We start from the raw sequence: 144,179 nt of genomic DNA, 5'->3' as shown, positions 1-144,179 counted from the left end.
CTGTCCGGAAGAGAATGTCTGTGGTCGTGAGGCACCCACTAACTGGCGAGATCATCGTTTACACCAAGGGGGCTGACTCGGTCATCATGGACCTTCTGGAAGACCCGGCCTGTGGTGAGTCCCACCTTGCCAGGGCTCTGTGATTTGAGAGACGGTGTGGAATGGTAATGACCTTAGTCATAATGTCACCTAGTCCGACAGGTCCCACCTAGGATACAGGCTCACAAGATGCTCTCAAAGCAAGATCCCTAAGGCAGGCTGTGTTATACATCAGTTAGACTTGGAGAGTCACCGTGCCCATTAGCATATGAAAGATTCTGTACAGCCTAGTCCAGAAGCCTCTTTAACCTTATTTTTTCCAGTTTTCCAAACTCCATCAAACATGGGTTATCCATCACAATTTTACTGTACCAGAACATCCATCAGTGAACCCTAGATTACACTATGATTCTACTCTTCACTTGGGAGAGAAGCCAACCCAACCCAGGAAAAGAAATGGACTTAGGAGAGATAATATGGATAACTGGTGTCAAATCCCAGGCCCAGGTATCCTGAATCCCAGTTCAGGGCTCTTTTCATGATGCCAGAATTCTGTACCAGGCTCAATTTACTGAGGAAAGCCTCAAGTGTCCTTCTTTATCATTCTTTTCCCCAGCCTCCCTCAGATGGATTTTCATAAACTTGCACTGAGCCAGGAAAATGTTCCAAAGTCCCTACATATCAGTGTCCAATTTTGGAGCAGCATGAATTAGTGTTCAGCCGCTTCCTGATTGCTAACAAGGAGAAGACAGTTATGGGGCTATGATTCTCCCAGGATAGTAGATTCTAGCCAAGCTTTAGAATTGCCTGGGCAGCCCTGTGCCTCCTGCATTATCAACTGTGGACCTGAGCCAAGAGGTTCATGGGGATTGATTAGTGTTTAGAATGGGAAGGGAGCTAATTAGTTCTCTTCATCTCCAGACTCTGGCAGACAAGCCAATTCAGTGCTCCAAGTCAAGGGAGCCACAGCACTCTATCTCTGGGCGACAGCCTTCCAAGTTGCCCTAGAGATGTTTATTTGTTCCTCACCTGATTGCAAAATGAATTGGAGATGCTTCCAATAAAAGACAATGCACAAGGTTACAGTGAGAGCTGAAAAGCAAAACTTCAAAAGAAAAAGGGAATGCGACCCCCTTTTCAATAAATCCAGCATGTTTGCCCCTTCAAGTTCACTCTGAGGTTCCTGGTGGCATCAGCAAAAGGGTGAACTCGAAGACTCACCAGTGGAGGACAAAAGAATTGGCTCACAAGAGCTGATGTCTTTGAAAATAAAATACTGAAAATAGGGCTCAGGTGAGACAATGTACAAGTGAAGGTTGTGCTTTAGGTACCTGGACGAGGAGAAAAATAAGATTTGGAAAGATGTATATTGTACAAAAATAGCTTTACAGTAGTATCTGAGAAGATCAGAGCTTTGTTGGATTTCATTCTACTTATCTCCCTGTTAAGAGTTATATTTTTAGTTTTGCATTGTATGCTGAGTTTTGCATTATATGTTGAGATGTGAGGCACAAAAATTCTGCTCACTACTTAAATCTCTGAAAATCACAATCTAGCCCTGGTTAAGGCAGACTCTGAAGCCCTTTCCAAGCTCGGCTTTACAGAGTATTGTGACTGATTAGTGATGCCTGTGACTACTTACACAAAGGAGATGACAGTGGCATTCTGCCCCACACCAGCCAGCCCAGGCTTACAAACCTTGTGTTACCTAATAAATACAAGTACTGGTATTTCAAGAAAAAAAGATAAATTGCTTCTGAAATACATGTATTATGTACAACTTTACAAAGGGGCTTTGAGCACACTGAAATATTTCTCACACTCATTGTCCAGGAAATGCAAAAAATATTTTTTTCTTAAGCCCATCTCCTGTGTAGCTAAAAAGCCTATCAGCCACTCTTAGCATGTGAAAAACATAGTTCATGATAGCCGGGTCTGTAGATGGCAGAGAGGATGGCGATGGTGTCCAAAGTCAGATGGCCATCCAGGGCCAACCCCACTACAGAGAAAACAACTTAGCAAAGATTTTGACTTCAGGTCCCCTGGTTCAGCAGGGTTTTTACCAGACCTGAGAATCTCTATTATTCAATTAAGTTTCCAGGTGATTTTCATGTAAATAGATATTTTAGTACAAGATCTTAGAGGACCTACCATCCTCAGATAGCACGTTTTCCAGCCAGACTTTTGATGAGAATATGTATTCAGTAGATTCTTGAAGGACTTCTAAAATTATCGTCATCTAGGGCAACATAGCCAGGAGCGTTCTGCATGTCCCTCAGGTGGACTTTGGAGCTTTCTTTTTCTAAAGCGTTCCCAGGTGCCGGAGCCAGCCGGCAAAAGTACGGGTTCTAAAGAGAGGAGTGAGGATGAAATAATATAACTCTAAGAATTAAATTTCAAATATTATTTATTCCTAAACATGGAAGGATCGCCAGTTCACTCCCGGGTCAATATCTCTACTGGCCGATCCTGGGGTTTCTTCTCTTGTGGTATTTATAGTTTTTAGCTTTAGGTTACCCCGGATGAGAAAAAGTACAAAGTCCGGGCAGGTCAAACAATACCCTGGTGCAACACAAACAACACAAACCTAGTCTTAGCTCCGACAGAACAATAGCATCATTAGTTCTGAGAGTCTTAATTACTTTGAAACCTCCATGACCCCAAACCTTGTTGACTCTGGGCGGAAGGACCGTCAGAAGTATGCTTTTAGTAAAGATAAGGGGAAGACCTTAATGGCTCCCCACACCCAGGGTATTGGGGACAAGAATCCTTAAGCATCTTTGGACATGGCCTTATGAGAAACAATGACTTATTGACAGTGACTAATGTTGATGTGGGAAAGAAGCTGAAGAAAATTCGAGCCCGGACCCAAAAACATCTAGACTTGTATGCAAGAGACGGCCTGCGCACCCTGTGCATCGCCAAGAAGGTAAGAACGAATTCCTCCAAACATGCTTTTCATACTGCTAAGTCACTGCATGGCCTGAGCCCTGCTTTGATCTTTTTCTTTTCTTTTTATAAAGGGTCCTTACGGTTGATTACTTCATCATTGTTGCTGAGGCAGATGTCTGAACAGGAATGTTTTGTGTAATGGGTAACCTGTAACTCATAAAATAATTTTTAATGTTATATTTTTGCCTTCAAAGAAGCTTTTAAAAATTTACATTATTTGCCTAGATTTAAATTTGGGAGGCGGGGGAGCTTTTATGTGTGCATATAAGTGCTAGATTTCTGGTTTCTCTGAAAATGTAGAGGGTCTGACAAACTGATTCTCTATTGAATGGCAGTAATCAGCGACAAGAATGTCGCAGTTGACTCCTTTGATGAGGGATAGAGGGATACACTCAGCTGTGTTCTACTGTTGGCTGCAGTTCCCACTACCCCATATTGCAACACCCTTGGCCTATCTGTAGCTATATAGCTTGCCGTCTCTGCTTTAAAGACCTCGGACTTTTCAGTGCCTGCAAGAGAGACAGGCAAAAATGGTTGTGGATTGTAGGATGAAAGCATCTAATGAAGTATATAGCAATTAGCAGGCGTGCCATGGTGGAGATATATATATATATATATATATATATATATATATACACATATATATATACACATATATATATATATATACACACACATATATATAATTTTTTTTAACAGCCACAGGTTATCTCTCCTCCATAATCCCCAGGCCCTTCATCTCATTTAGGTTGCTTAGTGTAGTATAGGGATTAAGAGTACTCGCTTTAGCCAGGCATGGTGGTACATACCTGTAATTCCAGAAATTGGGAGGCTGAGACAGGAGGATTACGGGTTCAAGACCAGCCTCATAAATTTGGCAAGGCCCTCAGCCACTTAGTGAAACCCTGTTTCAAAATAAAAAATAAAAAAGGCTGGAGGTGTAGCTCCGAGGTAGGATATCCCTAGGTTCAATTCCCATTACCACAAAAAGAAAAAAAAAATATAGAGTCTAAATCCAGGCCCACTTGGCTACAAGTCCCAATCTCTCTACTTTTAGATGTATGACTTTGAGCAAGCTTCTTGGCCTCTCTGAATGAGTTTCCATCTGTAAAACAGTGCTGATGCTCCCTACCTTATACAGTTACCATAGAGATTAATTACGGTAACTCGTGTCAGCACCTGTGACAGCAACAGGAGCATTTGAGTCTATGAATTAAAATGATATCCCTACCATCTTCTATTTTCCACTAAAGTTATTTGTGGATATATTTTCTTTCCTAATAAACTATACATTCCCACAGAGCAAAAAGCCTATCCATGTCTGCTTGGTTTGCTTCATAGTTGCATGCAGAGGAGCTCAAAGAACATTTTGTACATAGACAAAAGAACCTATGTACAAGAAAGGTACTGCATATAAGGTCAAAAAGGGGGTCTAAAAGAGGTATGGGACTCTGGGGGAGGAAGAGATGGCACCTCTGCAGGTCTGCCATCATTCCTGGTGGAGTGGGCTATAGGCTGTGCAAAATGTGGATGCTGCTTTCCTTTCTGGCCCCATTTCATTCTACTTTCCATCCTTCCACCAACTGATGTATTCAAGGGACAGAAAAGAGGCCAAGTTCATTGCTGGTCCACAGCCTGTGCTCATCATTGGATCTTAGCATGCATGTCACCTGTTGAAGAGACCTGAGCATCCCAAACAAAGCAGCCCCCTTCCCCACAGTGATTCTTCTATTCCATCATACTCCATAATACCATTCTTTTTATTATCTTCGTAGCACTCCTTGAAGTGAGCTATTCTTTGAAATTGCTTACTTGGCTAACGTCTCTTGCCCCCAACCACATATAAGCCCAGGAGAAAGCCCCATGTAATCACAGAGTGAAGTTCACACAGGCCTAGTTCACCAGAGGCCGAGCCAATGGAGAAGAGGAATTCTACTTGCTAACACATCCAAGGTTACTAATGACCCCTTTCTGTCCTGAAGGTTGTAAGTGAAGAGGACTTCCAGAGATGGGCCAGTTTCCGGCGTGAGGCGGAGGCATCCCTTGACAACAGAGAGGAGCTTCTAATGGAAACAGCGCAGCATTTGGAGAATCAACTCACCTTGCTCGGTAGCTAAAAATAAATCATCATTACACACACACAAAAAGAGGAATGCTACAAATTAGGAAGTTCTTGGCCCTGATTCTGACACTGCCACAAATCTATCTCAATTAGCAGCCTTCCCTGAGTGCTCTTCCAGGTATCTGGCATAAATGGGCCATGGCAATATTCAATCCTAGCTTCCTGAGAAAGCCTGGGAATATTTCTGTATTCTCTGCTTGAAAAAGCCTGTACATTTGGCTTCTTCTCCAACAGTACATTCCTCTGACCATTTGAAGTGTTTGTTAAGCACCTGCGATGTGCCATGTAGCATATGAGGCTTTAGGGCTATCACAGGGTACAAGAGCCACAGACTCTGCCCTCCCAGAGCTCAGAGTCTAACCAGGATGCTGGGTGGTTAAGTGAATAATTCCTTCACTCTTAGCAAGTGATGAGAGCCAGGCTGGAAGATGTATCAGATGGAAAAACAGCACAAAGTAGGAGATGACAATCTAGCCAAGACCAAGTAGGGCCTAGGAAGGTCAATAACTGAGAGGAAAAAGAAGAGTTGGTCAAGCAAAAAGGGAGAATGTTCCAGGCAGAGGGAAGGACCCAGAGGAGGGCCCAGACACAAGATCCTGGGCCAGATGGAAACAGAAATGTAATGGTGCCAAAACTGTAACGGTGTGAGATGGAGCCGTGGGTTCTTGTTCTTAGCCAATTTAGAAAAAATAACCAGAACTATTCTGTTATAAGCTTAAGCAATTTTTATTATTACAAAGGTAGAAAGAAGGGACAGAATAATTAAAGCATTACATCAGAGAGGGATGTAGTGGAGTGCCTTGAAAATAAGACACTGAGGTTTGGGGCTATAGAAGAGTTTTTATAAAGATTCATTATCTTCCATCTTGCTTAACCAACAGTCTTCCTGACTGAACATAGGTATGGATCTGCCCATTATGTCTGGTACAAGCCTTTTGATATGATTATGAGGATTACTATCTCGCATCCTGCTTGACCAAAAGCCTTTCTATAGGTGTAAGCTTTCTTCCTGAATGTACGGGCCTGCCCTCTTCTCACATGCAAGCCCAAGCCTTTGTTATGACCAAGATGTGTTACTTGGTTAACAAAGTCAGAGGTCATATGGTATCTGCCCCTTTGACAAAGGCCTGTACCATCCTCCTGTGCCCTTGGGAAATTTTAACCTATCTGCTAGAAATTATTTATTTTGTAAACTGTCTTTAAAATATGAAGGCCCTAAACTACAACACTTTCGTGTACTTGCTAATCACGCTGGGGAGGAGGGGAACTATATAGGGTAACAGCTCCCTCCCCCTCCCTGCCTGAGTGTCTGTGCAGCACCCAGGCCCTGATTACTTTTTACATTTTGAAATTAATACCAAAACAATTTTCCAATACTGGCACATTCCCTATCAAGAAAGATCTGCTGTGGCAGGACCACAGAGTGTGGGGCAGAATTGATAGGAGATAGGAGAGCAGTGGGACCCATATTATGATGGGCTGTGTAGACCACACACTAAATATTTGCAGAGGGAGGAAAAGACTGCTTTGCAAAATTTAACCCTGGCTACCGCTATACAGAGGGTTTGCTGATTCACTGGGGAAGATGAGAAGCCTTAAGGCTAGTTAAGAGACAGATTGAGCCAGGTGTGGTGGTGCACACTTGTAATCCCAGCATTCAGGAGGTTGAGACAGGAGGATCATGGTTCGGGGACAGCCTCAGCTACTTAGTGAGGCCGTTTGCAACTCAGTGAGACCCTGTTTCAAAATAAAGAATTAAAAAATCAGGCTGGCAGTGTAGTTCCGATGTAGAATGCCCCTGGGTTCCATCCTCAGTACCAAAAGAGAGAGAGAGAGACACAGAGACAGAGAGTCAGACAGGTTGTCTTTCTGTTGCAGGAAAATCTTTGCAAAAGGGGAGGCTGTGCTTATCAGAATTTAACTCCCCATAATCTTGGGAAGAAGGTCTTGGTTAAGTAAGGCCCCAAAGCCTATACTATCCATGGAACAAAAAGCATCGTTTCATCTTGGGGAGCGATGCTGATGGGGGCCAAGGGCTATGTTCGGGCCCTGACTGGCCTTGCTATGTGCCAGCCAGCTGACCCTGTACCTCTCTGGGCCTTGGCTTCTCTTCTGGAAGAATCCTATCCCTGATGCTCCGGCAGGCAGAAGCCCAAGTAGAAAACAAAATCCAGGTCTCTGTAAGATAGTGATACCTTTGCAATACCTTTATATCTCAGAAGGAGTAGGATTGAACAGGGCAGCTGAGGAGCAGGAAGCCAGGATTTTGCTTCCTGTATCCTTCAGCCTTTTGTTTCCTTGTCTTGGCTGTAGAGACCTTTACTTGCTGCCTCCTAAGGCTCCTTTAAAGCTGGACACAGAATCGTTTTAACACCAGAAAGGGGGTGGCTAGGCTAGAAACTCCATCCGCCGGATAGCAAATAGTTTCATCACCCTCCAACAAGTGATGGGAGCTGGACTGTGAGACGTACCAGGTGAGGCCATCAGAATTCACCCCACTAGAGCCCCCTCCCCTCCAGGGGCCTTCTTTGATTTCTGGGGAGCCCTGTGGTCTCAGTTAGTGAGAACTGTGCACCAGCTGGTCCCCATGAGAGAGAACTGGCCTGTCAGAACTAGTCAGCCACCGGGGGGCTGGGAAAGGCATTCACAACCTTCCTGTTTCATTTTCTCATTTGCACAAATAGATGTGTTTTTTCCTCCTCTCTCTCCTCTCTCTCTTTCACTCTGCCCCACTGTAATAGAAACCGCTTCCAAATGCAGCCCCTGCAGGCTAACCCTGGGAGGGAAAGATGAGGCTCCAGCTGTCACTTCTCCCTGGGTTGTTTACCTGCACGTTTGCACCTGAAATACAAAGGAGGCACACGTGGGGACAGAGAGGTTCTTTCTCTCACCTCTCAAAGTGACTTGGGAAGGAGAGGACCGAGCTGGAAAGAGATTTCCTCTGGCCGCCAAGAAAATGGCATGCCATTAAAAAATTGCATTGCCGCCACGCTCCATCCCCTAATATGAAATGATCTCTTCAGTATGCAGCCAGTGCAGCTGCTGTGCCAGCCTATTATCACTCTGGATTATTAAAAGAAACAAAATGCCTTGCTCCTGCCCAGAGTGAAATGGGTAGCCATTAGTCCATGGCCCGAAATGAATCTCAATTTAAATGCAGATTTATTTTTGCTTAATCACTTAGCAACTATTCAATATTTGGGTATGCATTCATCAGGGTTGATGCAAAGCTCCAAAAACTTATGGAGGCTGCATGTTTAATTCCCTTAGAGAAGATTATTAAAAGATATGTGAGTCTCGGCTAATTCTACTGGGACTAGTTGCAAAGAGTTCAGTGTCTCTCCACTTTTCTCTGGTCTTACTGCTACCATGCTGGTTTCAGCCACCACCCGCTCTCCTCTGCATTCCTGCTCAGCCTCCTAAGTAGGCATCAATCCCAAATCTCATCCCGCTCCCTCCAACCTGCAATCCATTCTCTAGGATGATTTTTTTTTTTTTTTTTTTTGGTGGTGGTGGTACTGGGGTTCCTGGAAGCCCTTCTACCTCCAGGCTACACTCCCAGACCTATTTTTACATTTTTTTTATTTGAAAATAGGGTCTCCTAAGCCAGCGCGCGCGGCTGGCTTCGATCCTGCACGATCCTCCTGTCTCTGCCTCCCAAACGCAGGGATTACAAGTGTGCGCCACCACGCCCAGCAACTTTTTTTTTTTTTTTTTTTTTTTTTTGCAGTACTGGGGATGGAACCCAGAGGCATTCTACCTCCAAGCTACACCCCCCCCAGCCCTAATTTTTATTCTTTATTTTGAATCAGGGTCTCACTGAGTTCCAAAGGGCCTCACTAAGTAGCTGAGGCTGTCTGTGAACCACAATCCTCCTGTCTCAGCCTCCAAATGCTGGGATTACAAGTGTGCACCGCCATGCTCGGCTCCTCTAGAAGGATCTTAAAACACAAAACTAGTCTCTCATCCCTCTCCCGCTTAACCCCCTTTAATAGCTCTCCTTGAGAGCTACCAAATAAACTGCAAGTCCCTCAAGAACCTGCCCTGGCTCTGCATGGTCCTGCAGCCCTCTGCCCTCCCCATTCCCAACTCTCACTCCATTCCACAGAAAAAGAAGACACTTTTTCTGTCTTCTCCAACTCGGACCACTAAACCATCACATACGCTAGCCCTTCTCTCTGGAATTCTCCTCCATTTAATTGTTCTTCCAGGTCTGAACTTGACTCCTTTGCCAAGCCCTGCCTGACCTTCTAGCAAAGTTCAGGTCTCCTGGTGTGTATTCAGGCGGCATGCTGACCTCTTCTCGGCATGAACTTCTGTTATAAATCCTTATCCGTTGACCTTTAAGCTCTTAGGAGAGTCGAGATCAGCTTTACCTAGTTCACTGCTGTATCCTGGGTGCCCAGCACGGCCTCACAGCCTCGTGCACAGAAGACACTTGATCAGCATTGCCTGGCTTCGTAGGGCTTTGGCGTAATTAAGCAGCTGCTCTTTTGCTGTGAATGTAAGTGTGAGCTGTTGTGTTTGATCACTCCAGGAGCCACTGGGATCGAAGACCGACTGCAGGAAGGAGTCCCAGATACAATCGCTGCTCTGCGGGAGGCTGGGATTCACCTCTGGGTCTTGACTGGAGATAAACCAGAGACAGCGGTCAACATCGCCCACGCCTGCAAACTGTTAGATCAGACCGACACCGTGTACTCCATTAATACTGAGAACCAGGTGAGGCCAAACTACGGGCATGTTCAAGTACAGAGTATCCTTGGGCCAACAGGAGACACTCGTGGATGGGATTTGGGCACACAGAGAAAGCACACCTAGCCCAGAACATCACTGCATCTTGGAGTTCAGAGGGTCCTAGCAGTCATTACATCCCCACACATGGCTGCCCCATCTCCTTTATATTACTTCTAACAGTACTTCTTAAAAAGTACCTCTTCATCCTTGGTCCAATCTCTCCATTTTACAGATGGGGAAACTGAGGACCACCAGGGCTCAGTTACCTGCACAGGTTCATCCTGCCAGTTTCCAATAGACAGAACTGAGTCTAGAGCTCTGCTCCCCTGCTGGGCTGGTACTTCTTTTTTATTATTCTCCCACACACGCTGTTTACTCAGAGAACCTCACCTGTCAGTTTCTTAGTACTTAACTCACCTATTGAAAAAGTACCAATTCAATTAAAATTGCTCTGAGTTTAAAATCACAGTACCAATGTGAATGTCAAACCAGTCTGACATGGGGCGGAAACCAGACATGACTGAGATGTGAGGCCAGGATACTTTGATGAGATAGGAGAGAGAAAAAAAAAAAAAAAAACAGAGTCCTAAAAAGGCAGTTTTCAACCAGAATAGGTTGTGGGTGGCAGGGAGCAATGCTCTGGAAAGTACTATGTGAAATCCAAAGAAATACACTCCAAGCTATCACACAATTGTGTATTTAGGAGGCAATCTATTTTCACGATGCAAATTACAGAAAGTAAAGTTCTACCATCCTCTTGGCTAAGGAGGCTGGGAGGTGGGTATTGAGGCTTACATGCCTTTCAAGGGAACAGGGACTGTTTTCTGGGCACGGAGACAAGGGTCCTATACTGCAGGCATGGCAGCTGAGGGCACCTGGTAACTTAGGGCATCTCTTGGGGGAAAGGATGGAGAAGAGGGAGAGAGTCAGAGAAACAAAAGCAGCCAGAGAAAGAGGCAGCAAGGACAGGGTGATCATACCCAGAAAAGAAATATAGGAGTTGGGAAACATCTATATTTTTATTCCATGAAGAGACTATGTATGTGTGTGTGTATGTGTGTGTATGTATGTATGTGTGTGTGTGTGTGTGTGTGTATATATATATATATGTATATATATATATATATACATATATATATATATATATATATATATATATATTGCCTAAGGCTCTTTAGATAAAATTGGAAAAAAAACTGTTTATTTTCCCATCAGGTGCATAGGTGATGCTATAATTAAATTAAACTCCAATAAATTTTGAAAATGAAAATAATCTCAGGGAAAACTATAGCTTTAATATTATGCTTAGGGGAGAAAAAGCAATTTGCAGCTTGGTCTCTGTAATAGTGTTGATGGCTGCCTGCCTGCCTGTCCTGTGTGCAAAGAAAATTCAGTTTGCAATGATCCTTTCCCTCCAAATAATTCAGAGAGGACAGAGAGGACCTCAGCAGGCTTGCGAGGCAGCCAGCCCGAAGGGAGGGAGATAGGCTTCTGCAGGTTCTGTTAAATGCAATATATTCCTGTGGGGAGCTAAAGATGTTTTTTACTAGCTAGCCATGTTCCCAAGAAACAGTGGGCCATGTTCTAAGTTATTATCAATTTAGCCCTGGAATCTTTTTTTTTTTTTTTTTTTTTTGTACTGGGGATTGAACCCAGGGTCATTTTGCCTTCAAGCTCCACCCCTAGCCTTTTTTTGTTGTTTTTTATTTCAAAACAGGATCAGCCGGGCATGGTGGTGCACGCTTGTAATCCCCACACTTGAGAAGCAGAGACAGGAGGATCACGCAGGTTCGAAGCCAGTCGCACTGGATTAAGAGACCCTGTTTCCAAATAAAAAAGTATCAAATAGGTCTGGGAGTATAACCTGAAGGTAGAAGGGTTTCCAGGAGCAAAAAAAAAGCAGGGTTTTGCTAGGTTGCTGAGAGTCTGACTAAGTTGCTGAAGCTGGTCTTGAACCTGAGATTCTCCTGTCTCAGCCTCCCAAGCACCGTGATTACAGGCATGTGCTACCCTGCCTGGATCAGCCCCAGAATCTTTAACTCAGCCACTGTCAACCCTTGCAAAGCTGTAGGACCCTTGAAGATGATGCCTGAATCCTCATCCCTGCCTACACCCAGGGCCCATTGTACCTACAATATTAGTTTTCCTTACCTGGGAGTAAGTGGTAGATACATAAGTATGTTAACCCAGGCACTGGGGAAGTACATTCTAAATCTTAAATTTATTTAAACCCCAATTTAATGTAATTATATAATCAGTGGATATTTTTTCTAAGGGTTTTAATTTGCTTTAATTATTATAAACTGATCAAGGGCTACTGTCTTCTTTCCTGTGTGTTTTAAAGCAACGAGCAAATTATGGGACTATCCAGACCTCAGGGTTCTCACCCATAAAGTGAGAGAATTACTAACTCATCATTAAAAATGTTGATCTGTCAAGGAATTTTAAAGGGGACTAGTAATAACCACTGTTATTATTAACAACTTAGAACTTAATGTAGTCCAAATAGTATAATCCTTGAACTTTATTCTCATCTATAAAGAAAAAACAGAGGAGGGATTAAAAATATTTAGTTCACAGGCTGCTTGGGAAGATTAAGATCACAAACAAAAAGCACTTTTTATCTATTGCTGTGTGAAAAGTTACTCCAAAGCTCAGCAGCTGAAATATACATTTATGGTCCTGTGGTTTCTGTGGATTCAAAGTCCAGGAGCATCTTAGCTGGTTGCCTGTGGGTCAGGGTCTCTATTGAGGTTGCCGTCAGTCAGGACTGTGGACTCAAGCAAAGACTCAACTGGGCAGGTGGTTTGGGGCTGGAAAGGAGTCCTGCTTGCAAGTTCTTCAGCCACATGACTGTGAGCAGGTCTCAGTACCTAGCCCTTCGGTCCTCTCCACAGGGTAGCTTCACAGCAGGGCAGCTGTTCTCTCCCAAGGCAAACCATCCTTATAGCCTGAGAAAGAGGGCCAATGTAGAAGCCATAGTCTTTTTATAATCCAAGCAGAAAAGTAACATCTCATTTTTGTGGAATCCTCTTTATTATAAAGGAGTCACTAGGTCTAACACACACTTAAGATTGGCAAGGGAATGAATACCAGCAAGTGGAAATCACTGGGAATCATCTTAGAGACTGCCTACCATCAGCACCTGATATACACTAAATGTGCAGTAAATTGTAACTGTTGTAAGTAATATGCAGAAAATTTGGAAATTAGTAAATTCAGAGACTTGATTTTGAAGATGGTGTTTCCAATGACTTGCTGCAGTCATACACTGAAGGGTATATAGTTGATCCCAACCCCAACTTCCATCAGAGACCACCTTGTTTTCTTTCCAAGATAAATGCCTTTGATGTGGTGTGATCATGTGCTCCTGGAACCATTTTCTGTCTCCCTTCCAAGCTCTTTGCACACCCTATTGCTTTCAACACTCAATTTAGCATCTTCTAAGAAAAAACTCAGAAATAATAAACTGTGACTATACTCGCTCCAGAAGAGATTATTCCAGATGTCTCAGATAGAAATCTCTAGATGAGTATGCCCCAAACCTTTCACTTCAAAACTATCTTCACAAGTTTTTGCCAAGAGATAGCCTCTAGTGTTTTTACTTGATGATTTAATTTGAATTGACTCATTTAAATAATATTTATTTTAGAATAAGTTTTAGCACCTCATTAATTAAAAAGTCTTATCTTTCCATGGATAATAAAACACTATAAAATTAAGTCTTATATATGACTAAAACAATGCCCTTAGATTGATAATACTATTCTCTTCTACAACTTTATCAATTTGTATTAAAAAAATAACGTTCACAAAGTTAAAGAGATACTAAGAATATAATTTGAACTAAAATGTGGTTCTATCTTTGATGTAAACAAAAGTAATGGAAAACATTGATAAAGAGAAATTACTTCTTCACGGTGTTTTAGGGAAAACATCAGGAAAAAATATCAATACAACTAGCCGGGCATGGTGGCGCACGGTTGTAATCCCCGTGCTTGGGAGTTGGAGACAGGAGGATTGCGCAGGTTCGAAACCAGCCACGCTGGCGTAAGAGACCCTGTTTCAAAAATATAAAAATAGGTCTGGGAGTGTAGCCCGGAGGAAGAAGGGCTTTCAGGAACCCCAGTACCACCAAAAAAAAAAAAAAATCAATATGACTATTCTTTGAATTAGTAAGGCTTTCACATCGATGGTCAGTTCAAACCAGTGGCCAGCACTGCACACCACAGTTCTTAGGGCCATCCATGGAATAGACCAATGCACAGACACAGGGTAAACGCATTCTTTATGATCAGGAAGCCACCATTCAAGTAGTAATGATCCTGACTCCTCTGATACATTTGGAAGACCTTAGATGCATTATGAAAGAGCTCATCGTTCCAATTTTCTCATCTTGAGTACTTCAGTAGCCATAAGAATATTCTAAGGAACAAAAGAAAACTGGAATAAACTCTAAGAAACAGCCACATACCTGCGAGAAGTACTGTCCTTATTTACCATCATACTAATATTATCTATGATCTTATACCAACCTTATAACTGTCTCCATCTTCCTACTTTTTTTTTTTTTTTTGGTGGTGGTGGTACTGGGGTTCCTGGAAACCCTTCTACCTTCGGGCTACACTCCCAGACTCCTATTTTTTATATTTTTATTTGGAAACAGGGTCTCTTAACCCAGCAAGGCTGGCTTCAAATCTGCATGATCCTCCTGTCTTCGCCTCCCAAGCCCAAGGATTACAAGCATGCGCCACCACACCTGATCATCTTCCTATTTCTGTTCCCAAGCAGTGTGTCTACTTTGACCATTAACTGGGTTCCAAATTAATTTTGCTCCGATGCTGCTTCAAATACTGCAGAGAAATGTAAAAATTAGATAACTGTGCCTGAGTATTCTCTATGGTAGTAGAATTTTATAGTCATCTTAACTAAAGAATGCAATGACATTTTTAATACATACTCTCAAGGTTGCTTGCTAACACTATATTGTACGGCTCTACATAGGAGACCTGTGAATCCATCCTCAACTGTGCACTGGAAGAGGTAAAGCAGTTCCAGGAACCACAGGAGCCAGACCGTAATTTCTTTGGGTTCAGACTATATTCTAAGACACCAGCCACCAGCCCAGGAGCTGCGGCTCCAGAAGTCGGGTTGGTCATCGATGGGAAGACATTAAATGCCATCTTCCAAGGAAAGCTGGAGGAGAAGTTTCTGGAGTTAACCCAGTATTGCCGGTCTGTCCTGTGTTGTCGCTCCACCCCACTCCAGAAGAGTATGATCGTCAAGTTGGTGCGAGACAAGTTGAGCGTCATGACCCTTTCCATAGGTACCCATCATGCTGTGATGCGGGCGGCAGCTTAGCAGGGATGCTCTGACTAAAGGCTAGGATGAGCGGTGGGAGGTCAGGTGTCAAAGCCAAGATGCTAAAACTCACTGAAGGTCATTGTCTTAGAAAGGTCAAAATGGCAGTCAAGATGTGGCAGCTGAGCCAGGCGTGGTGGCACATGCCTGTAATCCCAGTACTTGGGAGTCTGAGACAGCAAGTGGCAGGTCTAAAGCCAGCCTCAGCAATTTAGTGAGATTCTCAGCAACCTAGTGAGGCTATGTTTCAAAACAAACAGTAGAAAGGGCTTAGGGTGCGATTTGGAGTAGACTACCCCTGGGCTCAATCCCCAGTACTATTTTTAAAAATGGGCAACTGAGAGATGAAGCAAGCGGAGGTAACCAGAGTGGGAAAGTAAATCAGGGTCCTTGAAACTAGCAGGTCTTTAACTGTTTTCTTTAACTATAAAGGAAAGTCAGGACTTTGATGGAGGTCACTACATACAGGAACCCTGAACTCAGAACTTGCAGGTACCTGCAGTCAATGGCTTCACTCCCGTAGGAAGCAACGATCCAGTCCACACCCGGGCCATTTTAATTCTTAACTGCACCTTCTTCCCTTCCAATACTTTAAACAGCAACACCTTGGGTGCTTATGGATTTGATATTCTTCTGAGTGTTGAGGTCTGGTAAGGAAATTTCAAAAATCGAGATTGCCTCATCTTTAATTTTCTAAGTTGCTGCCTAAATATAAGACTGGCCCAGAGCTTGTTATCAATAAATGCTGGATGGTTAGTCGACAAAGAATTGCCCTGGGAGGAGTAAACTTTAATCATATCGAATCCCAGAAATGAAAACTGAACAGCTTCCAGGAGCAACTAAGGTTTAGAAGAATCCGCATGATCTGCTCTCCACTAACTTTCTAGCCACATCCCTTACCAGGACCAACTTTCTTTCCTGGTCACTGGGCTCTCCATGTCCCAACCTAATGAAATCATTACCTACTTACCATTCCCTATGGATCCTTGTCCTCTAGGCCTTTGCAAAATCTGTTTCCTCTGAAAAATACTCCTCCCAATCCTACTTAATTCTCTGTCCTCTGGGATCCTCATAGCTCGAAGCACTGCCATACATCCATGACAACCTTCTCCATAGACAATAGGTTCCTGGCATATAGGGACTAGGTCTGTTTTATTCAGTTCGAGCCCAAGCCCCCCACATTCCAGCACACAGTAAACACAGCAGTGCCCCTTTATCCATGTTTTACTTTCCACAGTTTCAGTTATCTGCCATCAACTGAGCCCAAAAAATAGTAAGAGGAAAATTCTAGAAAATAATAATTCTAGAAGCAAATAATTCACACGTTTTAAATAACTTTTATTAGAGCATATTGTTATAATTTACTATCAAGTTCTATTTTATTAGTAGTTATTGTTATTAATCTCTTATTGTGCCCAATCTTCAAATTAAACTTTATAATAGGTATGTGAGTATAAAAAAGCACAGTGTCTAGGGCTTGAAACTAGCCACAGTTTTAGACAACCACTGTGGGTCTCGGAACATATTCCCCACAGATTATGGTAGACATATTGCTTTTCCTTTAGGGACATTTCTACAGATGGTGCCAGCCTCTCTTCCTCCTACACAAGTATGTAAAGAGATGTTTTTTTCCTAGCATTTCAAACATATCGTGGGTTTTCCCCATCCCCTGGTGTTCAGGTAAAAGCAATTCCGAATTTTAAAAGCAGGGGTGGGTGAGTAGAAAGACAGCAGGCCCTTAGCACCTGCATCCTACTTATCTACCCTAACTTGTCCTCATCCATAATTTCACACACACAAGGCCCAGAACTGATTCTCTGAGGTCAGAGACGGGCTTCCCTCGCACAGCAACAGAAAGAAAACCAGCAGGGCAAGAAACAACTTGATTCTACATCTCGACTTCTCTTGGCATGCCAACAGAGTAGGTGAGAGGTTAGGTTTGTTCTACCAAGGGGAAGAGTAAAATTATGCCGTGCTATACTATCAAGAAAAAGCCTACCCATAGTGACAAATTATTTTTGATTGACACATAACTGTACAAACTTATGGTTTACTGTATCAGTAACAAAATTTTTAAGATCAATATGCTTGTTGCCAAATAGAGGGAGAATTATTCCCTCACTTCCAATTCCATAGCATCTGTGATGAATAATATAAACTTAATTGCAACTTATCATGAGAAACTAATAGAAAAAGAAATGAGATCAGGAGACGATAGGTAATATGGTCAACAGGGGTAGGCAACGCAGGCTAAATCCAGCCTAGTGCAGGTTTCGTGTGCATGCTGTCTTGGCCAACATTCTCACAGCAGTACTCCAAAACACTTGACCATACAATTTAGAAAAAGGGAGATTTATTTACTCCCAGTTTTTGAAGATTTCAGAGTTTCAGTCCATGTGAGGCAAGGTCTGAAGAGTTCAGGGCATGGAGGCAGAAAGCAGAGAGAGAGAAGGCATGGGCTCTGTTCTCACATCATAGAGGCTAGAAGAAAGAGCAGGGGGGAGAGAGGCCTTATATAATCCCCAAGGCCACACCCTCAGGGACTCCCCCTTAGGAAGCCTGCTTCCAACATTGCTACCTTGTTTCCATTGAGGACTAGAGGAACATTCTAAATCCAAACTATTATAGGTGCTAAGAATAATTTATATATGTGTATATATACATTTTTTTTTGCAGTACTAAGGATAGAACCCAGGGGCATTCGACCTCTGAACTACACCCCCAGCCCTATTTTTTTATTCTTTATTTTGAAACAGGGTCTCACTAAATTGCAAAGGGCCTCACTAAGTAGCTGAGGCTGGCCACAAGTCACGATCTTCCTGTCTCAGCCTCCCAAATGCCGGGATTACAAGCGTGCGCCACCACGCCCAGCTTTAATATATATATATGTAAATTTTTTTTGCGGGTCTGGGGATGGAACCCAGGGGTATTTGACCTCCAAGCTACACCCTCCCTGCCCTATTTTTTATTCTTTATTTTGAAACCGGGTCTCACTGAGTTGCAGAGGGCCTCACTAAGTAGCTGAGGCTGGCCGCGAACCGGGATCCTCCAGTCTCAGCCTCCCGAATGCTGGGATTACGAGCACGCGCCACCACACCCTGCTTAATTTTTATATATTTAAATGTAAATTTATGAAAGACTATTGGCCTTTCAGTAAGGATGGTTGTTTTATTTTGCTTGTTGGCACAAATCCTAAAATAGTTACTATCTGACCCTTTACAGCGTTTAGTTTGAACTCTGGTTTAAAAGATAAAGTATCAGGGTGAAGCAGGCTCCTGGGAAAGACCTTGCTACAGAGAGAAGACAGAGCTATATGTGACTACTTAATTTAAATTCAATAGGACTTCACCAGCCATATTTTAGTTGCTAGATATCGTTTCTGTATTGGTCAGAGTGAATACAGAGCATCATCTCCCTCACGGATCTATTCCATCTTGTCCTAAGGAAGGTCATGCCTGTGTGTATACGTGTACTGGGGCCTTTCCTCTAGCTTCCTAAGACAACTCAGTTCACTAAACAGGTATTCAATGTGAATAAATGTACCTCTACCAAGAAAAGGGAGTCAATCTCATTTCTTATATTCAGAAATAAAACTGGTGTCCTCTCCGCAGACGACATTAACATCTCTGATGATCTGGCTGCCAGGCATCCAAATTGTCTCGACATGATCGATATTTCAAGCGAAGCTGACTTAGGAAAGCATATTTGGCCCTAGAATGCGGAAGATCTAACTTCTGGTTCTCCTGCATCTCTTCACTAGCTGAAGCGTCCTCACCAAGACTAATTTGTTTGCATTCTCTGTTTGCTCATTGGTAAAATCTATTGTAACATTTGCAGAAGTTTTTATAAACTGTGAAGGACTCCTTGTGGCTTTCCTGATCACTAGTGGGCCCAGAAAGAAAGAGTCATTTAATAATAAATATTTATTGAATTATAAAAAAAAAAGCTTCTTGTCCTTAGAAGAAAAGATGTCTTTCAGGCCAAACACTGTAGGACTGATTTTCTAAGGGAAATATCAAAAGGATGAAATGTGTTCAAGGCAGAGCTATTTCATTGTCACTGGGCATTTGGACCAGAAATAAAGACCTCTCTTCTTTCAGGTGACGGAGCAAACGACGTAAGCATGATTCAAGCTGCTGATGTTGGAATTGGAATATCTGGACAGGAAGGCATGCAGGTGCCCTTCAGCTATTCTTATTCCTCCCCATTCTCCTTTATCCTTAATGGAGATTTAAGAAATAACCTACAGTGTTGGAGGGACTTTTCCCTGTGAACTTCACAGACTTATCAACTGAAACCCAGGGCCTCCCATGCCCCTGCATGAACTGCACCAGCTCACTCCTGTTGCCCAGCCTTTCAGAAACAGAGGGAGATCAAAGGATGTATGGCTTTTTTTCAAAGAGCTAATGACATCAGCTCTCTCACGCTGAATACTACCCAAAATATAAGCCTCCCTCAGACTCCCCATGTCCTCCCTATCATCTCCCAAGCACTGACAGACACAGGACATTTGAAAACAGTTTTCATTTGCCATTTTGGTCTGGATGGCTAGATGAACCCATCAGTTGCTTGGTATATTTTCAGAGTGTACCTAATTTGTTGAGAATTCAGCTTGGATCAAGCACACTAACTGCTTGTTTTCCCATTAAAACAGAAGCCATTTTGTGGTTTTGAACATTAACGATTGTCATCTTCCTATCAGCGCAGAATTTGGCATTGCCTACATTCATAAGGATGAAAGAGTGTTAACCAGAAACCCATAAAACTGTCCTGCGTTACCCTTTGAGTGTCTACCACGGGCTGGCACTCGGTTAGGCATTTTGAATTCAGTAATCCCTGTGTGTTAGGGACTGTTGTTATACTTTTTTCAGATGAGGAAACTGAGGCTCGGGGGATAGAAATAGCCTGACCAAGATTCATACCAGGATGTATAATTAGTCTTGTCTAAATGTCATGTTCTTAAAACAGAACTTTAAAAACAACCATCTTACTATGAATAATCCCAAGGGTAGAAGACACATTCCAACTCCATTCAAAGGGAAGACTATATCACCATAGCTCCATCTGTGAATGGTCCCACCACCCTCCCTCAGGGGGTGAGGAAGGGTGCTCCAAGTTTGGGAATTAATTGAATGTAAGCCCCCACCCTCTGGGTAGCTATCACATCACTAGAAGGGACTCTGTCACCTATGAGGCCACAATAAATGCTTGTGTGATAAATAGATGTAGATACCAGGACAGTCTAGACCACTGGTCCCTTCTGATGTTTCCTTTCTGAGTTCTAATGAGATTTAAATTTCCCAGGAGCAAGAGTAGGGTGTCAGAATCCAAAGGGCCACCAGGAGTGACAAGGTAATGACAAAGGATCTTTCAAACCCTGCCAGCTGCAGGCCCAGAACAGTGCGCTGCCTTCAAGGGAGCCTCCCTGGGGCACGGGGCACTGTGGATGGCAGTCATTGTCTCTGCTCTCCCCCACCCAGGCTGTCATGTCCAGCGACTTCGCCATTTCCCGCTTCAGGCACCTCAGGAAGCTGCTGCTCGTGCACGGCCACTGGTGTTACTCCCGGCTGGCCAGGATGGTGGTGTACTACTTCTACAAGAATGTGGTGAGTAGCCTGTTCCTTCCCATCTCAGCCTCAGGAGTCCTTGCTGAGGTCAGATCTCCTCCTGAAGGGGACAAGGCATCTCTGAATAATGGAATGAGTCAGGCTGGCCTACATTTCAGATCCTAAAATTATCTCTGTCCAGTTCTGTGACTTTGGGCAAAACTGTTTACTTCTCTGGGCAGCAGTTTCCTCGTTGAGTAAAAGGGGCTAACCCTTTCTACTTTTGTGAGGTTGAGAACTGGCAAGACTGTACCCAGAAGGCAGTAGAAATGGTTATGAGCATGAACTCTGCAGTCAGCCATGTTGGGTTCTAATCCAGGTTCCCATCAGATGATCTCCCTGAGTCTCGGCTTCACCATCTTTAAAATGAAAATGGTAATAGTACCTTTTGCATACAAGTGCTGTATTAGCCCATCCTGGCAGGAGTATATGGCAGAGGAATCACCTCACCTCATAGCAACCAATAAAAGAAAGAAAGAAGAAGGGGCCGAGGCCTCCATATTCCCTTCAAGGGCATGCCCCACCATTAAAGGTTCTGCCGATAGTGCCATGGGCTGGTGACCAAGCCTTCAGTATATGGGCCTTTGAGAACCCGTATCCAAACCATAGTATGTGCATCAAAGATGAACTGAGAGCTTGTATATAAAGTGATTGATGTGGGCAGGCGTGGAGGCGCACACTTGTAATCCCCGTGCTTGGGAGGCAGAGACAGGAGCATTGCACAGGTTCAAAGACAGCCGTGCTGGTTTAAGAGACCCTGTTTCCAAATAAAAAATTATTTTAAAAAATAGGTCTGGGAGTGTAGCCCGGAGGTAGAAGGGTTTCCAGGAACCCCAGTACCACAAAAAAAAATAAAATAAAATAAAGCTATTGATGTGTAGTAATAACTCTATAACAATAACTCTATAACATTAGCCATTCTTTTTTATTATCACTGTTGCAGCTATTACTCAGAGTTAAATTTCACAAATGAGATTTTATTTTCCTAATAAGAAAGAGTTACAAGAAGAAAGAGTTAAATAACTAGTCTAACTCTAGGTATCTTAGATTTTCTCCCCAAATAAAGCCATCCCCATGTAAGAGTTGCATCCATGCCTCGGGAGAGTGAAGGGTCCTCACAGAACCTATGACTGGCATCTGTGGCTTCAACCTGAGACCCATACTCCACTTGAGCATCCCCAGGCTTCCCTCCAGAAGGGCAGGGCGCTAACTATTCATTGGCCAAATTGTTGAGGTTGGGCTAGCACGTAGGCCTGTCACCTTGCCTGACTCTAAGATGTCAGGTGACCTAGGAAAAGTCACTTAACTCCCTTGAGTTTCAGTCTCCTCACCAGTGCTATAGGGAGACAATAGTGCTATATGGTATAAGAAGAAGAGTTCTACTGCTGTAGAAAGAAAGGGAACAGAGTCTTGAGTTCATCTCTACCTACTTCAAGGACCTTTGAATAATCCCCAAGAATCTCCAAATAGAATCTGATTCTCCTTTGCATAAGGAAAATGGGAGGATTAAGACCAGGGTGGTGGCAGAGAGATTCGTGAAGCAAGGAGTGTCCCTCAAATTGTCTGTTTTTCCCTCTCTTGCTCCATCTTCAGTCCCCCTCTGACACATTCACCAGTGCTCAGGAATGAGCGTTTCTGTGCAAAGTTCAATGCATATGTAAATAAACAGCATGATAAAAAATAATGTAAATCCAATCAACTGGCTGGTAATATTATCTCAGCAAGTCTAGGCAAACAAGTCATTCCATTTGACTTGAAACTCACTCTGAGCATGAAAGACTGTTTACTTAGAATTCAAAATGCCCGTTTACTTTTTTTTTTTTTGCAGCCAAAAGAAACATTCTTTTGAATAAGCACAGCCTCTTCTCTCCATTAAATCTGTGAAATAGAAAAAGAAATGTTTCCAGCCAGCCCTGCTTTCAAAGCTTAAATGATATTTATTCCAAACCCGATGCCATGTTTGAAATTGCGATACTGATGCTGCATTATCTCCCCGCTGCAATTAGAGGGTGGAGAACTATGACTTCCACATCCGAAACCAATTTCAGAGGGGATTAAAACACTGCCTGCTCTAGAATTTGAACAATGAATTAATTACTGCACTGTAGCTTTGGGGGAGGAAGAGCAGGCATCCAGTCTCAGTGAGGGTGCCATGGGCTTCCACGTGCTGCCTATGAGGAGATGCAAAGATTCCAGTGAGGCCCAGGAGGCAGAAATCGGGCAAGATACCACCAGGGCTTGGGAGAAAAGAATATACTCTGCAATGCACTAGGATGAGTGTGAGAATAAGGACACAAACATGGGCTTCATCTATTCTCTAGTCACCAGATATCTACCGCATGACGGGAGTCATGCTGGACAGTGGGGTCTAGTCAGCTTTGGCCCCAGCCCTGGTGAGGCTCACTGTCTATATCAGAGCTTAGCAAGCTTTCTAGGCAAGGGGCCAGATAATAAATATTTTCTGCTTTGCAAGTCATAGATAGCTAGAAGAAACTCATGGTGCCAGCCAAAAGATAGGACCAAGAAAGGTTGGTAAAGAGAAAGAATTTTGAAAGTGCAGATTCTCATACCGGCCTCTAGCTTTCAGCTTGGTCCAAGGGCAACTGTGTATCCTAGATCCCCATCTGTAGACTTGGGCTAATAACTAATATATTAAGATCCACAGGCTATATAACTCTGACATAAATATAATACTATTAGTAATTATCTTACAAGGTTGTTAGAACAAATTATAATAATGGCATATTTCAAAACTAATAACATACTTTATAGTGATGTGTTGTGATACATATCACATGTATGGGACATATAGAAGGTCTAATAATTATAATTGGTGTTAGAACTAATGATAGTACTAACGTGTTAATAATAAAGAGACAGCCTCTTCAAAATAACACTGCCCCGGCAGTTAGGAAATGATGATTTCCTTTCAAACACAAATATGTTAAATATCTTCTCAGTCCTGTGGGGCTAACATCAGGTTCTACTGCTTATATGGCCTTAGTCAAGGGGTCAAATCACTAACACTGTGGTGAATAGCCATAGAGATCTGGCCCATCCCCAGGTAGAGAGATCATAAATGGGAAAGAGATTTAAAATAATAACAGAACAGTATAATAATAAAAATAATCAGACAGATATTTTATCTACCCTTTCAACTTGCAGGGCCATTGGGAGAGTGCTGTATGGTAATCCCCTCGTGTGGTCATCCTCCCCCAGACTTCCAGCTCATGGTTCAGTTTTTCTAGCATCTTTCCTCTGTCCCTTTCCTCTCATTATCATGCTGTTGCCATCTGTGTTTCACGTACCGTGGTCAAACTACTACTGTTACCAGACAGCTGATGTTCAGAAAGGTTAAGCAGTTTTTCCAAGGTCACAGAGCTGATAAGTGACAGACCTGGGGGCTTAAAACCAGATCTTTCTACCTCTAAAACCTATGCTCTTAACCACAATGGTATGCTTACCTGAACACATTAAAGGAGTTTCCTTCAGGTGCCAAAAAATATTCATAATAACGATAGTAACAGAAGTAGTAATAGCAACAGCTGGTGTAAGGATTTGAGTCGTCTCTAATCTGTACACAACCCTGCATGCTATGAATGAGGAAGGAGGAGGGGGCTACCAGAGCTCCCTAGCAGCATACAAGGCCGCACTCAGAATGCCTCGCTCACTCCCTGCAGTGCTACGTCAACCTGCTCTTCTGGTATCAGTTCTTCTGTGGCTTCTCCGGCTCCACCATGATCGATTACTGGCAGATGATCTTCTTCAACCTCTTCTTCACCTCCTTGCCTCCCATCATCTTTGGAGTCCTTGATAAAGACGTCTCTGCAGAAACACTGCTGGCATTGCCTGAGCTATACAAGAGTGGCCAGAACTCTGAGGTAAGGGGCTCGGACAGGCAGGAAGAGGTGGCCTCTGTTCCTCCCTGGCCAATCCCTCCCATGTCACTTTGAGGAATTCCTCTCCCTCATCCTGGCCTGCATCTCATTTGCAGCAGAGGGAGTCGGAGCAGAATACCCGGTGGTTTTTCTTTCAATAACTTCTAATGATATCGAAGGTTAATATGAAAATGACTTAGTTGAAGGGGAAAAGGACATGCAGAAATATCCCATCCTTCCAGGCCTTGAACCCTCAAAGGCCAGCATATTAGTCTGTTTTCTTTTGATATAACAAAATAGATCTTCAGGCTGGGCAGTGCTTGAAGAGGAGTTAGGTTAGCTCACAGTTTTAGAGTATGAAAGTCCAAGGTCAGGAGGCCCCATCTCTTTGGACAAAAGCACAACATGGAGATGGTATAAAGTTGGGAACTTATGCAAGAAGAGATCACATGGGGATTCACAGGCAGGCTTGCTCTTTTATAACAAGCCATTCTCAGGGAAACTCGTTTCAAGACCAGCATTTCTACCCTCCAAGGCAATACCGTCAGTGCTAATTCCTTCACACCTGGCCCCAGATCTTCTCAGAACCTCACTGGGACCCAAGCTTTTGGCACGTGAAGCCTTCAGGCACACATTCGAAACCATTTGACCCAACAATTAGCTTAGAACCAATTAGTTTGCTTATCACTGGGTAAGATGTGTACAAGTGAACATTCCTGCTTCACATGGACCACAGCAAAAGTTAGAACTCAGGATTGCATATGGTCTGGAACTTTCTGGTACCGAGTAGACCAAAGAAAACCTGAGGTACAGTCAATGACTTCTAGAAAGTCCAGTGATTGAGAACAGGCGACAGACATTTGGACTAGCCCTGGCCTAAACAAAGAGGTTAAGTGGAGGAGTTGAGAGAGACCCTGGCTGCCCCAGTGTGAAGCTCAGAGAAGAGGGACCACAGGGAAAGGAGACTTTGAAACACCAACCAGAACAGTAGCTGAACACACTTGCATCGCAGCACTTGGTCTCTAGGTTTATTGTTCCCTTGTACATCCTGGTATATCATACTCTTTGAGTATATATCATTTAAAGAAAATAGAGTAAAATTCTAAAGGTTTCCCTTGGCAGAAAAAGCAAGGGAGAAGTTGAGCTCTGGCTCTTGGAAGCCAATGACCCTGGGCTCTTATTGAGATCTCCCTTTTGAAAGCCTCCTAGATACTCTAGAATCTCTACCTGTACCAGGTTTGTAGTAGCACCATTCATAGAGATAATGAATAAAAACTGTAACAGAGGAGTCAGGTGTAGTGGAGCATGATTGTAATCCCAGCATTCAGGAGGCAGAGACCAGCGAATCAGGGTTCCAGGACAGCCTCGGCTACTTAGTGAGGCCCTTTGCAACTCAGTGAGAGCCTGTTTCGAAAATAATAATAAATACTAACTAGAGTTAGTTCCTCGATACCTAGGGACAACCGCATTTGGTCCTCTTTGAACTCACATTTTATGAGAAACAAGTTGTCAGATCAATTTAGTTGCTTTCATTAGGTCACATATGAGTAGAAAGAGCTAAGATTTGAACTTAGGTCTGTCCCTGGCCAAGCATGTGCTTTTAATCACTCCATTCACTTGTGGCCAAGATGAGAGGCACTGAGAGGCCATGTCATCGGCCCCAGCCACACACAAGATGGTTGCTTACAAAGGACAAAGCTTGTGATAAAGGTGGTAACCATGGGCATGTTCCTTCCCTGCAGGGCTACAACTTGTCCACATTCTGGATTTCCATGGCAGATGCCTTCTACCAGAGCCTCATCTGTTTCTTTATCCCTTACCTGGTAAGTCATAAAGTCCCATTCTAGACACACAAATTACAGTGGGTATTTGGTCTTAGTTATAAGAAATTCCAGACTAGTGGTATCTTTGGGGATACTAAGGAGCAGATTTCAAACTGATAGTTGCAGGTCACATCCAACCCAGGTGTTTGAAAACAAAACACTTTACCCAGGCATTTTAATTTCTGATGTATCTTGAAAAACCAAAGGCTAGCATTACATTGGGTCAATTTTCCCTCATGGCAAAAACTCAGAGTTGACTCACAGCCCTGCTTAGATGGGAAACGTCAACGGGTTTACCACGATTTCCCTTTGTCTTACATGTAAACTTCTGAGCTCACTATTAATATTTCTGAAGATATATGAATTTACAGCCCTTGAATTATAAATATATATTTGTGTTTCTAAGGTCAAGGCATTAAGTCTTAATAATAAGGGATATTACGTTATTTTAAGCAAACAGCTGTTGCACAGACAACAAAGGAGACCAGGCCTATGACAATTTGGTTCCCCAGTTTAAATTAGGAAGATTTAGACAGTCCAGGATTCTTCCTGGACCTGACTGTGAGGTGATTACCACCAAGTTAATAATGGTTTTTACTTAGCTTCTGAGCTCATATTCTTTTGCAATATACAGCAAAATGGGCCTGCAGTGGGGGGAATCTTCTGCACCTGCCATATGTTCAGTGGACCTACCACAAATTTGGAGTTCCACAACTGACTTTTGCCTTGATCGCCTTATCCCTCTTTTCAAGCAATTAGCTCCTTTCTCTACTAACATATCCTCTCTTCTGAGTTTCCAGGATCTCTATTCCCTGCCTCCCTCATAACACTCACCCCTTAAATTGCACCACGTCCGCCCACTAGACTGCAAACTCCTTGAAGGTGGAAGCAGAAGTATCCTCAGCCGTTAGCACAGTGCCTGGTAGATCTCACTAAATCTTTGGTCCATTGGATGGATTTACAGCCCTCATCTTGGCTTCTTTTGGCAAACATGATTCTAAATAATTTAGTCTTGCCGACTCTTCTCATCTTGGTTTGTTCCTTGGGTCATTTCTACATGGATTGCAACTGGATACCATTTTCTGTCTCTGTTGCTGCTTTATGTCATTGTATCAAAGCCTTGTGTCCATGGGCAATCTAACAATGCCTGTTTATTCCTCCTCTGCAGACTTACAGAGACTCTGACATTGATGTCTTTACCTTCGGGACACCGATCAACACCATCTCCCTCACCACAATCCTCTTGCACCAGGCAATGGAAATGAAGACATGGGTAAGGGTCCCAGAGCCTCTTTAGCTTAAAAGCTATGTTTCTGTCCACTGACTATATTCAGATTTCTGAGCGGTTATGTTGTTGATCCACTCAGTAACTGCACACTGAGCCCCTTCCTATAAAAGGACAAAAGTAGTAAAGAAGATAAAATTCCTGGCTTTAGCTTGCATGTCATCTAGCCTGGATTTCAAAACTCACACATATAAAACAATAAGACAACTAGTTGAAGAAAATGAAGAATACTGATTTAAAAAAATGTTCAGGAGTGTTACAGAAATGAAGGAATGATAAGACTAGCCACGTGTGTGGTGGTGGTGGGGTTATAGAGGACTGCATATCATTTAATTGGGGGTTAAAAAATGAGAGAATTGCCTCCAGGTGACCTCATCTCAAGCATGCCCAAAGATCACATTTTGGTATTTAAAAAGGCAATTCCCACTTTTTCATAGAGGTCTTCTGGTCAACCGGTGACTTTACAAATGCTTAAAATTATATTACAGGTACTTGCCTGGTTTGTGTGTCTGACTCTCATTTATCCTCACAGAGCCCATTGTGTTAAGTATTTTTATATTCCCATTCTAAAAATGAAAAATTTGTAAAATGAAATTTTAGAAGTCACTGAACCAAGACTAAGAAACTGGCCCCAGGCAGTTCAGGAGAGAAGCAGGTTTGGGGCACTCGCAATCTAACTCTTGAGCTTTTAATCACTTAGGTAAAATAGTGAGAGATAAGATTGAATGTTACATGGAGACCACAGTAGAGACAGGTTTGTCTTCACCAATGTTGAAATGGCTCTTTCTGAAAGCATGTGTATTATAAATTTGGAAAGCTACCCCCAAGTAAGGACATGTTCTGATGTTCTGCAAGGAAACTTCACCCCCATCTCCCACCACCACAAGCCAAACCAGGCCAGAAGCTGATGAAAACCACCCAACGAATCGTTTGTATCACAAAGTCCCCATTCTTAAATCCCTTGTGCTGCAATGAGAGCCAAGGACAGAGAGAACTAAGTGATAAAATCACAAAGGGAGACCAGGCTTAAGCATGTGGGAAACTTCTTCATAGACCACCAGAAAAGCCTTCAACACAAGAGGGCAGAGGTTACAGACTGGGAAGGCTCAAACTACAGGCTCTGTGGAAGCCAGAACAAGATCTTGTGGCGGTGGGGAGACTGGTGAGAACCTGCATCCTGACTCGGAGACTGCTGCCTTTCAGCTGTATTTTCACATCACTGAAAGATCTTTTCTCTCTTCTTAAAAGGACATTAGTCTTATTCATAAGGGCTCTACCCCCCATGACCTCCCAAAAACCCATCTCCAAATACTGTCACATTGGGAATTAAGGCTTTAAGATTAGAATCAGAGAAGACAGAAACTTCAAGACACTACAAAAATTACTATATCATGTAGTATAGTATCATGGACTGTATATACATGGTAAAAAAAAGCAGTCATAAATATATATATAACATGCATAAAATGATGAATACTGAATTTATATTCAAGATTAAAAAGAATTCATTCACAAGGAATAAATGAGTACTTTATTGTATCTATAAGACAATCTTTGTATGCTTGAAATATTTTAGAGCAATGTAATTGCTTACTAATTTAATATATTTCCCAAAAGAAACTCTACTCTCTAGAATTCTTTTAACCATTTAGATAAATCTAAGGACAAACAGAGAGACGGCTAATTTCTTGATAGCAGCAATGGAAGCTGGTGAATAGTGGAAGGCTATCATAAATATACTAAGAGAAAATACTGGCAAACAAGAATTCAATGTTGATCAAACATGTCTTTCAAGAATGAAATTAAGCATCAGAGAGTATCTCACCCTTGGCCAATGACATAAGTACATCCTAAAGGATGTTTATAAGGCAAAAGGAAGGATATCTCAAGTGGAGGGTACAAGATGGAATGGAGATATGAAAAGTGATTAATATGTAAGAAAATCTTATATAGTAATAATTGTATAATTATTAATTTAAAATATAATTATTGATTTAAAAGGTAAAATGTCTGCAGTATCACATTAAGTCAGGAAGGAGATAAACAAAGTGCTCTAAAGTGCTTGTGTAATTCAGAAGGAGGAAGAAGTGGTTATATACTTAAACTGTAGTAAGTTAAGATTGATTGTTACTTATTAGTACTAAAAGAATAAAATTTGTATGTATAACTTCCAAACTAGTAAAGAGGGAAAATACAATTATATAAAATAGTCGATATGTTTAAAAGGAACAGCACAAACAGAGGACAACCTAAGACCAAAAAACAGGACACTGCTGCTTTCAAAGTGCTATGCATGGAGAAAATGTACTCATCACACAAACACATAATACTGGGGGGGGGGGACAATCACCCTAAATAAGACTGTGTCCCACATTGAAAAACAGGCTATATCCAGAAACATACGTAAGTAGTAAAACTACAAAGAATAGCTTGAAAATTATCAGCAAAATCAGGAGAGAGACAAAAGATCTACAGGTCTTTAGGTTTTGGGTGTTCCAGTTCTGGGGAGCAGCGACATAGATATTTGCCTTATACTGATCCATAAAACTGCTTTTTTAAAAAAAATTATGTGTTCTATGCTTCAAGAAAACTAAAACAAAGTTGGCTCAGTAGCAAGATTTCATAATCTAACTCATACCTTCAAAAGCATTTTCTTCTTTTCTCCCTCCACAGACAATTGGTCATGGACTTGTCCTCCTAGGCAGCTTCCTGATGTACTTTGCGGTATCCCTACTGTACAATGCCGCCTGTGTCACCTGCAATAGTCCCGCCAATCCCTACTGGGTGATGGAAAGACAGCTCTCCGATCCCACTTTCTACCTTGTCTGCTTTCTCACACCCGTCGTGGCTCTTCTCCCAAGGTTTGGACACTGGGCAGTTTTCTTTCTACAACCAGCAATCTCCCCTTAATATGAAGCAATTTTTATAACCCCAAACTTATTCTTTGACTCTTGATGAGCTCCTAGGTGCTGTTTATCAGAGACAAAATGCTAGAACAGAAAGAACAATGAAGGGAAACAACATGGGCTCCAGTCCCAGATCAGAAAATCACCAAATTTGGTATAACCACACTTTGCAGCATCTGTAAAATGGGAGTTAGATTGCTAACCTTTATGACTTAGAGATTTTGTTTTGTAATAAGGAAGCATTTTGAACAGCTTTATGGCTCTTTATTTTTTAGCCAGGGAGTCTCATACTCAAATGCCTACAAGGACAAGCAAACATTTTAGAGTTTTAGACTTTTCCCAGGTATTAAATTTATTTAAAACACATATAACATACCTATTAGCTAAATAAATAATCCATGACTACAGACTAGTCCTGGCATTTCCAACCGAACAGCTTCTGCTTTCACCTTTTCCAGAAAAAGAGCAATATCACAAAGTATGATGGCACATCTTTCCATGACACGCTCTCATGTGCAGCCTCTCATTTTGCTTTTTCTGTAAGCTAAGAATTGAAAAAGTGGTTCTAGCCCCAGTTGTTCATAAGACAGCTGAAGTCCTAAGAGGGACCAGAGCGTGCCCACAAGCATGCCCAAATCACAGTGGGAACCAGATTCCCAACTCAGAGGCCAATGTTCTAGTCTCCAGCCCACACTCTCTCATTTAAGAAACTGGTGAAGTTAACAATATCACCATAGTTGAGACTTAGCCTTTTTCCCTCCTTAGAATCCCAGCACTCTGAACACCAGAATTCAGCAACTTACTCTGATAGACTTTAGTAAATGAAGTCACAATGTTGGGCAGAGCTTTTTCTATCCCCAAAATTAGGCAAAGGGCCATCAGTAACCTTGCTTCCCTTAGTAAGTTTGACCACTTACTTTACCTGCTTTAGTCTCTGTCTCTTCCTAAACCACTTCAGAACCTCTGTTGCAGAGTTGGAGACTGAAACTACCACAGTGTCAAATAGCATCAGTGAACACCATAGACACGGTTGGGTTCTGAGTGTTCCTCCCTCCTGGGCCCCTACTAATCCCTAATGCCTCACCTTCCCACTCTTTACTTCAAACTCTTTGCTTCAATTTTTTTCAAAATTAAAAGTCAATCCACCCACTGCTTATGTTCCCTTCTTCTCCCAGTCCCTCTCACCTTTTTGCCTGTTCTCCTGTCGTTCCATCTCTGTAGAATGCCCTTTTCATTACAAAACTTCTTTACCTTTGTACATGACCATGACCAGAAGTTCTGTGACATCACCTACTTCCCTCAGGCTACCGGTCTCTCTCTCACATAGTTCATCATCTGGGTATATCTCTGTCACAGCCTTTATTCCACTGATTATAAATTATCTGTTCATCTCTGACCATCATCACTTAGCACAGTTCCTGCCACACAGTCTGCACTCAGACATAAAGGAGCAATGGATACTGAAGGAGCAGAAAGATGAATAAAACAGAACCCTTTCTCTTAAAAAGTCCATGGTCAAGTGGATATTTGGACATGAGTGTGATGACAGGACAGGTGAGAATAAGAAGTATTGCTAGGAAGCAATTAAGAATAAGCTCAAGCCCACACTACCTCTCCTTTATTGCAACCCCTGAGGAGGGATATCTAGAGAAGGACCATAACAATCATGCCCCTGTTGGAAAAGGATATCAAATGTAAAGGTTAAATATTTTTGTCCATGACTTTTGAAGTTTAAAGACAATTAAGATCACCACTGGCCCAGCACTGAGATCCTCTATTCAGTTTCTTATTTAAGGATGGAAAACAAAATTTGTAAAACCCACATTCGGTATCTCTGCTTCACTAGAAAACATACTTGAAGCCAGAGCACATCAGACTGAAGCAGCAGTGTCTCAGTCAACATTCTACTGCTGTGATCCAAAGTAACTTACCACAACTTAGATGAAGGCAAACTTACTTGCTGACAGTTTTGGGAGATTTCAGGGTTCAGTCTATGTCAGGCCAGGTTTGTGGAGCTCAGGGTATGGTAGCAGAAAGCAAAGAGAGCAAGGACTCTGCTATCAAATCACAGAAGACCGAAGCAGGGGGAAAAACAAATAAGCAAAGGGATTCAAAGACAAAAGCACATTTCTTAAGATCATACCAGGACCTACCTTCTCCAGCCACACCCCATCTGCCTAGGTTACCACCCAGTAAATCCATTACAATGGATTCATCTTCTAATGAGATTACAACCCTCAAGACTTAATTATATGAACTCTGAACATTAATACGTGAGTTCTTCAGAGGGAACATTTTATATCTAATTATAAGCAGCAGCTAATGAATATCCTTGAAAAGTGTGCAGAGACTGCTCATACTTGTATTTTGAAAAGGCAGGCACCTTCCCTGAGAGCTTGTTGAATAGATTAGGGACTATTTAGGGAAAAGTTAACAAATATTTACTTGTGAGTTACCATCACATATGGCTTAAATCTTTTTTTATTATATATTATCAAAATTAAATAGAAATCCAATTTTATTAAATTTACTAAGAAAGGCAAAGATATTTCCTCTAGTAGTAAAAGGAATGTTTGTTTGTTTGTTTGTTTGTTTGTTTTTGATATGCTAGGTGTTGAGCCCAGGGAAATTCTAATTCCAAGCCACACCCCCAAACCTTTTTTACTAGTTATAAGGACAGCTGATTTGGACCCTTGGAACAATTCTTGTTTGTCTATGAAGATTGACGATAGAACATTTGCTATAGAAAACTATATTTGTTTACTTAAAGTTATAAGCTACATTATCATAGTGGAGATTTGTACTCACCAAGCTTGTAATGATTATGTAGTAACCATGGCCTCATATATCTTGGTCTAGTTAATTCAACCAGCATAAAAGGATAGTACAAATTCCCCTGAACTAGAAACACAGATACTTGTAAAAATATGCTATAAGTTAAAAACAAAAGTGAACAATATACTAACCTTAAAACTGTAAATTCACACCCAGACCTCTCTGATGAGTTCCAGATATCTTTCCAGCTATCTATTCATCACCCCTGCTGTGCATCTAAGTCAGAGGAAACTGGGCGACATTTACAGTTTAATTCACAATTGCCCCCTTCATTACCACAACCATTCCAGAAACCTGGGTCTCTTCCATTGTTCCAACAAGTACTCCCCACTCCAGACCAAAGCAGACCCACCCAGGGGAGTTACCGTGACATCACCTCATGTCTGTATCTAGTATGGTACCAAGTCTGGACAGCTCTGCCTGCTACATATTCCTCAGTTCCACCTGCTATATCCTTTTAAACATCCTTTACCACAGATAGGCTATGCCCCCTTTGTTTCAAATTACTACATTAGTCTCCAATTGGGTCTTTTATCAATCATCATATCAAAAGTTGATAATGTCACCTATATTACTTTCCAAAGGCTTCTCAAGTCCATCACAATAATCCCTGGCCTTTCTTTCCTGCCTGCTCTGTTCTTGCCAACTCCCTCAGGGGCTTATTTTTTATACTTGGTCCACTGTCTCCGGCTTTCGTTCTCACGGCCTTGCCAGCCTACCCAGTATGCAAACCTCCATCCTCTGCTGAAGTGTTTCTTCAGCAAAGAAGGTCTTCAGACCAGATAGGGTTTGACATTCTCTTGTCCCTCCCCCACCCCATCTATATATTCCTGTGCTACCTGAGAAAAAAACACTCTGTCTTGCTCTGAACTCCTTGAGACTTGGCCCATCACAGGCACTTGACAAGTATTTGTTGAATAAGTGAATGGAGGAGAAATGTGGTAGCTTAGAGAGAAGGTTTAGACTGAGAAAAATCTAGTTTTTAGGCAAAAAGCCCAGTCTTTCCTGATATACATTTCTGGCCCTCTGTGACCTCACTGATGAGTTGAGAAAGAATAAAGAATCATTTATCAACTCTGTGGGATCTTCTGCAGTCTTCTGGACCCCATAACCCTTAGGGTAACACCCCCTCATTTGCAGATATAGTAGGAGGATGGAAGCCTCTCTGCATTTAAGACTTTAGGAATATTTTTTAAAGACAATCTTTGTAAAAGACCTTAAATGTCCTCTGGGCCCAGTAGACTATATTTAAGATAAAGAAACTGATATTCAGAGAGGAGACATGAGTGGCCTGTGTTGCCCAGCAGGTGTGTGCTTTCCACCTGAGCGGATTCCCCTTCTCACCCTCTCCCTCACCTACATTTAGAATAGAAAGATGATGCTAGGTACATCTAGATAGAGACTCTCAATTCCAGAGTCTCCCACAGGCTGCATGCAGCTTGACAGGAGGAAAGGAACCCTGATGAGTCAACAGAGGCATCTCAACTTCTTGGAGGACCCTCACTTCATCAGCTGGTGCATCCAATTCTTTTCCTGGCAGATATTAAGAGTCCAGTGGTACTGTTGAGCCAGCCTACCCCATGGATCCCAGAAAAGAATATGTATCTTAAAACTACTTAAAAATTCCTGTGTTCCACAAAGGCTTAACATTAGCAATAAAGTTTTTCTAAACTAGGGTAGCCCCCAAAATAGAATGGGCCTCCTTGTTCATGGCAGGTAAAATGCCAACCTCAGCATTCAGACTGCTTAGTTTTGACAAAGCTTGAGCATTGTGTGGCTTCAGACAAATCATTGAGCCTCTAAGTACCTCATTTCTATCTGTACACAGAACAAAAAACAAGGGGATAGTCATGTGTTGCTTAACAATGGCGGTACATTCTAATAAATGCATCTTACATAATCTCATCATGGTACAAACATCACAGAGTATACTTACATGAACTAAGTTGGCTACATCCCTGGGTGACATCATATTATAAGGCCACCATCATAGATATCCTTCATCATCCATCAAGATCTCATTATGGAGTCCATGACTATACCACCCACATGGACCACTGAAAAAATGACACTCAAAGCTCTTAGGATAGTCATGGTATATATTAAATGTTATATCTCATATCCTATTGTTTCGTTCCTCAGCGCCACAGGTCCCTAAGCTTAGCTCTAACCATCAGTCAGTAGTACAGTAAAGAATTTGCCCTAGGTGGAGGGTTAGACTCTAATACCCCTTTTGGTGCTGAAATTCAGGAAGTCAACAAAACTCAGAAAAACTCTATTCTTTAATTCCCATCAGGTTTTTTCTCCTGTCTCTACAAGGGACTTATGAGAAGTCTCCAATCTCAAAAGCTCAGAAAATTGACAAATTGCCCACAGAAAAAAGAAACCTGGAAATTCAGAGCTGGAGAAGCAAACGGAGGCCAGTGTCTGTCCCCAGAGTGGCTCAACCTACCCACCGTCCAGCACCACCTGTCCCAGAACAGGACTTCAGAGCCAGCACTCCAAAGAACTCCAGGCCTCCCAAGCAGAAGGACATTGAGGACTGGGTACTCCATGGACAGAACTACAACAGAGAGTCTGTAAGAGATGAGGCTCACTCAGGGGACTACTCAGGTAAACTCTCATCTGGGGAGCACCTTCTGGAGCCCAGCAGGACACCAGCCCCTGGAGCCTACTCAAGGGAACAGACAAATGCATCCCGGCCCTTGAGGAGGGGCAACCATTGCCGATCCCAGAGTTCACTGACCATATGAGGGGCCAGAGATATCCAGAGAGACTCAGAGGAGGCTGTGGATATCCATACAGATACAGAAGAGGCCATCCAGTCACTGGCCAAAGTAACCTGTGACCCTTCCTCTTAATAGGAAAGAATGTGCCAGTCATTATTTTCTCTTTACCAGGCTTGACTTCCTTAAAAAGGGAATACTGGCTCCAAGAAGTTTGACAAGAAAGGACCGAAGAACCAGTTGGCCTCTGTTTTTTTGTTTGTTTGTTTGTTTGTTTTTTCTGGTGCCGGGCAGCACATCTTACAAACAATAGTTTTTTATAAGGAGGCTGTTTCTTTTTTTTTTCTTTTTTCTTTTTTTTTTTTTTTTTTTTTTTGGTGGTACTGGGGTTCCTTGAAGCCCTTCTACCTCTGGGCTACACTCCCAGACCTATTTTATACTTTTTTATTTTTGTAAACAGGTCTCTTAACCCAGCACGGCTGGCTTCGAACCTGCACGATCCTCCTGTCTCCGCCTCTCAAGTGTAGGGATTACAAGCTTGCGCCACCACGCCCAGCTAAGGAGGCTGTTTCTGCTGCATTGAGTTGTCAAATTTTCTAGCCAGAACCTATTCTTTTGACCTTCTAGATAAGAAAAGCCTAGAACTCAGTGTGACTGGGCCATAAGTTTTCCAAAAAATGCACCGACCCAGTCAACATCTCAGGAATTTAGCAGGCTTGTCCAACCATCACCTCAACCTTCAGAGCCCAGAGATAAAGCTTCAGAAGAGATCTATGCATAGAGAGCTCCATCTCAAGCATAGATAGTGATGGCCAGGCCATTTTTAATATCCCGTCCATTCACAGAACGTGAGGCCTGATTTTCTCTAAGCCAAAGAAAACCCATATTTGAACTCAGTTCCATAGATATATTTTTAGGGCCGTAGAGTCACAGCTAGCATAAGAGGCGGGAAGAATACACATGCTAATGGGAACAGGTAATAGAGACCCCTGTTTTAACTAACAGTCCATAGATCCTACCATCTGGGAAATCTTCCTAGAGAAGATTTAGCACTTTTCCTAAACCTATTTATTTATTTTAAAATAAAATTTCCCATCCTTGTTTAGCTCTTGGACCAGTAAAACTCAAAGATCAGGAAATCTAACACATCTGCACCCAGAATGGACCCATTGCTCTATTGTTAGAACAACTTTGAGTGCCCAAGCAATGACATCTTAGAGGATAGGGTTAGTAGTAAACCCCACACTCATTCAACTTATCTCAGAATATTTCCAGCTGGATGACATTAGCCCAGGCTTTAGTTAAGGAGAGTCAGAGGAAGACTCACTTCACAGGAGAAAAAGAATTGCATATACTTCATATCGCCAGAGGTCATAAATGCCAAAGAAAACCTGCAAGAGCTCAAAACAGTATTTAAATAAAAGAGTGGACAACAGAATATAAAATTGTAATGGACTGCCAAGATAAACGAGGTTACCAGGGGCAGTGATAGCCTATCCCTCCTCTTTTAAGATAAGTCAGGCAGAATTACTGAACCCTCTCCTATGTAAGCTAGAGTCTGTAGATTAAGCAGGAAGTACAAGGTTGGATGCAATGGGCGTGGTGAGTCTTTAAGCCTAGAAGTCAAAGCCACCAGCCATGAGTTGGCTTGTCACTTGAGTTACAAGGAGTGAAGTTGCCCCAAAAGAGCTCAACAGTCAAGTTGACAAATGGCAGGCTGAGCTAGCTCTCTGACTATCCTCCTGGAAAACCTGGACTGGAAGATCCATTTGGAGCATCACCCTGATGCCTGTATGCTGTTTCTCTCTCATGCTGCCTCTGCCATATAATGATGCCAGCACTGGCAAGCATGTGGGTGCTCAGGGTATCCAACATGAAGATTGCTATGGGGTTTGGGAGAAATGGAAAAGCACACTAGGAAAAGCAGTCAGGATTTTAATTGATCCGGAGAAGAGATCAGTCAAAGCTTGGATCTTGGGGCCTCTCCTTTCCCCCCATACAATTCTACCTACGGCTAGCAGCCACAAAGAGCCAATGGGGTATTACAGAGAAGAACCAATCAGTAGCCTCAGGAGATCTAAGTTTGAGTCTCTGCTCTGCCCTTAAACTCTTTGGGATCTGGGGACCTTGAAGCAGGAAGCTATGCTCGCAAAATAGGTTAAAGCTGTTCCACCTCCCAGCTTTGGCAGAAGGATCAAGTCGAAATTATATGAAGTCCACTGGTGCATCTCTGCAAAAGAAATGACTCCCTCAGTAATAACACAAGAGATGTGGACTTCAGAGCTAAGGGGAGAAGAGTTGATGTGGAAGCTGAAGGAATGTCTGACTCCTCTTCCTAAATGCCAGTCTATATCTGACACACTGATGCTGCTCTTTTCCTTACACAACCAAGCAGCCCAGTTTTCCTGGGACTGTCCCATATTTTTACAAAGTTCTACATCCTGGGAAACTGGGCCAACTGGTTCACCTGATCACCTACCTGTAAGGTTCTTTGTAAACCAAACCAACTATGACCATCCAATATGCCATCTTACTCTGAAAAGTTGTAACAACCCTTCCTCTAGACCATAATGCTAGTGATTGTGCTTATTCCATTTTTATATGTATATGATCTTTTACTGGTTGACTAGAAATATGTTATTTTTTAGAAAGAAAAAATAAACATGGTTTTCCATAGTTGACAACATGAGATTCTTATTAATCTTTTTTATATCATTATCACTGGTTCTGAGTACTTTCTCATTCATCTGTCCATCCATTCATCCTCCTTTGCATTCACTCTTTATCCACCCAATAAATCATTTATCTGTCCAGTGAACTCTTATTATGCCCCTACTTGATACCCAACAATGCAGTAGGGGATGTGAGAACTGCAGACCCTGTCTTACAGAGCTCTATAACCTTCCCCAGGCATGGAGTACCAAGAAGTTCTGTGACCAACATGAGATTGTGACACAAACCAAAAAGGGCTGTAGACATTAGAAAAAGTCTACACAGTCTAAAACTCTCACCTAACCATTTCTCTCCTGGAAGCCTGGCCCAATCTCAAATCCAGATTGCTTTGGGTGCCTCTTCTCATTCAATTGAGTATCATCTGAAAGCCTGCTCTACTCAGCACTGTGACAGGCAGCAAGAGAAACCTAGGGAACAAAAGCAAGTTACCTCCTGCCTGCAAATAATTCACAGTCTAGAAGAAAAATCACACAATATTCAAGGAATCCAATAAATATAATATCCACAAGGACAGGAAAGAAGACTGCTGAAGAAGGAAGGAGATGATCCCAGGGATGGTCACAGAAGGCCCCTCCAAAAGAAGACATTTAGCTGAGACCTCATCCAAGAAAACAGAACAGCAAGGATAAGCCATTCCAGAGAATTGAGTACAGGAGGCCTAAAAAACAGTGTGGTATACTGAAGGGAAAAACCTTCACTGGGTTCTAGAACCCAGTGAGCAAGAGGATTTTGTGATTCTGTTAGCAGTGGTAACTGTCATACCTGACTGTGTGCCAGGGACTGGCTTGAGAACCCACTATCACATAACCCTTAGAGCAATCCTAAAAGTAAGGTTGATTTTTATCCTCAGCTACTGCTACATAAACTACCTCCAAGTAGCTTGGCACAGCAGCTATCTTTGCTCATGGTGCTGAGTGGGCATCTTGGGCTGGGCTCCACTTGGACGACTCATCTCTGCTCCACATGCTGACCACTGAGCTCACCTCTGTCCAGGACTGTGGCTGGGATCCCCCATCAACATGGTCTCTCATTGTCAAGGAGGCCATCCAGGCCTTGTCACATGGCAACAGCCTTTGTCGAGTGAGAACAGAAGCTACAAAGCCTCTTGAGATCTCGGCTCAGAACTTTCACACCATCGGTGCCCACCAGGTCTTATGGAAATGAGTTCCCAGGTCAGCTGGGCCAAGGGATGTGAGGAAATGCACCCCACCTTTCAAAGGAAGGCACTGTGAAGAAATGTGAGGCTGTTCACAAAGGAAGAAGTTTAGGCAAAGTGAAATTATAGGAACACATGATCTAAATGATTAATAAGTAGCAAGGAGGCATTGTAATACCAGGAGTCTAAAACCAGAGGCTGTGCTCTTAACCACAGAGCAATACAGCCTCCAGGTATACAACCTCAAGACTGGAAACCAAGTAGCAGACAGATGGCATTCTCTTGAGAGACAAGGTAATAGTTAGGGAGCCTAAATTCTGTGGTGACCATATCATGTCCAGCCAGGTAGCTGCCCAGACAAAAGCTTCAGTAAGAAAGGAAAACACCAACACCTACAGAGAACCAGAATTCATGCCCACACTGCCATGGGCCATCTCCTCTTGAGCTGGGTGCACATTCAGACCTTCTCATGTGGATAGAAAGTCCCCAGGAGATATCAACTACATAAGCATAAATCCTCCCAGGTGACCAACAGACCCCCACAGGGGCCTGAGACCCAGGTAGAATTCTACTGAAAAGGATGAGTCTCATGAGCTGGGACAATGCCCCATGGAAGCAGGTTGTTTAGGGCTCAGCCAAGACAGTGCTGCCCCATCACAACTCTAAGACACCTAGAATGGGGAGAGAAGGTACCTCCCCTGCGGATATTCCTGTCAGTAAAGCAAGGAAGAAAGGACTAAAGGGACTGGTTTCAAGTTTGAGCCTACTGACAGTTTCCATGGCAACTCTAGACAAATTCCCTACACCAGTTCTGGCCTTGAACTACTAAAGTTCACCTCCATTTCCCCAAACTCTCAAGTTGGGGATGAGACTGGTTCTAAGATTCTATGATTCTAGATGTTGTTTGAAGAGGCAGATTACCGTGTAGGATTGACCTCTGGTGCAGCTGAGACTGATGATTGACTGTGTACCAATTTGAGTATTTCTCTCATGAACACACTCATACAGAGAGTGGAAGGGACTCTGGAATTGTGTTCCCCATGTGTAGCACATGGTTATGTGACCTAGGGAAAGACGACACCATGTCCGGCTAGATCGCTGCCCAAAGAAACACTGTGGCTGTTACTGCTGAAGAACATCATAAATGGAGTCGGTCTTAAGGGACTGCGTAAGGTTAGGAAGGCAGAAATCCTATCTGGGAAGATTGTGTACCCCCTTAAGCTTTTAGGGGAATCCTAGGTTCCTTTTTCAGATCAGTAGGTATCAAGAAACATCACAATACCTAATGAGGGGCCAGGGCAGCCACCATTTCAAACTATCCAGAAGGAAACCAGGGTTAGAACCCACCTTTCCCTGCACAGGCCCTGAGGTGTACTAGGGAGCAGGGAAGAGGCGCTTTAATCTCCTGCAATCTCCATCAGCATTTTAGGAGACATTTAGGAGAGCCCAGTCAGCCAAGGGACCCATACCACCCAAGACACAGTTGGATCCTTGGAACCTGCCTCTGACTCCAGAACGGCAAAGGCAGACTTGCTTTGTTTGAGGAAAATGTTTTGCTTCAAGGCCAGGAGCCCTCCCGACTCCATCCAATGTGTGTTCCCACAAGACGAGGTGAGAGATAGCTCCACATACAGAATATTACCATTTCACACGGATGATAAAACTCGAGTGAGAGATAAGTACCTGTGGCCAGAGTCATCCTTTGGAGGCAAGGCTGGGACTGGAATTGAGATCTCTTGAAACCCTATAACAAGGGCTCTCTAACCATCTCATCAGCTAGATATAAACTAGAAATCCTTTCCATGGATGTTTAAAATAATAAGATTTGCTGGGTGTGGTGGCGCACGCTTGTAATCCCCGCACTTGGGAGGCAGAGACAGGAGGATCACGCAGGTTTGAAGCCAGCCTCGCTGGCTTAAGAGACCCTGTTTCCAAATAAAAATATAAAAATAGGTCTGGTAGTGTAGCCTGGAGGTAGAAGGGTTTCCAGGAACCCCAGTACCACCAGAAGAAGAAGAAGAAGAAGAAGAAGAAGAAGAAGAAGAAGAAGGAGGAGGAGGAGGAGGAGGAGGAGGAGGAGGAGGAGGAGGAGGAGGAGGAGGAGGAGGAGGAGGAGGAGGAGGAGGAGGAAGAGGAGGAAAAGAAATGAAAAGAATTAATTCAAGATAGCCAGGTAAGTTAGGGTGAACTTGTCTGACTAAGGGGTCCTTCCAGGTCTCCTCAAGTCATCCTGTTTGCAGAAGGGCAGCCTAGGGACAAAGTTGGATTACACCCATGAGAAGGCACCTCTCTCTGTCCTCTTCTGTTTGCAGAGGCAGAAATTAATTCTAAAGGTTCCACTAGTTCTGCTGCCGAGCCTCCAACCCTGCTTTTTAAGTGACCCACCTTTTCCCATAAAATGTTTATCAGAACCAGGAGACAAATGTGTGAAGAGAAACACACATCTGCTTTCCTATATTTAATACACTGGTTGGTTAGAGAATTCTCTTCCATGCAGGGAATACAAGAGCCCTGGACAATAATTACTGGGCCACTGGCCAAGGTCTCCTCCTTTTAAACAGCAAGAAACAGAGGCCCAGAGTGAGGATGCAAACATGGAGGGGAAAGAAAACAACTTTGCCACTAAGTTACCCTTGAGCCTGCCCCCTGGTGGCAAGGAAGAGTGATTAAGAAGGTCTTTGCCATGTTGGATATGGAACCTCTAGGGTATTGTTGAATGGATGCTTCTACCAATTGGGCTGATTGGCTCCTTCCCAAGTAGGAGCTTATATCACCTGCCTGGCCCCACCACCCATCAACTGGCTCAAGACAGTCAGAGGACATCACTCAACGAACATCATGACCTAATGTGCCAACACATCTATTTCAATAGTAGTTTAGGGAAATTTGTCAAAAAGAAGTAGGCCTAGGATTTCTCAGTGCAAGGTCACGGGCCCTGATAGGGACATAGATACCTTTAGTCAGAAGACCACTTGGAAGTGGTTCTCTATACCTCCAGATGCCCTGATGCAACAGGACATAAAGAGGACATGTCCTATTGTCTTGGTCCCTGTGAATGCTACTGAGTTTTTCCATTTGGCTTCCTTGACTTATTTTAGAACAGGTCATACTGTTCTAAAATACATGAGGCTTGATACCTTTCCCAAAGTACGTAAGATTTCAGATTCAGCCCCAAGTTGCCCAGCCTCAGGGTCTAAAATATTAACCACCTAGTTACCTTTCTTCCAGGGTATATTAAAAAAAATTCCCAAATGGACTTAGAGTCAGGAGATCATTTTTCAAACATCCAAAACTTCTTATTGTGGCACTTTTCCCCCATCTATAAAATTAGGAGGTTGGCATACATATTTCTAGGGCTCCATGTTTTCTACTTTGTATTCCTCACCTGTGAAAATACTCTCTATGTTCATTCCTAAAAGCCACTGAAGCTTTCTGTCAAGCTATCACTAAGAAATGTTGGGGTTTGTTGGTTTGCTTTTGAGTTTAGTAGATATGTTAAAATCCAGACTAATTCAACTCTTGTAAAAAGACAAAGGTACTAGTAGATGAACTGGAAACCTGTTGACCAGCTAAGCATTACCAAATCACAAATATAGATTGAAGGTGGGATGCAGGGTAGGTAAGAAGGTGGTAAAAAAAAAACTGTAGAAAATTAAGATAACTCCCAAAGAAAGTGAGCAAAATATCATGTGCTCCGTTTATGTTCCCAACTCCTGAACCAACTCACTGGGCCACTACCATCTGATCTTGGCCTACCTTGCCCATGCTTATGGAAACCTTTCTAAACTACTCACCATTCTGAACACATCAGCCCTAACTCATCTCTGTGTCTTTGGGCCAGCCGTGTCCTCTACCTAGAGTGCCTCCTCAAAGTTACATCTGAAATTCAAACCTCCATAAACCACTTCCTTCATCAAGCCATCTCTGGTGGCTGAACTTCCAAGGTACATCACATGTAAAACCCAACATAGACTCACAACTAAGTCCTTATGTCCATGTTTCTTTGCTTTTAATTATTCCTGCTATAATGTCAGAACCTGAAATCAGAGATTACAAATGATTCAATTTAGGGTCTTCCCAATCTTTCCAAGGCTAGCCCCAGCCAATAATAGTAATGAACCAGCTCATAAGAATGTTCTTTCATCTAGTCCTGACCACATGTCCAGGAAGAAGAGGTAGAGATAGACATTTACCTTGAATTCCTCGTTCCAGGAGGCCTGTCTTGGCCTCACCTCTTCCTCTTCTTTTCCCCAGAGTCAAAGTCCAGATGATGATCTGGTGGTCAAAGTTCCAGAATAAAATCAATAGTTCTTGAAAACCTATGTACTAACACAGTCCAGACAGATTGGTTCTCAATTTCCTTTCTCTCTCTCTCTCTCTCTCTCTCTCTCTCTCTCTCTCTCTCTCTCTCTCTCTCTCTCTCCCCCTCCCTTCCTTCCTTCCTCCATCCCTCCATCCCTCCCTCTCTCTCCCCTCTTCCTTTCTTTCTCATTCATTCACATACAAAAAAAAAAATTTCAAAGTCTCTCTAGCCAAGCGTGGTGGCACACACATACAATTCTAGTACTTGGGAATCTGAGGCATGATTGCAGGTTTGAGGTCAGCTTCAGCGAATTTATCGAGGCTCTTAGCAACCTAGAGAGACCTTATTTCAAAACAAAAAAAGTAAATAAAAGAGCTGGGGTACAGCTCAGAGGTAGAGCATCACTGGATTCAATAACCAGTACCACAAAAATCTCTCCTTCTCTCCTCGTCCTCCTCCTCCTCCTTTTCTTCCTCCTCTCTCTTTCCCCCTCCCTCTCTCATTCTCTCATTCCTTCCCCCCTACTTTCTCTTATTCTTTTCTTCCATTAGATGAGCTAGCACAACTAGCCTGAAATTCACCTCCACAGGGAAAACCAACCTCTCTTTTGCTTCCTTTTCTATCTTCTACTCTGAGCCATTGGGCTCAGTTATCATTTTTTTGGTTCCAGTTCTACAAACATTCCTTGTAGTAGTACTACAAGGTCAGGGCAATATGGGTACAGGATGACTACACAGAAGGGTGCTGTGACTGACTGGAGAATGCAGAAACCCTTGAGGCTGATATCTACAATAGTCCACTACCGTTTCAACTGATACTTCACCCCCATTTTACATGTAAGCAAACTGAGGCTGAGAAGTCATTCAGTAGCTTCTCCAAGGATGCATGGTTGATAAGAGACAGGCTAGTATTCCAGCTACTATGATGAGTAGCCAGGGCAGCCTGGTAAATATGAGAACATGCACGTAAATTCCCAGAACAGTCCTATCTCACAATCTCCCTTGGCATCTCAGACCTGACCTCTAGCTGCCTAACTTCACCAGCCACTTTTCCTCCCAGCTTCTCTATGGTCACACACCCCAAACACTGACACAGAGCCAGAGAGAAGGATGGGCACCCTGGAAGTCATGTTGACATTGGCCCTGCTCTAATGAGAGCTCCAGCCAGCGGGGCTGTGCCTAGGAGACAAACCAAACTAGAGGCACTTTCATTTCTGCCCCAGCTGGCTCCCCTCAAGGGCCTGCCCAGGGGGGCCCTACCCGAACCCATAATGCAGAGGAATGCACCCCGCCCTGCTGTCTTTTTATTTTTAATTAGAAGTTCCCATTTAAACCACTACAGCAATGAGGCACACACCAGGCAGCCTACTTCAGGACAATTAGCGCACTCCTCAGGTGGCTAAAATGGCCCAGCTCTGGCCTGGAGCCCACATAATTGCACCAAAACATTCAGCCTACCAGGAGACTCCTATTTTAAGTGGAAAGAAACAATTAGTCACAGAATCTATTGGGCAGTTAGATCCCTAGGAGATTATTTAGTGTACATAATTTAAAAGTTTGCCAGGGGTTGAGATATATGGAAATCACCTCCTGCCTATGTCTCGGGACATTCATAAGCAAATCTTTCCCAGCCCCCATGCTAGCAATAACTCTGTGTATGTACGCACATGCTCACACGGACACCAACTGCACAAGGCAGACTTATTATAATTATGTGTCTAGATCACTGGAGACATGAGCATTCTGGTCCTGGAACGTAGAAAATAATTAGTGGGGCAAAAAGGTTCCAGAACCTCTATCTACTTTCCTGCTACTTTCTGAATCCCCAAGCCGCTAATTAAAACCTGCCCGTAAGATAGCTCCTGGCTGAGTCATGCTGGTGATTCTGAAGAGTAAATAAAAAGAGCAAATTAGAGGACCAGAAAGACCTCTCTGAACACCAGGAATGCTGCAGAAAGCCACCCTGAGGCTCCCTGGCCTCTGTTGGAAGCCACGCTCTTGGAATCCACATGCACACGCATCTTGTCTGCATTTTCTCAGCTCTTGCTGAAACTAATGCACCTTCTACAGGCCAGCGGTGCTGCTATAATTAATATTCAACTGGCATTTCCACTGCACACCCAGAGCCTGTTCTTTCAGCCTTTTCAAATCCAATTCAGGCCAAAGTAATCTTTGTCCTTGCATTTGGTCAGGTGGCCCCAATTGTTAAGATTGCAGATTATGGTTTATTAGAATTTATTGAACAGCTAAGGAGCCCTGCATGGTGGCAGCTGCCACTAGGTCTCCAATTTTCAAACTAAAATTAACAAGCCAGCAGGACACAAATATTGGAGCAAAAAGGAGGCCCATGCATGGAGAACTGCTATTTATGGATTTTCATACGATACTATATAGATGTATTGGAGTCGTGAGGCTTTGAAGTCAAGGGCAGCTGGTTAATAGGAAGTGGCCACCGTTTGAACACTCACTTTAAAGTCTCTATTCACCCTGCCTTATCTGTGGATCTAGAGGGAGTGGTAAAGTTTAAGGAGGCCTTGATTCAAAGCCTGGATTAATGCAGCCTGTGACTTTTGAGTGAGTTTACTTTCTCTCTCTGGGAGTCCGCTCATCTTCAAAATGAGAGTTAATGAGATCGTTGATACTCGGTGTGTTTAAATCTTATTCCTTAACACCACTGGAAGATGAAAACAGGATGGAAAATGTCAAGACCCTACCTACATTACCCAGAGCAGCTCTCCCTGCCTGCTTCACATTCCAGGTTTTTCCCTGAGACTTTATGTCGAGGAAACTATACATTTTAATCTGCAGGATACAAGTTTGAAGCTATTACCTGATCTCTAAAATCCTCTGTAGTTCTGGAGTTGAAGTAGTAAGAAACGAGAAGGTATAAGGAACCCACCACATTAGAACAGAAGCAGGTATAGGAGTGTTTCTTGAGAGACCAAAAAGATACAAGCGTGAGAAAGAAGAAAGCAGATGAATATGAGAATCTCAGCAAAGCAAAGAATGCATCCAAACCTGAACTGACCGTAGATACCCAGAGTGCACAGAGGACCTGTAAACTATGACTCGGGGGGGGGGGGGGGGTGTGAGTCACGCTTAATAACTGATATAGCTCAGAAATAATATATGATATATGGTAGCTTTTCTGAACCAGAGAGAAGGTCTCCTAGTCCAGGCTGATAGTTCCAGATTGATAAGACTTTGTTTTTTTTTCTTTTAACAATTTTTTTATTGAACATAAATAGTATACATTTAAACCATATTTGGTGCCCTCTCCCCCCGCCCCCATTTTCCCTTCCCCCCTCCCACCAATGGTTGTCCAGGTTAACCATGTCTTATTCATAATTTTACACATGTTTAGATGTAGACCCTCATTAATCAAGATCAGCCTTCCTCCTCTCCTATCTTTCCATCCAAACTTCGCTAGTATTTCCCCTTCAATATCTGGAGTCCCACTGGTATCCTCTGTGTTTCCTAGTTTGGGCATATTAGAGGAAACATATGTACCTTCTCCTTCTGTGCTTGGCTGATCTCACTTAACATAATGTTCTCCAGGGCTTTCCATCTTCTTGCAAATGATATAATTTTGTTCTTCTTTATGGCTGAATAGAATTCCATTGTGTGTATTTCCCACAGTTTTGCTATCCATTCATCTATTGATGGAGACCTGGGTTGGTTCCATATTTTGGCTATTACAAATTGTGCTGCTATGAACATAGGTATGCATATGTTGCTGTATTTCTCTGAATTTAACCCCTTTGGAAAGATACCCAGGAGTGGTATAGCTGGATCATATGGTGGATCTATTCCCACCTTTCTAATAAGACTTTCTAGGGAAGAACAACCAAGAAATCCAACAGAGAAGAACCAAGACAACAAAGGAAAAATACATATGAGAAATATCAGTAAAGAAGTGATAGAAACGCCAAACAGCACTGATATCTGGAAAGACAATCTAGAAAAAAACACCAAAGCAATTTGTAACTTCAACCCTGGATCCCCAAGTGGGTTGGGGAGTGGGAAGGAACTGATACTGCCAGGAAAAGTCAAGCCAGAAAGTATCAGCAACCACAACCACAGCAGCTGACCAGCAGTCCCAACTGCAGAGGTCCACAGTCCTTCCCAGGCTCTAAATCTAGTTTGGGGAGCTGGCTGGACTAAAAGTGACTAGTCTGCTCCAAAGAAGGAACTCCATTGGCCCCCTCCCATCTCCCAGAATCTAAGCTACTGTAATAGCCACTGCTAGATGCCATCTTTCTTTAGGGGCTAATAGCTGGTCCCTGAAGTCACCAGAAGCCTTGGATAGATGGATGCCTCACTAAGAAGAGAACAGCCCCATCAGCATCCTGCAGCTTCAGGTACAGTGGTTTCCTGGCCATAAGCTTGAATCCCACCCAAACTTTTCCAAGCAGGAACTAGGGAAAAATCTCTCCCCAGCCCACAACCTTGGGACTGTAGCTACAATTTTGAAGTTCTAGGTTCACTTGCACCTGTCCCACAGGCCCAGGGACATGGTTACCAGTGGTTCCCATCCCTGCTACTAGCTAATCTCACATAGAAGAAATTAGGGAAGGTCTCCTTGGAACCTAGAGAATGTATCTTCTGGGTTCCACAGCTCCAACTATCAGTGCCACAAGACCCAGTACCAGCTACAATCATCTCATAGGTCCTAGAGAAGCTGCCCTTTGTGCTCCAAAACCTCAAGTCCATAGTTACCAGTGTCACAAATACCCAAGATCCCCTACACTTATCCCACAGGACTCAGGGAAGGTCCTATCCCAGGCTTTACAACTATGGCTTCTAGGGCCACAGGCCCAGGCACCTCCTGCATTTATTCTGAGACCTGGGGAAGGACTCTTGGCATCACCTGTGCATTCCCTGAAAAACCTGGCAGCAATCCCTTCTGCATCCTGCACCAAGACTATGGCACCAAGACTGTTTCCACACACCCTGGTATCATCAGGGCTTGCACGGTGGAGCCTGAGGACAAGTACCTTTGGAATCCACTTCCACTGCAAAGTCATGCAGCTACCTTTACAAACTGCTGCACACTAGACTACTGAGGCACTCACAGACATGATGACACCAAGTAAGGATGAATAATTACTCAGAGACACTTGTGAACTTTCCTATAAGCAAACCCAAAATGCCCACCCAACTGACATCATGTTATTTATCTAAAATATATATATATTGCTACAAAAGGGTACTTTGCAAAATTAGAAGAAGCAAACATTAAAGAAGTGCAGACATCAATGCAGGACACAACAAACACGAAAGGAAACATGACACCTCCAAAGAGAGCAAGAGTAATCCAGGAATCAACCCAATCCGAAGGAAATTATGGAATGCCCGAAAAAGAACTTAAAATAATGATCCCATGGAAATTCAGTGAGATGCAAGAGAATGAGGACAAGCAATAGAAAGAGGTGGCAAAAACAATTCAGGATAGAAATTAAACTTTAGGTAAAAATCATATAGCTTAAAAATCATATAGGTAAAAAAATAACCCATCAAAAATCCTGGAGATAAAAACTTCAATCAGTGAAATAAATAAGATTTCTTCCACAACAAACTAGAACAAGTGTAAAAAGGATTTCTGTACTTCAGGACAGTTCTTTTTAACTAACCCCATCAAAAAAAAGTTATAAGAATGAAAAAAAAAGCCAGGCATGGTGGCACACGCTTGTAATCCCAGCATTCGGGAGGTTGAGACCCGAGGATCATGGTTTGTGGACAGCCTGAGCTACTTAGTGAGGCCCCCAGCAACTCAGTGAGACCTGGTTTCAAAATAAAGAATAATAAGTAGGGCAGGGGCTGTAGCTCAGAGGTCGAATGCCCCTGGGTTCCATCCCCAGACCCGCAAAAAAAATAAAGAAAGAAAGAATAAATGAATGAAAAAAGCCTTTGAGAGTTATAAAACATGATTCTGAGAACAAATATTTGTGTTATGAGAATTCCAGAAGATGAATAAAAAAGAAAAAGTATTGGAAATTTAGTTTATAAAATAATAGTCAAAATACTCCAAAATCTTCAAAAAGATATGGATATCCAAATACAAGAAGTTCAGCCAGGTGTGGTGGTACATGCTTGTAATCCCAACACTTGTGAGGCTGAGACAGGAGGATTGTGCAGGTTCAAAGCCAGCCTCAGCTACTTAGTGAGGCTCTCAGCACCTTAGTGAGACCCTGTTTCCAAATAAAATATTTTATATATAGGTCTGGGAGTGTAGTCCAGGTATAGAAAGCCCCTGAGTTCCATCTCTGGTACCACAAAAAAAAAAAAAAATACAAGAATCTCAAAGGACCCCAACTAGATTTGACCAAAATAGACCTTCACAGAGGCATATTAGAGTCAAAATGTCAAAAGTATAATACAAAGAATCATAAACACAACAAAAGAAAAATACCAAGTCATAGTAGACATTTTTCAGAAGAAATCTTACAAACCAGAAATGAATAGGGTCCTGAAATGCCTAAAGTCCTGAAATGCCAGGCATTGTGGTGAATGCTTTTAATCCCCGTACTTGGGAGGCTAAGATAAGAAGATCACAGGTTTACGGCCAGTCTCGGCTACTTAGTGAGGCCTTCCACAATTTAGTGAGACCCATTTTCCAAATAAAGAATCGGCCGGTCGTGGTGACGCACATTTGTAATCTCCACGCTTGGGAGGTGGAGACAGGAGGATCGCGCAGATTTGAAGTCAGCCGCACTGGCTTAAGAGACCCTGTTTCCAAATAAAAAGTATAAAATAGGTCTGGGAGTGTAGCCCAGAGGTAAAAAGGCTTCCAGGAACCACATTACCACCAAAAAAATAAATAAAATAAAAAAATAAATAATATGGCTGGGCATGTAGCTCAGAGGTATATGCCCCTGGATTCAATCCAGAGTACTAAAAAAATAAATAAAAATAAAGTCCTGAAAGAAAACAACTGCCAACCAAGAATACTATAACCAGCTAAATGATCCTTTAATAGTAAAGGAGAAATAAAGTCTTTCCCAGATAAGCAGAAAGTGAGGGAAATCATCACCTACATATGAACCCTACAATTGGCACTTAGTGGAATTCTAAAATATAAAATAAAACACATGAATATACAAAACTCATCAGAAGAACAGATACATGAAAGAGAAAAAGAAACAATGAGTAACATGACAAAATATGACCAAATAACAAATAAAAAGCTAGAAAGGTATTAAAAATACACAGAACAAGCATATTACAATTAACAAAATGACACAAGGAAGACTTCCAGGAAGATGGTGACTGAGGGAAGCGGCACATCTCAGTCTTGCTGACACTGGATCTCTATCACCATGAAAACAGCATCTTGACAAGAAACCAGCAAAAAATTGAATAGAGATATGAAAATTGAAAGGCAGCAGAAACAAAGCTAAAGGCAAAACAGAAGACAGAAAAGTGCCCCACCCACCCACTATGGCTATGTCCACAGGGCCATGGCAGCACCATCTTGTGTAAACACACCAGGACTGCTGGCACTGCAGCTCCCAGAGACCCCCCCAGCCAAAATCCAGTGAATGGCTGCAGCTCATCAGAATTATAAGCGGTCTGCTACTCATCTTACACTCCACAAAGACCCTACTGCCTGGACCCTGGCTACAACCTGCAGTAGTGGCTGCCAAGCTCACTGTGGCCTCCAGAGATCCAGAGCGATGCCAACAGCACCCTTCTTCCCTCTTTCATATCTACTCTTTTCTCTCATCTCTTTTTTCTCTTTTCTTTTTTTGTCTTGTATTAAATCTACTTTATATAGAATCCTCTTTTATATTCACTATATATAATCTCTATTATATGTTACCTTACTAAACACAAACTCTCATTCTACTCAATCTTCTCTGCTACTGTCACCTTTTCTTGGCATTTACTACTTCATCACCTTCCTGTTCACTCAGCCTTCACTACTGAATACAACACACTTGCCATTGTGTATACCAGCTGATACCTACAGAGTAAAAGAAAACTATTAAAGCAACAAATATACAAACTTAAAAAGCCTAAAATCATGAGAAGGAAGAATAACAAGAAAGTAATGAGTTCCCACAACTCCACAACAACAGAACCTGACAACACAGAATTGCAGATATCACCTGAAGGACAAATCAGAACTTTAATAGTAGAAATCATACAGGATTTATGAAAATAATTTAAAGAGCACCTGAAAGAAATAAAGAAACAAATAAACAAATAATTTGATACCCTGAACAGAAATCAAAAAGAAGCTCTAAAGTAAATGAAGGATACTATCATTGAAGTAAAGGAATCAAAACAAACTATAAAACAGTAGACTAGACCATATGGAAAATAGAATCTTACTCTTAGAAGATAACCACTCCAAAAATGAATGTATAGTATATAATTTAGAAAAAAGAATTTGATAGCATGAATTGGACATTAAAGAAATATGGGACAATTTTAAAATAACTAACCTAAAAATAATAGGAATAGAAGAGAGAATAGAAGGTGAAACAACCTTTTCTTTTTTTTTTTTTTTTTTTCGTGGTACTGAGGTTCCTGGAAGCCCTTCTACCTCTGGGCTACACTCCCAGACCTATTTTATTTTTGGAAACAGGGTCTCCTAAGCCAGCACGCGCAACTGGCTTTGAACCTGCGCGATCCTCCTGTCTCCGCCTCCCAAGCGCGGGGATTACAAGCGTGTGCCACCACGCCCGGCTGAAACAACCTTTTCAAAGAAGTAATATCAGAAAATTTTCCAAATATATAAAAAGAGATTGATACACATGTACAAGAAACATATAAACCTCTTTTAAACAAGATCAGAGAAAAGGTTCACCACACCACATAATAGTCAAACTGACTAGTGTAGAGTCCAAGGAAGAATCTTAAAGGCAACAAAAGGCCAATTGACATTCAGAGGCAAACCAATTATAATCACTCCAGACTTTCCAAACAAAGTCATGAAAGCTAGGAGGGCCTGGAGCAACATACAAAACTCTGAAAGAAAACAACTTGCAGCCAGAAATTTTCTACCCAGCAAAAACATCTCTCAGATTTGATAAGGAAATAAAAAAATCTTCCGCTAAAAAACTAAACTTTTTTAGCTAAAAGAAGCTAACAAAAAACTTATGTCTTCCAAACCAGCACTAGAAAAAATACTCAAAAGAAATTAATTATAAAGAATAAGCAATAAATGCCAGAAGCAGAGAAACAGTAATTTCTATCAAACAACTAAAAAAAGAAGAACAAACACAACCTCAACAGAAGTTAAAATTGAAAATGTTAGGAATTAAAAATCATCTCTCTTGCCGGGGGTGGTGGCGCACGCTTGTAATCCTAGCATTTGGGAGGCTGAGGCCAGAGGATTGTAGTTTGTGGACAGCCTCAGCTACTTAGTGAGGCCCTCTATAACTTAGTGACACCCTGTTTCAAAATAAAGAATAAAAAAATAGGGCAGGGGATGTAGCTTGGAGGTCAAATGCCCCTGAGTTCCATCCCCAGAACCATAAAAAAAAATCAACTCTCAATAATCATTCTGAACATAAATTGCCTCCACTCTCCAATCAAAAGACTTATAAGGTAGCTGGGTATAGTGGTGCATGCTTGTAATTCCAATACTTGGAAGACTGAGACAGAAGGATTGTGCAGGTTTGAAGCCAGCCTCAGATACTTAGGGAGGCTCTCAGTGACTTAATGAGACCATGTTTCCAAATAAAATATAAAAAATAGGTCTGGGAGTGTAGCTTGGAGGTAGAAAGCCCCTGGGTTCCATCTCCAATGCCACAAAAAAGACATAAGATGGCAAAATGGATTAAAAAACAGAATCCATCTATATGCTGCCTGCAAGAAACACACCATACAAGTAAAGATATGCTAAGTGAGAATAGTCAGTCTCAGAAAGCAAAAGTTCATGTTTTGTCTTACATTTAAAAGCTAGGGAGAAGTTGGCAAACAAAAGGGACTTCAGATAAATCAGAGAGACCAGTAGAATGAATAGTGGAAGAGGACTTGGAAAGGGTTATGGGGAGGGGATGGGGGACACTCAGTAAAGGTAACAGTTTAAATAATGCTAAATACAAATATGAAATTATCAATATCAGTCTCAATCATCTGTATGAGGAAGGAGAAAGAGCAGGGTTGGATCTGGAGGGGAACACACCAGGTGCTGTGCACACGTAAATTTCTATCTCTCTGAACCTCATTAAAATGTATAATTGCAGTGCAGCAACAAAAGTATATTAAAAAAAATAACTTCTTGTGAATTATCATATCAAAAATAAAAGAAGTTGGTATAAATGACCCCAGGAACACACACTGAGAGATGCTGTCATCAACTCCACCATATAGGCGAGTCTCCTAGGATACTGACCAGGGCAGAAAGAGTGGAAAGTTGATTTAGAAGGACAAAAGGAAGATACCTTGAAGACATGCCTACTTCAGATTTGTACCCTTAGGCGAGACTTTCTGACCTTTCCCAGGCTAATAATATGCAGCTGATACTCTATAAAGATACTGAACAGTGGCAGCAAGCCACAGCCCTCAGTGGGACACAAAATTAAGAGAGTTAGTAACTGGTGCTCCACAGCGTGGTGTTGCTAAGCCCTGATGTTCAGTAGGTTAGGTTTATGAAGCATCTTTTCAATTCATATCTTCAACTTATGATGAGTTTATCGGGATGCGACCCCTTCATAAAGTGAGGACAATCTGTAAATTAACTCTGCTATTACAATACAAAAACAGTCATAGACAAAACATAAGTGAACCTGGGTTCCATCGCCAGACCTGCAAAAAAAACTTTCTCTAATTCTTTATTTCTTTATAGATGTTTCTATAAACTCATTGAAGACTTATCTACTATTCTAAAACAACCACTAGAATCACTCATTGAATGTCTACATATAGAAAGCAGGAACTTTCTGCCTATTACCTCTTTGCTTTGAGGAAGTCTGGATTTGGTCTGTTCCACTTGGAATCCATACTTGGCAGCTCTCAATTGAGTTGTCTCTGAATTTTTCATGACTCCTGTGTTCCAGGCATTGTGTTATTTATACAGAATCCAAAGGTAAATGATACATCCACAGTCTCCTAGCTTTTTTAAGTTAAGCTGATAATGAGAAGAGATTATTAAAGATTTTCTGATTGTCAGTAAGGGGTAGGACCCCAAGTAACTAAATAAAAAGAAATACAAGTTAAAAGAAATGTGTTGAGAGAATATTGAAATGTCAATTATGATTTAAAAACAGGTCAACCATTCCTCAAAAAGAAGAAAACTAGAACAAGCTCCTACAAGAACAGCAAGGGCACAGACCCAAGTCCCTGCCTTTCCCCTTAACTCCCTCTCGGACGGGGCTCTCGTATAAGGAGTTATCAAATTTCCCTAATGTTTCTAATCTATACCCGTGGCTGACGATGACTCTGCTAGTCTCTTTGGTGGAATCATTTTGCTTTTCTCCTATGTTTTTCTGCTTTTTAATAGAGCACTTCTGATTAAGTATAACATATCACAAACTCAGCCCAATTCCCTCCCTCCCACCACCTGTAACAGATGAGCAGTAACGTACTTTCTGTTTACCACACCCACTTCTTTTCAAAATATCTTCAAGTGCTTTTATCCCAAGTGAGCCTCTTATGGGACAGAAAGCTGATGCCTTGCTTAGCTATTATTCATCCTCAAGAAAAGGAACCTGAATTTGGCCCAAATTCATACAGCAAGCACACAGAAGAAGTCAGGTCTTCCTAGGGCAATGATTCTCCAAATTCAGGGAGGTACCTGTTCCCATGCAGTGACCTTGGCTTCAAATCCAGAGGTTCTGTGGTTCACATTACTACCCAAGTGATTCTGGTGCATGTGGCCACAAAATCTTGGTTGGTAAAACACTACTAATGAGGAAAAAAATCTCTAATCCATGACTTTGAATGTTATTCTTCCCAGAGAATGGAAAGGACATCAGCTAATTAAATTCAAGTTCCTTTCCAAACCCATATAGTATTTCATTTGCCTTTTCCCTCAATTTACCTACTAATAGTATATTTCCAGAGAAGTAATAGTCAAGGACAATACTAGACCATTAGCAATGGTCAATGAACTTCATTGCCAAATTGAAAGACCCAGTAGTGGCTCCTTAGAGCCTTGGAGTAAGAAGCAATAGGGCCTTACCAGATGCAGGACACTGTGATCAACTAGTGATGTCTGTCATGGGCACAGTGGGGATTTGGGCAGTGCAGCACTTTCATTGTTCTAGATAGTATTTTATTCCCAGTTCTGCTCTTATTTTTCTTAGAGAATATTTCTACAGAGACTTCATTTCTGACTTACAGATAATGAAAAATGATTTTTTTTTAAATTGCTTCTGCGCTGCCCATAAACTGAGTTCTTGAGACATTCTGGATGCCACAATTCAAATGAAAATATCCCCTGAAATCCATCAATGTCTGGGTAGCTGATTAAGCACCATGGACTATAACAGCGTTCCCTGTTCTGATCTTCAGGCGTTTTGGGCTTTTGTGAGCTGATGTATTACCATGGTGAGGGGACTTTTGCACACGTTATGCTCACGATAACAGATGAGGTGTGAAATTGAATCTGAACACTTAGGAGAGCTATGATTTATCTTTGTACCTTGGGCCTTGTGGGGCTTTGCTGTATGAATCCCTCTAAACTCAAAATCCAACCACACTTCTAGAAAGAGAACACTCATGACTCCAGATATGTTAAACACAGGTGTCTCACACCTGACATCCTGAAGGGATACTTTTTATCCAATCAATCAATAAATATTAACTGAATGACTAACACGTGTCGGGGACTTTTCCAGGGACTATATTGGATTTTGGTCTATTCTGATTCACTTACAACTAGAACCAACTCTACTTCCCCATCAAAACTCACACTCACCATTTGGGTAAACACACCAACAGCCTGGTGTCTGATTAATACCTGAAGTGACCTCAATTGGACATCATCTCACAAGTTTCTGGACTGCAAGTTTCTGGAGGAGCTAACCTGATGATGGCCAACGCCTTCATCATAATCTCAACACTGTTATGCCCTGTATAAAGAATAAGCTCATAGAAATCTCTAATGAGGGTGTATATCCTGTGTATCTCCCAGGAAGTCACCAAGTTGAGAAGGAACTTCAGGCTGTTAACATCCTTACTTAACTGGAAGAGGGTAAACACCAGAAGAATCCTCTCATCTGCCAATCAGTGTTGTCAGAACTTATTCATTTCTCAACTAAAAATTTTTACCCTTTAACTTAACATGGGCATATGAGAGAGGCTCAAGCAAGACCCCAAACAATCCAGCTGACTGGTGGATTCAGGAACAACCACCAGTGGTTGTTCTTTTGAAATACTGGTCTTAACGATGTTTTGTTATCTCACATGGATAGTTGATTTCTTACAGATTTCTTTATTACTGCTTTTCTAACTGGGTCATAATTAGTCATAGAAACTAGTTGAAAATGCAGATTCCCAATTCAAGTACCCTAGACAATATTGATATATGTGGTCTCCAACCTTTCTTTGCCATACAGCATTCAAAGGATGGAGATCAATTTGTCTATGATCTCCTCTCTAGGGTAGTTTATAGGTAACAATGTCTTTAATCCAAAGCTCACCCTGTATAAATACTTAGTAACAAGTTCCAATGTCAAGTCAATGTCACAACATTGTCAAGGGTTCTTTTATGCATATTTTATCCAGCCTTATTCTCCTAAGCTGCAGTTTTTATCTCTTTTCTTATTCTTGTTCAAACAGAAAAAAATGATGGCTGGTAGATATTTACACACACACACACACACACACACACACACACACACACACACACATCCTCACCTTTGCAAACATATAACTGACAAATAAAAATTATCTATGTTCAAGGTTTGCAATGTGATGTTTTGCTACACTGATTCATTGTGAATTAATTGCCACATACAGAACAATTAATATATCTATCACTTCATACATTTACATTTCTATGTAGGGATGGTGAGAACACAAAATCTATTCCCTCGGAAAATTTCAAGAAGACACATGTTTATAGCAGGACAATTTATAATAGTCAAATTATGAAACCAACCTAGGTATCTGTCAACAGATGAGTAGATAAAGAAGGTATATACCCACAGTGGGACTTTACTCAGCCATAAAGAAGAACAAAATTATGTCATTTGCAGCAAAATGGATGAAATTAGGGAACATTATGCTAAGTGAGATCAGCTGGCCCTAGAAAGTCAAGGGTCATATGCTTCATGGAAGCTAGAAAGAAAATTGGAAACAAAAAGGGACTTTAGCAAAGGAGGAGAAAAACCAGTGGAGTCTTATAAGGAGACTGGAGGAGACAGATGGGGCGGGAGAAAAGGAGGATTGAGGAAGGAAACAGCTCAAATAAGGTATGTCCATACATGATGGCATTGCCATCAATCCCACTAATGTGTATGGGGAAGTAGAAGGGATAGCAGGGTGGGACATGTAGGAAGCTGCACTAAGTGACGTGTGCATATATGTTTGTATCCCTTTGATTCTCACTGTGATATAAAGTTACAGTGCACTAATAAAAGCAATAAAAATTTTCAGGTATACAACACATTATTAACTGTAGTTATCATGCTGTATACTAGGTCTCTAGAATTCATTCAACTCATCACTGAAAGTATTTATCCTTCAAACAGAATCACAATTCTCTTACTCTGGGCCCCTGGCAACCACTTTTATACTCTGCTTCTATGAGTTTAACTTCATTCTTTAGATTCCACATGTAAGTGAGATCACATGGTGTTTGTCTTTCTGTGCCTGTGCTATTTCTCCTACTGTCATGTCCTCTAGGTTCATATATGCTGTTCCAGTTACAGGATTACCTTATTTAAAGCTGATGTGTTATACAAGTAAATCCCTCTCCCACAGCCCCCAGGTTAAATAGCCCCAACTAGATTCTTTCAGTTTTCATCTCTGACCTCCTGAAGTTATTTTTAATTTAACATCATATTGATCTTGGATAACCCAGCTCTACCGTATGACACTCTGTAAGTCATTAAGCTCTCTCTACACCTCAATTTTCTCAGCTACAAAATAAGATCCATGGTTTGAAAAAATTGAAACATAGTTTGTAAAAACTCATTATATGTTATCTCTTCTCCAAGTCTGTTCTCTTAAGGCATAATTACACAATTTTAAAATACTATGAATCTGGTATGGATACAAATTCCCAGATTCCCAACTTTAACATAATGATGGCCACAAAGTGACCCATACCTATGCTGACTGATGTGGTTCACCAGTACAGAAGTCTCTGCCAGGCACCTGTGAGGAAGGAAAACCCAGGGAAGCTCTGCCTAAAGAGAAGACCCAGAAGAGGCCAAGCAATTCTTCTGAGTCCACACAAGTGAGAAGAAAGTCTTCCTAGATACCATATGTTTTAATTTAAAAAAAAAAAACAAAGAAACACTGAAAATGATACACACATGTATGTTTGAACTAATGTGAATCTCACTATGATTTATAATGGACCTATAAAATATGAAAATAAAATAAGAAATCAAAGAAACAAAAAGCCAAATTCCTACTGCCCAAAATCAATCACTGTCAATAATGTAAGTATTCTCTTTCTTGCACAAATGCACACACCTGCCTCGCTGGTCCATCCCTCCATCTCTACTTCAAGCCCTTTCAAAGAAGCCACCAGAAGCAAAAGAAACAGAACAATAAATAAGGTAGAGTCTCAGAGTCAAAATGAAGGAGAGGGTTTCATAGACATCTCTTCATAGATGCCTCCATAGATATCTCTTTTTTAAAAGGTCCTCCTTACACTGAGTTTGGGACAGGAGAACAAGAGAACAGGAAGCACAGGTAGATTGAGGGAGACCAGGAAAGGTTAGAGCTTCTCTCTCCCTTTCCCATGTATAATTCCTAGCCTGTCAAACCCTGACTCCCTCTGAACACTCCTGCTAAGATTTGCAGAAGTGTCCCCCAAAGTCCCATATGTTAAAAGCTTGGCTGCCATCTATGGCACCATCGGAAACTGATGGGACCTTTAGCAGGTGGGTCATCCCATAGAGATCTTTCTTGATTTTTTGTGTGTTTTTGCCAAATTCTTTCTATAATGCCTTATATTTATATTCCATGTGAATATAGATAAGAGTCCTCATTGTGTGTTTGATATTTCAAATACATAATATTGTACATGGACACAAAACATACTGCAGTGGATACAACTGTATTCACTGAGATCCCTCTTGGGGATCACACTTTTATGTCCTTAAAAGAAATACTTTGTTGGGGTGTGAGTGATCTGAGGTGAATCCTAAGTAAGAGAAAATGCATCCACACTTAGTGATGGAATTCTCTTGGCCCCCTTCCCATCACTATCACAAATGCCTGAGATGAACCAACTGAAGAGGAGGAATTATCTCAGGGTTCCAAAGACTTCAGCCCACTGTCTGCTGGCTCCACAGCTTTTGGGCAAAGCTGCTCGCCTCACATTGAGTAAGTTAGGAAAAGGGAAAGTTAGGTCTCTGGGAGGAGAATATGCCCTTGAAGATGTTGGGGCCCCTGTCTGTCTCTCTGTCTCCTTCTCTCTCTCTCTCTCTCTCTCTCTCTCTCTCTCTTCTCTCTTCTCTCTTCTCTCTTCTCTCTTCTCTCTTCTCTCTTCTCTCTTCTCTCTTCTTCTTCTTCTTCTTCTTCTTCTCTCTCTCACTCTCTCTTCTTCTTTTCTCTCTCCCTCTCCCTCTCTCTCCCTCCCTCCTCCTCCTCCTCCTCTTCCTTCTTCTTTTTCTTCTTCTTTTTCTTCTTCTTCTTCTTCTTCTTCTTCTTCTTCTTCTTCTTCTTCTTCTTCTTCTTCTTCTTCTTCTTCTCCCTCTCTCCTTCTTCTCTCTCTCTCTCTTCTCTCTCTCTCTCACTCTTACTCTTACTCTCCTTCTCCCTCTCTTTCTCTTTCTGCCAGCCATAACGTAGGCAGCTTCTCTTGCTCCCTGCCATGGTACTCTTCTTACAAGCCAAGAAGCACCAAGGCCAGCAGACTGTGGGCAGAAACCTCTGAATCCATGAGCCAAAATAAACTTTTCCTCCTCTTCAGCTGATTTATCTCAGGTATGCGTTGCTATGATAGAAAAAGTGAGTCACAGGACTCCTCTACTACCTAGGGCAATTCAGAAGATTCACCTCCCACCACCCATACCACAAGTCCTATTAAGGACCTAAAGTGTGATCCTGAGAGGAACTAAATGTTGTCTCCACTGTGCGTGTGTGTATACACAATATTTTGTAGCTGAAATCTCAACCACAATGAATACTGTATCTATGTCCATATATAGCATCAACATAAGGTATTTAAGCCTCTAAGAATTTGAAGAGAACTCTCCCCATCCCCAAATGGACCACCCTGGTTAATGGACTTACACAATTAATACTGTTAAAATATCCACACTACTTGGGAGTGGTGGCACACGCTTGTAATCCCCGCCCTTGGGAGGTGGAGACAGGAGGATCACACAGGTTCAAAGCCAGCCGTGCTGGCTTAAGAGACCCTGTTTCCAAATAAAATATAAAATAGGTCTGGGAGTGTAGCCTGGAGGCAGAAGGGTTTCATCCCCAGTACCACCAAAAAGATAAAATATCCACACTACACCCAAGTGATTAAAAGATGCAATGCCATCACTACCAAAATGCCTTATTAGTATAATTCATAAAATTAGAAAAGACATTCCAAAAATTCATATGAAAGTACAAAAGACTTAAGACTGCCAAAACAATTTTAAACAAAAAGAACAAAGATGGAGACATCACAATGCCTGCTTTTGAAATATACTGCAAAGCCACAGTAATCAAAACAGGATGATACTGGCATAAAAAAGACCAATAAAAAAGACACAGACCAATAGAAAAGAATGGAAATACCAAATATAATTCTGTGAATTTACAGCCAAAGGATTTTTTTTACAAAGGTGCCAAAAACACACATTACAGAATGGAAAACCTCTACAATGACTGGCACTGGGAAAGCTAATATTCACATGTAGAAGAGTGAAATTTGATCCTAATCTCTTATGCTATACAAAAATAAACTATAAATCAAAGAATTTAATATCTGAAAGTACTAGAAGAGAACCTAAGGGAAACAATTCAAGACACTGTCATAGGCAAAGATATTTTTGGACTAGACCCCACAAGCACAGGTGATGAAAGAAAAAGCAGACAGATGGGATATATCAAATTATAAAACTTCTTCACAGCGAAGGAGGTAATCCACATGGGCACCTCCTCCGATAAGGGACTACTATCTAGAATACATGAAAACTCAAAGCATTTGACAACAAAAATCCCAACTAAAAAATAGGCTTCTGAAATTAATAGACACTTCGCAAAAGAAGAAATACAGCTGGGTGTGGCGGTACACACCTGAAATCCCAGTACTTGGAAGGCTGAGACAGAAAGATTATGGGTCTGAAGACAGCCTCAGCACCATAGTGAAACTCTTAGCAGCCTAGTGAGATCCTGTTTGAAAACAGGAAATAAAAATGTGGTGGGAGTGGGGGAGGTGTAGCTTAGGGTTAGAGTGCTCCTTGGTTAAATCCTTAGTACCACAAAACAGAGGGAGAAATAACAGATAGGCAAATATATAATGATTCATTTCTCTCAGCCTGCTTCCTCACTAGTAAAATTGAGATATTCTGACATCCTAAGATGGGTAGGAAGAGTCAGTAAAACGTGTGTGTGTGTGTGTGTGTGTGTGTGTGTGTGTGTGTGTGTGTAAGAGAGAGAGAGAAGAGAGAGAGAAACTCTCCTTATTATCATTATAGCCTTGACTACTACCCTGGGAATTCTCTATTGCTTTCCCATCATAATGCAAATATCCCTCTTCCCAGATGCTGCTATGGTTTGACTGTCTCCCAAAGTTCATGTGTTGGAAACTTAAAGCTCAGTGTAATAAGACTTGAGAAGTAGGTGCTTTAAGCAGGAATGGGTCTTGAGGGCTCCACCCTGCTGGATAGATGGATGCTATTATCTCGGAAGTAACAAAAGGGAAGTTAAGTCTCTTTCTGTCTCCCACGTGTGCACGTAAACACTCCCTCTGGCCTTTTTCCCTTTGATGCATTGTAATCATACATCTTGCTAGATGTATGATTACATCTACACTCACTGAGCCCTCCCTCAGTTCCCCACCCTATTCCTTCCCAGTCCCCTTCTTCCCAGGCTCAGCACAGTGATTGGCTTTGATAAGTTTGCGTATGTGCATCATGACTATTGAGGTGTTTCCTATTCTCTCCTCTCATCTTCCTTAGTTAGGTCCCCTCCTTCACTCCACTAAGGTTTCTTCTCCTTTGGAGTCCCTCCTATGTCCCAATTTTTCCCTAGCTTCCACATATGAAGGAGAACATCCAACTTTTTGTTTTTTGTAACTGATAATCCCATTTAACATAATGTTATCCAGCTCTATCCATTTCTCTGCAAATGATACAATTTTTCCCTTTATGGCTGAGTAAAATTGCACTGTGTATTTATCCCATAGTTTTATAACCCATTCATCTGTTGGTGGACATCTCAGTTGGTTCCATAGTTTGGTGATTCTGAATTGTGCAGCTATAAACATAGATATGCATGTATTACTCTGGTAGTTTGGTTTCTATTCTTTTTTATAGATACTCAGAAGCAGTATAGCTGGGTCATATGGTAGGTTCATTTCCATTCTTCTGAGGATCCTCCACACTGTTTTCCAAAGTGATTGCACTAATTTGCAATCCCACCAACAGTGTATCAGAGTTGCTACTTCTCCACATCCTTACCAGCATTCATTATTGTTTGTGCTTTTAAAGATTGCCTTTTAATTGAGGCTAGGTAAAATCTCAGGGTAGTTTTGCTTTGCATTTCTCTGATTACTAATAATGTTGAACTCAAATTACTAAAATAAGAAATAAAAAATGATATTACCACAGACAGCATAGAATTCCAGAGCATTATCAGAAACTACTTTGAAAATCTATATTCCAACACAATGGAAAACCTAAAAGAAATTGACAAATTTCTAGATACATATAACCTCCTAAATTAAATCAAGAACATATAGAAAATTTAAACCAACCATAGCAATCAAAGAGATCTAAAAAGCAATAAAGAGCCTACCATTAAAGAAAAGCCCAGGTCCAGATGGTTTCCCAGCCAAATTTTATAAAATCTCTACAGAAGATCTAATTCCAATCGTTCCCAGTTTATTCCATGAAATAGAAAAAGACAGGACTCTCCCAAATACATTCTATGAAGAAAATATCACATTAATACCAAAACCAAGTAAAGGTAGCTCAAGAAAAGAAAACTAAAGACCAATATCACTGATGAACTTAAACACAAAACTTATAAACAAAATACGATCAACACTCACTCAAAACCACATCAAGAAAATTATACATCATGGCCAAGTTGCATCCATTCCATAGATGCAAGGCTGGAGCTGGATCAACATAGGAAAAACATCCCTCTGGCCTTTTCTGCAACAGAAGACACAGCAAGAAGTTCCTCACTAGATGTAGCCTCTCGATCTTAGACTTTCCAGCCTCACAAGCCAATTAAGTTCCTATTCATCATAGTTTACCCCATTTCTGATATTGTTATAAGAAGGGAAAACAAACCAAGACAAATCCCTGCTCCCAAAACCACTTAATGAGCATGCAAGGGGATGAAGTAGAAAGAGGAAGCCATTGACAATTGATTCTACTGTGAGTGACAGAGCATGTCTGGATACATCAAGAAGAAAAGACAATGGTTTGGATAGCTGCTGCTTCAATGTCGGGGGCCCTGTATCACCATGAATTGCTTGTAAAATTGCTTGTGAAATTATGCTAAGGGAAGAAGGCCCGCATTCAGATAAATGACCCAAAACACAGGGTCCCGAAGAAGTCTTCTCTTGGGTCAGAGGTACCTTAAATGCTTTCTGTGGCACAGGGAACAGTTTCCAAGAGAGAACCCTGTGGGCACATACCAGAATTCAACACTAACACAACACCAACAGCAAAATTAACTAGGAAAGACAAAAAAAAAAAAAAGATGGAATTCATCAGTCCCAACCAATTTAAAAAGGTCAAAATCTAGAATATATAAGATTGGGAGAAAACTAGCATAACCCAACTAATACTAGGATCCACACTGGGTCACTTTCAAAATAAACAAATCCTACCTCAAAAAATCTCAGAGTAACAAAGTTTTCGTGGAAGGTACTGGAAGATATACAAAAGGGGACTTTGCCCACACCTAGAAACTAAAATTCCATGCTCATTTGTATGTGTCCCCTAAAAGCTCATGGGTTGAGAAACTTAATCCTCAGATGCAAAGGTGGGGCTGTTGGGAAGTAATCAGCATCAGATGAAGTCCCAAGGGTAAGAGTACCATGAAGGCAATGGCTTTATAAGAAGAGGAAGAGAGACCCAATTTTTTTTTCTTTCTTTTTTTTTTTAGTATGGAGGATTGAACCCAGAGGCATTCTACCTCCAAGCTACACCCCAACCCTATTTTTTATTCTTTATTTTGAAACAGAGTCTCACTAAGTTGCCGAGGGCCTCACCAAGTAGCTGAGGCTGGCGGAGAACTTGTGATCCTCCTGTCTCCGCCTCCCAAGTACTGGGATTACAAGTGTGCGCCACCATGCCCAGCTGAGACCCAAATTAATGCACTTGCTGCTTACTCCATCTCACCATGAGATGCCATCTGCCCTGATAAAATGCCACAAGAAAACATCTTCACCAAAGATGTCAGCGACAGGTAATGGACCAGCACTGAACTTCTGAAAAGTCCTCCCTGGCTATCCATGCTCCCCACTCCCCACAGGTGCCCTGTGCACCACAACCATTCTCCATCCCACCCCAGATGTGTCCTCCCTGGTGATCTCAGCTTCTTCCTTCAGCGGCCCACCTCCTCCCCACTTCTCAGCTTCTGACCATTGTCCTGATAAGCTCTTCGGAGCCCCATGGCTGAGCTGTGACTCCCCACTCCCTGGCAGGCAAGCACAGAAGACTGGATACTTATTCTTTACTGCTTTATCTCCTAATGAGCTGTTTTGGGTGTCATTGAGCATTTTAAGGTAAATGCAAAGCTCCAAAGGTCACCACTGCCTAAATGGAAAATTGGTGGCTTATTTCCTATATCACTTTCTTCTATGGCTCAGAAAAGACACCCAGGCATCTGGAGGAGCAGGTTCTCCTATGTTTTTTTTTTCTTTTCTTTTCAGTACTGGGGATAGAACCCAGGGGCATTCTGCCTCCAAGCTATACTCAGCCCTATTTTTTATTCTTTATTTTTTGAAACAGGGTTTAAGTTGCCAAGGGCCTAAGTAGCTGAGGCTGGCTGAGCCATGCAATTCTCCTGTCTCAGCCTTCCAAATAGAAGTGTGCACCATCACGCCCAGCCCTCCTACTGATTTTATATTCAACAAAGTATTCTTTTCTGCTTTCTCTGGTTTGAAATGAACCTTTGTTGACATGAAATTTAAATCTTTTTGCTTTCGGTCTCTCTGGTGTTCTCTCCTCAAGTCTCAACCAAATGCTCAGGGAGCTTTATAAAATCCACCCCATTTTTAAAGGCCATTCTCTTCCACTGCTCTGTAAACAGTAGAGACAGTGAAACCTAAACAGATCTCTTTTAAATTAAGCCACACATGGGCACATCAGTTCTCCAGTTAGCTTACTTCATAGGATCTGAATTAAACAAGACTAGGCAAGAATACATGGGTAATTTTATATACAAATAAAGAACAATGATCTCCAAACCAGAGTGGTTCAGGATTGTCATTAGTCAATAAAGACATGGAGGAAGTAATGAATGGAACACTTTATTGATGCTTGTACATATACAAAATTATCAATGACTACTTATATATCATGCATGGGGCAAAAGGAGGAGGTAGAGTGGGATGAGAGAAGTCTACCAAGTGCTATGTGCATGTATGTCCCTAGCACTCTGAACTTCAATGTGAGACTGCTGTGCACCAATAAAAATCTATAAAATAAACAAATACAAAAGGTGCCCAAAAATCCCAAAATGCATTTGCCTTGCCTGATTTGAGGGTACTTTTTCAGCAAAGGTAGACCTGCTATAGAGGAAAGGCTACATTTCAAGTCATGACTTTCTACTTGAACAAGTGCTAATAAAGATTTTTTTGGTTGGTCCCTTAGTAGACAAAATTTGACAGCAAGTTATTTTCAGATGCTGCCACCGTGAAGGGAGTTTTTCCAACTAGAATGGCAATCATCAAGAATATGAACAATAATAAATGTTGTGAGGATATAGGGAAATACAAACTGCTGGTTGGACTACAAATTAGTACAACAACTATAGAAATCAATATGGAGGGTTCTCAAAAGATTAGGAATAGGCCAGGCATGATGGTGCACATCTGTAATCCCAGTACTTGGGAGGCTGAGACAGGAGGATCACAGGTTCAAGGACAGCCTCATCAACTTATTGATACCTAGTAAGATTCTGTCTTAAGTGAAAAAGGGCTTGAGGTAGCAGGGCATGGTGGCTTGTAATCCCAGCACTGTAATCCCAGCATTCATTCCAGAGGCAGAGAATGAAGGATTGTGGTTCTTGGACAGCCTCAGCTACTTAGTGCGGCTCTTTGCAACTCAAGGAAATCCTGTTTCAAAAAAATAAAAAACTAAAAAAAATAGGGCAGGGGGTATAGCTCAAAGGTAGAATGTCCCTACATTTCATCCTCCGAACCAGAAAAAAAAAAAACAGGGCTAGAGGTATAGCTTAGAGATAGAATGTCCCAGATTCAATTCTAAGTACCACAAAAAAACAGTATGAATAGAGCCACCACATGACCCAACTATACCACTCCTTGGTATCTTTCCAAAGAAATAGACTGCAACAGACATACATGCTTATAACAGCACAATTGCAAATCGGCAAATTATGAAACTATCCTAGGTGTCCATCAATTGATGAATGAATAATGAAAATGTGGTATATACACACACAAGGTTTTATTCAGCCATGAAGAAGAAAAGCATGTCATTTGCAGCACAATGGATGTAACCAGAGAGTATTATGCTAAATGAGATTAGCTAGTCTCAGAAAGCCAAGGGTCCTATATTTTCTCTCACATGTGGAAGCAAAACAAAAAATAAAAATGGACTTTAGTCAAATGAGGAGAAAGACCTCTACAATAAAAATTATATATTACTGATTAATCCAGGTGTGGTGGCATATATCTGTAATCCCAATAATTGGGAGGCTGAGACAGGAGGATCCCAGGCTTGAAGCCAGCTTCAACAACTTAGTGAAGCCCTCTGCAACTTAGCAAAACTCTGTTTGAAATTTTGGAAAAAATAAAAAATAGGGCTGGGGTATAGGTCAGAGTTAGAATGCCCCTGGGTTCAATTTCCAGCACCACAAAAAAATAAAATTAGATTAAATCAATTGAAAAAGTCACTAAAAATGGAAATACCTCCCATGATTATGGATTGAAAGAATATCATTAGACTGTCCAAGAACTCAAAGTTATTTATAGATTTAGTACAATCTCCAACAAAATACATTCTTCACAAAACTAGAAAAAAAAATCCTAAAGTTCATCTGGAAGCACAAAAGACCCCAACTAGCCAAAGCAATATTTAACAAAAAGAATGATAGACATCACAATATCTGATTTCAAGGTATACTACAGAACTTTACTAACAAAGAACAGCATGTTATTGGCATAAAACACACACACACATAGACCAGTGAAGCAAAATAGAAATCCCAGAAATAAATGCACAATATATAGCCAACTGATTCTAGACAAAGATGTCAGAAATATACACCAGAGAGATAGAAAATGGTGCCAGGAAACCAGATATTCACATACAGACAAGTGCAGCTAGACCCCTCTCTCTTACCTTGTATAAAAAAAATTAAAAAATGGATCAAAGACCTGAATGTAAGATCTACTGTTACTAGAAGAAAACATAGAGAAACACATTCAAGACTTTGGTGCAGGGACTGATTTTCTGACTAGGACCCCAAAAAACACAAGACACTAAAGCACAAATTGACAAATGGGACTACAGCAAACTAAAAAACCTCTTCCCAGCAAAAGAAATGAACAACAGAGTAATGTCACAACCCACAGAATGGGAGAAAATATTTGACAACTATTCCTCTGATAGAGCGCTATTGTACAGAACATATAAGGAACTCAGAAAACCTTTTTAATATGCTTTTATTGGTACATTTTAGTCCCACATCATAATGTAAATCATGTTGACAGTGATTTACATGTACACAGTACTAGAACTCAAAAAAATATATAACAAAAAAAGAATCCAATTAAAAATGAGGAAATGATCTAAATAAATACTTCCCAAATGGATACATGCATAAAGCAAACAAATACATGAAAAATGCTTAATATATTAGCTACCAGTGAAATGCCAATCAAACTATAAGATAGCATCTCACCCCAGTTAGACTAGCTATCATCAAAAAATCCTGCAGGGGATATAGAGAAACAGGAATATGTGTGCACTACTGATGGGAATGTAAATTAGTACATACATTATAGGTAATAGTATGAAGGTTTCTCAAAAACTAAAAATTGAGCTACCATATGACCCAGCTATACCACTCCTGGTTATATAGCTGAAGGACATAAAAATCAGTATTACAAAGAGGTAGATAAATGCACACTCATACTTATTGTTGCATTATTCACAAGGCTAAGCTAGAGAATCAACCTAGATGCCCATTGACAGATGAACAGATAAGGAAAATATGGTATATACACTCGATGGAATATTCATCCATAAAAAGAATTAAATCCTGCTGTTTATAGTAAAGCTGATGGAAATGAAAGACAGATATGTTAAGTTGGATATGTGAGACACAAAAAACACAAAGACCATGTGTTATCTTTCAAATGTGGAAGCTAAAAACAATACCTGAAAGTATAATAGTAGTTCCTAGGGATTGGGTAGGTCCAGTGTCGGGGAGGAGGGTCACAGAGTGGACCTGTCAGCACATGCTGTAGGCATGTAGAGAAATACTCATACGTAATGCATGCTTCTAAAGTTGCTTAATAGCAATAATGATAACTAAAATTTATGCAACATCCACTATGTGCTGGGTATATTACTAAGCTCCTTAGAAAATTGCAACTTAACACTCATAGAAACACTCCAAGGGAGCTACTAGTATTATCCCTATTTGAAGGCAAGGGTACTGAAGGCCCAGCAGTGTTATACAACTCAACCAAAGGCAGACGGTGTGGCCTGGGCCAAAAAGAAATCCCCAGGAATTCTCTACAGAGCATCACCCTTAGCCACTGACCTGTGCCTACTTGACTGACCTTTTCTAGGACACATTTTGGTGCAGCGGCTCCCTCTACCTCTTCAGATATAGAATATGCCTTTTTCAAGCTAAGCCCTCTGGAGGTAAAGTTCTACAACCTTAGCCAAGCTTTCTTCTTCTTTAGACCTCTGCCCACACCAAATAAATTATGTGGAAGGTTAGACCAGATAATGCCTAAAATCCCTTCCAGCCCTGAAAATTAAGATGGTAACTACCCCAAAAAAAATTTTTTTCCTGTACTCTTATGTTCTTGGGTAGGCAGAATAAATATTGTCAAAATGGCCATACTACCAAAAATGATCTACAGATTCAATCCAATTCCTATCAAAATACCAACAACAGTCTTCACAAAACTAGAAAAAACAATTTTAAGTCACATAAAAGAACAAAAGTCCAAGAATAGCCAAAGCAACACTAAATAATAAGAACCATGCTGGAGGCAGCACAATACCTGATTTCAAATTACACTATAGAGTTATAGTAACAAAAACAGTATAATAGCAAAAACATGGTATTAGCATAAAAACAGATACACAGACCAATGGAATAGAAGATACAAGAGACAAACCCATACAGTTGCAGCCAACTGTCCTTGACAAAGGTACCAAACATACATTGGATAATTCTGACTAAAGTCAGAATACTATAGGGATAAATGCACACCCATGTTTATAGTGACACAATTCACAATGGTTAAGCTATAGAACCAATCCAGTTGCCAATCAACAGATGAATGGATAAAGAAAATGTGCCATATAAAAACAATAGAGACTTCCGGGAAGATGGCGACCGAGAAAAGCGGGGCTTAAGAGCCCCGCTAACAACAAATCTCCATTACCACAAAATCAGCGCCTTTCAAAGCCAGAAAACATCACCAGAGAAACAAAAAAAAATCATCAGGCTCCAGAGAGAAAGCGGACTGAGAACAGAGCCACAGAGGAGATCCTCACGCCCAAGGACGCGGCTTCATGCCCGAGGACGCGGCAGCAGCGCCATACTGCTGGCGGCACGGGCGAATTCACGGGACGGCCACAGCAAGCCGAGGGGAGCCGCTGCGGAACAGCCAGGCGGGATTTCTCGGCGCAGAGGGCATCTAAAGCTCCCAGTGGCTGAGCTCAGAACACGCTGCAGGGATTCAGAGTGGAAATCAAAACCAAGAAAAAAAAAAACGCCAGCCCCATAGCCGAGGGCGTAGCAGCAGCGCCATATTGCCACCGGCGGCAACAGCACCGAATTCACCGAATTCAGTACAGCTACATCTGCATACTCAAGAACAGTGAGTCAAATTGTGGGCCACAGCAGAGAAATCCCAGTACTGTACTCCCTGGGTTTTGACCCAGTGGGAGAGGGGTGGTGGCAGTGATATCACACCATAAGAGAACGTGCAACCTGGCACCCCCCACAGTCTAAAGCAGCCTCTATCGACTCTCTGGGTGGGAGACTCTGTGATACAACCCAGTAAAGGAGTAGTGGGGTCTGAGATACTACTGACTCGAGATCCAGAGCACCTTAAGTGAAGTCATAGTGACCCAAGGGAAGAACCCAGAGAAGGCACAAACTTCCGAAATCATGGGAAAGAGGAATAATACTGGAGCAATGAATGCTCACAAACCCACAACATCAGAACCCGATAAAACAGAAAATCAGAGATTTCTAGAAGATCAAATCAGGAAAATAACTGTAGAAATAATAGAGGTGCTTCGAAAAGAACTCAGAGAGAGCCAAAAAGAGATAAAGGATGCAATTAATGAAGTAAAGGACTCAATTCAAAGCACAAACAACCGATTAGACCACATGGAGAACAGAATCTCGCTCTTAGAAGATGATCATTCCAAAAATGAACGCATAGTTTCTAATCTAGAAAAAAATATCCGACAGCAGGAATCTGATATTGAAGAAATATGGGTCCATTTTAAGAGAGCTAACCTAAGAATAATTGGAATAGAGGAGGGAAAAGAAAGTGAAACCAAAGGGATCAACAATCTCTTCAAGGAAGTAATAGCAGAAAATTTTCCAGGCATAGAGCAAGAGATCGATACGCAGGTCCAGGAAACGTATAGAACTCCCTTTAGACAGGATCGGAGAAGAGGATCCCCACGCCACATAATTGTCAAAATGACCAATGTGGAAGCCAAGCAGAGAATCTTAAAGGCAACAAAAGCAAAGGGCCAAGTGACATTCAGAGGCAAACCAATTAGAATCACTCCAGACTTCCCAAACCAAGTTATGAGAGCCAGAAGGGCTTGGAGTAACATATTCCCAATTTTGAAAGAAAACAACTTCCAGCCAAAAATTTCCTACCCAGCAAAACTTTCTATCAAATTAGATGGAGAAATAAGAAGCTTCCATGACAAACAGAAACTGAAGAAATTTATGTCTTCAAAACCAGCACTAGAAAAAATATTCAAAGAGATTAACTATAAAGAAGAAATAGGTAACACACATCAGAACTAGAGAAACAAGATTTTCCATCCAACAGACAACTAAGATTGGTTATCTGTGGAGATTCATTACTTATGTTAATCTTTTACCTATCTGTAAAGGGTATTGTTTGCCTTTATTGTTGTTAATTTTTAGGATTTCTAGTTGGAATATTAATATACCTTCAGATATAGCATTTGGAAATATTTTATCCCATTCTATTAGTAACTGTTAACTCTGTTTACATTGTCTTTCGATATACAATATGTTTTTTATTTTTTAGGGAGTTTGTATACTCTTCTGTTGCCTGTGCCATTGAAATCATAACCAAGAAATCACTGCCAATTTCAATGTTGTGAGGTTTTATGACCCAGATTTTCTCCTAAAAGTTTATAGTCTTAAGATTTATATTTAGGTCTTTTATCTATTTTGAGTTAATATTTGTATATGGGATTAGGTAAGGGTCCAATTTTATTCTTTTCCATGTAATTATTATTTTTCAACAATATTTAGTTAAAAGATTATTATTTCCACCACCAAATGTTTGTGGAAACCTTGTCAAAAATAACTTGACAATATAGGGAAGAATTTAGCTCTAGGCTTTTATTTAACTCCAATGGTTTATATATCTGCCTTTAGAATAGTACTACACTGTTTCAATTATTGTAGCTTTATATGGTTTGAAATCAGAAAATATACATCTTCTAGCTTAGTTCTTTTTCAAGATTGTTGTGGGTACCTAGAGTCCATATTCCATATTAGGATAGATTTTTTCTGAAAAATAAATATATAAATATATGATAGTTTCACCTAAAAAATAGAAAAAATAGATTCTCTGGTAAGAAAGAAAGCAAAAAGAAATATTGAAATGTTATCTTTAAGTCATCAAAAGCTTGGTATCAGACAAATGAAACTGTTATGTGAGATTATCATTCTTAATTTTTGATAAATTGCTATAATACTAGATGTCAATCACTAAGCCAAGCATGGGAGGGAGGGATAGGGAGAGAATGGGGTGGGGATCGGGTGGGGGCTGACTGGGCAATGTGTGCATGTATGTCTACAAAAGTATGTATCCCACTATAATGTATGAATACAGTGCACCAATTAAAAATAAAAAAAAGAAAAGCTGGAAAAAATAAAAAATAAAAAAATAAAAACAATAGAATTATACTTAGCCTAAAGAAGAATAAAATTACATCATTTGCAAAAAAAATAGGTGGAACTCTAGAATATTATGTGAACTGAAATTAATCTGTCTCAGAAAATCAAGGGTGGTGTGTTTTCCCTCATTTTTGGAATCTGGAGAGAAAATAGAAAACATAAGAAACTTTAAATAATGCAAAGATAGATCTATAGGATAGTATAACAGGATTGGGGGTGAGAGGGAAACACTCAAGTGGGAGAGATATTAAGAAAAATATGCAGACAGCTGCTGTGTGCCTATAGTTTTCTAACACAATGAAACTCACAATGACATATAATTGCAATGCACCACTAAAAAGTAGTATAAAAAATAAATAGCCAGAAAAGATGTGAAAAAATATTTATCAGCCAACATACTTATCAGTCAGGGAAATACAAATCAAAACCACACTGAAAGCCCATCCCACTCTAGCTAGAATGGCAGTCATCAAGAACATAGACAATAGTGAATGCTGGTGAGACTATGAGGAAAAAGGATTGTAAATCAGTACAACCACTATAGAAATCAGTAGGGAGGTTCCTCAAAAGACTAGGACTAGAACCACCATAAAACCCAGCTAGGGCCCAGCCCACTCCCAGGAAGGCCCGGTCCCGGGCTGGGGGCAGGCAGCCTGGCCCATTCCCAGGAAGGACCAGAGCCGGGCTGGGGGTGGGCAACCCTACCTGCTCCCGGGAAGGCCTGGTGCTGGGCAGGAGGCCAAGCCGCGGGTTCTGAGGAACTCAGCGCTGCTGTGCTGTGCTGGCAGTGATGCGCTTAGAACAACAGATCCTGCTCTGGTGAGGCTGTAGAACTCCGCTCTCGGAAGGGAGAAAAAATTCATTGCTACCGAGGGCCTGATCCCACAACCTCTTCAAACCACACATACTGTCCTCTCTTATTAAAAAAAAAAAAAAAAAGTAAAAGAAAAAATATTGGAGAGGGGTCAAAATGGCCGCGGCGGCAGCCAGGATTCTGGAGATGCAGACAAAACATATTCAAATGACCTGGAACTTTTGGAAAAGTTCCCAGCAAAAGGGGACTGCTTCTTCCTTACATGCTTAAGAACCCTGGACATCATCTGTAAGGAGAGAGCTCAGCGGAGACCTAGGAGGAAGGCGGTGTCGGCAGCAGTGGTAACAGTGGCGCTGGAGGCTTGTATTTGGGAGAGGCAGAGATCTGATCCAATCCACCCTGATCTTCTGAAGAAATTGTCCCAAAGGTGGAATGCTATGGTCATGCATGCTAGGGAATATTGGACTACATGCAGTGTGGGAAAAGAGTTTGGGAAAGAATTGTGATAGTGGAGGCAGGGGCAACGGCAGCAGCCAGTACTTAGGAGAGGCAGAGATCTGATGCAACACACCTGGATCTTTTGAAGAAATAACCCCAGAGGCAGAACGCTACTACTGCACATGCTTAGAAACTTGGGACAACATGCTGTGTGTGAAGAGGGTGCTCAGCAGGTGAGGCCAGTACCGGGGACAGCAAGGTCGTGATTGAAGCCTGCCATGAGGCAAGGTCAGTGCAGGGGCAGGCTGGGATTGGAGCCTGCCGAGGGGTTAGGCCTGTGCTGGGGCCAGCGAGGCCGGGACCGGGGCCTACCGTGAGGCAAGGCTGGAGCTGGGGCCTCTGAAGCTGGGATCGGAGGCTGCTGAGGGGTGAAGCCAGTGCCAGGGCCAGCATAGTTGGGACTGGGGCCTGCCATGAGGCAAGGCTGGAGCTGGGGCCTCTGAGGCCGGGATTGGAGTCTTCCGAGGGGTGAGGCCGATGCTGGGGCCACCAAGGCTGGGATTGGAGCCTGCCGTGAGGCAAGACTGTTTCTGGGGCCTCCGAGGCCGGGACAGGAGCCTGCCAAAGGGTGAGGCCAGTGCCGGGGCCAACAAGGCTGGGATCGGAGCCTGACATGAGGCAAGGCCAGGGCTGGGGCCTCTGAGGCCAGGATTGGAGCCTGACAAGGGGTTAGACCAGTGCCGGGGCCAGCGAGGCTGGGATTGGACCCTGCTGTGAGGCGATGCCAGGGCTGGGGCCTCTGAGGCTCAGATCAAAGCCTGCCTAGGGGTTAGGCCTGTGCTGTGACCAGTGAGGCCAGGATCGAAGCCTGCCATGAGGCTAGGCTGGTGCTGGGACCTCTGAGGCTGGGACTGGAGCCTGCCAAGGGGTTAGGGCAGAGCCAGAACCAGCAAGGCTGAATTCAGAGCCTTCCATGAGGCAAGGCCGGTGCTGAGGCCTCCGAGGCATGGATCGGAGCCTGCCAAGGGTTGAGGCCAGTGCCGGGACAAGCAAGGCCAAAATCGGAGCCCGCCCTGAGACAAGGCTGGTGTGGGGCCCTTCAAGGCTGAGATTGGAGCCTGCTAAGGGGTTATGCCAGTGCCAGGACCAGTGAGGCTGGGATTAGAGCCTGCCATGAGGCAAGGCCGGTGCTCTGGCTTCCGAGGCCATGATCGAGCCTGCCAAGGGGTTAGGCCTGTGCCAGGATCAGCGAGGCCGGGATGGAAGCCTGCCATGAGGTAAGGCTGGGGCTGGGGCTTCTGAGCCTGGGATTGGAGCCTACCGAGGGGATAGGCCTGTGCCGGACCAGTGAGGCTGGGATTGGAGACTTCCATGAGCAAGGCCAGGGCTGGGGCCTCTGAAGCTGTGATCAGAGCCTACTGAGGGGTTAAGCCAATGTCAGGGCCAGCAATCCAGGATCGGAGACTGCCATGAGGATAGGCAAGACCTGGGGCCTCCAAGTCCAGGATCAGGCATGTTGTGGGGTTAGGCCAGTGCCAGGGCCAGCGAGGCTGGGATTGGAGCTCACCATGAGACAAGGCCAGTGCTAGGGCCTTCGAGGCCAGGATCAGAGCCTGCCGAGGGGTTAGCCTGGTGCTGGAACCAGCGAGGCCAGGATTGGAGCCTGTCGTGAGGCAAGGCCGGTGCTGGGGCCTCTGAGGCCGGGATCGGAACCTGCCAAGGGGTTAGGCCAGTGTCAGGGCCAGCAAGGCTGGGATCAGAGCCTGCTGTGAGGCAATACCGGTGCTGAGGCCTCCGAGGCTGGTATCGGAGCCTGCCGAAGGGTTGGGCTGGTGCCAGGGCCAGCAAGGTCGGGATCACAGCCTGCCGAGGGGTTAGGCCAGTGCTGGGGCTTCTGAGGCGGGGACTGGAGTCTACTGAGGGGTTAGGCCAGTGCCAGGGCCAGGGAGGCCAGGACCCGAGCCTGCCATGAGGTAAGGCTGGTGCTGGGGCCTCCGAGACCAGGATCAGAGCCTGCTGAGGGGTGAGGCCAGTGCTGGGGCCAGTGATGCCAGGATCAGAGCCCGCCATGAGGCAAGGCCAGTGCTGGGACTTCTGAAGCCGTGATTGGAACCTGCCCAGGGGTTTGGCTGGTCCCAGGGCCATGAAGACAGGATCGGAGCCTGCCATGAGGCAAGGCCGGTGCTGGGGCCTCCAAGGCCAGTATCAGAGCCTGCTGAGAGGTTAGACAGGTGCCACAGCCAGCGATGTCAGGATTGGAGCTGGTGGAGGGGTTATGCCCGTTTCAGGGCCAGTGAGGCCAGAATTGGAGCCTGCCATGAGGCAAGGCCAGTGCTGGGGCCTCCGAGGCTGGAATCAGAGCCTGCTGAAGGGTAAGGCTGGTGCCAGGGACAGTGAGGCCGGGATCGGAGCCTGCCATGAGGCAAGGCCACTGCTGGGGCCTCTGAGACTGGGATCAGAGCCTGCTGCAGAATGAGGCTGGTGCTGGCGAGAGTGAGACCGGGATCAGAGCCCGACATGAGGCAAGGCTGGTGCTGTGGCTTCCGAGGCCGGGATTGAAGCCTGCCGAGGGGTTATGCCTGTGTTGGGGCCAGTGAGGCCAGGATTGGAGCCTGCTGTGAGGCAAGGCCGGGGCTGGGGCATCTGAGGCTGGGGTCAAAGCCTACCAAGGGGTTAGGCCTGTGCAGAACCAGGGAGGCCTGGATTGGAGCCTGCCATGAGGCAAGGCTGGGATGGGGACTCTGAGGCTGGGATTGGAGCCTACCAAAGGGTTTGGCCTGTGCAGGACCAGAGAGGCCAGAATTGGAGCCTGCCATGAGGACAGGCCAGTCCTGGAGCCTCCAAGGATGGGATCAGACCTTGCCCAGGGGTTAGGCCAGTGTCAGTGCCAGCCAGGATCGGAGCCTGCCATGAGGCAAAGCTGCTGTTGGGGCCTCCGAGACTGGAATCGGAGCCTGCCATGGGGTTAGGCTGGTGCCAGGGCCAGCGAGCCCGGTACCAGAGCCTGCCGAGGGGTTAGGCCAGGGCAGGGCCAGCAAGGCCAGGATCCAAGCCTGCCATTAGGCAAGGCCAGTGCTGGGGCCTCCGAGGCCAGGATCAGAGCATGCTGTGGAGTGAGACCAGTGCAGGGCCAGTGAGGCTGGGATCAGAGCCCACCATGAGGTAAGGCAAGTGCTGGGGCTTTTGAGGCCAGGATCGGAGCCTGCTGAGGGGTTAGGCTCGTCCCGGGGCCAGTGAGGCCAGGATCAGAGCCTGCTGTGAGGCAAGGCCAGTTCTGGGGCTTCTGAGGCCAGAATCGGAGCATGCCAAGGGGTTAACCCGGTGCTGAATCAGCCAGGCCGTGATCGGAGCCTATCATGAGGCAAGGCCAGTGCTGGGGCCTCTGAGGCCGGTATTGGAGCCTGCCAAGAGGTCAGGCCGCTGCCAGGGCCAGCGAGGTCCAGATTGGAGCCTGTAGAGGGTTTAGGCCAGTGCCAGGGCCAGTGAGGCCAGGATCGGAGCCTGCCATGAGGCAAGGCCAGTGCTGGGGCCTCTGAGACTGGGATCAGAGCCTGCCGAGGAGTTAGGCTGATGCTGGAACCAGCGAGGCCAGGATAGGAGCCTACTGTGAGGCAAGGCCAGTGCTGGGGCTTCTGAAGCTGGTATCGGAGCCTGCTGAGGGATTAGGCCAGTGCCAGGGCCAGAGAGGTCAGGATCGGAGCCTGTGGAAAGGTTAGGCTGGTGCCGGGGCCAGCGAGGCTGGGATTGGAGCCTGCCATGAGGCAAAGCCGGTGCTGGGGGTCTCCAAGGCCAGGATCAGAAATTGCCAAGGGGTTAGCCCGATGCTGGAACCAGCGAGGCTGAGATCGAGCCTGTCATGAAGTAAGGCCGGTGCTGGGGCCTCCAAGGCTGGGATCAGAACTTGCTGAGGGGTTAGGCTGGTGCCAGGGCCAGCGAGATCGTGATCAGAGCCTGCAGAGGGGTTAGGCCAGTGCCGGGGCCAGAAAGGCCAGGATCGGAGCCTGCCATGATGCAAAGCTGGTGCTGGGGCCTCCGAGGCCAGAATTGGAGCCTGCCAAGGGGTTAGCCCGGTGCTGGAATCAGCCAGGCTGTGATTGGAGCCTGTCATGAGGCAAGGCCGGTGCTGGGGCCTCCGAGGCCAGGATCAGAACCTGCCAAGGGGTTAGGCCAGTGTCAGGACTAGCGAGGCTGGGATCGGAGCCAGCCATGAGGCAAGGCTGGTGCTGGGGTCTCCGAACCCAGCATCGGAGCCTGCCAAAAAGTTAGGCCAGTGCCAGGGCCAGCGAGGTCAGGATCAGACCCGGCAGAGGGGTTAGGCAGGTGCCAAGGTCAGCGAGGCTGGGATAGGAGCCTGCCATGAGGCAAGGCCAATGCTGGGTCCTCTGAGGCCATGATCAGAGCCTGCTGAAGGGTGAGGCTGGTGCCAGGGCCAGTGAGGCCGAGATCAGAGCCTGCCATGAGGCAAGGCCGGTACTGTGGCTTTCAAGGCTGGGGTAGGAGCCTGTTGAGGGGTTAGGCCAGTTCTGCGGCCAGCGAGGCCAGGATCGGAGCCTGCTATGAGGCAAGGCCAGTGCTGAGGCCTCTGAGGCCAGGATCAGAACTTGCCGATTGGTTAGGCTGGTGCCAGGGCCAATGAGGTCGTGATCAGAGCCTGAAGAGGGGTTAGGCCAGTGCCGGGGCCAGCAAGGCTGGGATTGGAGCCTGCCATGATGCAAACCTGGTGCTGGGGCCTCCGAGGCCAGGATCAGAGCCTGCTGAGGGCTTAGGCTGGTGCTGGAATGAGCAAGGCCTGGATTGGAGCCTATCCTGAGGCAAGGCTGGTGCTGGGGCCATGGAGGCCGGGATCGGAACCTGCTGCAGGGTTAGGCTGGTGTCAGGGCCAGCGAGGCCAGCATAGAAGCCTACCATGAGACAAGGCCGATGCTGGGGCCTCCAAGGCTGGTATCAGAGCCTGCTGAGGTGTTATGTAGGTGCCACAGCCAGCGAGTTCGGGATCAGAGCCAGCAGAGGGGTTAGGCCGGTGCTGGGGCCAGTGAGGCCAGGATAGGAGCCTTCCATGAGGCAAGGCTGGTGTGGGGCCTTCGAGGCTGGGATCGGAGCCTGCTGAAGGGTGAGGCTGGTGCCAGGGACAGTGAGGCCAGTATCGGAACCTGCCGTGAGGCAAGGCCACTGCTGGGGCCTCTGAGGCTGCAATCAGAGCCTGCTGCTGGGTGAGGCTGGTGCTAGCAACAGTGAGACAGGGATCAGAGCCTGACATGAGGCAAGGCTGGTTCTATGGCTTCTGAGGCCGGGATTGGAGCCTGCTGAGGGGTAATGCCCATTTCGGGGTCAGTGAGGCCAGGATCGAAGCCTGCCATGAGGCAAGGCCAGAGCTGGGGCCTCTTAGGCTGGGATCAGAGCCTACCGAGGGGTTAGGCCTGTATGGAACCAGGGAGGCCTGGATTGGAGCCTGCCATGAGGCAAGGCTGGAGCTGGGGCCTCTGAGGCTGGGATTGGAGCCTACCAAATGGTTAGGCCTGTCATGAGGCAAGGCCAGGATTAGAGCCTGTCATGAGGATAGGCCAGTCTTGGGGCTGGGATCAGACCTTGCCCAGGGGTTAGGCCGGTGTCAGTGCCAGCAAGGTCAGGATCGGAGCCTGCTGTGAGGCAAGGCCGGTGCTGAGGGCTCCGAGGCTGAGATCAGAATCTGCTGAAGGGTGAAGCTGGTGCCAGGGACAATGAGGCTGGGATCAGAGCCCGCTTTGAGGCAAGGCCAGTACTGTGCCTTCTGAGGCCAGAATTGGAGCCTCCTGAGGGGTTAGGCCCATGCTGGGGCCAGCAAGGCCTGGTTCAGAGCCTGCCATGAGGCAAGGCTGGGGCTGGGGCCTCTGAGGCTGGGATCAGAGCCTACCAAGGGGTTAGGCTTATGAAGAACCATCGAGGCCTGGATTGGAGACTGCAATGAGGCAAGGCTGGGGCTGGGGCCTCTGAGGCTGGAATTGGAGCCTACCAAGGGGTTAGGCCTGTGCGGGACCAGTGAGGCTGGGATTGGAGCCAGCCATGAGGATAAGCCAGTCCTGGGACCTCCAAGGCCGGGATCAGACCTTGCCTAGGGGTTATGCCGGTGTCAGTGTCAACGAGGCCAGGATCGGTGCCTGCCATGAGGCAAGGCCGGTGCTGAGGCCTCCAAGGCTGGAATCAGAGCCTGCCATGGGGTTAGGCTGGTGCCGGGGCCAGCGAGGCTGGGATCAGAGCCCGCCATGAGGCAAGGCTGGTGCTGGGGCCTCCAAAGCCGGGATCGGAACCTGCCGAGGGGTTAGGCTGGTGTCAGGGCCAGCGAGGCCAGGATTGGAGCCTGCCATGAGGCAAGGCTGATGCTGGGGCCTCTGAGGCTGGTATCAGAGCCTGCTGAGGGGTTAGGCTGGTGCCAGGGCCAGCACGGTCAGGATCGGAGCCTGCAGAGGGGTTAGGCCAGTGCTGGGGCCAGCGTGTCTGAGATCGGAGCCTGCCATGAGGCAAGACTAGTGCTGGGGCCTCCGAGGCCAGGATCAGAGCCTGCTGTGGGGTTAGGTCGGTGCTGGAACCAGCGAGGCCAGGATAGGGGCCTGCTGTGAGGCAAGGCCAGTGCTGGGGCCTCCGGGGCTAGGATCAGAATCTCCTGAGGGGTTAGGCCGGTGTCAGGGCCAGAAAGACCGAGATAGCAGCCTACCCTGATGCAATGCCGGTGCTGGGGCTTCCGAGGCCAGGATTGGAGCCTCCCGAGGGGTTAGGCCCATGCCAGGACCAGAGAGGTCGGGTTCGGAGCCTGCCATGAGGTGAGGCCAGGGTTGTGGCCTCTGAGGCCGGTATCAGAGCCTGCCAAGGGGTTAGAGTGGTGCCAGGGCCAGTGAGTTTGGGATCGGAGCCTTCCAATAGGTTAGGCCAGTGCGGGGCTAGTGAGGCCAGGATAGGAGCCTGCCATGAGGCAAGGCCAGTGCTGGGGCTTCTGAGGCTGGGTTCAGAGCTTGCCAAAGGGTTAGGCCGGTGCCAAGGCCAGCAAGGCCAGAATCCTAGCCTGCCATGAAGCAAGGCCAGTTCTGGGGCCTCCAAGGCCAGGGTCAGAGCATGCTGAGGGGTGAGACTCGTGTTGTCGCCAGTGAGACTGGAATCGGAGCCCGCCGTGAGGCAAGGCCAGTGCTGGGGATTCTGAGGCCAGGATCAGAGCCTGCTGAGGAGTTAGGCCGGTCCTGGGGCCAGCAAGGCTGGGATCAGAGACTACTGTGAAGCAAGGCCGGTGCTGGGGCCTCTGAGGCCAGAATCGGAGCATGCCAAGGGGTTAGCCCGGTGCTGGAATCAGCCAGGCCATGATTGGAGCCTGTCGTGAGGCAAGGCCAGTGCTGGGGCCTCCAAGGCCAGGATCAGAACCTGCCAAGGGGTTAGGCCAGTGTCAGGGCTAGTGAGGCTGGAATAGGAGCCTGCCATGAGGCAGGGCCGATGTTGGGGCCTCTGAGGCCGGGATCGGAGCCTGCCAAGGGGTTAGGCCAGGGCCAGGGCCAGCAAGGTTGGGATCGGAACCTGCAGAGGTGTTAGGCCGATGTCTGGGCCAGCAAGGCTGGGATCGGAGCCTGCCATGAGGCATGGCCAGTGCTGGGGACTCCGAGGCCAGGATCGGAACCTGCCAAGGGGTTAGGCCAGTGTCAGGGCTAGCAAGGCTGGGATCGGAGCCTGCCATGAGGCAGGGCCGGTGCTGGGGCCTCTGAGGCCAGTATTGGAGCCTGCTGAGGGGTTAGGCCAATGCTGGAATCAGCCAGGCCGTGACCAGAGCCTGTCATGAGGCAAGGCCGGTGCTGGGGCCTCTGAGGCCATTATTGGAGACTTCCGAGGGGTTAGGCTGGTGCTGGAGCCAGCAAGGCCGGGATCAGAGTTTGCCAGGTGGCCAGGCCGGGGCCATCAAGATTGGGATCAGAACTTGCAATGGGACATACACAGAGAAATATCACAGAAAATAAAAAACTAGATGCTTTCCCTAATATGCAAAGTAGGAAGAAGTAGGTAATAGGAGATCTAGTTGAAGAATGGGTCCTATAGAGGAGCAATTAAGGTGACCAGTCAGAGGGGATGGGATGGGGGAGGATGGAATCTCTTTAAAACTCATGATGTATGTAAACAAATGTATCAAAGTTAATCACCAATCAAGCATGGTATCAAGGGAGAGGGAGGGAATGGGATGGGATTGGATAATAGCTAATTGGAAGCTGTGTGCCTGTATATTCTCACAAGTCTTGTATTCCACTGTGATGTATGACTACAATGCACCTAATATATATATTTTTTTAATAAATAAATAAATTTAAAATTAAAAAAACAGCTAGACCACTCCTAGACATCTTTCCAAAAGAATTAAAGTCAGAATACTATAGTGATACATGCATACCCATGTCTATAGCAGCTCAACTCAAAACAGCCAAATTACAGAGCCAATCTAGGTGTCCATCAACAGACAAATGAAGAAAATGTGTTACATACACACACAATGGAGTTTCACTCAGCCATAAAGAACAACAAAATCATGCCATTTGTGGGAAAATGTATAGAACCAGAAAAGATCATGCTGAGATCAGGCAGATTCAGAAATCTCAGTTTCTCTCGTATGTGGAAGCTAGAGAGAAAAAGGTAAAGAAAAGAACCTCATGAAAACCAGGAATAAAACCAGTGGAACCATGGAAGAGGACTGAGTAAGGGATGAGGGAAGGGAAAGTGAGGTACTGGGAAGGAAACAGACAATATATTGTTATGTGCATGCATGAATGTGTCACTATGAATCTATCATGCACAATTGCAATGCACCAATAAAAAAATATTTTGTCATGATTTTATGCTCTTTCTAAAGCAACTGAAAAGCACGCTGGGAGGAGAAGAGAAAGAAGATGCTAGGGAAATGCATTTCTTAACTAATGTAGGGAAATGAAAAGACATCGCAGGGCATTTCTATCTATATCCCCCTCAAGGATTATGCCGCAGTCTATATTATTTGATTTTTAATGCATTTATTCAGAGCTGAACCCCTGAGGGTGCTCTTTAAGCCTAACACTGAATGAAATAATTCAATGTAAATAGGCTGAGGCTTTTTGCAAGGTATTAAACTCCCTGGACAGAGAAGATTTAGAAGTTCAAGTTATTTCTACATCAGCATTGGGGGAACCAAAGGGAAGCCAGAGCAGGGCTTGTAGTGGGCATTTCTGGAGGCAATGGAGGGGAAAAGATTGGTGGTGTGGGAGCTGTGCTGTAAGGAAACTACTCCTTCGCCCCAAAGCTTCCTGAGAGTTCACTGGAGTCTGATGTTCAGTTCGTCAGATTGCCCCAGATATACTTTACTCCTTGCAATGAAGGATAGGTTGGAATAACCATCACTAATAAATGGCACTCACTCCAAGCCCTCTCTATCATGGATAGTCTTCACAACAGCTGTATGAGGTTCAACCTTCCCCAGCCCACATTAAAGACAAGGATGCTGAAGTTGCCAAGAAAGGCCATTATTTGCCCATCATTGCACACCCAATCAGTGGTGTGAAAGCCAGAACCCCAGTGAAACCAGACGTGATGGTCCATGCCTATAATCCCAGTACTTGGGAGGCTGAGACAAGAGGACTGCAGGTTCAAAGCCAGCCTCAGCAATTTGCCAAGACCCTCGGCAATTTAGGAAGACCCTGTTTTAAAATAGATAGATAGATGATAGATAGATAGATAGATAGATAGATAGATGATAGATAGATAGATAAATGAGAAACCAATAGATGGATGATGATGCTCAGAGGGAAAAATGCTCCTGGATTCAATCCCCAGTACCCAAAAGAAAAGAAAAGAAAAGAAAAAAGAAAAGATCCAAGTGACACTTTATTACAGGAACCTGAACTAGAGAAAGGATAGGGAAGAAGTACGTGCATTCAAAGAAATACAGATGCAGTTCCTCCCTTCAGGTCCATGATTCAAACTCAAAATAGCTCAAATAAATTCAAATGACAGGCCGGGCATGGTGGCACACACTTGTACTTGAGAGGCTGAGACAGGAGTATCACAGTGTGTGGCCAGCCTCAGCTACTTAGTGATGCCCTCCACAACTCAGTGAGACCCTGTTTCAAAATAAAGGATAAAAGATACGGTTGGGGGTGTAACTCAGAGGTAGAATGCCCCTAGGTTCAATCTCCAGTACCACAAAAAAAAAATTCAAATGACAGAGGTTAAATCCCTTCCTGAAAATATTCATGTGAGCAGTGAGAACAGGATGATGTGAAGAGACGGACATGCTCGGGCGCACTGAGGGTCTGAGTCCCTGCCTGAAGCTGCCCACAGCCAGCCCTGCTGGCCTTGTCTCTCTTATCCTGGGCACTCCATGGGATTATTCAGCTCTGTGTCCTCAGCACCCATCAATTATGTGATGTTGGAGGATGAAAGGATACCTGAAAGAAGAAACAGCATACAAAATTAAGTTAGCCAAAGAACAAGAAATCTCAACCCTAAATCTAAGTGTCCTCCCCATAAGAGAGAGGGGAGAAGACAGAGAGGTGAGGGACTGAGAAACCTACCAGCCCTAGAGCCAGAGACGCCAGGGGCTGAAATGGCCTCTCTGCACCTCTTGCCCTAGGTCAGAGGCTTTAAAACTTGCATTGGGGTCACCTGGTGTTGCCGACTAATCTCAGTTGGGTCGTTATTGTCAGCTCCCGGTCAAATCCTCAGAAAGATGGGGCAAAAGGCAGGTGGAGTTCTGCAGAAGGCTATCTGCAGCAATTCTTTCCCCTCTATGAATTCCCTAAGTTTTTAGGTACGGCGCTTGGGAAAGAATTTGAGGTGGACAAAGGCTTCTTGAGCCAATGACAATTTATTACAGGAACCCAGAGAAATTTATACCCTTTACCAGTGAGATTAATAATAGGAGAAAAAGGAAAGGGAAGGGGGGCAATCACAGCAAAACAATAGTAAATTACATATAAACAAAGTAAATGACTAGTCCAGCATTTAGGAGATTAACTCCTCCGATATCGCAGCAGGGCAGGTCCAAAGGTAAATTCCAAAGGCAATACAGGCACGCCCAAGGCCCAGGGCTTGGAGAATACGCCTTCTCATGGAATCTTCTTTTGCTTTCTTTTTTGAAGTTTCCATCTATATCCAAATGACAAGCATGGGGAGATGTGGCGTCCAGGGAGATGCGATGGGCGTCTCTCAGATCTCATCCGCCTTGCCTTCTGAAGTCTGAAAGCTTACAAAAACTCACAACACAGCTTGGCAAATAAGACACCACAAATAACACTGTGAAGTTCTTGGATTTAGTTGTCAGATGTATTTCCTTGACTGCTGAACACTCTTTTTTAGACAAAAGCCTATTAAAGGCCTATTGGTCTCTAATAATCCATTTCCTTATCACAAACCCTCTGCAACCTGCTTCTAACTTTCTAATTCCTTTCTTTCCCAGTCGGGACGTTCTTATGATAAGCTCTTCTTCATGAAAAAGTGCTCTCTTACTCTTACGGTATTTCCTTTCCTTCATACATATATATTTAGAATATCTGTCCTTTATTTTGTCATTTTCATTTCTAGCCATGCGGCATTCTCCCTGTTTTGGGGAACGCTCACACTGGGCGTGAAGGTCAACAATCTTTCTCCTTGGCTCTATTGTATTTTGGCAATTAAGCTGTCCTTCAGTCAAATTGCTTTGAAGTCACACCCAAAGTTTCTAGGCAGGGTCTCAAGGGTAAACAAAGTTTCCTTAAACTGAGCTATCGGTTACCGGAGTTAATAGCTTAACCTAGTGATAGGAGTGAGGATCGGAGACCCTTTGTGATTGCTGCAGCTGGAATGCTTATCACAGCATCTGAGTTCTGGCCAGTTTTTTCCTTACTATTGAGCAAAGCCAAGGACGTTTATTTCCACGGACTCAATTTCTGATCTCACATCATCAGAGCAATTCGTGTAGAGAGTTAAAAGAATACCAAGAGAATAATAGTTATGAAGGATATCTAAAGTGGGGGATATTTTTTGCCAGAGACGATACCTCTTTCTCGGGGCTTTTTGCCGAGTTTTACTATGTGGAGTGGGGTCTTCAACACATAGATGCCGAGGCAGCAGGATGTCTTGGCAACCTGGGAAGCTGCTTTGAGCTGCCAGAGTTTCTGACTACAAGATCAGGGAGGTTGTGCATTTCTAACTAGCCCCAGCTGGCGCTAATGCTGCTGCTCAGGGTCTGGCACGATGGGGATCCGTAGCTTGAGCCATCACTGCACGTCACAATCACCTTGGAGATCTTAGGAAAACGGTCAGCTACACCACTGACCAGTTACATAAGAACCTCTGTGGGTGGGACCAAGGGATGTGCCAGCAACTTAACGAGACTCTCAGCAACTTAGGGAGACCCTGTTTTTCAAAATGAAAAGTAAAATAAGATTGGAGATGTGACTTGGAGGTAGAATGTTCCTGGGTTCAATCCCCAGAAACACACACACACACACACACACACACACACACACACACACTCCATTATATCATGTATTCATCAACATAGCATCATTTGGGGGCTATTATTCCCATTTTACTGATAAAGAGGGTCAGAAATTTTAAGTAATTTGTCACTGGCAAGAGACAACTTGGAAGTTCAGTTTGGTTCTATACCTTTACAAAGATGGCTTGCTAACAATTAGGGCTCTTTAGCTGCCTTCCCCAAGCTACTTAGAGCCTGCCTTCTGCCTTAAATCCTGAGGATGTGGCTGGGTCCAGAAGCCAAAACAATCTGAGGTAGAGCCATTAGAATCAGCCTCATATTTAGGGTCCTGTAAACCTAGACACACACACACACACACACACACACACACACACACACACACACACCATGTGGTCATAGACATATCCATCAATAAACAAATACAAATTACAGAATGCTTGTTTTACTGAATTCAATAATAAGAATAAGAATAATAAACCAGTTATAGTTATGCTTCTACTCCTTTGATGTTGTGATGTTGGAGAATTAACGGATACCTGAAAGAAGAAACAGAAAACATACAAAGTTAAGTTAGCCAGAGAACAAGAAATCTCAGCCCTAAATCTAAGTGTCCTCCCCATAAGAGAGAGAGAAGAAGACAGAGAGGTGAGCGACTGAGAAACCTACCAGCCCTAGAGCCAGAGATGCCAGGGGCTGAAATGGCCTCTCTGTACCTCTTGCCCTAGGTCAGAGGCTTTAAAGCCTATGATCCCTACAAGAAAACTTCAAATTCCAAATGTTGGTGTTTAAAGGCCTTTCATGATGGGGTCCCTGCATCTGCCATTCAAGCCTGGACTACTTCCTCTGATCTAGCAAATCTGACACTAATTCCTCAAGTCCACACTCTTCTCTCCTTCCTTCCTCCTGGTCTTTAAGATCCAGGCCCATCATCACCCTTCATATCCCTTCTCTGGATGATCACAGCAATACGTGTTCACCTCCCGGTACCATGTTATGATCTATCATGCCTGTACGCTGAGCCTGTTAACTGAAGGTCCCAAAGGCCCTTTGCAGCAGAAGCCCCTGTCCCTGAGAAGGTGACCTACCTGGAGGCTCTCTAGAATGAGGGCTGTACCCTTATCTACCTGCTACCTCTGGAGATGAAATAGCATCCTTCTTCCTCTTTTCCAGACCAGTTTCCTTCCCTCCTCTAAAATTCCTAAATCTCAAACCTTCAGATCGCACTGCCCGCCACCCTCCTTTCTCACAGTCCTGCTCCGAGGGCCATCCCCTTCTCTCCGTGACCACTTAGCTCCTGGCTCACTATCACTGTCTTCAATAACACGTTTGATTATTGATGGTCTCAAGGTCCATGCCGCTGGCCCTTCCGGGATCCTGTTGGCTTGGCTCCTTGGTCTCCACGTCTCCTCTGAGCATGTCCTCCATCCCTTGTCTGCCACTCACTCCCATAGTCTCACCCAGACTCTAGGCCTTGTCATTTCCCGCCACTAAGACCCTCAGGTGCAAGCATTCTGCTCCCCAGGGACCACTCTCATGTGTCCACTGAGCTTTAGTATCTTGACCCAGTGATCCTTCACCTCAAAGGACCTGACCCACGGACCCCACCCTGCCCACCATGCCTTGCCTCCTCTCCATGCCAGGTCCTCGCTGAAGATCCAAACACACCTTAGATTCCCTGGTCCACCTCTGTCATTGCTCACTCTTGCCAAATTCACTTGGCAAAATTAGCCATATATATATATATATATATATATATATATATATATATATATATATATATTTTTTTTTTTTTTTTTTTTTTTTTTTTTTAGTGGCACTGGGGGTGGAACCCAGGGCCTTTCTACTTCCAGCCTATACTCCCAGACCTATTTTATATTTTATTTGGAAACAGGGTCTCACTAAGTTGCTGAGAGCCTAAGTAGCTGAGGCTGACTTCGAACCTGCACTATCCTCCTGTCTCAGCCTCCCAAGTGCGGGGATTACAAGCGAGTGCCACCCCGCCTGGCCCTTAGCCACATCTTTCTTAACTAAAACTTGTTCTGCACCCAGAACTGGAAGTGGCTGAAGTAAAAACACAGCACACCAACTGGGTCAAGACTGGGAACCTCTAGCGGCTCGCCGTGGTTTTGCATTCATACTTCTTGCCATTCTCGGGGACTATTCGGTGCCTCTGCTCTCTGTGCAAACCTCAAGCCTTATCTCATTTTAAGCCATGGATGCCTCTCTAAATCGGTCAACAATAATAATAGTAGCAAAACAATCAGACGGAAACTCCCACATCCCCCACATTCCCTTTGCTCTCGCCTGCATCTGCACCCATATTTACTGCCACCCTCCCTGTGGCTACGATGTGGGACTCCAGAGACCATCCCCTCTGGCCATCCAGAAACTCCAGCCCTTGAAGCAGCTCTGAGCCACTATTCTGTCTTCTTTGTGCCAAGTTATCTAGCTTCCCTAATGATCAGATGATACCATTGAGACAAAGACTGATCTATGTTGGGGCTACATAGCTCTTCTGCAAGAGAACATTGCCATTAAATTGGAAACCTAGATGATTCCACTATGCTTTGTACCCGGTGAAGAAGAGGCCCTTAACAAGGCTATTATTTCAACAACAAAATCGAGGCATCCCTGTCCAGGTTCCTCCAGCACATGCCTATTTACCCAGCATCTGCATACTGCAAATACAGTGACCCAGAAAAAAAAAGCAAAATAGGATCTGGAGTCCTTGATGGGTTGTGTACTTATCTGGATTTATCAAGAAAATTTGTTTGAATCAGTAAAAATTAAATTGCATTCAATCTTTTACCCTTGCATTCATTGGAGGATATCAGAAGTGAATATTGTCTGGGGATAGAAAGTATGTGTGGAGGCAGAGAGAGAATGAGGTGGAATGCCAGTTTTTGTCAACTTTTCTTTTTAGGTCTTCACTTTTCCTAGATATTTAAAAAAAAAAAAAACAGTACAATAGCCAGGCACCGTGGTGCACACCAGTAATCCAAGTACTAGGGAGGCTGAGACAGGAGAATCCCAGGTTCAAAGACAGCCTCAACAACTCAGCAAGGCCCTCAGCAACTTAGCAAGACCCCGTTTCAAAATTAAAAGGGCTGGGGGTGTAGTTCAGAGATAAAATGTCCTTGGCTTCAATCCCCAGTACAAAGTCAAAAAGAGAAGAAAGGAAGGAGGGAAAAAGGGAAGAGGGATAGAAGAAAGAAAGGAAGGAAGGAAATGAGGGAAGGAAGGAAGGAAGGGTTTTTCTTTCTAGCCCCAAATGTCAACAATTTAAATTTCTTAATTTCCATATTATGTTAGCAAAAGCCATAGGAGTGTTCTAGAGTATTTGCATTTTAAATTACATTGAACACTCACCATCTGCCCTGGCATTATACAAGTGCTTTGTATCTGTTTTTTCAATATCCATGCTCAAAGGTAGGCAATATTTTAGCATCATTTCCACATACAGAATTAGGAACCAAGACTTAGATAAAGTGAGAAATCAGCCCAAGGTCATTAGCTACAAAAAGAATCAAACTTAGACATCCTGACTCCTGAGCATTTATTCAAGAAATGCCAACTATTCTATCCCCCTCTCCCAATTCATCCCTTTGTATCTTTCAGCCCATGAGGATTTTTAAGGGAAAGTGGGAAGAATGGAATATTTTCACTGAAATGATAAAATATGAGTTTTATCTTGCAGAATGGACTGACTTCCTCAGGAAGAGAATTAGCAAGGGCAAAATGTGAATCTGCCTAGTGGAGAGGTTCTATAGATAGTTCTAGTCTTTCAGTAGCTTGATGTCAAACCACCCAGGTGTGAAGTCCCAGCGCTTCTCCTTGCTGTGTGATCTTGACCACAATATCTGATTCTAGGATTCTTCATGGATAAATTGGGATGCTTGTCTCCACTGGCAGCTACTTCACAACTAATTTGGTATCAGTGTCCACCAAAAGGACTCCATTAAATTTGCGTGGGGGGGGGGGGGTCTGGGCATGGAACCCGGGGGCATTTGACCTCCAAGCTACACCCCCTGCCCTATTTAGTGTTTTTATTTTGAAACAGGGTCTCACTAAGTTGCAGAGGGCCTAACTAAGTAGATGAGGCTGTCCTTGAACCGCGATCCTCCTGTCTCAGCGTCTCAAATGCTGAGATTACGAGTGCCTGGCTCAGGATGTGACTTTATGGGTATCCACATGTTCCCAATACCCACTCCTATTTTCTTCCACTTCCTTGGTTACCACACCCCCCAAAAAAAAAAATCTTTCCCATTCCCTGACCAGTATGTGAAATTTTACCCTTGGAGCTGGCTTCAACCATGTCTCTGTCAACATTCTCCCTGACGTAATGCAAAACAACTGACCACACAACTTAGAAAAAGGAAGACTTATTTGCTCAGTTTTTTGGTGATGCTGAGTTCAGTCCATGTGAGGCTAGCATCAGTAGAACTCAGGACATGGTGTCATGAAGCAGAGTAAGAGAGGAAGGCTCTCACATCATGGAGGCCTGAAGCAAGAGAGTGAGCAAAGGGATTCAGAGACATAAGCACAGTCCCTACAGCCAGACGCCAAGGACCCACCTTCTCCAGCCACACCCTACCCATTTAAGTTACCACCCAGTAAATCTCTTACCATGGGGTTAATCCACTGAGAAGATTACAACTCTCATGACTTAATTACATTCACTCTCAACATTAATACATGAGTTCTTCAGGGAACATTCTATATCTATCCATAACAAACCACAATTAAAAAGTGAATAAAACAATATAATCTGTATTTTTTAAGTAGATCTGAAATCAAACACAGCAAAATGTTAGCATTTGTTATCTCTGGATGGTGATACTGCAGGTGATATAAATTTCTTCTTAATATGCTTCTATAGTTTCCAAGGCTTTAATAATGAAAAATAACTTTTTTATACAAAAAAATCATTTTAGGAAAATTAAATTTCTGGAATCATTAAAAACCTGGCAGTCATGTATTCCTTGCTATAAATGATGACACATATATCACCCACTGTGGGTCTTAATGGCATGAGTGAAGGATCTGAGACCTGGGTGAACTATGTCTAATAGGGTTACCTACACATGGAGGAATGTGTCCCCCAAACACTACAGGACATGGCCAAAGGCAGCCTTGCTCAACGCCCAGGGTTAATATATGGTACTCTCCTCTCTGCCTTCTCTGCAGGTACATAAGACAGAGTTCAGCTCAGGGGTGGGCACAAGCTGTGAGAAATACAAATAAACTCGGTATTTCCAAACACTGTTTACATGGGGTCATTGCCAGCCTAAGAGAGGCAGCCTACTTCTTAAACAAATAACTGGAATGTTTAAGTGTAAACAGAGGCAAATTCAGAAATAGACACCAGAGAGGAGATGGAAGAAGATGGCGGTGGCCGCAGTGGTCACAGTGGCGATCGCGGCCACCAAAAATGACATACATTCCTCAGAGAAGCCCTGGACACCAGATTTGGTTTAATATTTGACTGGGACAACTTAAGGAGACATTTCCAACCATGATGTCCTATCTAGAATAGAGGAGAGAGAGTGGATAATGGCAGAATTAGAAACAAGATGACGAGGCGCACGCCACATAAGAAAAGTGATTTTTGGAAGAACATCCCAGAAGGGATTAGAGAAAAGATCGCTTCAGCCGTGCATGCTAGGGACTCTTAACAACATACTTTGCCATTCCCAAAACTGGTACAGGAGGAATCCCAGCAGCACCAGGCGGGAAACCAAGCTGCACATCCTGGAGAACTCAGCGCGCCTGGCTGCCGCACTCCTCCTCTATGCTGTGCTGGGGTTTGTGGTGCACTCATAACAGCAGATCCTGCTCTATGCAGTGAGGCTGTGGGCCTCCGCTCTTGAAGGGGAGATAAAATTCATTGCTGTTGAGGGCACGATCTCACAACCTCTCCAAAACACACATACTGTCTTCTCTTATTTAAAAAAAAAAAATTGGAGAGGGGCAAGATGGTGACAGCAGCAGCCAGGATTCAGGAGATGCAGACAAATCCTATCCAGTTCACCTAGAACTTTTGGGAAAAAATACCCTCAAAGGGGGACTGCTCCTGCCACACATGCTTAAGAATTTTGGAAATCATATCATGGAAGGAAGGAGCTCAGCGGAGAACCAGGAGGAAGGCGGTGGCGGAGGCGGAGGCGGAGGCGGAGGCGGCGGCGGTGGTGGTGGAGGCTTGTATTTGGGAGAGGCAGAGATCTGATCCAACCCACCCTGATCTTCTGAAGAAATTGCCCCAAAGGTAGAATGCTACCACCCCGCATGCTCAGAAATTCTGGACAACATGCAGTGTGGGGAAAGTGTTTGGGAGAGAATTGAGATGGTAGAAGCAGTGGCAATGGCCATGGCCAGTATTCAGGAGAGGCAGAGATCTGATTCAATCCACCTTGATCTTTTGGAGAAATTGTCCCAAAGGTAGAATGCTACCACCGGACACACTGGGGAATTGGGGACAACATGCTGTGTGAATAAGGTGCTCGGAAGAGAACCGAGATGGCTGTGGCAGCGGCAGTGGTGGTCAGTATTTGGTAGAGGCAGAGAGTCAATCCAATACACCTCATAATTTTAAAGACACATCCTCAAAGGTATACTACTACTGCCGCACATGCTCAGGAATTCTGGAAAACAAACTGTGTGGGAAAGGTGTTCGGGAGAGAACCAAGATGGCAGTGGCGGCAGCGGTAGTGGTGGTGACCAGAATTTGGAGGGGCAGACAGATCCAGTCCAATCCACCTTGAACTTTTGAGAAAATCTCCCCAAAAGTAGACTGCTCCTGCCATACATGCATGGGAATTCTGGACAACATGGAGGGCCCAGAAAATTCCAGAAGCACATTATCCTGCTAAATAAGAACATTAAAGGAATACTTTCACACAGAGTTTATTCATGGTATTCCTCAAACTAACACTCATTAAGAAAAATTATCTAAAACTTGGAAATCAAGGTGATTAGTGCATGTCCTTTTAATATTATTTTAATAAATTCGCCAGAGGATTCTTTAACTGGAACTTTGTTTGCTTTTGACATTCTTGCCCAGAGAATATACACTGTGAAAATAAACATGAATTCCTGTCCCAGAGGTTAGAGTTTTATTACCCTAACATTAACCAATTTTGTATCTCCCAGAAAATTTATTTCCACATTCCTTTGACTTTCTGTATAAATTTCTTTTCCTCAATTTCTTTCTGAACCAGATTTAGCTTGGTTCATGGAGTCACATCTGCCTCCAAATACACACAACGGCAACAAAACCTCAGCAGCTGTGGCTGTCAATCATTTTACAAACCCGTCATATAACATCAACACTTAAACACTGCTGTTGACCAAGATGATCAGACTTGATTCTCATTCTTCTTCATTAGATAGATAATATAGGTACCTATGTATTTTTCTTTTTCGCTTCTTAATCTGTCCTTATGTTTCAACACTGACTAGTTCTTCAATGCCAGATTTTAAATAATGCAAACAATGAACGTGGAGTCCCTAGCAAAGATAAGGAAGGAGCTCACATCCTGATCCTTTCACTGAAGCTTGTCTTTTTAAATGTTCTATTTCCCTTCTCCCTGATGATTAAAAGACAAGCATCTCTTTCCGGAAAGGGTGTGCAGGTTTTAAAGAAGAGGAAACTGGTGGGACACTTGCCTCTGCTCATCCACTAACAACACAGCATACCTTGACTTGTGGGAAGGTAATTTCAATATCACTTTTTTACTTTTTTTTTCTTTTGCAATACTGGGTATGAAACCCAGGGGCATCTACCTCCGAGCTATACCCCCAACCTTATTTTATTCTTTATTTTTGAAACAAGGTCTCACTGAATTGCAAAGGGCCTCATTAAGTAGCTGAGGCTATCTGTGAACCATGATCCTCCTGGCTCAGCATCCCAAATGCTGGGATTACAATCCACATCACTTTTTAAGCAGATAATGATGAGTCTCCTTGGGTGGCATCAGATCACAGGGGGATGTCCCAAACTGGTCCAGACTCAGTGAGTGGGCGAAGATTCGTGGAGAACAGTGGTCCTCACCCGGGCTACACAGTAGAATCCTCCAAGAGCTTTTCAAAAAATACCCAGGCCTCAGACAGCCTCAGCTACTTAGTGAGGGCCTCTGCAACTTAGTGAGACAGTTTCAAAATAAAGAATAAAAAATAGGGCAGGGGTGTAGCTTGGAAGTCAAATTCTTCTGGGTTCCATCCCGAGACCCGCCAAAAAAAAAAAAAAAAAAAAAAAACCTGAACCTCTGGTAGTGAGGTCCAAGGTTGGGAATGAAAAAGTTCCACATGGCGGACTTCCGGGAAGATGGCAACTGAGAAAAGTGGGGCTTAAGAGCCCCGCTAACAACCAATCTCCATTACCACAAAATCAGCGCCTTTCATAGCCAAAAAACACCATCACCAGAGAAACAAAAAAATCACCAGGCTCCAGAGAGAAAACAGACTGAGAACAGAGCGCAGAGCCACAGAGGAGATACACCGGCCTCACGCCCGAGGACGCGGCAGCAGCGCCATACTGCCGGCGGCAGCGGCAAATTCACCGGACGGCTACAGCAAGCCGAGGTGAGCCGCTGTGGAACAGCCAGGCGAGATCTTTCGGTGCAGGGAGCATCTAAAGCCCCCAGTGGCTGAGCTCATCACATGCTGCAGGGAATCAGAGTGGAACTCAAAACCAAGAAAAAATACGCCAGCCTCATGGCCAAGGGCGTAGCAGCGGTGCCATATTGCCACTGGCGGCAGCAGCAGCAAATTCAACAAGTCCAGTACAGCTACATCTGCGTACTCAAGAACAGTGAGTCAAATTGCGGGCCACAGAGGAGAAATCCCAGTACTGTACTCCCTGGGACTTGACCCAGTGGGGGAGTGGCGGTGGCAGAAATATCACACCAGAGGAGAACGTGCAACCTGGCACCCCCCATAGTCTAAAGCAGCCTCTATTGACTCCCTGGGTCAGAGACTTTGTGATACAACCCAGTAAAGGAGTAGTGAGGTCAGAGATACTACAGACTCAAGATCCAGAGCACCTTAAGTGAAGTCATAGTGACCCAAGGGAAGAACCCAGAGAAGGCACAAACATCTGAAATCATGGGAAAGAGGAATAACAATGGAGCAATGAATGCCCACAATCCCACAACATCAGAACCCAATAAAAGAGAAAATCAGAGATTTCTAGAAGATCAAATCAGGAAAATAACTGTAGAAATAATAGAGGTGCTTCTAAAAGAACTCAGAGAGAGCCAAAAAGAGATAAAGGATGCAATTAATGAAGTAAAGGCCTCAATTCAAAGCACAAACAACCGATTAGACCACATGGAGAACAGAATCTCGCTCTTAGAAGATGATCATTCCAAAAATGAATGCATAGTTTCTAATCTAGAAAAAAATATCCGACAGCAGGAATCTGACATTGAAGAAATATGGGCCCATTTTAAGAGAGCTAACCTAAGAATAACTGGAATAGAGGAGGGAAAAGAAAGTGAAACCAAAGGGATTAACAATCTCTTCAAGGAAGTAATAGCAGAAAATTTTCCAAACATAGAGCAAGAGGTTGATACAAAGGTCCAGGAAGCTTATAGAACTCCCTTTAGACAGGATCGGAGAAGAGGATCCCCATGCCACATAATTGTCAAAATGACCAATGTGGAAGCCAAGCAGAGAATCTTAAAGGCAACAAAAACAAAGGGCCAAGTGACATTCAGAGGCAAACTAATTAGAATCACTCCAGACTTCCCAAACCAAGTCATGAGAGCCAGAAGGGCTTGGAGTAACATATTCCAAACTCTGAAAGAAAACAACTTCCAGCCAAAAATTTCCTACCCAGCAAAACTTTCTATCAAATTAGATGGAAAAATAAGAAGCTTCCATGACAAACAGAAAGTGAAGGAATTTATGTCTTCAAAACCAGCGCTAGAGAAAATACTCAAAGAGATTAACCACAAAGAAGAAATAGGTAACACACATCAGAACCAGAGAAACAAGACTTTCCACCCAACAGACAACTAAGATTGGTTATCTGTGGAGATTCATTATTTATGTTAGTCTTTTACCTATCTCTAAATTGTATTGTTTGCCTTTATTGTTGTTAATTTTTAGGATGTCTAGTTGGAATATTAATATACCTTCAGATATAGCATTTGGAAATATTTTATCCCATTCTATTAGTAACTTTTAACTCTGTTTACATTGTCTTTGGATATACAATATTTTTTATTTTTAGGGAGTTTCTATACTCTTCTGTTGCCTGTGCCATTGAAATCATAACCAAGAAATCACTGCCAATTTCAATGTTGAGAGGTTTTATGACCCAGATTTTCTTCTAAAAGTTTATAGTCTTAAGATTTAAAAAAAAAAGATTTATATTTAGGTCTTTTATCTATTTTGAGTTAATATTTGTATATGGGATTAGGTAAGGGTCCAATTTTATTCTTTTCCATGTAATTATTATTTTTCAACAATATGTAGTTAAAAGATTATTATTTCCACCACCAAATGTTCGTGGAAACCTTGTCAAAAATAACTTGACAATATAGGGAAGGATTTAGCTCTAGGCTTTTATTTAACTCCAATGGTCTATATATCTGCCTTTAGAATAGTACTACACTGTTTCAATTATTGTAGCTTTATATGGTTTGAAATCAGAAAATATATATCTTCTAGCTTTGTTCTTTTTCAAGATTGTTTTGGGTATCTAGAGTCCATATTCCATATTAGGATAGATTTTTTTTCTGAAAAATAAATATATAAATATATAATAGTTTCACCTAAAAAAATAGAAAAAAAATATTCTCTGGTAAGAAAGAAAGCAAAAAGAAATATTGAAATGTTATCTTTAAGTCATCAAAAGCTTGGTATCAGACAAATGAAACTGTTATGTGAAATTATCATTTTTAATTTTGGATAAAGTGCTATAATACTAGATGTCAACCACTAAGCCAAGCATGGGAAGGAGGGATGGGGAGAGAATGGGGTGGGGATCGGGTGGGGGCTGACTGGGCGATGTGTGCATGTATGTCTACAAAAGTGTGTATCTCACTATGATGTATGAATACAGTACACCAATAAAAATAAATAAATAAATAAAATAAAATAAAAAAGACTAAAAAAAAAAGTTCCATATGTAATTCTAATGTACACCAGAAGCCCACAACCCAGGTGTAGAGAGATGTTCACTGAAGCCTTGCTCACAGAAAGTAGTCAATGCAAATGACTTACATGGAGCAGATCTGATTGATTGAATTATGGTAACATGGTAACATTATGGTAAATTAATAATAGCTAACATCCACACAGTGGAATGTTATCCCGGATTTTTCTTTTTCTTTTTTTTTTTGGCACTGGGGAACAAAACCCAGGGGCATTCTACGTCCAAGCTACACCCTCAGACCTGTTTTTAATTCTTTATTTTGAAACAGGTCTCACTGAGTGGCAAACAGCTTCACTAAGTAGCTGAGGCTGTCTGCGAACCGCGGTTCTCCTGTCATAGCTTCCCAACTGCTGGGGTTACAAGTGAGAGCCACCACACCAGGCTTGGATTTTTCTTTTTAATGAGGCAAATCTATAGGAGTTGGTCAAGGCCATTGTCTCTACCAATGCTTTGGGTATAATAGTTAAGTTTCTGGGACATTATAAAAATAATATAGACCAAAAAAGTTATTGATTACAAAATATAAAATTAAAATTAAAACATATCTAATAAATGTTTGTCGTGTGTGTGTGTGTGTGTGTGTGTGTGTGTGTATGCATGTACGCACACACACATGTGATACTGGAGGTTGAACCTGGGGGGCATTCTACCTCTAAGCCACATTCCCTAGCTCGTGTGTGTGTGTGTGTGTGTGTGTGTGTGTGTGTGTGTGAGAGAGAGAGAGAGAGAGAGAGAGAGAGAGAGAGAGAGAGAGAGAGTTACTGGAGATTGAAACCAGGATCATTCTACTTCTGAGTTACACCCTCAGTCTTTTTTTTTTTTTAATTTCAAAATAAGGTCTCACTAAGTTGCTGAGGGTCTCACTAAATTGCTGATTCTGGCTTTGAATCTGCAGCCCCCCTTCTCAGCCTACCAAGTATTAGGATTACAGGTAGGTGCCACCACACCCAGCTACCTGTCTTTATAGGATAATGCCCTATCAGATTCAGTAATTTTTAGGTATAATATTCATAAAAACTATATTGCATTCAAAAGGAGATGGTAAGTTATAGTCTCACCATAGAAAATCCCAAGTATGCAAGGTTGTTGTTCTCAAATGTGACCCCCTCCTCCCACTCCCGCCCCTCGTACAGTAACATCAACATCACCTGAGAACTTAGAAATGAAAACCTTGAGGCTCTACCTCAAACCTACTGGATCAGAACCTCAATTATCTTTTTGAACAAGACTTTCTTAGCTTATTTTTTTTTAAAGGGGTTCTTTTTTTTTTTTTTTGTCTTTTTGGACTGGGGATCGAACCCAGGGCAGTGCACTTGCCAGGCAAGTGCTTTGCCACTGAGCTACATCCCAGCCCTTGAACAAGACTTTCAAGAGATTCTGATACATGCTTATATGTGAGAAGCACTGTGCTAGATAACTACCAAAATAGACGGATAATAATCTTACAAAATTAAATTAAAAACCAATATAAGTTAGAAGATAAATAGACAAATATTTGTAAAACTCAGTATGAAAATCCTTTCAAAAACCACATTGTAATATAAAAACTATTTACTTAACTTTATAAATGTACGTACAGTTAAATATAAAATTAAATATAAATCTTTATATTATTTTAATATAAATTAGAGATGAAATTTAACTTCAAAAAGTTAAATATAACTCTAAGGCCATACTTTTTAAAGTTAGATTTAAAATTACCTCAAAAAAGTTAAATATAAAGTCACCATATGTTCAGTGATATTAAACAGAGGTGCCAAGAATATATGATAATGAAACAAATTGTACTGCAAAAGCTTGCTATCTACATGCAAAAGAATGAACCCATACCCTTGCGCCATCCACAAAAATCAACACAAAGTATATTCAAGGCTCCAGTGCAGGACCTGAATGTGTAAAGTCCTAGAGGAAAATGTAGGGGAAATCGTTAAGATGTTCATTTTTTTTTTTTTTTTTTTGGTGGTACTGGGGTTCCTGGAAGCCCTTCTACCTCCAGGCTACACTCCCAGCTCCCAGACCTATTTTATACTTTTTTATTTGGAAACAGGGTCTCTTAAACCAGCACGGCTGGCTTCGAACCTGCGCCATCCTCCTGTCTCCGCCTCCCAAGTTCAGGGATTACAAGCGTGCGCCACCACGCCCGGCAAAGATGTTCATCTTGTAAATGGTTTTTTTTTCGATGTGACACAAGCCACAAAACAAAATTAGACAAGTGAGGCACTTGAAAAACTTCTGTATAGCTACGGAAACAATCCAGAGAGCAGAAAGACAACCGATAAAAAGACAATGAATGAGTCCTTGAAGACCACACACGTAATAAAGGTTAATTTCCAAAATATATAGCAAATTCCTCCAACACAGCAGCAGGAAATGAAATCACCTGATTAAGAAGTGGGCAAAAGAATTGAAACGACATTTCTCCAATGAAGACATGTAATGACCAACAGAATATGAGAAGGTGCTTAACATCGCTAATTATCAGAGGGAAAAAACACAAAACCATAATGAGACATCGCCTCACAAACTTTAGGAGGATTTTAATCAAAAAACAAAAGACAGAAAGTGTTGAGGAGGATGCAGAGAAGTTGGAACCCTCTGACAGGTACTAGTTAAAGCTAGATAGGAGAAAGAGAGTCTGTTGCATAATATGGTTGACTAGTGTTAACAGTAATGTACTAATTATTTCACAAAGCTAGAAAAAAGAATTGTGAATGTTTTCACAATAAAGAAATGATAAATGTTTGAGGAATAAATACGTTTACCCTGATTTGAGCATCGCACATCAAAATATCACATGTAGGTGTGGCTGGAGGTGGGGCCCTAGGGGTGGGGCCCTGGGAATTATGTAAATGGTTCCTTTTTTTTCCCTGTTCTCTCCCTTGCTTCTGGCCTCCATGATGGGAGGAGCACAGCCCATGTGCTCCCCTTCTGTCTGCCTCCCGCTGCCATGCCCTGATACCCATTGTCCCCAGGTTCACATGGACTGAGACCCAAAACATAAGAAAATAAATCTTCTTTCCTCCAAGTGACATGATCAGCCTTTTATATTATAGCTGCAAGAATGCTGACTGGATCAGAGTTTACTGCATGGGACCTGCTTCACCAACAGACCATCCCTTGGATTCTTTGATATTCTTATCTCCCCAATTTTACAAAATCAAATGAACATGCTGATCATTATCATGATTTTCATTCTGGCAGACTCTAGCTACACATAGCTGGCCCCTACTTTTAAAGATGTCCATAATGAACTTGTTTCTGGAATACCTGAATCCCCTGCTGAAAGAAGGGCTTGACATTGATCCCAGTCACATTCAATACAGCAGACATATACCACAGTCCTACTAGGAAACAGGGGCCAGGTGTACACAGAGGATTAAGCTGTGGCCTTTGGGGCTCATAGTTTCCTGGAAGAAAAAGATACTCTTCTAACCAAACTTTCTAATAATCAACGAAATAGGAATTAAAATAACCATGAAAAAACCCTCTGGACCCCTCAGATTTGGAGGTGAAGACCTAGGAGAATAGGTCCTTCCTGGGAAAACTTAAGGTCATGCTGGAGGGCACTGTGATATCTTTCTACCTCTCCCACACTAGGCTTGCTTTGGGTCAGTGCTGGCTCACCCTACCACTCAGTGATCTTACTCCTGAGCATATGCACCAATAAATGAGCATACTGCTTCATGGGAGACATATGCAAAGTCATTTTCTGGGTCCCCTGGAACACCAGACACTCTCTCCTTTTTAACTCCTCCCACTTGAGGAGAATGTCTTGGCAACGTTGATTAAATGATGCTTTGCCACAGGGGGCAATTTTAGATGTGATGCCCTCAACCTAGCCCTATTATCTAGCTCTGTAATTCCCATCTTAAACCACCTAGAGACTAGAATTTACCTGTTTCCGGGAAGGGGGATTATTAGAGGGCAAACGTTCTCAGAAAACTAAGGACATAAATAATCTCGGAAATATGTCCCTAGATGAAAGAGACATCCTGGCAATCACTGTATGGGAAAATAGAATGAGAGGCTTAGAAATTAACTCCATGAAGTCATTTCATCCAATCCTGTGTTCTTGTTGCATTGAATGTTCAAGGCAGCCTCAAGAACACAAATCTAGGACGGCAATATTCTATTTTCTTCCTGAAACGACTCAAAACATCAGTTCACGGGTGGTCAATGAACTCTTGGATGGCAAGAGGCTAGAAGATGAAAGGGAAAACTGTAACTAAATATAGAGCTTTGGGGAGTGGACCCTAATAGGATTTGTTTGTGAATAATTTCTAAATGTCAGCATGATTCCACTTACTAGCAATGTGCCCATCCAGGTTGCTTAAAAACTTCATCACCTTTATGATGGTTATGGTAGGATCTACTATCCATAAAGTTATTATAAGGAACAAATGAGATAATAGATAAGACGGATTTAGCACATTACAGGTGGTACATAAATGTTAGTCATTATTCACAAAACATTCCCCTTTAGTTTCTTTGCCAAAAAAAAACTTATTAAGCCCTTATGCATTCACTAGCTATTGGGAATGAAATTTGGACCTAGATTTAGAATTTTTTGAAGATGAACATAAACCTAAGGCATCATCCAGTCCATTTTCTCTAAATTGAATATTAATCCTAACACTAAAACTCAATAACTAAAGAACAGAGCTGTTCTAGTGAAAGGGTAAACTGTCCACCTGCCCTATTCAGGGAAACCTAGGATACCACAGGATCTAGTTTGAAAACGACATCAATCTCTTCCTCTTACAGGTAAGGACTGTGGGACTCAATGGTGTAATTACTAATCCAAGTACACATAGCTAATCAGAGACAAACTATTTGAGATTGAAGATATATCTCCAATATGAAGGAAATTAGAAACTAGCTATGAAAACAAGATGTAAACATATTAGGTAGTAGAAGAAAATGTGGGGCTAATTCTTCAAAGTTGCATTATCAAAGCCTGGCGCTTGGCCAAGACCCTTTCTTTACCTTTGAGTCTTAGTTTCTCCCTTGAACTTTCTGTTCTTAGTAACAGAAGCCTAACCACACGTTTTTGTACTCAGTGAAGCCCATGCCTCCTTGTTATTGAATATCTTTATGAATGGATCTGTTATAAGTTAATTTCCTAAATAAAATAGCAATGCAAATATGTTAATATAGTTAAGCGTTATGATCAGATATAGCATGTCCCCTGAAGAGCTCACAGTAGGTATACTTGAGTTGTTAGGTTGTAATCTCATCAGTAGATAATTCTATTGCAATAGTTTTATCTGGGTGGTAACCTAGGTTGGTGGGGTGTGGGTGGAAAAGGGGCTCCCTGGGGGTGTGGCCTTGCGCTTGTGTCTTTGAATCCTCTTGCCTCCAGCCTCCATGATGTGAGGAGTAGAACCTGTGTGTTCTCCCTTTCTGTCTGTTTCCTACCCCCATCCCCTGAGCCTCACATGGACTGAACCTGGAATTTCCAAAACACTGAGAGCAAATAAATCTTCCTTTAAGTTGCTTTGGATTATAGCAGTGAGCATGTTGACTGAGACATTAAGAAAAAGCACTTAAGATGAAACGTCATTATGTAATTTGGAAATACAAAGTAAAAAACAAACCAGAAAAGCAAGTATTAGGTCTAATTTTCATCATGTATCTTCTCTGTGTTTTGTATGATAAAACTTATATCACTTTTATGTTACACTGAAGCTTTATTTCTAAAACTCATCAGGAAATAAATTTCAATGTGGAAAATAAGCTTTGCTTGTATTTGCTGTGTCTTAGGGCTGATTCTGAGCAGAGTGGGGTGATAGTATAATGAGTGGACTGGTTATAACACAGTTCTTCCCCTGTGTCAGGTCTGAGGATTAGATGATTTCTAACACTGGATATCTTCAGCACTTTCTATTAGGACAGGAAAACCAGAGGGAATGGCAATGTTTCTCAGTACCCCATCTCCCAACCTGGCATTGGTGGTCTCAAGCATTAGACCTTCCAGACCCCTTTTCTAAGTATCTCTTAATGCCGCATTAGCTTCACGTGGACATCTTAGTCTATGTTGGAATCCTATGTAGAAGATCTCAAATGGAAACAGAAATGGGCTTCAACCAGAGCTCAGAGCAGACAAGGTTGGGCTCATTCCTCCTCCATCAGTATCACCTCTTCCCACCATCCCTGGACAGACAAGGGGTTCTTTCCCAGTGAAAATATTTAATCAGCCAGATCAAGGAGGGTGAAGGCCTTGATCCGGCTGGCCAGGCTTAGAATCTAGTGGTTACAAAATAAAACACAAAGACATTAACAAAGAACAAACATTTCAGGAGAAGATGTCTAATGCCAAGTGAGTTGACTAAATTGTAAAGGTCATGGAAATTTAAAGCACAGAGAAATCATTGCTAGCATGTAGAAAAGACAGAAAAAGAGACAGACCATGAGCTGAGGCTTAAGTAATGGCAATAGTTGGGTGAGTAGCAAGGAGGGGGTTGTTCCAGGTCAGGAAAACTGAGTGAGCCAGGAAACTAGCAAAGGAAAAGACAAGATACATGGAAGGGAGTGGAAAGACCTATCTGGGCAGAGAAAGGCCAAAACATGAAGAGACTTAAATACCAGACTAAAAAGTGTACACCTCACCTTTCCCCTCCAACCCCTGGTGACACTACTCTGATGGCATAATTCACAAAGGGGTCAGTGGCAGATGCCTTGTCTCTCAACCTCAGAAAACCAAGGGATGGCAAATCCTTTTCCTATCCCATGCAAAATCCCATGTACTGAGAGAGGCTGCATGAAAAACTGATTTGGGAGGTTCCAAGGTCCCATCTGAGCGCATCATGAGTGCTCATTATTAGTGTCTGTCATGGATAAAATGGGGGGATTACAGTAAAAACAGCAATGTTCTGTGATAGGCAACCATGCTTCATCCAAAAGGGGTGACTGTAACAGAAAAATCCAGGCATCCAGGCTGTGTAACAGGTAATGCGTTATGGAGTAGCGAAAGACAAGTTCTTCTAGGTAGGTTAAACACACAGTCTGTGTTTTCGACCAGCCCCAAAAGAATATTCTGCCTTTCTCCCCCAAAACAAAAAAAAAGAATACTTTTCCCCAGACAAAAGGTAAGAATATTAGATAATGAAGCTGATGTCTCACCTCAGTGGTACAGAGTCCTGCTGTCTACTATGGGCTTATAAAAGGATGCTATATATGTACAGTGCTTACATTTATCAAAAGGATTTCATTAAAAGTATTTCAGGCATCAGAACGAACTCATGCAAGAAAAAAGGTGTTTGGGTTTGGTTTGGTAAAAGTCAGGAAAGATGTATTTTTCAATTTACGTAACCAACTTAGCGAGTTCTCATTCTGAGTTATAAAAAAAAGTCTCAAATGGACATGCTGCCCCAGAATGAACTCAAGGTAGGACCACAGAGCCTACTCATTACAGAGTTCTGGAATATAAAAGGCTTTCATCACAGTAGTTTGTTTATCTGAACCTGTCCACCGCTGGCGAACCTGCCACCCACACCTGCCAAAAGTTTCTGGTGCGAATCGGCCCTCACAGGCAGCTCCTTAGTCTGATTTCTGATATCACAGCCTCTAATTTTCCTTCCCATTGGAAGACCTTCATCTCCTTCCCTACCACACTCCTGGGGAAGAGGGAGTCTGTCAGCAGAGAGAGCAATTTTTTCTTCTTCTTTTTATTCTTTCTGTAAATGCAAACAAGCAACCAGCACTACAAGAACTTTCGTATTTGCAAACACCCCAGGGTGTTTCGCAAAAATCAATCTGACCAAAAAAACCATAAAATATAAATTCACCTGATGCAAGCACAGGATGACTGTGGAGATTTCTCCCCCTGCCTCCGCATTACACAGCGTCCATACAAATGATTCTGGCAACGGCACCAATTACTGAAGCCACTGGATAAATCTCAAGGTCAGGAGAATTTGCAGGGGAAAAAAGCAAACTAAATGCATCTTTGAAGAGGTTCACTTGCCTAGGAGAGACTGGGTTGGAGCAAATGATTTGGGCAAGAAATTTTCCACCTTCTCTTGGTGTTTCTGCAGCTCTCTGAGAATTGCAACCCCTGACCCCAGCCATCCGCAGAGGCCTTTCCTGATCTGGAGTCCCTGTGGGGTGCTTCTGTTACTGTGCTGGTGGTGGGCAGGGGTTGGGGGATGTAAACTACAGGTGCATAGCTGCTGCATATTTATTTATACATAGAAAAATGCTTGCTCTTTTCCAATTATTAAAAATTCTTACATACTATAGAAACTTTACAAAACACAAGAAAACAAACAAAAAAAAAGAAAAAAAATCACTCCTAATCCCTCTCAACCAATAATAGCCACTGCTTGGTGGTATGTACACCAAAGCTGGGTCCAGAGGCCTGCAGCAAAATCCCCGGGTGGACAGAAAACAAGGAAGCCTCCTGGGCCCACCCAGAGCTGCAGCTCCAGACTCCCAGGGAGAGGGAGTAACTGGCATTGGCATTTTCAAAATGCACCCCTGAAGTTCTCATGAGGACGTCTCTAAGCTGCGAATCCTCCACATGTATATACTGTGTTTCTTAAGTTCACCTGAGTACCCCCAAGCTGGCACAGAGAGAGGCACCCAGTGAGTGTGTATTAAATAAATAAATTCTGCTCTCTATTTTTTCCTTAAGCATGCACATATTCTTTTCTTCCTTTTCATCCCCCGCCCCAGAAACACATCCTCAGGGTTTCCATTTCATAATAGTCAAGTCACTTACCATGTGCTTATCATTGTATTTTTTTTTTTTTTAGCTTCTTGGGTACTGTCCTACTTCTGATAAACCTATAAAGCAATGGTCTTTAACTGCCATTTTCTAATTTTTTTTTTTTTTTTTTTTTTTTTGGTGGTACTGGGGTTCCTGGAAACCCTTCTACCTCCGGGATACACTCCCAGACCTATTTTATATTTTTATTTGGAAACAGGGTCTCCTAAGCCATTGAGGCTGGCTTCGAACCTGTGTGATCCTCCTGTCTCTGCCTCTCAAGAGCAGGGATTACAAACGTGCGCCACCACGCCCAGCTCATTTTCTAATTTTAAAAAAGACTTTGGGCACAGAAAGGTTATGTAATGCGTTAAATATCACACAGCTAGAAAGAGATAGAAGCAGACTTAACCCCAGTAGTATTAATCCAGAGACTTCATGTGAATCTGTCTTAAACATTTTGGGTTTCCAATATTATTCTGCATTTTTTCATGATATTTCTATAATGGTATTCTACTATACAGATTTACCAGCATTTATTCAAGAAATTATTGGACTGTTTCTGTCTAATTTTGTAATGCTATGCTGAAAGCATGTATATTAAACTTTCCCATATCCATATTTCTACTTCCTTAGAATCATTTCCTGCAAATGCAATTACTGGGCCAAAGGGCATGCACATTTTCAAGGCTCTCAAATCATTCTGTCAAGTTGTCCTCCTAAGATATTTTATTAAGATACACACTTGGGAGGCTGAGACAGGAGGATTGCAAGTTGGAGAACAGCCTCAACAACTTAGTGAGGTCCTCAGCCACTTAGCAAGACCTGTGTATGCCTATAATCTCAGTACTTGGAAGCCAACCTCAGCAAATTAGCAAGACCCTGTTTCCAAACAAAAAATAAAAAGTGTTGAGGATATAACTCAGAGGTAAAATGCCGCTTGGTTCAATCCCCAGTATCCAAAAAACAGAGGCCTAGGGGTGTAGCTCAAAGGTAGAATGCCCCTGTTCAATCCCCAGTACCAAAAAAAAAAAAAAAAGATAGACAAAGAGTGTTATGGTTGTAATGATGCTGTGGGCTCTTCTTCCTCTCTTCAACTAAAATTTGTTGAATAGGGAAATTAGAACTAATAGACAGCTTGGTGTAGCTGTATCAAGTCTGGATTACAAAATCAATAGAAAATAGAAAAAAGAAAAAGAAGAGAAGGCAGCGTGCAGGCATGCTGGGGAGCCTAAAAATGAAACTGCCCCCAACTCCATTCCCAACCTTAAAACAGATTTTGTACTGGTCTGTTCTTTTCAGCATTACCAAGACAATGGGCTTGTAACTTATCTTTCACCCGCTGATGCCTCTTTACCTCCAGACAGTGCACTTACTAAACCTACCTTGTTTCTGCCTCTATTGCATTAGGCAGTATTGGTTGCCCGTCAATTATGGACGTTTTGAAGCAACACACAGAGTTTACCTTTCCTATAACCAGCCTGGGTCACAAAGGAGAGGAGGTAAACAGAAGCACATATTTTTAGGGCTAAAGACTTCAATTGTCTCTTGGGCTTTTAAGGCTAAAGGCCTTCATTTTCTTTATATTCTTACTATAGGTCAGTCATTAGAACAAGGGCAGAGGGAGGGGAGCCCTGCAGTGTCACACCTGCCGGCCCTCCCTGCCTGAGCGCCTGCAAAGCACCCAGGCTCTGACTGCTTCTTACATTTTGGAAATTAATACCGAAGCAATTTTCTAATACCGGCACAAGGAGGTGCACATTTCCCCCAACGAAAATACAGAAGACTTGAATATCAAAAAATATATTTATTTGTGCCCGTCATACTTTGAGGGAGTGACTGAGTTCTTTCATATCATGGGGTACTTCTCATCAGGCAGGATCTTGGCAGTATGACACAAGAATCAGCCTGGGAGGCAGAGCTGAGTTCCCTACCACATGTGAGTTTTGTTTTGTGAGGTTTTGTGCTTTTTATTTTTTGTTTGTTTTGAGTATTTTTTGTCTGCCTCTGTACCTTTTCATATGTTAGGATGTTTCATTTCCTTGCATTTATCCCACAGATTCACTTCCTCATGGTTCTGGGCTCATCCAAGCTTAGTAACTTGCCCAAGGACTCAGAGCATCAAAGGAGACAGAGTCTGGATTCAGAGAGCTGGAGCTCTCGCCGTCATCCACCCCGTCTCTCTGTTACCAAAACTTCCTGTGTCTGAGAGAAAACTTGAGCCATGAATCAATCGTTTCCAGCCTGACAGGCCAGGCAACCCTCAAGCCAAAAAAGAAAAGAAATACATTCTCCCTATGCAGAGCAAGCAAGAAAGAAAGGGCCTCTACTCTTCCCCAGGCATCCCAAATCACCACTCCCAGAGTCTCTGGCTTCAAACACCTTGCCTCTGGTGTAACTGAAATCATCATCGATCCAAAGCGTTCTCTAAATGAGCTCACAATCTACCATGGCCGCGGACCAGCCCAGCCCCCAGGAGCAGCTGCTTCCCTGATCAGCTCTTCCTGGCTCATATTTACACTGGGAAATTAGAAGTTAAAAGTAAAAGCTGACAGAGATGGAATTTAATTACATCGAGCAAGACACAGTGTGCAAAGAATGTGAAAGAGAACCTTGAGGCTGGAGGCTGGGCATCCATCTCTGCACCTCCCGATGTCCATGTGGCCACCACGGGGGCGGGGCCCGTGCCTCTCGCCACGCTGGTGTCTTTTAGGAGAAGGGCTGATTAGCAGGTCATCGTAAGCCATTCTGTGTCTGTTGTTCTCTATGTGACAAGATCAGAGGATGGGGGGAGCCCCAGAGTCTGTCTCACAGTTCAACCAAGCCCCATCCTGTATTTCTTGGCCTCCTGTCCTTACGTCTCCCCAGGCTCTGAGGCTCCAAGTATCACATCAATTCCCTGTTTGAGTCAGGAAAACGGATAAGAGGGCGGAACATTGCAGGTCCTGTTCATTTGCATTGGTGTGTGTGTGCGTGTGTGTGTGTGTGTGTGTGTGTGTGTGTGTGTGTGTTACTCAGGATTGAATCCAGGGATGTTTTACCTCTGAGCTACACCCTAGCCCTTTTTTATTTTTTTATTTTGAGACAGGATCGCACCAAGTTGCTGAGGCTGGCCTTAAACCTGCCATCCTCCTGTCTTGGCCGCTCAGGTACTGTGTTTACAGGCTGCGCCACCGTGCCTGGCTCATGCCCGCACTTTTTATCAGAAGCACCCACCCTTCCTCTCGCATCTCTCATCCAGATTAGAACGATATGTCCGTTAGAAAGGTGAAGTGTTATCCTGAGCTCCTTTGAACAATCTTCACCTTGCCCTGGGGCCAAATTCTTCCCCCACCCCAAACAATTAGCAAATAACCATGCCACAACGGAGCCACCAGCTCAGTGCAGCGCCTGGCACATACTCAAGTGCTCCAGGGAGGGAGGAAGGGCTCGGGTCTGCAGGGGTGAAGGCGGTGTGCAGATGGGGAAGCAGGTCAAGGAGAAGAAGAGAGGACTGTGGCAGGTACCTGCTTCGATCTGTTCTTAGAAGGGGGTAAAGCTCCTGCAGTTGGAGGAATGAAGCCAGAAAACGATGGGGCCCTAACTCGTGAGTATGGCAGCGTGGCATCCCAGGTCCGAGGCGATGGCTGGGAGAAGCTCAGGACATGGAGGTGTGGTGCTGGGTAGAGGCCTCTCCCGGGGCCACCACGTGACCCAGCAATGTCCTGCCTGGGAGAAACAGAAGCTTTGGAGTCTCCATAGAGAGCCCCTTTGATGTGGGAAGCAATAATATTCTCCTCTGCTTGGGCTGGTGGTCTTCCAGGCAGCACACCCACAGGTGAGGCAGAGTTAGCGAAGAGGACAGGACGGAGGGGCTGGGGGGCCGCTATGTGCAGCCAATGAGGCTGGTGATGTGTACCTGAGACCAGCTGGGAAATCCGGGGACACCTGGAGGGGCACGTGCTGTCAGTCAATCAGGTGGGGCTTATGCCAACAAAAGTTACACCTCACGGGCTAGTGATCGTTGGATTATCCACATTTTCTAATAACATCGATGCTGGACTAGCTAGACCCTCAGAGCAGGTGACATGACCGTTGGAGAAGCAGCTGAGAAACCATCCTGGGACTTCTCTGCGGGGCTGTGAGCGTTGGGCACACAGAGCTGGGACTGGGAACCGTGGGCAGCCTAGACGCCCAGGAACCCTGAGCTGCACCTGGAATATGGTCCCTTCTCCTCCCCCGGCCTCACTAGAAGGATTAAATGATCCTAGACTCTAAGATCCTTGTAACACTAGTGTTCTGATCACTAAGGACTTTATGAGCAAAAGAGGAAAGAAAATAAGAGCGACTAAGAATATAACTAAATAGACGGCCAAGAAGCAGTGTGACGTACCGCCTGAAAATTCAGGCTCTGAACTGTGTGTGTGTGGGGGTTGGGGGGACATGCATGTAATCCCAGTACTTGGGAGGCTGAGACAGGAGAATTGCAGGTTCGCAGCCACCCTCAGCGTCTTGGTGAGGTCCTCCAAAACTTAGTGAGAACCTGTTTCAAAATAAAGCATAAAAAATAGGGCTGGGGGTATGGCTCAGAGGTAAAAGGCCCCTGGTTCAATTCCCTAGTACCACAAAAAAAAAAAGAAAAGAAAATGAATCAGTCTCTGGACTGGCTGGACTTGTCACTTATTATCTCATCTTATGTTAAGAAGCCTGAGATGAGTTCTGCTCCTCGGTATGAGAGAGATAATATTCCTGATCTCATGAAGTTGTTTTGACAATTAGATAATGTGCTAAGAAAACGCCAGGTGTACACTAGGAACCTCATAAATGCCACTTCAGACAAGTCAAAAAGATGAATGTCTGAGAAATTGTTGGCCACTGGACTTCAGGAATCTCCATATCTGATTTTTGGGCTTCTAAGTCTTTATTCCAAAGGGGGGAAAAAACTGCATTTTTTTACTTCCAGATTCATGGCAGAAAGTCAGAAGCCTTCTGCCTTCTGGACAGTGCCGTGGCGCTGTGTTTTGTTTTATTCACGTATTGTCAGTGTCAGCCCTAGAGTCAGGGAGGGGTGTGGAGGGCTCTGTTCTAGAAGGGCCACTCTTCATCTACTCGAAGGCCTGGACCTGTTGGATAGCCAAATAAAAGACTGCCCACTCACATTCAAAAATCTGCTCATTGATGGGATACAATTCACATTCTATCTTACTAATTACCCTAGGAAGGCAGTAAAAATTAATAAGGAACCACAGTTTAATTGTTCCATAATGACAGGGAGTTCCAAAGTGCCCTCTTGAGTAATAAAATTAACATTTAAACTAGTTCAGTCAAAGAATCTTCTCTTAAATATAACTCTTCACATTAGCTGTGAGCGTGGCTTGTTTATTTATTTTCTCCTTGGGCTGCTCTAAAACCGTACAGAGGTAACTTTGAGACTCTTGCCTGTGTTCCAGGCCAATGACTATGGTATGTACAGTGCTTCAGGTGAACCGTAGATGACAGGAAAGGCCCCCACTATACACACACAAACACACACAGACATACACACAATGAAATTAGATTATCTCGAATTTATCTAATCAAAAGTGGAGATGCTTCTAAAGGAAGATGGGGGTCGAGGGAAAGCTGCCAAGATTGCTGCCGAGGGTCAGGTCCTGTAAGATCTCAGACATGAAGTTTCTTTACAACACCATCCTCTTGTTTTTGAATCTAAGTCACTGTTCCAGAGTCATCTCTGAGCTTTTGTGTAAGGGAATATGGTGCTTTTAAGACATGCCTGTAGACAGGCACAGTGGCACACACCTATTCATGCCAGCACTTGGGAGGCTGAGATGGGAGGATCACAGGTTCAAGGCCAGTGCGCAGTAACTTAATGAGACCCTGTTTCAAAATAAAAACTGAAATACGGCTGGGGTTCTTTCTCAGAGGTAGGACAGGCACCCCTGGTTTTAATCCCTAATACAATCAATCAATAAATAAAACAAATAAGTAAACTATGCCTGTAAAAGGTGGCATCTGATTTCCTTTCTCTTGAACATGAAGAAGATTTTGTGATACCTTTCCAACAGCAATAAAAAAAAATGGGGTAAAAGTGATGCTATCAACTTCCAAAAATACATTCTAAAAAAGATACCTGGCAGGCTGGGCATAGTGGCACATGCTTGTAATCCCAGCATTCCGGAGGCTGAGACCGGAGGATCACGGTTTGTGGACAGCCTCAGCTATTTAGCCAGGCCCTTTGCAACTCAGTGAGACCTGTTTCAAAGAAAAAAAAAGATACCTGGCTACCTGGTGTGCGCCCCCCCCCCTCTTTCTCTTTGTACTGGGGATTGAACTCAGGGGCATTCTACCTCGAGCTATACTCTCACTCTATTTTACTTTTATTCTGAAACATGATCTTGCTAGGTTGATGAATGTCTCACTACTTGCTGAGGCTGTCCTCAACCTGCAATCCTCCTACCTCAGCCTCCCAAGTACCAGGATTATAGCCGTGCGCCACCACGCTCAGCTCGGATCCCTTTCCTGAGATGCTCGCCCTTGGAATCCAGTCGGCATCCTGTGAGGAAGCCCAGGCACACGAGGCCGCAGTTGGGGATTCCTGCCCACAGACCCAGCCAGGCATCCAGCCAACAACAGCATCAACTGAGATTCCAGCACCCCAGCCTTCCAGTCGCCCCATTTGAGACAGAGAACATCGCAAGACAAACAACAAGTGCTGCCTCTCTCCCCACACTCTGAATTCCTGCCCCGTAGAAACTGTGCCATATTAGATAATCAGCATATTAAGTCACTAAATTTTGGCATCAGCTCTAACAATGACTAATACAGAAATGTTTCCAGATGCAAGCCTCCTGACTCTCCAGTGAAAACCTTGAGACCAAGGCCTGGAGATGGAGAAGGCAGAACAGACGAAGCTACGTCAACCGCTGTCCCCGCCACCAGCCTTCCCAAAAGCCCAGGAGCCCACGGAGCAGCATGTTCCAAAAGCTCTTTACCGCCAAGCAATTTTAAGGTTGAAGGATTCTTCTTATAACTCACAGAGATAGGCCTAAGCACAGTTTATCAACCTGGGATGTTTGCTTTCCCTAAAGAGCTAAGGATTGGCACTGCTAATCCCTTGAAAGTGGCCTTTCAGAGAGTCCCCAGCCCGTTGTGCCTCATTTCACGCCGGTCTTGGAGGGAGGAAGAGCCGAGGAGAGGAAACATCTGGGTCCCGCAGCCCCAGCTCCATGCCCCACATCCCCTGGCCCCCCAGCAGTACTGCTTGCTCCCCCGGCCAGGCCAGCAGTCTTCTCATTCATTCATTCATTCATTCATTCAATATTTATTGACATCAGGAGAGACACACATTAGATAACTAACCATACAAATAATTACACTTGTCCTAAGCATTATGAGGGAGATATATTGGTTCTTCATGAGAGATCGGAGTATCTTTATTTATTTATTTATTTATTTATTTATTTATTTATTTATTTTTGGTGGTACTGGGGATGGAACCCAGGGGCATTCTACCTCCGAGCTACACCCCAGCCCTATTTTGATTATTTTGAAACAGGGTCTCACTGAGTTGCAAAGGGCCTCACTAAGTATCTGAGGCTGGCCGTGAACCACAATCCTCCTGTAATCCAAATGCTAGGATTACAAGCGTGTGCCGCCACGCCTGGCTTAGCTCGAGGTATTTTAAGGTGGGACTTTAAAATAAGAGAACTAGCGAGGCCAACAGGAATAAAAAGAGGACCTGGGGAGAGCCTTTCAAACAAACATAAGGTATGTATTGAAGGCCCGTGCAATAGGAAGGAAGTTCGTGATATCTGGGGCACCAAAGAAGGATTATTCAGGACCCAGGGAGAAGAGGGAACAGAATGTGTCTGGGGAGGGAGGCACTCATGGGAGCCTTGTGAGTAGATCTCATCTGTATTCTAGGAACCGGCACCTGCCGACGTATTCCAAGCAGGAAAGTGTCAGGGTCAAATTTTGTCTGCTAAATGATGTGAGCCTCCTAATCCCATCAGTTCCAACCTGCACATAACCTAGACCACATTAAACTACAGTGAGTGGCGGAGGTGTATTTTCGCCAGAACCCTTGAGACGCAGAGACCATATATCAACCATCAGGCCCACTGCTGCTCTGAGGATGGCAGACTGAAAGGCCTGGCACCGTCAGTCCTGTTATGACTCAGACGTATTTTAAGCATGTCCCTTAAAGTTTCATGTGCAAAAATCTGGTCCTTAGTATTGAGATGTTGAGGTGGCGGGACCTTTAAGAGGTAGAGTCTAACGGAAGGTGATTACCTCATTGGGAGCATATCCTCAGAAGTGATTAATATAGTTTGGTCAGTACCAAGGTTAATCACCATGAGAAAGAGTTATTACAAAAGGGGCAAGCCTGATCTGTGAGTGTCCCTGGCGTCCCGTCTCATCTTGTGACTGCTCTTCTTCTTGCACAGGCTCCTACCATGATGCCATCTTCCACGTTGTGATTTCACCAAAATCCCTTCACCTCTTTTATTCGAAAAGTCACCTGGCCTCTGGCATCTTATCACAGCAACAGAAAATGGACCAAGACAAGTCTCTCGACCACCTCCCCGGGATCATCTCGGGCCACCTCCCTTTCCACTGGTCACTCACCATGGTCCAGCCATATTGGCAGACACCTCACTTCCCCTCAGTGGCCCTTCCAACATGGCCTGGCTAGGATAGGGTCCTTGATAAATAGGCTTAGAGCAAGAAACACTTTCCCAACAGAGCACATACCAGGATTCATATCACTGCTTATTACACTATAGATTTAATATCTATCTCCTAGATGGTTAGTTTCAGGAGGGCAGAGAATGTTTCCATCCTGAGCATCATCAAACCCCCATTGCCTCAACCTGTGACACACATGAGTGGCATTCCACAAATGGTTGTTGAATGACAAAATAAAGGAGATGCGTGAATAGGTAAACAAAGGGGTGAATTAATGCATGACCCCAGTGGCTACCCGGGTCAGTTCAACAGCATACACTGAACATCCCTCTCTGACCATCCTTCGGAGCCCTCCATGACACGACCTCTTTGCTAGCCTCTCTGACATGCTACCCAGAAGGATCAGTGTTAGGGAAGATTCGTGGAATAAACAGAAAATACAAATGGGTAGAGGCCAATAAAGAATTTCTAGCAATCTCTGAGTGGTTGTTGTCTTCATTCTTCTGCTAAATAAGAGGAGGAAAAAAATGACCAACATCCACACTCAATTCATGATTCCATGTAAACTCTATGTAAAGCGCTTAGGACTTCAGCTATATCCATAAGCGGAACACGTCCAGGCATGCAGAGTCTTTCACAGGAACTAAGAGGATCAAATACTAGTGCTTCTCAAACTACTTCGAATAAAGGGCCCGATTTTATTTTTTTTCAATCCATTGCAGGTCAATACTTCATAAAATGCAGAAATTATATGCTTGAGTATAGCAGCAATGTCAAATTGCTATCAAGGTTTCTGAATGCATATTCCTCGTTTCTTCACTCAACTCATCATGAAAAACAAATATCCTGTAGACTTAGATCCATCAACGGGCCACACTTTCCAGGTCAGTACTCACCCTCCCCTTACCTCCTTCCTCAGCCATGACAGACATTGCTAATCAACTGCCGCACAGTTCCCCATTTAGCCTTTAAAATCCTGCTCATACCAGTGTTCAAGTCAGCCACCAGCATGCAAATCAATACCAAGGGAAATAAAATATATTTGCCCTCCCTACTCTACATGGTCCACAGATTGGCCATCTGCCATCCTCATGCTCATAATAAAGCAATTTTTGTATTTTTGTTTTCAGCCTGATGAATAGTTTGCAGAGAAAGGCCATTCCCCTCAAAGGGAATTCTTCCTGTTTATTCGGTCCCCCGTGCAATCTTCTGCAACATAAACCTTCATTCTCTGCCTACAAAGAGAAGACTCGGGAATCAATACCAGATCCAGAAGCTTCTGGTATGTTCTCAAGTGTAAACTGTATGGATCATATTTGGGGACCCGCACTCACCGGTCCTTTATTGTTCTGGCTCTTTCTTCCTTCAAATCCTCCTTGCCATTCCTATGACTTGCCACGAGGGTTCATTCAAAGTGGATTGCTTTGTTTACATCTCCATCTTTGTCAAAACAGCAAGGCTTTCATTCCCTCCATGTTCAGTCTTTTCCCAAGCAAGATGAACCTCCAGCAGCCCTTCTCTGACACCATCAAAATGTGACCCAAGCCGGACACAGTATAATCCTAATACTTGGGAGGCTGAGACAGGAGGATCACAAGTTCAAGAATAGTCTCAGCAAGTAGTAAAATTCTTATCAGCCTAGCGGGACCCAGTTTCAGAATAAAATAAAAATTAAAGCCAGGTGTGGTGGTGCACGCTTGTAATCTCAGTACTTGGGAGGCTGAGACAGAAGGATCTCAGTTCATGGACAGCCTCAGCTACTTAGTGAGGCCCTCTGCAATTTAGTGAGACCCTGTTTCAAAATAAAGAATGAAAAATGGGGCTGGGGATGCAGCTCAGAGGTAGAATGTTCCTGGGTTCCACCCCTAGTACAGAAAGATGAAAGAAAGAAAGAAAGAAAGAAAGAAAGAAAGAAAGAAAGAAAGAAAGAAAGAAAGAAAGAAAGAAAGAAAGAAGGGAGGGAGAAAGAAAGAGAGCTAAGGGTATAGCTTGGAGGTAGAATGACCCTGGGTTCCATACCCAGTACCTCAAAAAAATAAAATAAAATAAAAATTAAGTCTGGGGGTGTTGTTCAGAGGTAGAATGCCTTGAGTTTCAATCCCCAATACCACAAAAAATAAAAATAAAAATAAAAATAAAAAAGACCCAACCTCTAGTGATAGTCATTGAAATACTAAGGAAAACCCCACAGAGAGAGAGAGAGAGACTCAATCACTATCTCTATGTTTCAGACCTGAAGTTCACCTTGGAGAAATAAAAACCTTGCTTTGAATCTTTTCTCTCAGTATCACCTATAAAGTTTCCTTTGAAATGTCTTAGAAACCTCTTCCTGGACCCTGCAAGCCACAGAACCACCAACTGTTAGAGCTGGGATGGTCCTTAGGGAGCAGCCATCTCATCCAAAGCCCTCTTTGACTAGAGAAAAACAAGGTTCTCTTGAGGAGGGAGAAGACTTGGGCTCTCTTAGGTCCCTGCACGATGGCTTGATAGAGCTAATTCCCCTCTCTGATACTGTTCCCAGGGGAAACAGATAAAATCCTTAAAATGAAATGGTGGTGACACACCCACAGAGCCACTTGAGACATAAATTAAATAATGTCAATAAGGGCACCGTAGGAATGTTGTCATTTCTACTGTCCTTCGGTATCACAGTAAACTAGGGGTACACAACAAGCAGGAGCATGGGAGGTAGAGGGAGCCCTGTTTTGATTATGTATGAGCCAGAATCATCTATTTTAAAAAATAAATTAGGTATTTGTATCCCAAGCAAGAGATGATAGTAGCTGAACTAGTATGGGGGCCATGAACAGAAAAAGTGGATAGATCTAAAAATACTTATGAGTAAATTTGTCAGGATGAAGTGATGGATGGTGAATAGAGAAGGGAAATGACATGTTTGGGGTGATGTCTCTGCCTTATTTAATGGGATGTTGGTGCTGCTCAGTGAGCCAAGAAACACCCAGAAGAGCTCTGGATAGATGGGACATGGAGGGAAGATCACAGGCTTGCTTTTCAGCATGTTGAATTTGAATTGTGTAAGTGGAGACATCAAATAGGCCATTAGAGCTGAGAGGGATGATAGGTGTGGTTCGTGGGTAAAGTGTGAAGTATGTATGTGTAGGAGGGAATTTAAATAGTGAGGTAGGACAAGGTCACCTAGGAAGAAAATACACAGTGGGAAAAGATGTGGGACTGGGACTGATCCTTGAGGGGCCACAGTATTTAATGGCAGTAGTATTTAACCTATTTAACCACAGGAGAAACAGAAAGGAGACCAGAGAAACAGAAGGAAAAGAAAAATAGTGCTCTCCACCAAAGAAGGAAAGGCTAGGAGTATCTAGTACTTACTGGTGCTCACTTCAAATAAAGACGGAAAGCCACCCACTACACAAGTGATGGGCATCACCAGAGCCCTTTCATGAGAGAGATCAAACTCCAGATTCTTGCCTCATTTCCAAGCCAGGTTCCAAGTGGACCTCTAATCTCTAGAAACCCCAGTTCTTCTTACACTTCAAATACTATGGCTATTTTAACATAGCTTGGGACCTCAGTTAGGCCTGCTCTTCCTTGGAGAGCCCATGTGCTAAGAAATCTTATAGACAAGAGCCAGATAGCAGCAGGCCTGTTAACACCCACCAAACCTGGCACCTACACCAAACATCACAATGGAGAAGTCCCAACTCAAAACATGTGTCTCTGGGTTCATGGTCTTGAAGACTTCCATTCTGGGCCACTTGTGCAGCCAGAGCCCAGGATGCCCTGGCCCACCTCGTTATCAACATCCTCATCTTCCTGTGAGAAAGTCAGAAACAGCAGAGATTAGACACTTTTTATGCCAGCTCCTCTCCATCCCTAGTTTCACATCCCTGCTGCTTGGCTACACACAGCCTGTTGGCCAGACTGTTGCATCTGTTCCCAGTATTGATGTGATCTGTAGTGATTTGCTTTGGAAATCAAAGCCCAGGGATTGTTGGCTTCATCGAACAAAGCAGGTCCTCATCCACCGGAGAAGGGGAATGTGAGACTCAGGGCACTGTAGCTCATTTGGTTTTTCTGCGGGACACAAACATCGGACGGGTCCTGCACTGCATGGATGCTGCACAAGCCTCCTCTGGAGTTTGATCTGGGAGGATTATAAGCTAAACAAAGGAGCAGATGATCGCGGAGGCTTATTTGCAGTCTGTGCAGTTTATATTTAGCCATCTTGTGACTGAGTTTGCTGCCTGTGTGTGGCAATCACCGTTGGGAAATTTAGTCCTGGGGGGATGCAAAGGTGAGACCAGATGGAGCGAGGGTACGGAGGGGATTGAGATCATGTTCTGGGACACAAGAAGAAGAATCAGAGCAAATGCATCCAATCGGCAACCAGCTGCAGTCAGTATTTTGGACACTGGCTTACAGAAGCCTAGAAGAGAATACAAAAATGTGTACGGGGAGGGACATTTTTCTTAATAGTCTGTAAATTGCCTAGTGCACAGGAGTGTGAAGTCCTTTTGTCTCCTCTTTGTGTCTACACTCAATAAGCCTGCTGGAGTAGAAAGGACAGCAGGTGGGAAATCAGAAGACCTGAATTCTCCTGCTAGTCTGGCATCAGCTCGAAGCCAAATCCCTCCACTGTCAAACGAAAGAGCTGGAAGAGAGATCCCCTGAACGTCCTGTAATTCCCCGCTGGCAAGATCAAGGGGGAGACCTATGCCATGTGCAAGGGGTGAGTTGGGTGGGTCATAATGGGACATTGTAACCATTAAAGAACATAGTCTGCCGGGCGTGGTGGCGCACGCTTGTAATCCCCACGCTTGGGAGGCTGAGACAGGAGGATCGCATGGGTTCAAAGCCAGCCTCAGCTACTTAGTGAGGCTCTCAGCAACTTAGTGAGACCCTGTTTCCAAATAAAATATAAAAAAGGTCTGGGAGTATAGCCCGGAGGTAGAAAGCCTCTGGGTTCCACCCCAAGTACCACCAAAAAAAAAAAAAAAAGAACATAGTCTGATACCACCCAACAAAAATGAACTTCCATGAAACTAATCTTCGGAGGGGAATCGTGCTAATCTCTGTTCACTGAGACTGAAGGTATTTATAATATCTTGCTAGGTAAGGCTGGCAGCAGCAGCAGAAAGCCGCCATTCCTTGTCAATCAGAGGGCTGTGGAATGTGAAGGAAGATCACAGAGTGTTCCAAGGTGGTGGGCAAAGGTCCGGCAGCACAGAGCCTCACCCTGCTGATACCTTCTCTCTGTACTGGGGACTGATTTATCTGCAAATGTGAATCCCAGAACCTGGGGCTGATAGAGAAAGGAGGATTATCTACAGGAGTTCTGTTGTTCTTTTATTTTTATTATTTGTTTTAGATTTTTGTGTCTTCTTGGTGTCTCTTGTCTGAGTCTATGGGGAAGTTCTAAGTCGGCCATCATCATTCTCCAACCCAAGGCAGCAGGATTGTCGTATAGACAGGAGCATAGATCCTTGGGGACCCGGCCTCACTGGGGTACCTCTTAGGAAAAACTGTGGCTTCAGGCAGAAGAGCCACCATTTGGGGGCCCTGGCCTCCTCGACATGATCTCCTCTGGACATGAAACTTGTCCTGGAATGACAAGCCAGAAAACAGCCTTCTAGGGCATCCCTCGCTCCCAGAGTGGTCCTGCGTCTACGCTGTCCTCAGGATAACAGCCTCATGCGCTACTTCGATAATGCTCTGGGCTCTAGGACAATGGAGAGTTTGAGTTTCAGGAAAGACCCGAGTCTCCCAGGTATTCACCCATCTCCCAGATCAGATCCAAATGCCGTGGCCCCAATGACAAAGAGGTTACTGCCCAAGCCAGTGCGCTCCGACGGAGCCGAGGCTGCCTCTCACTGCCTGCCAATGCTCCACGCCAGCTCTTCCTTCATGTGAAGTGTATTTGTCTGCAGAAATGAAAAGTGTAGTAGGAGTCATGGGAACAAAACTCCTTCTGTTTAAAAAGAGGCCCCAAAATTAAAACTAAATCTAAGGCGGGATCTCCTCAGGTTTGGCTACTGTCACCACTTGGATTCTCTGAAGCCAAAGGGACTTTTCACAACCTGTCACCCTTTACAGAGGAGCAGTTTAGGCCCAGAAGGGTTCTGTTTCTTAAGCTAGGTCACACAGCACGTTGGGGACCAGACACATGCCTTCTGATTCCTACGTACATTCTGAAGCCCTCTTAAAGGTTAACGCGAATACAAGACTCCATTGCTCTCTTTTACAAACTGTAGGCACTTCTCCTGCCAAAAGCCCCTTTTCAAATTTTCTTTTCCAGCAGTTGCACCTACAGCAATCACAGGGTGGAGGATGAAATCATTGGAGTAAGTAGACTTGGCGTATAGGAATAGAGACACCCAGAACCTAGAGTCGGAGGGTGACCTGTCCCCACCAGCACAAATGCCATCACCGCCATCACCGCCATCACCCCAGGACTGGCTTGGCTGCACCTGGGGACTTGATTTGCCAACTTCCTGTAGTTCTTCTCCTTGGTGCTCCTGCCCCCCAGTGGCCACAGGTTTAACTGCAGGCACATTCATCTCTGAACTACCAAATAAAGGGAAACCAGGGAGGGGAAAAGAAATACTTGCAGGAAGAATAAAGACAACCAGCTTCCTGCTCTAGAAAAGCAAGCCTCACTATGCTGAGGAGGGAAATATTAGCCTCACACAATAAAAACGCTGCAGCCCGAAACAGATCCGAAGCTGGGAACCAAGTCCTGAGTTGAAAACTAGATCATATCACTGACGTAAGGTACACGTTGGAACAGAGAGCTCAAGGAACCTACGAAGTGGGAATAGAAAGCTTAGGATAGCAAAAGAGGATGTTGTCAGAGGGTGCCCCAGTGAACACTGGCACCGACAAAGTCAAAGTCTGTGCGGGGTGCTCAGCCCCAGCCCCAGCCCCATGCCTTTGCTTGATGACTTCCTCCCCAGAGCAGGTGTCTGCCCTGAGCATCCCCTGACTCCGCAGGCAGGCACAGTGCACCCACCTCTTACACCTTCCCCCTGCACTCTCTGGGCATCAGGAACTTTGCAGGCACGAGATTCTTTCACAGCTGCTAATGTCATGGTTCTTTGATTCTTTCCCCAGCCTGAGGATGGATCCCGAGGCTGCCTCGGGGGGTGCCGAATCTGTGTCCCAAGAGCAGTGACTCTCACCGAGGAGGTCCTCCATGAGGAATCTTCAATGATTTTAATAATTAAATCAAAAGTGCTGTTTGAACGATGGAATTGCATTTGTCTACAGACCACACAAGCGGATTTGTCTTCACAGAGAAAGTAGGCAAATTGCAGCCCTGAGATGGGCTAACTGTGAGATGGCTACTTTCTTGCCCTGTCTCTGAATGTCTCTAGTCTAGAAAAGTCATATAAACCTTCTGAGTGTGGAGACCACCCCTGAATATCACCCCAAATGCCTACTGCAGCTAGGCAGGCATCTTGACTGTAATTACTCGTTGTGAGGGTCGGCCTTCATGGGCTCAGCTTTTATCTGCCTGAGAACTGACATGAGAAGGCCCAGCAGCTTGAGAGGCTGCGAGGACATCGGGAGAACTGACATTCGGTGCCACCTCTTCTTGTGACGTGGAGGGCAGGGTCTTCCCTGCCCTGAGTCTCCATTTGCCGCTTTAAAAAAAGGATTTTGGAGTATGTGACATCGGAATTAGGAATCACAGGTGTCAGAACACCGAAACACCAACTTAAACTAGATTCAAGGGGAGAAAAGGAATGTGCCGTTCATGAAACTACAAAGCCGTGCGCTCAGCGTTCTCCTCTCCTTCCTCTTGAACTCTGCATCTTTCTGAGTCTCTAGCAGCTACAGGCTTTCATCCTCATGGTAGAAAATTGAGGGTTCTCAGGCATAGCACACGCAGGAATCACTCACGCTGGTACCTTTGGGGTCATCTGCTCATGCAAGAGCCCATAGGAGTGGTCAGGGAAAGTGGCTGGGTCCACTGCCAGAGGCCGGGCTCACCAGGGACAATCAGAAAGCACACTCAGAATGGCAGGGAAGACTCTCTAGACAGGAAACAAGAACCCTGCTGCAGAGTAAGTGACCTTTAAGGACTCTCCCAGCTCTTTTGACCATGATATGACTCAGGGATTTATGCCGGAGAATCAGAAGGGTGATAAAGCCCAAAAAGTCTAACTGCCAAATGAGGACCCCCCACACTTCTCTAAAGGAGGAGATGGGGGGGGGACATCAAGCAGCCCTAGAAATCATGCAGTGACTTTGACACCCCCCACCCTGCCACAGCCCCAAGCCGTAGGGCATGAAATGAGGGATATTTTGATAATTCCGCTAAAATAGAACATTTCTATTTCCCGAAAAGATGGACACTGTCAGTGAGATTCATAAAAAAAAAAAATCTTATTAAACTTTCCCTTTCAGTGCTTTTTTGTATCTCTGGTTGAAATGGAGCAAGCAGGATGCAGGTTGCCATGGTGACGGATGAATTTTAAATAACAGGGCTCAGGAGCTCTGGCTGCTGGCTGTACCCGCCCCAGGCAGGAAACAGTGGGGGAAGGAGGGAGGCAGAGGGAGAAGAGGAAGAAAGCTGCCACCAGCCTTACACCAGGCACTGCAACTTCTCCAACTCGCTCCCCTGTGTGGATGATAAGTGAGGCCCAAGAACCGTAGGCCCCAGCCTCATAGAATGAGGGAGCAGGAGCCCAGGGGCACAACCTCAGACGTCTCCTTGTCCATCGCTTACACGATCCTGTCTGGGAAGGAGTGGGTTTCTCCTACACTTAACACCCCTTTCCATTAATACCTGAGCTCCTACCTCCTCCAAGTTTTAGAAGGGCCACTGGAAAAATGACCCAAAAAGAAAGAATCAAGGAACTCAGAGACTCAAAAAGCAAGAGCCCACAGGATTTCTTTTCTTTCTTTCTTTCTTTCTTTCTTTCTTTCTTTCTTTCTTTCTTTTTTCTTTTAATTGGTGTATGATAATAGTGGGGCCAGGCGTGGTTAGTACACATCTGTAATTCCAGTACTTGGGAGGCTGAGGTAGAAGGATGGCAGGTTGAAGGCCAACCTCGGCAATATAAAAATGGTGTGAGAAAGAAAAGTGACCTTTTCTATTGAAGTTTGAGGTCATAGGAAAACTGGCCACTTTCCATTTTGTCATAGTAGCTTAGGAATCCATTTTGTAACTTTTTTATATATGTGTCTGTGTGCTTTGTCATAAGAAGTATAGGTTTCCTATTTCTCCTTTGTTCTAAAGAAAAAACTTGCCCAGTGGGAAACTAGCCAATCTGATTAGACTGTGAGGTCTCACCCCAGCCAATGGGGGATGACGTGGTAGGCCATGTGTTCAGAGGATAAAAGGAAGCCGAACTGCCCACGTGGTGTGCTGGCCTCGATTTTCTGGTGTGCCTTCTGCCCAGAAATAAAGTACCTTGCCGAGTTACTTGTGAGTTCATAAGTATTTGTTTAATACTCCCCTCAAATCTATTTCTAAGTTAAGACTCATTGTTACATATTTCTACAGACACATAACATGATTTGGTCAACTTTATTCCCCAGTTTCCTCCCCTTTCCCTCTCTCCCTCCTCCATCCCCTTCTTTTAATACTCTCCCTTCTATTTTTCTGAGACTCCTCCTCCTCCTCCCCCCTTTTTTCTTTTACTTTTTCTCCATAGACTTCACATATGAAAGAAAACATATGACCCCTGAATTTCTGAGACTGGATTATTTCACGTAACATAATGTGAACTCTCCCGGTTCTCAAGTGAAAGGAAAACACTTAACTACGAAGTTAAGAACTCTGTAGCTGTCCGTTCCAACAGCCCTAGCCACAGATTCCAGTTCTTTTCTTCAGAACCATCTAAGCATAAAAATGGAGAGATTTGGGAAGTGGTGAGTTCCTCATGACTGGGTGTAATCAAGCCAGTCAAGCTGGTATCAGCCAGCAAGATGCTGAATGATAAGGATATTTTTTACATCCTTTCAAGTATCCGAAATCCTGCTCAGAAAGGGTACTGGGTACCCCCTCACCCAGTACCCTCTAAATACCCAGGCCAGGGGAGAGGGGAAATAGAGGCTAAGGAGATGGTTTCATCAGCAACCTGTACTTCTTTATCCCAGCAAATCCCCAAAAGAACCTTTCTCCTTAGACACCCCACCCCTTATCTTCCAATCGAGATGCCAAGTGGCCATGGCTATTCTGTTTGTCAGGAAATACTTTCTAGAACTTAAATAAGAGTAGTAACTCTAGTTGAATATCCCTAATTTGAAAATCTGAAATCGGAAATGCTCTAAAATCCAAAACTTTCTGAGCACCCATGTGACACCGTAGAAGGAAAACCATTCAAGTCACAGGGAAAATATAATTGCATTAAAAAAAAAATAAAAAGATGGTATAACGTTACCTTCCAGTGATGGGGATAAGGTGTTCATGAAACTTTGTGTTTAGATGGGGAACCATCATACCATGTATATGCAAATATTTTAAAATCTGAAAAAGTCTAAACTCGGAAACATTTGCTGGTCCAACCATCTCAGAGAAGAGATGCTCAACCTGAAATAGTAACAATAGCTGTGAACAAAGATTTCTCTCTCCTAGCTGGGAAGGGGGCAGGTCTACTGAAGCAGAACAAGTGGCACTTTCCAGCAGCCAGGAGAGCAGTGACCCCAGGGAAGAGGGAAGAGCCCAGGAGCCCCCAGGGTCCCAAGCCTGGGGCCAGTGGCCATGTGCCCAGTCAGCAGCAGGGGACCCAGGATTCTCCATCAGCCTCTCCCAGGAAGACCACTGCATGGGGAGAAGGCAGTGTCTTCAAGAGATAAAATCCAGGGAATTAAGAAGGGAAAGTAGCTCCGTATTGAGACCACCAGCGCACCCTCCCATGTCTGCCTGAGCAAATTGAGAACTAAAGTCCACAGACCCAAAGAAGATGGGGGCAGAAGGGCACTAACCTTGGTCTGTCACAGGCATTAAGGACCTCTCTCCCCCAGCCCACTGGCCTATCCTTCCAAGGGCAAGTTCAAACCCCCAAATACCACTTCTGCCTCCTAGAAAGTCTCCAGAGTCAGCCCAGCCCACACATGTACACACACACACACACACACACACACACACACACACACACACACAAGCTGAGTCAGGAGACAGGAGTTGAACAATACTTTAGAAATAGTTCCAGAAGCCAGGCATGGTGAAATAGGCCTGGAATCCCAATACTTGGGAGTCTAAGACAGAAGGATCACAGATTCAAGGTCAGTGCATAGTAACTTAGCAAAACCCTGTTTCAAAATAAAAATTAAAAGGCTTAGCCAGGCGTGATGGCGCAGACTTGTAATTCCAGCATTTGGGAGGCTGAGACAGGAAAATTGTAGTTCACGGACAGCCTCAGCTACTTAGCAAGGCCCTTTGCAACTCAGTGAGACTGTGTTTCGAAAATAAAGACTAAAAAAATAGGGTTGGAGGTATAACTTGTAGGTAGAATGTCCCTGGGTTCCATCCTGAGCACCACAAAAAAATAAAAAAATAAAAATAAATAAATAAAAAATAAAATAAAATTATGGGCTGGGCATGGTGGCGCACGCTTATAATCCCCGTGCTTGGGAGGAGGAGACAGGAGGATCGCGCAGGTTCGAAGCCACCCATGCTGGCTTATGAGACCTTGTTTCAAAATATTAAAAAATAGTCTGGGAGTATAGCCCGGAGGTAGAAGGGCTTCCAGGAACCCCAGTACCACCAAAATAAATAAATTAATTAATTAATTAATTAAAATTAAAAATAAAATAAGATTATCAGAAACTACTTTAAAAATTTATACTCCAATAGACTTGAAAACCTGGAAGAAATTGATAGATTTCTAAGTACAGTTAACCTTCTTACACTCAGCCAAGAGGATATAGCAAGCCTAAACCAACCAATAGCAACCAAAGAAATAGAAACAGCAATAAAAATTCTTCCACCAAAGAAAAGCCCAGGCCCAGATGGGTTTCCAGCTGAATTTTACAAAACCTTCAGTGAACAACTAATACCAGTACTTCATAACTTGTTCTGGGAAATTGAAAGAGATGGAACTCTCCCAAATTCCTTCTATGAGGCCAGTATCACATTAATCCCCAAACCAAATAAAGATACCTCAAGAAAGGAAAACTACAGACCAATATCCTTAATGAACATAGATGCAAAATTTCTAAACAAAATACTAGCTATACACATTCAAAACTATATCAAGAGAATAATACATCATGACCAAGTCTGTTTCATCCCAGAAAAACAAAGCTGGTTCAACATATGCAAATCAATACATGTTATTCACCACATAAATAGAACCAAGAACAAAAACCACATCATCACAGCAATAGATGCTAAAAAAGCATTCGACAAAATCCAACACCCATTTATGTTAAAAACACTGCAAAAAATTGGGATAGAAGGAAAGTACTTCAACAACATTAAGGCAATATACTGTAAACCCAAAGCCAACATTATATTGAATGGGGAAAAACTGCAAGAATTTTCGCTAAAGTCAGGAATGAGATAAGAATGCCCACTATCACCACTCCTTTTCAATACAGTCCTTGAGACTCTTGCTGCAGCAATAAGGCAAGAGAAGGAAACAAAGGAATTCACATAGGAAGAGAGAAATTAAAATTATCCTTATTCGCAGATGACATGATCCTTTATCTAGAAGACCCAAAGAACTCAACCAAGAGACTGCTGGAGCTGATTGACAAATTCAGCAAAGTCGCAGGATACAAAATCAACCTAAAGAAATCAGTGGCTTTTCTTTATGCCAACAATGAATCCACAATGAAAGAAACAAAGAAAACAATTCCATTCACTATTACCTCAAAACCAATAAAATACCTTGGAATAAACCTAACCCAAGATGTAAAAGACCTCTACAACAAAAACTATAAAACATTAAAGAAAGAAATTGAAGAAGACCTTGGAAGATGGAAAGATCTCCCGTGCTCATGGATAGGCAGAATAAATATCATCAAAATGGCCATTCTGCCAAAACTGATCTATAGATTCAATGCAATTCCCATTAAAATATCCGCAACATTCTTCAGAGACCTAGAAAAATCAATCATGAACTTTATATGGAGAAAGAAAAGACCCAGAATAGCCAAAGCAATTCTCATCAATAAGAAACATGCAGGAGGCATTACAATCCCAGACTTCAAACTATACTATAGAGCAATAGTAGTAAAAACAGCATGGTACTGGCACAATAACAGATATACTGAACAGTGGATTAGAATAGAAGATACAGAAACAAATCCACACATCTTTAGTCAATTAATCTTTGACAAAGGGGCCAAACACATACGCTGGAGAAAGGAAAGCCTTTTCAACAAGTGGTGCTGGGAGAACTGGCTAACCATTTGTAAAAAGATGAACCTAAACCCCTATATCTCACCAAACACAGGAATCAACTCAAGATGGATCAAAGACTTAGAAATTAGACCTGAGACTGTGAAGTTAGTAGAGGAGAGCATAGGTTCAACACTACAACATATTGGCACAGGCAGTAACTTTCTCAACAAAACCCCCAAAGCTCAGGAAATTAAAGCAAGAATAAACAAGTGGGATAGCATCAAACTAAAAAGTTTCTTCTCATCAAAGGAAACTATCAACAACCTAAAGAGGAAGCCTACAGAATGGGAAAAGATCTTTACCAACCACCATTCTGATAGGGGGCTAATATCTAGAATATACAAAGAGCTCAAAAGACTCTACACTAGCAAAACAAACAACCCAATCAAGAAATGGGCAAATGAACTGAATAGACACTTCACAAAAGAAGAGATACAAAGGGCCAATAGATACATGAAAAGATGTTCTACATCACTGGCCATCAGGGAGATGCAAATCAAAACTACACTGAGATTCCATCTAACCCCAGTCAGAGTAGCAAGCATAAAGAAATCAAACAACAACAAATGCTGGCGAGGATGTGGGGAAAGAGGAACTCTTTTACACTGTTGGTGGGAATGCAAACTAGTTCAACCACTATGGAGATCTGTGTGGAGATTCCTAAGAAAGGTGGGAATAGATCCACCATATGATCCAGCTATACCACTCCTGGGTATCTTTCCAAAGGGGTTGAATTCAGAGAAATACAGCAACATATGCATACCTATGTTCATAGCAGCACAATTTGTAATAGCCAAAATATGGAACCAACCCAGATCTCCATCAACAGATGAAGGGATAGCAAAACTGTGGGAAATACACACAATGGAATTCTATTCAGCCATAAAGAAGAACAAAATTATATCATTTGCAAGAAGATGGAAAGCCCTGGAGAACATTATGTTAAGTGAGATCAGCCAAGTACAGAAGGAGAAGGTACATAGGTTTCCTCTAATATGCCCAAACTAGGAAACACAGAGGATACCAGTGGGACTCCAGATAATAGAGGGGAAATATCAGCAAAGTTTGAATGGAAAGATAGGAGAGGAGGAAGGCTGATCTTGATTAATGAGGGTCTACATCGGAATATGTGTAAAATTATGAATATGACATGGTTAACCTGGACAACCATTGGTGGGAGGGGGGAAGGGAAAACGGGGGTGGGGGGAGAGGGCACCAAATATAGTTTAAATGTATACCATTTATGTTCAATAAAAAATTGTTTAAAAATAAATAAATTAATTAATTATTTAAAAAATAAAAAATAAAATAAAATAAAAATATCTGAGGGAGAAGGGTATAGCCCAAATGTAGAAAACACCCGGGTTCAAAACTTATTATAAAGAAAAAGAAAGGAGGGAAAGAGAGAGGGAGGGAGAAAGGAAATCCCCAGAGGTATATGCACACTCTCTCAACAGAGGAAGGTCTAGAGACTAGAAGGAAAGAAAAAGAGATATTTATTTCTCACTGTGTACCTTTTTGTGGAATTTTTCTTACACGCATATATTGCGTCTTCAAAAAAGAAAGTAAATGTTGTCCCCCTTTCTAGAATACATAGTGAACCTGTCCCTTGCCCTGGCCTCTTGAAGTCCGGAAGCCTGAAGCCGCCTCTGTTCCACGGGTCATACTGAAGCAATACGATGTCAGACCGGGTCTTCAGCATCCTTTGCCTCAGACGCTGAAGCTGAAAAGTGGAGCTGATGAAGTCTGATGAGGGGATGCTAATTAACGTAGACTGAAGGCTTATTATGGATGGGGCACAGTCACCGTCTTCATCCAAACACAATCCCACAGGATAGCAACCAGTGTAAGCCTCGTGTGCAGAGACGAGAACAAGGAGGCAGAGAAAAGTGTTTCTCGCTCACAGCCACTTGGGATCACCTATCTAGTCTTCTAGCTGCAGGAGCAATGCTGTCACCCGCTGAACACACCACGTAGGTTTGACATTAGTATTCCTTAGTTTAGATGTAGCTTCTGGTCCCAAGAAGTCTGGGTGGGTGACCCGGTTTCCCCCACCTGTTTTCTCCAATGTTGGGGTCTTTGCCAGTTGAAAGAGGGCTAAGTCTAGATATCCCCATAAGCTGATCCCAAAGTGAATTCCTGCTTCTAAAAGTTACTCTTTGTTTGATGGCAGAAACTAAGATTCTGAATCCAGCTCCAACTCGGAAGCCCTGCTAGACACCCCACGAAAAGCTCACAACCACACAAGCAGCTCCTTGCTCTTCCTGCCCTCCCTGTTACCACGACAATGAAAGACCAGGACACCACCCTCAGTCTCTGTTCCTGATTCTCAGTGTCTTCTTAATTCATCCTTCCTCTTTGTTTCCTCCTGCCTGTGGACTTTCACGGTCCTCTACCAAGTCCTATGACCCATCCTTGAACACCCCCAGAGACAAGCAGCTCAATACCTAGCCACACAAAGTCTTTCCAAACCTCTCTTAGGTGCTTGCAAAGTCCTTGTATTGCCCTGAAGTTGGTTCCTCGCTTTTTCTAGTCACTGCTTGCAGCGTGGTTCCCTAGGATCTCAGAATACCATACCTCTCCCGACTCCTTTGAATAACTGGAGATCATCTCCATATTCTGCCTGGGCCTTCTCATCTGGAGACCACTGGTTCTCAAACTTGGACATGCACCAGACATGAAGGCCTTGCTGAACACACAGTCCTGGACTCACCCCCAGAGTTTCTGACTCAGGCATACGGCCATAAGCCCATAAAATCACATCTCTAAGATGCCACTGCTGTGTTCGGGGAATCCCACTCTGGGAACCACTGCGCTGGGTTCTCATTCCTCATTCCCTTGAAAACTCCTTCCGTGGGGGAGTGCTCGGGTCTCTGCACCATCTCCATCTCTCTCCTGCGACCTGCTCCCGCTTGCCAACATGCTACCCAAACAGGATGAGAAGCCTTGATTACATCCTGGTTGGTATTTCAAAGAACAAAAATATTTCCCCGGGGTACTTCACATAATAAGAGGTGTCTATGTAAACCTAAGAGGAATTTCAAGTTCAAAGCCAGCCTCACAAGACCCCGGGCTGCTGTGGCCTCTAAAGATGACGACAAAGCCACTCTCTACTGGGGGGACAAGAGATGCTGCCAGACCCTTAGCAGCAGGACTGTGATCCTCAGCTCTCCTACCTCTTCTACTATTTCTGCTGCCACAACCAATTCCTTACCCCTTCTTCCTCTGTAGATTTTCTCTTCCCCATCGCCTCAGCTTCCTCATTCTTGTTTCTGGTTTCTCCCGTTTCCGCCTGCCTGCTCTTGGCCTCTAGACCGACCCAGCCTCTCTCCACCAGCTTCTGGACCTGCTACCCACAGCCTGACTTGCTCTCTTATTGTAAGTTCCAATTCTCAGAAGAGACCAGGGGAGTGGGAAGCTGGTTTCTGTTTGGATAAAGCTTTGCAAAGATGCCTGTGGTCTGGCAGCACTTGGGTCCCTAGCTGATCACTGGCAGCTGGGGAAAGGTTGGGCCATGTGTTAGGAGCACCAGCCGCCCTCTTAGGTGGAGATGGCAGAGGCGACCTGCAGCCCCCCAGCCTCCGACAGGGCTCGCTGCGCATGCCAACTGCACTTACGGGCTGTGTGGAGAGTTCAGAAGCTGCATCTAAGCTCGGTGGAATATGTGTAATCTGTGCTATGGGCCATGGGCGTTCAAACAAGAACCAGCATGAGGGCCAGTTCCTCGCTGTTCTTTGAAGAGTGGAGGCATCGCCCTCCTCGTTCTGAATTTCTTTTCTCTATGAGGACCAAGATTACATTCGTCTGTTTAGACAGCTGCATGACGCTGTGGTTTCACAGCACGCTTTAGCCATGTAAAACCCCTGAGCCTCTTTCATACCTGTTATCCTGCCACATTTCCACTGTTCCGTACTATGCAAAAAAAAAAAAAAAAAGAAAGAAAAAGAACCAAACAGATACATTTTTTCCCCCTAAAATAGTTCATCTTGTTTCATGTAGCTCATTCCCTCCAGCCTATGGAGAGCGTTTTAATAGGAATGATGTCTTTTCCCAACCTGTTTGATGAATCGCTCCAACCCTGTCTCGCAGGCCTCTGTCCACAGGATGAATATTAAATGTTTAAGTTATCTTATTTCTAGGACTGACACAAAAGTGAATTTAGATTACTTGTTTTCATGGATGATTTTGCACCATCTGGGAAACAAGTGCTCAATAATTTCAAGAAATTGTCTTAGACTAAGGAATGCACGTACGCATTGCTCCATTGTGTCCACAGTGAGCATAATCAGACTAGTTATGGTATCCTACAGAGTCAGATCCTCGCCTACAACAGCCACTACTCTTGACTGGACAACAAATTTTGAGTGGTAGAAGCTCTAATATGTTATTTCTAAGACTGATTATAACCTTAATATATTCCTTTTGTGTGTATGTGGTGCTAGGGATGGAACCCAGGGGCTTTCAACCTCCAGGCTCTACTCCCAGACCTATTTTATATTTTATTTGGAAACAGGGTCTCACTAAGTTGCAGAGAGCCTCACTAAGTAGCTGAGGCTGGCTTCGAACCTGCACGATCCTCCTGTCTCAGCCTCCCAAGTGCGGGGATTACAAGCGTGCGCCACCATGCCCAGCTATTCCTTTATTATATGTATGTAGATAGATAGATAGATAGATAGATAGATAGATAGATAGATAGATAGATAACACAACTGAGGCATACAAGTTTAATCACTTCCCAAGATCACACGGTGCTTGGTGGCTGAATCCCAGGCCCCCTGGCCTGACGCCAATCCTGCATCCATGCAGCTTCTCCTGAGTCTACTTTTCTGGGGGACATTAAATGAGACTTGCTGAAAAGCCCAGTTGGGTGATGCAAACCTGCAATCCCAGTAACTTGGGAGGCTGAGACAGGAGGATCACAGGTTCCAGGTCAGCCTCAGCACCTTAGCGAGCCCCTGGCTCCAAATAAAAAGTAAACCAGATGCAGTGGCACATGCTTTTATAATCCCAATAGTTGGGAGGCTAAGACAGGAGGATCACAGGGTCAAGGCTAGCCTCAGGAACTTAGTGAGGTCTTCCACAACTTAGTGAGATCCTGTTTCAAAATAAAGAGTAAAATAGGGCTTGTGTGTAGTAATCAGAGGTAGAATGCCCCTGTATTCAATCCCCAGTAACACACACACACACACACACACACACACACACACACAGAGTAAAATAGAGGTAGAGGTATAGCTTGGAGGCAGAATGGCCTGGCTAAGCGTGGTGGTGCACACTTGTAATCCCCGCGCTTGGGAGGCGGAGACAGGAGGATCACGCAGGTTCGAAGCCAGCCTTGCTGGCTTAAGAGACCCTGTTTCCAAATAAAATATAAAAATAGGTCTGGGAGTATAGCCTGGAGGTAGAAGGGTTCCATCCCCAGTACGACCACAAAAAAAAAATGTGCAAATGTAAAAATCCAATCAAAATGGACGTGTTAAAAATAGAAACTGGAGGTCTATAATTCTCTACCTCCTACTTCCATACATAGTTAATATTAAAAATAGGGTGGGCTTATGTAAACATACTTAAGAGTGAATCTTGGCCTTTTGTAGAAATGCATGTAGATCTAGTCCATTCTTTCCAATAGCTATAATATTCCTAAGCCTGGAGAGAGCATCACTGTTTAACCTAAAATAGGTGGTGATTTTTAAAAACGGTGACCCACACATAGGCTTATAGGTGATTGCATTGTCAAAACGTCAGCTAAAGCACTCCTGAACTTGTTACGGTTACTTCTGCTGACAGAAATATTCAAAGAATCCTCTAGGTGGGCCGTGGGGAATGTCACCATAAAGATGATTGAAATACACTGATGCAAATCTACTCTGCTAAAGATGCAAAGCCATGGTCCAGAGGTTTCAGAAACTGAACATTCTGAGAGGAAGCCAGCGATTGGTGCTTAGAGGTGCTAATATATGGCTCCGTTTAGCAGGATAAATGGCATTTGACAAGTAGGATTAAGCCGTGAAGGGAGAACTTGGAAATCAGGCAGAAGTGTCTTGGATGTTTTAAGATGTATCTTCCTAAAAACTGAGGTCAATGCCTTCTGCCACTCTTCTGAAAAAACAGGAAGAGACCACCCTGCATGGTCCAGCCATCTGCCCACTTGGAAAGTCATGGAGACAGAGGGAGGGCTCAAGCCCCATGTGGAGCGCAGGAGTCTCTGATGTGAAATCAACGATTTTTCTGGTAGACCAGGGGCAGCTTGCTGCCTGACACGAGGGCATTAGGAAGAACCGCTGGCCAGCACGTCTGAAGGTGACCCGGAATTCACCCTTCAGTTTACTTCTAGCCTAACTAATCCTTATTGCTACAGAGGACAAAAAAGTTTCCTCGGCCCACTAAGGTCCAGTGGCTGGGCCTGCAAATACATGGACAGGGTCAGATTCACAGGCAGGGAGAGGCACTCAGGTTTTATTTGTTAAAGGTTTCTGTGGCATGGGGATGGAGGTTCTTAGGCAACAGACCTCCCCCTTTAAAAAAAAAAAGAAAGAAAAGTCACTAGCTGGGCATGGTGGCGCACGCTTGTAACCCCAGCATTTGGGATGCTGAGACAGGAGGATCGCAGGTTCATAGCCAGCCTCAGCTATTTAGAGAGCTACTTACGCTCCACAACTTAGTGAAACCCTGTTTCAAAAAAAAAGAATAAAAAATAGGAAGCTGGGTATGGTGGCGCACACTTGTAATCCCAGTATTCAGGAGGCTGAGACAGGAGGATCTGGGTTTGTGGCCAGCCTCGGCTACTTAGTGAAGCCCTTTGCAACTCAGTGAGACCCTATTTCAAAATAAAGAATAAAAAATGAAGCTAGGGGTGTAGCTTGGAGGTAGAATGCCCCTGGGTTCCATCCCCAGCACCACAAAAAAAAAAAAAAAAGCACCTAGGCTTGGAGAATTTTATACCATTTCAACAAAGGACAGTGTATTTGTAGAAAATTGGCAAGACAAGCCGAGAGTGGTGGTGTGTGCCTGTAATCCCAGGACAAGGGAAGCTTTGACAGGAGGATCACAGGTTTGAGGCCAGCCTCAGTAATTTAGCAAGACTCTCAACAACCTAGCAAGACCCTTTTTTTTTGGGGGGTGAGGGGTAAGTGAGAATGGAACCCAGGACTGTTGTACCTCTGAGCTACATCCTCAGTCCTGTCTTTCGGTCTTTTTATTGTTGAAACAGGGTCTCACTGAGTTGCAAATGGCCTCACTAAGTAGCTGAGGCTGTCTGCAAACCATCTTCCCTCCCTGTGGGGTCTCCCAGGGCTGGCTCATCCCACTACCAGAGACCTTAGCTCAAATGAGAAACCCCTCTCCAGTGCTGCTCCTCTTCCCGGTGCCAGGAGCCCAGCCCTCCTCTGCCCTGAAGGGCTTTGGAGTGGAAATGGAGCCCGACTGTTACTAATCTGGGGTTCTGCACTGAGCACTGCCGTTTGCCTACACTCCACCCACGCCTTTGTAAATAGTTTCTTTATGAAACTCCACTTGAGTTATCCTAATTTGAGGGTGCCATCTGTTTCCTGCTGATACACCACTTTAATTTGATCTTATATGGGTTGAATGTTTGTGCTTGGTGATATTTCTGTGTTCCTGCCTCCCGGATCGCTGCTCTGCACGGTGGCAAAGACCTCAGCATCTACCAGGGCACAGAACTGGGCTCGTGTTCCATCTCGCCCTCTACAGAGGGAAGTCCTCCGGCCAGTCTTCCTCTCTGGGTCTGCTCCACTGAGATTCTATGTGAATCAGAAGAGACAACAGGGAGTGGTGGGGAGTGTGGCGAACTACAGAGCTCATGCCCCACCTAGAAGGAAAGCCAGAGCTCCCTAAGTCCAGGTAATGGTGGTCCTGAAAGAGTACAAGCCCAGGACTGTTAGTTTTCCAGAAATCCAGTTTTATAAATGAAATCTCCCCTTTACTAGGTCAGCTCCATTAGGATATTAATAACTGTTTTATTTATTACTATGTCCCCACTGACCACGATTACTAGTTTGAACTCCTGCCTCTGAAAATAACCACAACTGAAAAGCACTAACAGATGGTAGATCCTTTTCAAACCCGCCTTCAGTTAGACTGAAGTGGAGTGCAGCCATCATTTCCAGGATCTCCACTATGTAGCACCTAGCTCAGATCACCTGCAACCAGGTGCTTTGTACATGTGCTCGGGTGGAGAAAAAAGGTCCATCAGCTGGTTTCAGCCTGAACTGCTCCTGTTCCCCCCCCCCGCCTCCCCTGCCACAGCCTGCAGACATGAACCCAGTGAGCTGCCGATTTGTTACTGAGTTAATAAATGCCAGGGAAACAGCTTTCCAGAAAAAGAATGACTCAGTGGACACACTACAGATAAATTATGTATGAAACCACTTCTATTTTACTGGTGCTCTGCAGTGATACTAATATTTATGAAAAATGTTAGCATGTGTTAGATGGTGTTATATTCAGTGAGCGATGAGGGGTGGCAGGATCTGGGCCACTTCCAGCCCAGGCCAGCGATGTGCAAAAGAGCATTGCCCAGCTGATGGTTCAAGCTCGTATGCAATAGGAAGCAAGAACCAATTAAGACAGCACTTGACCTTGGCAGATATTTTTGGGTGGCTGTTCTTCCTGATCAGCTTCCTAGTCAACTTGAGTGGCCATAGCAAAATACCAGACTGGCTTCCATAAAATACAAGGTGGCTTCCATGACAGAAATTCATCACAGTTTGGAAGCGAGAAGTCTGAGATCAAGATGCCGGCCTGGGTCTACCAAGGGACCACCTCATGGCCTGCACATAGTTACCTCCATGCTGGATTCTCACATCGGCAAGGTAGCCAGATACAAAACCAACTTACAGAAAACTAAGAGTTTTCTATATAGCAGTAGTGAATCCACTGAAAAAGAAATCTGAAAAACAATGCCACTCATAATAGCCTTAATAGCCGGGCGTGGTGGCGCACACTTGTAATCCCAGCTTTTGGGAGGCTGAGACAGGAGGATCTTGGTTTGTGGACAGCCTCAGCTACTTAGTGAGGCCCTCTGCAACTCAGTGAGACCCTGATTCAAAATAAAGAATAAAAACTAGGGCTGGGGGTGTGGCTCAGAGGTAGAATGCCCCTGGGTTCCATCCCCAGTATTGCCAAAAAAAAAAAAAATGTGTCAAAATGGACATACTACCGAAAGCAATCTATAGATTCAAAGCCATTCTTATCGAAATACCATTGCCATTACTCACAGAGCCAGAAAAAAAAACATTCAAAAATTCATATGGAAGAAGAAAAGACCCAGAATATCCAATCCTGAGCAATAAGAACCATGCTGGAGGCATCAATCACAATATCTGATTTTCAATTATACTACAAAGCTATAGTAACAAAATTGGCATAAAACAGACTTATAGACCAATGGAACAGAATAAAAGACACAGAGACAAACTTACACACAGCTAGTTGATTTTTGGCAATGGGGCCAAAAATATACACTGGAGAAAAGATATTCTTTTCAACAAATGGTGTGGCAAAGCTGGATATCCAATACATAGAAGAATTAAAGTATATTGCTACCTCTCATTCTGCACAAAAGTCAACTCAAAATGAATTAAGGACCTAGAAATTAGACCAGAAACTTTGCAATTACTAGAAGGAAACAGAAAATCAACTATCAACATATAGACACAGACAGATATTCCTCAACACAGCTGCAAATTCCAGAAAATAAAGCCAAGAAACAATAAATGGATGGCATCAAGTTAGAAAACTGCTGCACAAAAAAGAACATAATCAAAAGCATAAAGACAGAGCCTATAGAGTAATAGAACATGCTTGCCAGCTTTTCTGATAGAGGACTAATATCTAAGACATATAAAGAACTAAAGGAAAAATTACAAGAAAAACAATAAAAATGAGCAAACAAACTGAATAGATATTTCTCAAAATAAAAAATACAAAGTCGATAAATATATGAAAAAATGCTCAGCATCATTAGTAATCAAGGAAATACAAATCAAAACTAAACTGAGATTCTATCTAACCCCATTTAGAATGGCATTAATAAAGAATACAAGTAATAATAATAATAAATGTTGTCAGTGATGTGGAGCTAAAGGAATATATATATATATTGGTGGGGGGGGTTGTAAATTAGTACAACCACTCTGGAGATCAATATGGAAGTTTCTCAAAAGACTAGGAATAGAATCATCATAACACCCAGCTATACCACTCTGATATCTTCACAAAAGATAAATTGGTTAGAGTACCTTAGTGATACAAGTATACCCATGTATGTGTGTATATATATACATATATATATGATATATATATATCATGTATACATATGTACACACATACACACACACACACCACAATTGTAATTGGAAACTGCTCCAGTATTAATTTCCAAAATGTAGAAAGCAGAGTATGAGTGCTACACCAGCACTTAGGCAGGTAGAGGCAGAACTAATACACTGCAGAGCTCCCCTCCCTCTCCCTGCCCTTTGTCCTAATGATTAACCTATACTAAGAATATAAAGGAAATTAAGGACTTTAGCCTTAAAATCCCTAGAGACAATTAAAGCTTTTGGCCTTAAAAATACAGTAGGGGCCATCAGCACCTCTGTTTACCTCCTCTTCTTTGCGACCCAGCCTGGGTATAAGAAAGATAAACCCCATGCACTGCTTCAAAGTACCCATAGCTGATGAGCCACCAATACAGCCCAATACAATAGAGATGGAAACAAGGTAGATTATTGACCCCGGCGCTTAGTAAGTGCACTGTCTGGAGACAAAGAGGCACCACCTGGCAAAAAAAAAATCAGTTACTAGCCGGGCGTGGTGGCGCACGCTTGTAATCCCCACACTTGGGAGGCTGAGACAGGAGGATCACACGGGTTCGAAGCCAGCCTCAGCTACTTAGTGAGGCTCTCAGCAACTTAGTGAGACCCTGTTTCCAAATAAAATAGAAAATAGGTCTGGGGGTATATCCTGGAGGTAGAAAGCCTCTGGGTTTCACCCCCAGTACTACCAAAAAAAAAAAAAAATCAGTTACTGGCCTGTTGCCCTGGTAATGCTGATAAGAACATGTTAATACAAAATGTGTATTTAAAGTCCAGGGATAGAGAGGGAGGCAGAGCTCCATTTTCAGGCTTTCCAGCATGCTTCTTTTCTTCTCTTCCCTTTCTATTTTCTGCTGATTTTGTAATGAAGACTTGCTGAGGCTGCACCAAGCTATTAGTTTTAATTTCCCTATGCAATGAATTCTACTTAAATAGAGGGAAAGAGCCCACAGCACCATTACAACTGTAATAGTTTGTATACATATGTATGTATATGTGTGTATACAAACACATATGTGTGTATATATATATATATATAATCATATACATATATGTATTTATCAGTACAATTGTAATGGTTTGAATTTAGAATATCCTCCTAACCCTCACAAAAACAAGGTGGCAATGTTTGAAGCAGGGCTTGGTTGTCAAGGAGGTGTACCTAGGGGTGTGGCCTTGGGAATTATATATTGCTTTTTCCTCCCCTTGCTGGCTTTCTCTTGCTTCTGGTCTCCATGATGTGAGAGCAAAGCCTTGATCTCTCCCTTTCTCTGCTTTTTGTCACCATGCCCTGAGTTCCACAGACATGGCCTAACATGAACTGAAACTCAGGAATATCCAAAAACTGTGAGCAAACGAATCTTTCATCCAAAGTTGTATGGTCAGCTGTTTTGGATTATGGCAGTGAGAATGTAAACCAAGACAGAATTTGGTATCAGAGGATAGATTGTATCTTAAGTCTGACCATGTATTTTGTAAGTTTTTGAAACTGCTTTGCGAGAGGACATTGGAAGGGTCAGAATGTGGCAAGAAAGGCAGATGGTAGACTGTGCTCAGGAGATTTCAGAGGGCAAGGAGGACTCCATATAAAAATGGAATAGAGGCCACACATGTTACATTCTGGTTTTTAAAAAAAAAAAAAAAACCTTATCAGCATTTTGCCATTGTCCTAAAACCAAGTGAGGCTGAATTTAAAGATGATGAGCTCATTAAACAGGCAAAGGAAATATCAGATTGGCAAAGTATTATGCATTATGGATATTAATGTCCATGTTCAGCAAATTATATACTGAACTTCAGGAGCAGAAAGTAGAGAGACTTTATAGATTTACAGTTTGGCCAGAAAGGCACGTATAAAACTGAGGCTCAGAGAGATGATAAAGAGGATGCTGTGGCCAAGATGAAGGTGAGGCCAGCAGTGGCCATGATGGAGGTGGGGCCAGTGGCAGCCTGGATGAAAGCAGGCCCACAGCAGTCCAGATGGAAGTGGGCCCAGTGGCCATAATTGAAAAGGGTCCAGCAGCAGTGATTAAAGAGGGCATAACTGCTAGTGGTTGATCTCAATGCTCACATGATGCTGGCTTTGTTGGAAAAAAAAAAAAGATCATAAAGGCTTCCCCTCAGAATTTAAAGAAGGCCTGGGAATCCAGGCAATGTGTGGCAGGGCAGAAATCCCTGCTCAAATGGGGCAATCTGTGACTCTGTAAGGGTGAATACAAGATTACAAGGAAACCCTTTGAGATTTAGAGATGCCAGAAATGCGGAACAACTACAAGAAAAGGCTGCAAGTTGTGAGCCATGGAGCCAGGCTGGAGAGGGGGCTCACCATCCATTACAGCCAACCAGGCCACAGGGGCAGCGCTGCCAAGGTCCCTTGTAGATCATATCTCACCACCAGGTGCCCTGGATGCCCAAAGTGGACCTAAAGAATCAAATGCTTGCCCTGCTGGATTTCAATACTATTTTGGTCCCATTCTTTTTTTCTATGATCTTATTTTTTTTTCCTTTTGGAATAAAAATATTTACTCTGTACCATTTTACATCAGATGTATGTAACTTGCTTTTTATTTTTGTGGGACCTCGCAGCCAAGAGTTTACCTTGAGTCTCAGAGGAGATTTTTTTGACTTTTGAGGGATGCTGAAACTGTTAAGACTATGAGAACTCTTGTAAATGGACTTAATGCATTTTGCATTGTGAGGTAGCCATGAGGTCTAGGGGGCCAAGAACAAAGTGTAATGTTTACATTTACAATGTTCCCTTAGCCCTCACAAAAACAAGGTAGCAATGTTGGACGCAGGGATTGGTTGCTAAGGAGGCGTCTCTGGGGTGGTTGAAGATTATATGTGGTTCTCTCCTTCCCTTGCTGGCTCTCCCTTGCTTCCATGATGTAAGAGAAGAGCCTTGATCCCTCCTCTTGTTTATTGCCACCCTGTCCTGAGCTCCACAAACATAGCCTAACATGAACCGAAACTCTGGAATCTCCAAAACCTGTGAGTAAATAAATCTTCTTTCTTCTATATTGTGTGGTCAGATGTTTGGGATCACAGCAGTGAGAATTTTGACTGAGACAATAATTCACCACAACCAAATTATGAAACCAGCTGGGCGTGGCGGTGCATGCTTGTAAAACCAGCATATGGGAGGCAGAGTCAAGAGAATCGTGGTTCAAGGACAGCCTCAGCTACTTAGTGTGGCCCTTTGCAACTCAGTGAGACTCTGTTTCAAAATTAAAAATAGGGTAGATGCCCATGGGTTCCATCCCCAGTACTGCAAAAAAAAAAAAATTATGAAACCAAACTAGGTGTATATAAACAGATGAATAGACAAAGAAAATGTAGTAAATACACACAATGGGCTTTTACTCAGCCATAAAAAAGAAACTTATATCATTGGCAGAAAAATGAATGAACTAGAGAACATTATGAGTCATATGTCTTCTATTACACATGGAAGCTAGAGAGAAAACAGAAAAGGAACTTCACAATACTAATGAGGGAGACTTGTGGAAGGGGGTCAGAGAAGAAAGGAAAGGACACTTAAAGAAGAAACAGACCAGATAATATTATGTTCATGTATAAAAGTGTCACTAACAAAAAAGTATAAAAGTATCTATGTCACTAGCATGGACGAAAAGCAGGGGTAGCAGGATGTGGGGAGGAGGCAGCTACACCAAGAGATGTGTGCATATGTGAATGTACCACTTGGAGTATCACCAAAATGTATAATTACACTGTACCAATAAAATTCTAATAAAGAGGAGAAAAAGAAATTAGTTTTGTTTTTTTGTTTGAATTTTGGTTTTGAGGTTTCTTTTTGGAGGGGGTGTTCGGAAGGCTGAACCCATGGGCATTTTACCTCCGAGCTGTGCCCCAGACCTATTTTATTTTGTATTTCAAAGCAAGGTCTGGATAAGTTTCTGAGGCTGAACT

Source organism: Muscardinus avellanarius, assembly GCF_963383645.1.
Source record: "Muscardinus avellanarius genome assembly, chromosome: 7".
Taxonomy (NCBI): Eukaryota; Metazoa; Chordata; class Mammalia; order Rodentia; family Gliridae; genus Muscardinus; species Muscardinus avellanarius.
This window is presented reverse-complemented; position numbering follows the sequence as displayed.